This window comes from Cupressus sempervirens, chromosome 1 (genome assembly GCF_028749045.1).
Source record: "Cupressus sempervirens isolate cs-2001-9-10 chromosome 1, ASM2874904v1, whole genome shotgun sequence".
Classification (NCBI taxonomy): domain Eukaryota; kingdom Viridiplantae; phylum Streptophyta; class Pinopsida; order Cupressales; family Cupressaceae; genus Cupressus; species Cupressus sempervirens.
The window spans coordinates 21,751,955-21,896,133 of NC_143118.1; the positions used below are offsets into that span (position 1 = coordinate 21,751,955).

The 144,179-nt window shown below is 35.3% G+C and overlaps 1 pseudogene; it reads right to left on the reverse strand.

The window, feature by feature from the left end:
- Positions 1–5,675: 5,675 nt before the first annotated feature.
- Positions 5,676–108,672, reverse strand: LOC149575966 (U3 snoRNP-associated protein-like EMB2271; annotated as a pseudogene).
- Positions 108,673–144,179: the final 35,507 nt, after the last annotated feature.

A 144,179-nucleotide genomic window follows, 5' to 3' on the forward strand; every position in this document is an offset into this window, starting at 1 on the left:
CAAATTAATATTATTTTAAGTGTTTTAGTAGTTGATTATTTAGATTAGTTAATTTTTTTAATATAGTTAGATCATATGTTAGATAAAGAACTATATAGTATTTTTTAATTAAGTATTTATTAATTTTATAAATGTAGATTTTACATCAAACATAGAAAACTCAAGTTCAGACCTAGATAACTAAATTAATTACATTTGAGAAAAAATTAACATAGTAGAAACCTATATAGATAAAGTTAACATGCAGTGAAACATTAGGTAGAACTAAACTATAATAACTTAGATAGTTGTTCAAACTTGAAAACTTAAAATTTAACCAATTTCAAACTTAGAAAACTTGGAAACTATGATTTAACATACATGTACATGAAACTTAAAAAACTTGTTCAGACCTCAAGATAGCTAAAAATTAGTTACATTTTAGAAAGCATTAACATAGTAAACCTATGTACTTTAACATGTAGTCAAATATTAGGTAGAAGAAAGTTGACTTAATTTCAAATTAGTTTTTTATCACGCATACACATGTGCATATTTTTTGTTCACATATATGAGCTAGACACATCAAGTTGATATATATTTAACAAGTGTGTTAAATAAAATGATGATCTATATTTTTTAGTTACATTCAACTTTATACACATTTTAAAATAAATTAAATTTTCAATTTTATATGTACTTACATATATCTTAACTCTGCATTTATAGGCATAGATCTTCTTTGCATATCATTATGGCATCTGGTACTAGTGGTGTACCTACATCCTCAGAGGAGGCTAGTGTTCAGGGAGGGGTTCATAGTGTTGAGTTAGGTACAACATGTATACCTACATCATCCTCTAAGGAGAGACAACATTTATTTAGAGATACAGTTGCTAGGTTATCTCATGTTGTAGAGTTTCTTGATTCTACACTTTTGGCTTCTACCACTCTCCCTAATAGGGAGAAAATTGTTTCTATGAGAGATGAGTTATGCAATATGATTCAGAAGATAGAGGCATACAACCCATATGATGAAATTAGTATTGAGAATTTTTACTCTTTCCTTTCTCACAATGTCACTGGCACTGTGAAGTATACACAGATTGTTAGAGAGGTCTCCATCGCTATGGTGAAGAGTATGTTTCCCTTTTATACAGATAGGTCTAAGGTTAGAGGTTATTTGGCTATGAAGTGTATGAATTAGATTGTTGCACCATTTATATATCCTCGTTAGTTAGTTACTCATCACAGGTGGCCATAGATGGACGAGTTTCCTCTTTATTTATGCAAACAATTGTTTGCAAAATTTTATTTACATCATGATGTAGATTATACAAATTTTTCAAGTCATGTTGGATAGGGCCTCGATAGATTATTAGAAAGATTTAGACCTATGGACACCCCTACACCCGTTAGTAAATGAGCAATGATGGGTCCAAACCTTTTGGTCATGCTGAGAGCTCCACAGATGGTTGTTGTAGGTATGACTATTCTAGATGATACAATCCAACTCAAATCTATTCTAGCATTGCCACAGTTACTACATAGTTATAGGAGATGTCTTCAGATCGATGTGGTAGATATATGTTATGATCTCGTGGTACCATTCTGATAGCTACACCCTCTAGCACAGGAGTTGATGATGTTTATGTGATAGCAGATATAACATCTCCACTGAAGGTTTCTGTTATATTAGATGTGGATGAATTGTGTTGTATGGCATCCTATTTAGCATCTGATCTTCTTGGTTTATATCACTCTTAGCGACATTGGTGGACACATTAGCCATATTCTTTCACGCATAGCAAGATCACTGGGTTCACAGAGACAGGAGAATATCCTTGCACCTTCTACAACACCTGCTCCTATACAGGGCCCTATAGCACCCACACCCACCTACTGCTCAAGATCTTGTACCACCTCCTACAACACCCCCCCATAATCAGGCCCCCATAGTACAGCGATATCTATTTACCACTATGCTTCCAGATGAGGTAGTCAACCTGGACCAGGCTACTTTATCACTTTATGATTCAGATATCAATCAGATTGGCAAAGCATTACATGATGCTATGGTAAATATAAATTTATATATGTTTAAATTTACTTGTTACTATAATTTACACTTATAAGTTTAACGTGTACTTGAGCTTTTATACATGTACTTAGAGACATACATATATTCAAGTGATTCAATCTGACTTGTGTACATACATGTGTTCTATAGGGTCTTAGTGATAGTGCGTTGGATTTTGGAGATCTTCAGACCCCAATAGATCCTGCACAACATGAGTCACAGGTATGTTGCATTTTTTAATATATATTTGATTCATATATATATATATATATGATATAATACATGCACGTACATAATTTTATATAATATAAAAAAATTCGTTCATTTGACATAGGGTTCAAACCCAAATCATAGAGCCTCTTGGGATCATGGATCAGAGGGGAATGTGGTTAATCTTATTCTAGATGTCTATTTCATTGATTTGTTGGGACATTACATATATACATGTTATTTCAGATACTTTGATTTGGAGATCTTGATGTTGTTTATATGTCATTTGGATACATTTGATGTGTCATTTTAGAGACAATTGATGTGGTATTTTGGATACATTTTACATGGGTCCATTATTTCATAGATGTGCTATTTTGTAGATGTACATGTTATGTTCATGTCTTATGTTCATGTTGAATGTATTTATGCTTTCAATATTGATTTTTTTATTTCATAGATCATGTGGTATTTTGTACATGTGTTACAACATTTAATCAATAAATTGTATACATATTTAAGAACGTAAAGCTCACTAGTAAAGAATACACGTGTTACAAGATTTAACCAATAAATTTAATACATATTTAAGAACATAAAGAGTATTAGTAAAGAATACATGTGTTACAACATTTAATCAATAAATTGTACACATATTTAAGAACATAAAGCTCACTAGTAAAGAATACATGTGTTACAACATTTAATCAATAAATTTATCACATATTTAAGAACATAAAGAGTACTAGTAAAGAATACATGTGTTACAACATTTAATCAATAAATTATATACATATTTAAGAACATAAAGCTCACTAGTAAAGAATACATGTGTTACAACATTTAATAAATAAATTTAATATATATTTAAGAACATAAAGAGTACTAGTAAAGAAAACATGTGTTACAACATTTAATCACTAAATTGTATACATATAAGAACACAAATAATACATATAAACATAAAGAATGTAATACATGAGCTATAGAATCTAATAAGAGTGTGTTTAATTAGTAAAGGGGTTTTCCTAATTGGATGTCTTAAGGGGAAGTCTTAAGGGGAGGTCCTAAGGGGAAAGTTCTTAGAATGGGATGTCTTAAGTGGCTGTCTTAAGGGGAAGTCTTATGGGAGGTCATAAGGGGAAGTCTTAAGGGGAGGTCATAAGGGAAACTCCTAGAATGGGATGTCTTAACAGGTTGTCTTAAGGGGAAGTCTTATGGGGAGGTCATAAGGGGAAGTCCTAATGGGATGTCTTAAGGGGTTGTCTTAAGGGGAAGTCTTAAGGGGAGATCCTAAGGGGAATTCGTAATGGAATGTCTTAAGGAGAGGTCCTAAGGGGAAGTCCTAATGGAATATCTTAAGGGGTTGTCTTAAGGTGAAATCTTAAGAGGAGATCCTAAGGGGAAGTCCTAATGAGATGTCTTAAGGGGTTTTCTTAAGGGGAAGTCTTAAGGGGAGGTCCAAAGGGGAAGTCCTAATGGGATGTATACATATATATACATCAAACCATACACAAAATATAAATAACAATACATGTAACTTATAATTTGTACCATATATCCAAGATCCACGATCAAATGTATATAAATTTATCAAACATATATCCAAAATGATGTGTATGTAGTAAATATGAAAGTATGAGAGTTGTATATAGCAAATAAGTACAAATAGCTGAACTAGTACTCCACAAACATTTTATTGTTAGGATCCTCTCTATTTTTAATTATCTCTAGAATATTTTCATGTTCTTCAATAGACAATTTCCACTTTTGATTTCCATGACGTCCTCTTCTTGGTATTGTGTCAAATTGCAACTTTATCGCTATAACTTGGTTACTGTAATGTAAAACTTTTTTTCCAATCATGTATTCAATAAATTCAATACCACTATTGGTTATCCTATTTTGTTGATAATATGTTCCTTCAACAACAATTGATATAATTGGATATGACTATCCATCAACATCTATAGTTCCTTCTAGTAACTTGTGTTTTACTTTTGTGCATCTTAGAAGATAATAGTCTACATTTTCTACATTATCTGCTAAGGCTTGGACAACAAAAATATCTCCTACATTTACATAAAAATAGACATGTTTATAAAGTGAAAACTTTAATATATATATAAAAGTTTTTTTTAATGAGCATACATGTGTGTGTGTGTAATACATGCCACAAACCTGCCATAACTGAATTAGAAACACACTCATAATCAACTAAATATACAGGATCATTAATGTCAATGTCAATGTCAGCATCTTCAAAAGGAGGCTTTCTGACTATGTGCTTCAAATCCTAATGTGAAACATATCCATTCGTAATATTTTCACATAAACTCATTGGATTTTCCTTCATGTAGTCATCACAAAAACATGATTTCTCTCATACTTTAATCACTGGAGTTTTGTGGTGTCCTATATTCACCACTTGATGTAAACTTCTAATGCTAGAAATCATTTGGCAATTGTAATGATTAGATTGATCTATATCTAAACATACAAATACAGATAATTTAATTTAAAACTTGAATTATAAAAATATACATATGTGTAAATATTATATCAAATAAATAATGTATATATAATATTTTCCTTTCACTTCCCAAAAAATAGCACTTATTGTGTTCAATATCTCGAGTAGCAAAATGATCTTTGCACCATTCAACAATTTCATTCACACTCTTTATCCTATTACTTGAATGTGTTGTTAGAGTAATTATTTGTTTTGCTTATTAATTAGATCGTGTTGATTTAATTAATCAAGTTCTTTATTACTCTAGTTACTTAAGCTTTCTCTTAGATGCATATAATTAATATTTTATATTAATTATAATGCACAAACCTACTTTTCTTTGCCTTTAGGGTTTTGTTCATCTTTAAGGTTGAACTTTTGTACTTTTTATTTTCATAACATGGAATACAATTTTTCTCTCACACCATTGAGATTTTCCAAGCTCTACTTTTTCCTTTTATGATTTCTCTTTAGTATAGGTTATTTGCATGCAGGTGTTCTTGGTGATTTATGAAGTTGGTTTTGACAACTTTTACATGGTATTAGAGCGTCCCTACTACTTCCTAGTTTATAGAGTTTGAAGCCATCATTAGGAGTCAAAAACCCTATATTTTTCAAGGTTTTTTCCTTCAATCAAGAGGACATTTTTTTGGCTCACTTTAGGCCCAAACAGATGTTGCCATTATAGTCAAAATTCATATAAAAATTTTGTTTTTTTGGCTACTATAGCGTTAGGAAAAAAAAATTTGCCTCCTGGAAGGTCATACAAATGCATTTATTACAAAAAATTTTTAAAAAGGTTTGAAAAATGGTCGTACAGGCTACTCCACCCATTGGCCACCCCGCCATTACTGGAGCACAGCCTACACTCAGCTCATGCTTAGCCGACACCGACTATGTAGCTGCGGTGCTAGCCACTCCCAGCCACCTCTGACGATCGCCCTCCAGCCACATCCACTCAACCCCATCGCTATCAAATCTAGTGGCACCACCCAGATCCGCCACCACCACCGCCACTACAACCTCTACCAGTGGCATCGTTGATAACCCCTGCGTAGGCATGATGTAGGCATGAAATCATTTTTAGACTAGAATACATCAACATCGTGGCCGATTATGTCATCTTTTCGATGAGCCACATCATTTTTTGGCACCGATTTTTTTACCTTGCTAACATCATCAATCTGACAGTTGATGTCATCATTCTAATGGCTGAATTTTTTTTCGACGACGATCATGTTTGTAATTTTACAATGAGCTTGTCTATTGGAGCAACAGTTGGTTTTTTGGCCATAATTTAAGAAAATGGAGGTCTTTTTTCGATTCGAAAGAAGCATCAAAATGCTGGTTCCAAGACAAAGATAATGATGCTAGTTTCATTCCATTTTGAGTCTATTTGAGCTCCCACTTTTTGTGTTGAAGAAGAGGCTTCAATTTCCTCTCACTCTGCATCTAGAATCCAGGTTCTTTTCTCAAATTTTGTGCTTTCAATAGTTGTTGCTTTGGTTTTTGAGGGATATATTTATCCGTTGTGGGGGTAACCATTTTCTTTTCTATAATTTACTTCAAAATCGACCCTTCTACTTTCGTCTTTTTCTCTCAATGTCGAACCCCTCTATGGCCTGGCTAATGCCACACAACTATCACAATTGGAAAGCACAAATGACTCAACTTCTTATGTCACGTGGCTTACAGTCATGTCTGGATGAAAATGAACCTATCCTGTAGCACCCTTTTGAGGTTCTTCAGCATAGGAACAAAATGGATGAGGCCATGGGATTGATTGCAGTGAACATCTCTGATAGTCTATTGTTTCACCTAGATGGTTTAACCACTCCTCAAGCTATTTAGACCAAGTTTCACAACTTGTTTGGCATAGTGAATGAGTTTTGGGTACTACAACTTGATGCAGAGTTGACTTCTTTGACACCTACTAGCTTGCCCACCATTGAGGACTTCTTGATGAAGTTTAAAACTCTACATACAGTTTTGCAGGGATGTGGGAAAAAGAAAATAGATGATGAGTGTATTTCTTTTATACTCTCAAAGTTGCAAGGACAGTATCAGTTCTTTTCTTCCACTTTCTACTCCACTATGGATTCCTTGGGTAATAGACATTAGATGCCTTCTTTTGAGACATTTTGTCATCGATTGACATGGGAACATGCAAAGATCCAACAGGTGGATGCCTCTGGCTCTTCCATCCAAGCATTGGTTGCTTAGACTTCTCAGCGAAAACCAAAATAGAAAGCCAAACCGAAGAAAGATACACCAAAAATTGATGCCAAACCTCTAGCTAACCCTTCCAAGGGTAAATCTCTTTCAAAGTCTACTAAGTCTACCTCCAAGACTAAGAAGAAATCAGCTAAGACCTAAAATTTTTGTGGAAAGGATGGACATCTCATTTCTAGGTGTTGGAAATGTTTAGAGGCTTTAGAGGAAGCCATGCAGGAGCATCACATTTTAGCTCCTAAGTTTTCATTCCCCCCTGTAGGGAAAGGTCATGCTCTTACTGCATGAGCTATGACTTCTGGGTCTACTTGGATTCTTGATTTTGGTGCCTCTCATCATATGAAAAACATTCAACAATTGGTCACCTCACATGCTCCTTGTGCTACTTCATAGATTGTTGTTGGAAACTCATCACATCTTTCAGTCGTAGGTTCTAGTTATGTTGCATTAGTTGGGGGTTCTCTTTAGCATGTTCTTTTTGTCCTTGACATATCGATGAATATATTGTCTATTTATTAGATTTTCCACTCTGGTTTTGGTAAGACAGTTGAGTTCTCACCACATGATGTGGTTATTCGAGACTTACTTAATTTTGAGTTGATTGTGGCTACTGGGAGTGTTGACTATGCATCTCACCTCTACAGATTTGATGGATTTGAGTCTTCTCATGACACAAGTTCTTTTCTTATAGCACATGCAGATCTAGTAAGCAAACTTTGGCATGAGCATTTTGGCCATGTCAATTATAGATATCTTCAGCAGATGAGCACACAGGCACTTGTTCTTGGGCTTCCCTAGATTTCCTACACAAATGGTGTTTGTCAGGGTTGTGCTCTTGGAAAACAACATAGGGATCGTTTTCCTCATGGACAAGCCACTCATGCTTTGGCACCATTGGAGTTGATTTATAATGACCTCATCTCATTTCCCACTCCTTTTTAGGTGCTAGATATGTGCTTATTTTCATTGATGACTTCTCCAGATGTACATGGGTGTACTTTTTGAAGTACAACTCTGATGTCTTTGATTCATTTCAAGTCTTTAAGACATTTATTAAGAAGTAGTCTAGTCTTTCTATTTGGCAAATATGCATAGATAATGGGGGGATTATGTGAACCAAGCTTTTAGGGATGTTTGCTCTGAACATGGTCTTCAACATTAGTTTTCAATTCCCTACACCCCTCAACAGAATGGTGTGGCCAAGAGAAAGAACAAAACCCTACGGGAGATGGCTAATTGTATGATTCAGTCTAGGTCCATAGGTTCATGTTTTTAGGTAAAGGCAGTCAATTGTGCCAACTATATTCAGAATTGGATGCCTCACAAGGCAGTTCAACTAATGACTCCTGAGGAGGCTTGGTCTCATGTCAAGAATGATGTATCTTCATTTTGAGTTTTTGGTAGTGAAGCATGGGCATTTATACCAGATGCTCAGAGGAGAGCAATGGAGCAGAAGAGCTGATACCTCATTTTTGTTGGCTACTACGAGGATGTTAAGGCCTACAGGTTGTTTGATCCTGATTCTAGAGAGGTCCTATTTCAATAGTGTTAGTTTGTGATGACTAATCAAGAAAGTATTGTACATACTTCATAAATTATTTGGTACTATTCGTAGATTCACCACTAAAGTAATGGCTAATATTCGCCAATTTATGATTGACATGTAGTAACCCTAAAGCAGTTTAATACTTGTATAAAAGGGCTTAGGGTTAGGGTTTTTTTATAGTTTTGATGTGAAATTGGTTCTTGCAGTGGTATTGAGCTGTTAGGGATTACGGATTGTAATCACGTAGTAATCACTGGATCATAAAAATATCAAACTTGTTGTTTGGTGGACGTAGCCTAGGGATTGGGTGAACCACATTAAATCTTGGTGTCTTGTGTTCTTTTTCTGTGTGATCTATTATTTTTCTATTATTAGTTATATTTGCATGAAATTGTTATTTATGTTTGTGGTTTAATCCTAATAGACAAGATGTCCAGTTTAATGAGTGCCTTCCTACAGTAGATACCCTATCTCTAGGGTCTACTTCACTTACCATTACTCCCTCATCCTTTCTAGTATCTTTTTTGGATGATGAGGATGATGATCTTGGTAATCCCTATTTACCTCCACCACAAGATCTTCCCCAATTGCCTAAATGGGCTCAAGCTATAGTTGAGGCTGCAGGATCTCTAGCCGGTGACCCATCAACTTCCCGTCACACCCATTCTCACATTGTGGGTTCTAGTCTTCTCGGTCATGCTATTTGTGATGATCCTCAGACAATTGCAGTAGCAAGAGAACATTCTAAGTGGGACAATGCAATGGAGGAGGAGTATTCTTCTTTGATCAAGAATCATACTTGGGATCTTTGTTCTCTTCCTAAGGGAAGAAAGTTAGTGCGATGCAAATGGTTGTATCATACTAAGTTTGCTATTGATGGTTCCATTGATAAGCACAAGGCTCATCTTGTTGCGAAGGGTTTTTCACATGTTGAGGGTATTGATTACATTGAGATATTTTCCCCTATCGCCAAGATGAACTCTATTCACCTTATCTTATCCCTCACAACTTCTCAAGGATGGCCCATTTTTTAGATGGATGTGAAGAGTGCATTTTTTCATATTGATCTTACTAAGGAGATTTACATGGGGAAACCTCAGGGATTTTTGTAGGATTCCTCATTGGTTTGCAAACTTTGACGCTCATTGTATGTTCTCAAATAGGCCCCTCGAGATTGGTATGAGAAGATGGACTCTTTTCTACTTTCTACAAGCTTCACACAGTGCCATTCCAATCCTACTATCTACATTCAACATCTTGAGGTTGAGGTTTTGATCCTTGTGCTATATGTTGATCATCTTCTTCTCACAAGTAGCTCATCGTCTATGATTACAAATGTTCAAAGAGCATTGATGGAACAGTCTGAGATGACTGATCTTGGTCTACTACACTATTTTCTTGGTCTCCAGATTATTCAGTCCTCTACTGGGATTTTTTTTATCAGCAGAAGTGTGCTCTTGACATGCTTCGTTGTTTGACATGCTTGATTACAAGCCTACTCCAACACCTTTTCAGTCAAATGTCACCTTGTCTACCTCCTACTCTTCACCTTTAGTGGATCCTACATTGATTAGGTAGTTGGTTGGCAACTTGTTGTACCTGACACACACTTTTCTTGATCTCTCCTTTGCAGTGGGTCTTGTCTCTTTGTTTTTACATGAGCCTCATGAGAGTCATTTGCAAGCTGCCAAGCGAATTTTGATATATATTCAGAGCACATTGATGAATGGCATTCATTACACATTAGGGACTCCTCACATTATTGGCTACACTGACTCAAATTGGGCCAGTGATGTTGATGATCGAAAGTCTACATTTGGCTTTTTTTTTTTTCTTGGCTCTAGTCCTATCACATGGTCATGCAAGAAGCAGCATGCTCATGCATTTTCATCTATAGAGGTTGAGTATCGAGTAGCAGTGCTTGCTAGTCAGGAGATTTTATGGCTCGATAGTTGATGACTTAGTTTGGTTTCCCTCTTGCTCGTCCCATTGTTCTTTGGTGCAATAACCAAAGTGATATTCATATTTCTCGCAACCCGGTGGAGCATCAATGCACTAAACACATTAAGCTTCATATGCATTTCATTCTTCATCTGATCCAGGATGTTGTTCTCACTTTAGAATATATTCCCATTGATGCCCAGATTGTCATCTTCACCAAGTCATTTGCATTGCCTCACTATCTTCAGTTGCGATCTATGCTTGGGGTTATGGAAGTTGTCCTTTGGGGGTCTTCTTGAGGCCTTCCTTCCTTCATGTTTTTTTAGAATAATTGTTCCATCACTTTTTGGAGAGGGGTTTCTCCCACTGGGTTTTCTCCTTTGTCTTCAATTTATAGAGATTTCTTTGTTTTGGGTACCTGATCATGCCTTGTTGTCAGGACCCATTTTCCTGCTTTCATAGCTTTGCTAGGTTAGCTTCCTCCTGAGCTTTACTTAAGGTAGGGTGTTAGAGTAATTATTTGTTTCTCTTATTAATTTATAGATCATGTTTATTTAATTAATCAAGTTCTTTATTACTCTAGTTACTTAAGCTTTCTCTTAGGTGCATATAATTAATATTTTATATTAATTATAATGTGCAAACCTAATTTTCTTTCCCTTTAGGGTTTCGTTCACCATTAGGGTTGAAATTTTGTACTTTTTGTTTTCATAACTTGGAATACAATTTTTCTCTCACACCATTGAGATTTTCCAAGCTCTTTTTTTTCCTTTTCTAGCTTCTCTTCAGTATAGGTTATTTGCATGGAGGTGTTTTTGGTGATCTATGAAGTTGGTTTTCATAACTTCTACATGTGTAACATGCATGTATATATAATTTTAAAAAAATTAAATGTGTGTGTGTGTGTGTGTGTGTGTGTGTGTGTGTGTGTGTGTGTGTGTGTGTGTGTGTGTGTGTGTGTGTGTGTGTGTGTGTGTGTGTGTGGACATAATCTATACATGTATATATGTTATAAGTAGATCTCTAAGAACACACTAAATGTATGTACATATGTACCTACAAATTCATGTTGTCTAAGTGTGCACTTTATACATGCTCTTGCTCCATCGTGCTCCCCTTTTCTATGTCCACTTTCAAAGCAGTTCCACAAAAAACTAACATTGCTTCTAGCAAGTTGCATGGCTAACTGATTAAATCCTTTTGCAGATTTAAGTTGTCTTGTGAGTTCATGAAATGAGATTATTAAAAATAAAAATATATAAAATTCAAATTGAAATATGTGTACAAATCAATATAAGTTTTGAATTTAAAGTTAAATAAAAATGTACACATACATACACTAACCTACACAACCATCAGACCAGATCCATTGCTCTGAAACATTTATTCCACAATTTCTAAGATCTTGAGAGAACATTGCAAAAAATGAGCAACATAGCTCCTATCATGAGCTCTATCATCACTAATATAGAAATGAAACTCGTTGATGATAATGTGTTCATTTTCCTCCGAACTTTCTAACTCATCCACCTCAAATTATGCATGTCTATAAACCACTTGCACAAATATTGCAACTTGTTCAAAATGAAAATATTTCCCTTGAAGCTCTCTTTGAGGTGAAAATGTATAGTTCTCAGAGAAATCTACAACTAGAATACAACCAAGTGGAAAACAATTTTTTGAATCACAAAATTGTCTAGCTTGCCATCATGCACCATGACAGTGTTGGATATGTAGATATATCAATGGACGAAACTTGTTCACAAACTCATCATACCGCATTTCACTCTTCTTCAATACATTTTTTTTGGATTCAACTCCTGTCTTATTTTGGTATTCTCATATTCATATCTCATGCATGAAATTGTTGCTGATTCATCAATATTCTCAATTTGCGGTGGAAATTTAGATAAATCTCCACAATCTGCACATTGATTTATGATGCACTGTACTTTGAACTCATCTAAATCTTCTAATATATCATGCAATATAGACTTCACAAATTGTGATGTACTGCTAAGGATGACCAAATTTGGATCAAGTACTGCCATAACTTTTTTTTATGATTACAAGTGTAGACCAAATTCAACATGGTTTTGACAACACCAAGTTTTACATTGCGGTCGAAAGGGGTTTGGTCATAACTATCTATGTGTCATCCTAAGTGGCAGCCACACAAACAAAAGATGCAATTTCTCAAAACTTTTCACTTTCAATACTAATTTCTCCATACAAAATGAAGTTTTTCTAAAAACTAAAAATACCCTTTTGAAGATCCTGGAGTCAAGATTATGTTCATATAAATTTTGTGGTATTTTGATTATTTTAAATATGTTATATTTATAAAATATTACAAGTAGGTCTTTTAAAATAAAAAAATAGTAAATCATGTTCAAAAAATAAAAACTTTATGTGTACCTCTACAGGAGAGAGTCATCTTCAAGAATATGTAATTTTTTTTTTTAAATGTGTATATTTGATAGAAAAAGTTTGGCGGGAAAAAAAACTGTCAATTTCTGACAAGTTCAACTTTGAACACTTATAACTTGAAACATATAAGTTTAAAATCCTTTTTTTGTCCTCTAGGTATACAAGTCCACTATAACATAGTTTAAATTAGACCAACATATGATCATTTGCATATATTTGTTTGGTGGGAACAAAACTGTATATTTTCAACATTTTAAAATAATTAAAAATAGACTTAAATTTTTTTTTAAATGATAAAAATTTCACTCAATTAAAAAATAAAAAAGTATAGGCATAAACTTCATCCAATTTTACACATTTCATTAGTTTACATCATCTTCAAATTTTAAACACAAATGTCCCTTTTCTGTCATTAAATTTGAACAGTTTAAATTTTGATATCATTTTCCTTTATAAAAGGGTGACACAGGTTTGTGCTTTTACCCTTAAGTCTAAGTAAACCCACAAAGGATCAAGAACAAGAAGGAACCAAGACTAGTAGGAAGTAATGATGATGTTATGAAGATGTTTTCATTGATGTCAAGGCATAAGAAGGAACCAAGATTGGTAGGAAGTAATGATGATGTTATGAAGATGTTTTCATTGATGTCAAGGCACAAGAAGAAACCAAGACTAGTAGGAATTAATGGCCAAAAAGGCATATTAATCTTATAGGTGTGACTTTAGTTCATAGGGATGATCATAGAAAGATGAAGTACAAGCCTGGTAGAGGCAATGATAAAGGAGATCCACTTAGATGGAATTATGCTAAGTGAAGAGAGAATCTGTTGAAGGATGTCAAGTAGAAAGAATGTCAGATCAACTAGTGACTATGAAAGATGGCTTGGCCAAGTTAGCAAGGAAAACATGAAGCAAGATACCAATGACTGCGATGTCACAAAGTGGGTAGAACTGCACTCATCAGTGCACTTAATGGTGATGGGGTTGACATATCAAGGAATGGTCAAAAGAATTCAAATTTGAATTCTTTCCAACAAAAGCAATTCATCGAAGAGACAAGACACCCATGACTCCTATACAAACATACTACATCTAACAAGAGTGGCGCACTACTACAATGAGATTGTTGATTGATTAGCTAGAGAGTCAAGATAAGTGTAATCTAAAAGTGTGAAGAAAGTGACAAAGTGAGGGAAGATATTACACCTAAGAATGTGTTGAGTATAATCTAGTGAGCCAAAACAACACAAGTGTGATCATGTGCAAGAGTGAGCATAGCCAAGTGCACAAGTGATCGTGTATGAAGTTGTTAAGCCAAGAGAAGATGGAGCATAGTTCCAAATGTGTCAGAATGGCTGAAGAGGGATCTATTTCCAAGCTAAGTGTAGTAGCTATTCTATTAGATCATTCCCTATTGTTTACTAATCTCTATAATAGAAAATCTCATTGAGAGTGGACCCTAACAGGTTTCTTGCGTCAAATTCCCTAACAGGGTGACACATTAACTTGTGTTCCAAAGTCCTTTGACTGGGTTGCTGCTAATAGGGCAAGATTTTTATAGGCCTCATCAAAATCCCTTAACAATGTCTTTGTAATCTTTTAACACAGATAAGATTGACCAGGCGCACTTTAGGAGAGTGTAAGCTTTGTGAGGATTGACTTACACACTGTAGTTTTTACCCTAGCTAGATTTCCATGAGATAAATATTGTGTTATGTGTTGCTATGTTCATTTTCATTGTTTTTACTTAATTCTAACTAGTTAAGTTGTAGCAAGCACAAACCTCTAGACTAGTGTGAAGTGTGATATAAGAAAAAAAGTTGAAACTAGTATAGTATATTAATTCACCCCCCTCCCCCTCCCAGTATACTAATTTGTGTTTGGGCCAATTGTATTATCAGTTGATAAACTGATGTGGGCAAGAATAAATATAAAATTTTTAAAATACTTGATAAAGTAGTTAAGTATGGAATCTTAGTTCCTATTAAAGTGTAATCAATTGTCTAATGAAGAGGATAAAAGAAAGTTAGAGAAATGAGTTATTGATCAATTGATAAATTTTAGTAGAACCTTGGTTGAAATTGAAGATCAATTACTTGAGCATTGATATGGTATATTGGAGGAGAGATCGATTGCTTTAGACAAAAATTGGAAGATTAGTGAAGCATCACTACCTATAATACTCCATTTAATCACTATCGATGATATATGTAACATGTTGGAGCAAGCTAAAAGAAGAATAAGTATTTTCACAATCGAGAAGCAAAGGAATTTATCGCAAAATTGATGATGTTATACATAGAATGATTGGGGAAGTTAAACCAGATGTTCCAAGGAAGAAAGAGCCAACAACTAAGAGGAACAAAGACAAAAAATTTGTTGATGATCAATTCTTTCACAGTTAGAGAATCAAATTTGTATATAGCTAGAATCCTTGTTACAATTCATTCACATGAGGATATCAATTTTGAGATGAATGAGCTCAAAGATGTAGAAATTAATAAAGGCCAATCTTTAATTGACCCTATAAATATTGATTCTAGACCATAAAGTAATGTACCTAATGTATTAGACAATCTGAGATCCATTTTAGTCCTTTTGGATTGTCATTTTGAACTCAATGAAGTAGTATCTAATTCACCTTCTGCTAAAACCTTTTCAATCAAATATGAGTTTGAACCAAGTGGGTCCACTTTCCTTGGTGTAATCAAAGGATATAGCTCTATTTCCTAGTTCGCATAAATAAAGTAAGGAACACATTATCCAACATTATAACTACTATCAACAATCATAATTAATCTTACATATAAACAAGATTTATTGGAAGAATAACACAACACATGAGCATAACACATTGCCTGAGAAATTATATGTCATCTCTAAGTCCTATAAGTCTAAGCATACAATAAGAATCACCAACCAACAAATGAAAAAATCACAATGAAGATAACTGCAAGCATCCATGTTAGATCTCTTATGATCATTACTCACTTTCAACTGAGAAATGTTGTCCTTGCTCAAACTTAGATGCAATGTGTGTAACCTCAATTGGATAGTCAATTGTGTAGTGGTATGGGGAAACCTCTTAACACCAAGTTGCAACAAACTTTTCATTGGATTTGGGATTAGGGAAATCAATGACCACATGCCTAATGGTGTAACATCACCAACAACAGACGTGTAGTTCTTTGTTGGTACATGAGAAACCTAATTTGGTCATCCACATTGAGCTTTAATTTTGTGGTAGATCCTTTTATATGTTTAAATCTACCAAAATATGTGTAAATGTAAGGCACAAAACATAAAGTAGGTATATATGTACATTAATATATTTAAAAATATTGATGGTTATGTTAGAATCCTTATTTTAGTTTATTGATTTATGTGCGTTTGGTGTTTTATTATTAAATAATAATAATAAATAATTTAATTTAGGTTTGATTCTATTTGTACTTTTTTTTAATTTATATGTAAAAGATCAGTTATGTTAATATATATATATATATATATATATATATATATATATATATATATATTAATTAACTTATTTGGTAGTCACAAATTGATTGGCTTATGAGAATATTTAAATTGTGTGCTATATTTATGGAGGAAAAAATTTATTTTATTTTAAACATTGAAATGAGAGAGCATAGGTCATTTATAATCCATTGTACAAGCCTACCTCATAATTCAATACGTAGGAGACATCTGATTGCACTTCCAATATTAGTTGTACAAACCCTATCTCTCATACATTTGAATTTGTGACTTCTCTTACAAGAACACATGTTTCCCACCATCTAGAGTTGGAGTATTTAAATTGTATGCTATGTTTATGAAGGATGAACTTTATTTTATTTTGAACATTGAAATGGCATAGCACATAGGTCATTTATAATCCATTATACAAGACTACCTCATACTTCAATATCTAGGAGACATGTTATTGCACCTCTAATATAAGGTGTGCAAACCCTATCTCCTATACATTTTAACTCGTGACCTCTCTTACAAGAACACAAGTTTCCGACCATCTAAAGTTGAGTATTGAATCATTGTTTTAGTTTTTTTTAACATTAAAAGAATATGATATTAACATTATTTCATCACTTATGCTTCTTCCAATGTGTATCGCACCACTTATGCTCGGATCCTAGTTGAGGTCAACATATCCAAAGGTCTCTCAGCAAAGATTTGTTTGGCCTCTCTAATTGGATCTTGGATCTAGTGTCTTGATTACGAAGGTATCCCTTTTCAATGCAGGAAGTGCCACAAGACCGATCACCTTGCTGCTCCTCTGAAAACCTAGACAGAAGAAGTCTCCTTGGTGGGAGAATGTGTCGAATGATCATTACACTATCCTCAAAGCCCCCTCTGTTGGGGATGGTGACTCTCCTTATGACTCTTTGGTGGCTGCCATGACTGTTGTCTCAAATGGCTCTCTTGTGGCCCTTCTTTGGAGACCTCCTCTGTTCTACCCTTGTCTACGGATGTCTCCCCTGCAGATGATTCTTCAGTGGAGGAGTTTGTTGTTCCTCCTGGACCTATTGGGGGCCAAGACGCTATTCCCTCTCTTGGCCCCGCCCTTGTTCTGGACTTTCCTCCTATTTCAGTGGGGGGCCAACTGGCTTTGGGTTCTTCTAGGGAGATTGTTGTTTTCTTGAATTCCCTTGGGATCCATTGTTCTGTTTCTTCTGGAGATCAGATTATTGAGGCAACTAAGGTGGAGGATGGTTGGAATGCAGTAAAAAGAAAGAAAACTAGGCCATCTTCTCCTTAAAAATGAATCTTTGATCATGCGAGGGAGGCTCCAAATCAAAGGGAAAATTGTGATGTATCTGGCCCTGCCTCCTAGCTAGATCTTCTCTTTTGGCTGGTGACTGGCTTTTTGTCACCATGGTTACCCTTAGATTGGAAGGGTGGTTTTTCAATGGAAGGGTGGTTTTTAGGCCTTATTTCTAGATCTGAAATCCTTTGACCACTTTGCCGTTTCAAATTTCTTGTAGTGTTTTTTTTAATATTTTATTGATTTGTGTTAGTATTTTTTTATTTAGTTATTAAATTTTATTTTTATTTCTATTGAATTGACCCACAAATCAGTCAGCAACCTTGGTTAAAAGCCAGCAAAAATTCTTTCCAGCATATAATCTGATAGAAACTTATCTTCAAAATCAGACATGGTAGCTGAATGCAGAACATTAATTGAACCTCTGTGCAGATGCACAAGGCAATTGCAAGCATTTCTATCATTGGTTAAAATGAAGCTTCTGTACAATAATACTTACAAATGTTTAACAGGATAAACTCAACCTTAATGTGTATTGATTTCAGCATCTGTTTAATTAGTAGACACATATTAAAGAGTTTAGGAAATATTGAACTCAACCGCAGTGTTTCAGAATTACAAATTTTATGGTAAAATTGTCAATGTAACATAAAAACTTCAAAAAAATTCTATAAAAAAAATTGTTTGATAGTGAAATGTTTGCAAATTAATGATAGACTACTTAATTTGGTACAAGCAGTTCTATGTCTTGTCTGAGATGTATGAATTGATTTCTAGCACCACAATGCACAACATGGAAAAAAAATATCCTATTTTTTGAGACAATTTTGTATGTGTTGCCATCTCATATCAGAGTTAGGCAGTGAAAATGTCTTAAGGTTCTTCGATCCTAGTGATCTCTGCCCTTTTTTTTTTTTGGCATTAGTACTAACTAGTAATTGCTATTGGTGTGTGATGGGTATGCCAAAGAGGAGTGGAAGGTGAAATGGGGAAAATTTTGGTCTATTTTTGACATACATTTTTGATGTCCATGAGAGAGAGAGATAGAGAGATACAGAGGTTGAGGAAGAGGAAGCTAGAGAGGGAGAGAAAGAGATGAGAGGAGAGATGAATGGGCAAAGAGACTAAGACATGTCTAGAAGTAGATGCAGAGAGGAAAATAGAGGCAGATGCAGATAGAGCGAGAGAGGAAAAGGGAGACAAATAGATAGATGTAGAGAGAGAGAGATAGAAAGAGATAAGGGGAAAAGGGAGATAGAGAGGGAGAGGGAGAGCATAATGTTTATTATAACGTCACTTAATTTTCACTAGGACCCCTAAACAAGGTTTGGATTAATACCTTGGTTTAAAGCCCGCACCAAGTTAGTTATCAATAGCTAAAAAAACACATACTTCAACAATATTCAAAATAAAATTATAATCATTATTATATAATCCTAATGTACACAAGATTTCCTTAAGGCTTTTTCAAAGAACCCATCCTCATTATGAAGAACCATGGGAGATCGTACAGAGCACATGGAACCTATCCAACAAGCCCAAGAGCGAGAAAGTGACAACCACCATTCAACCTCCCTACCCCACTCAGGGTTACCACTCTCAAATGGATCTTATACTACTTACAATCCCTACATGCACACTCCCCTCCATGATGGAATGGTAGATTAAGCTTATTGGAATCTTCATTATTAATTATACATTAGAAGCAATAGAATATCGGCACACATTCACACTTCCCATCAAATGAAAGTCCAATAACAAAAATTAGCCAATTGATATTGTAAACCATTCTTGCTTACTTTGAGTGGATACTTATACATTCCCATAGATGATCAGAAATTGTGACCTCTCGTATGGTTATAATTGTTATACAGGTGTGATTGGGCTATTTGCATTGTTTTGAATATTGGATTCATAATACATCTTTGATCCACTGTTGGCAGAATTCGTGATCAAGTTACCGATTCACAAAATGGGAAGAGTGATGGGCATTATATTTACCCCATGCTTGATTTGTTTCAAGGTCACTATTTTAGCAAAATTATTCTAGAATCACAACTAAAAATGGGATCCATAAATATGACACAATGGACAAATTTTATGGCATTCAATTGACAAATGTTGGAGTCCATTATGAATAGCCCTATGATCGACTATGCAAAGAACATTGGGAAGTAGGAGAAACACTTCTTTCTTATAATCCTTGGTTCATTTATGATGTAGATATTATTGGGTGCCTAGTGAGTTTCAAAGAAAAGCTTGACAAGAATGCCCAACGTTATATTTTCTCCTGACAGTTTATAAAGGCTTTGGAATAACTGAGATAAGCAGAGGATCGGGCTCTTTCTTAAGTTCAAAAAAAATGCATGCAACTCCAATGTTGAGCTCCAGCTCTTACGGTCAATCTCCGAAGTTGCAAAAATAGAGGATTATGAGGAAAAATAGTGGTTGAATTTTCTATGCATGTGATTGTATCATGGTTACTATAGAGAGAGCTCAAGAAATGTTGGTTACTACAATTGGAATGTTTGAAGCACATCATCAAACCATTCTGTTGTGACTTCTCTATTGGAACATTTCCCAGTTGGCTATACTGCACCAGTGGATTTGACTTCATGACATTGGTTAGTGATAGATATTCCCTGTGTCTTTAGTACCTTTGAAGAGAATATAACATGTCATAAAAGAATGCTTATTGATTTTGAAGCCCAGGGGGATGCCATTTTTCAGAGACTGTGGTCTTTATGACATGGCAATGCTATGATTTCCTTCTGCTCAAAACATTGTGGATCGTCATTATGTACAAGGTGACAGTGTAAGGCCTATGGATACTCTACATGTTTTATTTGCTGACATTTATCAAGCAATTCATGAAATTGTGATGTTGAATGGAAAGATTGGGGCAGATCATACAAATTGCCAATGTCTGGTTGAACGATTGAAGCTTCTAAAGCCTCTGCTAGATGATGTTAAGGACTCAAAGACAGCTTTGACGGGATCAGTTGTCAGCGTATTTGAAGAATTATATGCTTCTTTGAAGAAGGCTCAAGAACTTATAAAGAGATGTAGTACATATGTCACTAAAGAAGAAGATACTTATAATCCTGAGAACCATGTTTTGTATTCCTCTCTATCAAATGAAATTTCAAATAAAGCATGGGTAATTGATAGTGGATCTTCTAGACATATAAGGAGGTACAAAGAAACTCTAGATTTTTTATCAGAGAAGGTTAATAGTGAAGTTAACATTGGTAATAACTCAACACACCCCGTTGAAGGAATTGGAAATTGTACTTTGAAACTAAAATCAAGAAATACTCTTCTTCTTAAAGGTGTACTCTATGTACCAGGGATTGAAAGAAACCTAATCTCAATTAAAGCACTTGAAGATGATGGACACAATGTTGCATTCATAGATGGAAAAGTATTAACTTGGGCTAAGAAATCTTCTATCAAAAAAGCAAAGTTAATTGGTCAAAGAAAAGAATATTTGTATGAATTAAATACAGAATCTAGTCAATCCATTCAAGCCCTAGTCCATGAAGCTATAGATACAAATGAAATATGGCATAGAATATTAGGGCATCTAAATTTTAAAACCTTATCAACTATGGAGAAGATGGTTACTCGATTACCAAAATAAAATAAAGACCATCCTAGTATTTGCAAAGGGTGTGCTCTGGGTAAAAGCACTAGAAGTCCCTTTCATGATAGTACTAGAAAAACAAATAATGTACTAGAATTAATTCATTCCAATTTATATGGACCTATTTCTATTCCTTCTCTTGGATGATTTTGGTATTATATATTGTTCATATATGACTTCTCTAGGAAAACATGGATTTACTTTTTAAAGTGCAAGGAATTAGAAGAAATCCTACAAAGATTTAAAGAATTCAAAGCATTAACTAAAAAAATTTTAGGACATAAAATTAAAACCCTTAGAACTGATAACGAAGGAGAATATACCTCAAACTTGTTTAAAAGTTTTGTAACGAATCAGGAATTAAGAGGGAGTACATTGTTCCTTATAACCCAGAGCAAAACAAGGTAGTAGAAAGAAAGAATAGGACAATTATAGAAGCTGCTAGGGCTATGATTTTTACCAAAATCTAGAATACTATCTTTGGGTAGAAGCCTATTGTACTGCAAAATAGAAGCCCTCACTCCTATCTTTAAAATAAAATCCCTGAAAAAGTATTTACTAAAGTAAAACCCAATATAAGTCCTCTTAAAAATTTTGGACGTCCTGTATATATCCCTATTCCAAAAGAAAAGAGAACCAAGTTAGAACCCTCTAGGAGGAAAGGTATTTTTGTAGGGTATAATGAAACTTCTAAAGCATATAGGATTTTCATACCTGGACAAAAAACTATTGAACTTAGCAGAGATGTAATCTTTGATGAAGATCTTGCATTCAAAAGAGCCATATGTTCTAATGAACCTTCTTCTTTATCTATTTTTGAAAGAAATAGCGACTTTAGGTCCTAGAGGGAGAACTTAGAAGAAATTGAAGATAAAATTCAAAATATGAACCTTAAAGAAAATTCAAATAAAAGACCACTTTGGGCCATTAAAACAATTGAAGCAGCCCAAGACTTTGTTGCACCTTCCGAAACAGTCAGAGAAAGCAAAAGACCTAAAAGATTCTCTGGTTATATAGCTAACATGAGTGACTTATCGAAAACAAAGCCAACCAATCCCTCTGATGCTATTAAACATATAGCTTGGAAAGAAGCTATGACAGAAGAATACCAATCTATCATAAAAAATTATGTTTGAGAAATTGTTGCAAGACCTAAAGGAAAATTTGTTGTTTCTTCCAAGTGGATATTTAGAATAAAGCATGTTGTTGACAGTAGTATTGAGAAGTATAAAGTCATATTTGTAGCCAGAGGATTTTCTCAGAAAGAAGGGATTGATTATGAAGAAACCTTTGCTCCTATTGCCAAATATACCTCTGTAAGAGTAGTCTTAGCAATTGCCACATTAAAGGGATGGAAGGTACATCAGATGGATGTAAAAACAACATTCCTAAATGGAAAGATTTAAGAAGAAGTCTATCTAGAGCAACCGGAAGGATTTGAAACTCATGATCCTAACGCTTTTGTTTGCAGGATCAAGAAATCTCTCTATGGGCTTAAACAAGCTCCTAGGGCCTGGTATGAAATAATTGATAAATATCTTACCGGCTTAGGCTTGTCCAAGAATGAAGCCAATCCAAACTTGTATTATAAAAGAGATAAAAATGATATGGTAATTCTGATATTGTATGTTGATGATTTATTAATCAAGGTGATGATCATCTTATAGATCAATGCAAGAAAGATCTAACAAGAGAATTCAAGATGAAAGACTTGGGGCTTCTCCATTACTTTCTAGGATTAGAAGTATGACAATATTCTAACAGTATCATACTTAATCAAGGGAAGTACACATCAGATATTTTGAACAGATTTGGAATGTGGAATTGCAAGTCTATCTCTTATACAATGGAGACTAATTTACATAAACTTAAAGAAGCAGCAACAGAATAACCTTCCATAGATTCAATCTCTACATACAGATGATTGGATCACTTATGTACTTCGTAAATACAAGACTAAATATTTTCTATGCAGTTAATGCCTTAAATCAATTTATGTGTGAACCAAAGGAGATTCACCTAGTTGTGATTAAACACACTATGAGATACTTACAAGGCACTCTTAATTTGGGACTCAAATATGAGAAAGTTGCTTTAGATTTCCATGGATTCACCGAGTCAAATTGGGGTGGAAGTGTTAAAGATGGGAAAGGCACTTCAAGATGTTGTTTCAATTTAGGATTAGCTATAATATCTTGGATATGCAGAAAGCAGTCTTTAGTTTCTCAAAGCTCCATAGAAGCATAATACATTGCAACAGCAATGGCCTCTCATGAAGCAGTTTGGTTGATGAAGTTACTTGTAGGATTATTAATTTATTTGGGCAAGCCATGAATCCTAAAATTATTCATTGTGATAATTAGAGTTCCATCAAACTCTTAGTGAATCCAGTTTTCCATGACAGGTCCAAACATATTGAAATTTCTTACCATTATCTAAGAGATATGATAGACACGAATTCTATAAAATTGGAATACATTTGTACTGCAAATCAAATAGCAGACATACTCACCAAACCTCTATCTAGAGTAAAGATAAAACATTTCAAGAGGAGACTTGGTATGGTTGAGTTGTAATCCATTTGTACTCTTTTGATTATTAATAAAATTATTTTATTTTTGTCAAGCTATCGACTGTTATGGGCTCCGCCATTTGTATTCATTATTTTAAGAGGTGACGATCTCTAAAAAATAATGGACACTTGTACAAAACATTATGACAGATGACTATCTCTTAGATAATGTGTTAAACATAAGAGTTCTATTGTAAGATCTAGATGAGGTCAAGATCATATTGTGATGTAGACATTGCTATGTTTATGAGTCACAAATAGGATAAAGGGAGAATTTTATTCTTCTCTGAGGTTATCATGTTTTTTGATAGATCTTAAACTCAGGATATTGATGTGATACTAGTTTCTATGAAATCACAACTTGGATAAATGAAGAGATTACTCGTCAGATTTATCCTGTATAATATCACTAGTAGTACTGATTTTTCATACCACAGGTTTAGTAATATAACTTTGTATCATGTGTTCTATGATACCTTATACTAAGAAGAATCAGACAGATACAGAGCATTAATTCTTCTGTATTGGTGTTGCTAGATATAATATCTCTCTATAGGATTATCAGTTTAAGAGGGAGTGTTAATAATGTTAACCTGATCACCTACAGGTCTGATAGTACAGACCATAAATATTCTTCTCAGTATAATATATCTCTAAATTAGCATTTTATATATGACTCTAAGGGCCAGCGACTTCTTAGGAAACAAGATTATAATGTTCAACCAAACTAACAATTAATTTGTTAAGTGCTATTAATTATATCTTCATGAATTGCAGACTAGGAAGGAGTTTGATTAGTGCTCATTTAGGAAGGGTTATGTCCCTCTAAGGGACATACCCTTTTGAAAGGATATATAGTAGGTTGTAAATGCAATTTATAAGACACACAATTACAGTAGTCTGCTCCTCTAAGCATTTTACATCCAATGAATTCTAAATCAGAGATATTCTAATTCAATCAAGATCGATTGTAGAGTATTGGATCTGCATTTAAGATAAGTGTTAAATTCCTCAACAATCTGAATATTCATAATATTTAGAAGACCATTCTCAGCAATTCAATACTAAACTAAAAGTTTGATCAAAAGAACAAAGAATTAGTGGAAACTTTACAGAAAGTGGGTTCAACTTTCCTAAATTTACCCTTGAATGGCAAAGGTACATCAGAAAATCGAAAATTATATCCATTTCCAGAAGTAAAGGGGATTAAAGGCAACATTTTGCATGAAGTATGGTATTGAGAATTAAAAAAATTATAGTTATCTCTAGGCCCAACAATATGCCAAGTGAGTATTGCTACTTAATTGAAAATATTTACACAAAGTTCTAAAAGGTGAGATTCACTAGACAGGAAACCTAGATATATATTTGCGATCTCAAGTGAAACTATATTCACCCAGATTAGTAATTTTTAATATCTATTAAGAGATTAAATCTTTTCATTAAACGTGAAAATTATGTTCACGGGAGAGTTAACGTAAGTGTTAGCCATTTTTGCCTCCCATTCAACCCACCATCAATAACCGATCAGGGATATCTTCAATGGGCTATTTTCTTTTTGTGGGTTAACACGCAATTAGGTTGGGGTTAACATTTTGTGTTAACTCAGTCTCTTCATTAACCAAATTGACTTGGTTCCTTCATCAATTGAGCTAGTTCAGTGTGTTCTTTGACCTAGTGAACTAGGTCATCTCATTTGTCAAGTTGCGGGTTAACACACATTTTCTGTCAGGGTTAACCATTTTCACCATTTTAGAGAATGACTTTGCTGCTCTTTTCGAAATAATAAAATTTTCTATTTCAGAAGGCTTACCCTTTTTCTTTCATGGAATCACATGCTGCATCCTCCACCGTGCATTTGGGAATGTGTTGACCAACTGATTCATGCCACATGGCAGATTCTTCTTATGTTGGGTTACTTTTGATCCAATGGTTCTTGTATTTTTGCATAGCTGCCTTAGATCTGGATGCATCTTTTAAAATTTATGTATGCATCTCAGCCATCCATTTGTTATGAAGATCTTGATCTATAGTTGGGTTTTATTCACTTGTTGAGGAGATTTCTTGCAGCATTTGGGTCGTCTATTCCAGAATGAAGATCTACATCGATGATTCATCTTTTTTGGGGCAAATCACATTTATTCCACGCGCGTTAACTCTACAATTTTGTAGCAGGTTAACAGTGCACGTTATCCCATCACGCATTTTCTAACAGTGGTGTGAATTCATTTATTGCGGCCATGACACATTACAAGGATTGTTCTTTAATGTTGAACTACATTCTTAGGCCTTGTTTGCGCGACACCTTTGCATCTCCATGCCTCTTTATTGAATGTAATGATCAAATCTCATGGGATTTGATTTCTTACGGCTGGGTGCATTTGTTTTGCCCTTCCTGTCACTTCACTACAGCAAGCTGATTTTAAGATCAGATTTTACTCTGATATTCATTTATTGCTCTCTGTAATTCAACTCCACTTAGGTTGGGGTTTGAACTCCATAGTTTAGATCTGAGTTATGCCTGCTCTATAAAGACAAGTTGTAAATACTTTTTTTGGGTTCTTCTCTATTCTTCTCTGGTTCATGACAGCAGCCTTGTGCACTATTATTGTAACTGCAACTTTGCCTTCCATTAATGAAACTTGTCATTTTCTTACCTATTCTTACCATTCTGCTCTCTAGTGCATGTATTTGCCTTGTAGTGAATAGTTCCTTTCTATTTTCTTGATTCATATGTTGTGTTAAGTCTATTAGTAATTGTTGCATAGTGAAATATCTTTCCTTTTAGCACTTCAATCAGTTCAAAACCTGCATGTGGTTCCTTTGACATAGAATAGAGTCAAGACTAGAGTATTCCAGATTTTCATTATTATGTAGTGCAGTCATAGGCAGAGTTGTGACCACACTTCTATCTCGGTGCATCAACCCCTTTCCCTTTCTACATTCTCTTTCAGTTCTCCTTCTCCCTTTTCCTTCCCAATTTTAGTTTAGGTGCATAATAGTAAGGAAGCTAGCCTTCTCCGAATATTTAGCCTCAGAGCACAAGTCACACATTTGAAGGTTGTTTCCATGTTACACAGGGTCGCTTGACGGTCATACCTCAAGCAAGGGTGCAGACTTTTTTGTCAACAGTAAAGAAATTTGTAAAAATAAAATGATATTTCCTTACAGCAAAGGTAAACATAAGGGTCAGATATTTTAAAATAGGGAAAAGTGAGAAACCAATGAAGAGGGACCTCTTCAAGATTCAGTTGCAAAACTGAATAATGTTTTCCAGGGGAATCTGTTTATTGAAAAAGATGGGCCAGAAGAGGTTGCTTCTTTCTCGAAAGGCTATAGGCTACACAGAAGAGAAGATGGTTTTCAAAGTTCTGATTGTAACAGAGAGAAAGGGGAATTATATTTTTGTTTTCTGCAGCTAGATTTTAATGGAAGGGTTAAAAGTGATCCAGGGATCATTTTTGTTGTGTATTGAAAAATAAAGATAAGTTTGTATCCCAGATGTTTTGGTCCAGATATTTACTTCTCTAATTGAAATAAATCAGTTGGTTGTTTCTTTCATGTTTTTTAATATTATCTTGTATCATCTTGTCAAGTAGATGTTTGCAATGTGAATCTGTTGGTTTGTGTATACATGTTTTGCAGATAGAGATATTAAATTCCCTTTTGATTTCTTTGTAATAGGGAAGACTGAATATGTGATCTGTTGATCATTTGTTTATTTTTCTCTAAATCTTTCATGTAATCACATTCATTTCGTATTGATGAATGAATTTCTATTGCCTTCGTGTCTTCTGGTTAAAGAAATAATTAGTAACTAATTCATTGAATATCTTTTAGGAGGGAGCTGTAGCTCTCAATCCAGAGGAAAGCTAGCAATTCCATGATAGTCTTTCCAACTGTTGGTTGAGTTTGTTCTTCTGTTCGGGCATTCTGAGTCTTTCTGTATCATTCATTTTGAAGGATAAATCTGTCAACCAACATATGGTATACCTTCTCCCGAATGTACTGTAACTGTTTTCAACTAATTGTTGGCCTTGATCACTTATCTTAATTAGGTGGTTGTTCTTAACTGTGACTATCTCTAACATCTATTCACAATGAAACTAGTAATATTCTTAATACATAATCGATTGCGTACTGTTGCTTGACAAAAATGTATCATCAATATCCATGGTCTGCTGTAGACGATGAACTACCATCACCACCTTCACTGGAGGAGAGTAACATTTTTCTGGGTGGAATACATATATCTTCATTATCAATTTAAATATTTTTTTTTACTTTAGGTTATTGCGGGGCCATGACAGTCTGCCCTTCCCAATATTGCTTATCCTCGAGCAATCTCAAATTCAGACAATTGATGATCTCCTCTTTCCCACATAGCATCTTCTATAGGCAGGCCTTTCTCCACTAACCCAATAATTTGGGAGTCTTATTCTTTTATCTTTTCTTCCCCATAGCTCGGAAGTCTTATTCTTTAATTTTTTCTCCCGCATAGCAAGGAAGGTTTCAAGTTTCAAAAATATATTTGCCTTCGATGAAAACATGAAATATATTGTGGATTTTAATATTTCCAGACAATTCCAATTCAAAAGCTATCACATCTCTCTAACAATCTTGTATTATCCGAAAAATTGAGCTTCCACTCCACTGGCCTTGATTGAAAATTATTTATGGTTGTAACTTGGATACCAATGTAGGCATTGTAGGCTTTCGTCCACATTTGGATGCCTGTGGGTGGCATCCGAGAAATTCTAGTCACATCCACGTGCGTCAGCCCAGAAAAACAAAAAAACAATGACTTTTCACTTTTACAAAAAAATTAAAACATGTATGTTTTAGCACTTTAATAACATTTTATATGCCAAACCTTGAAACGGCCCTAATAGAGGCCTTTCAACCATTCAACTATCATTTCATTGCAGCTAGGTTTGCTCTTCTCATTTGGCTTCCATTTTGGGCTTTTGCAGGCAACTTAATTATATTTTCAAAGAGGAATGATCGTAGGGTGAGAGTTGACTTCCACAAGTTCTTTAAAACACAAAGAGGTAAGCATTTTATCCTATTCTTGAGTGTCTCAATGAAATTTATTAAGATTATGATGAATCTTTGGAAGTTTGTGAAGAAATCTTCCATGTTTGTTTCAATTTATTTTTGCTAAAGAAATTTAGAAACAAGTTTAGGTATCTATTCGAATGGTTTTGTATCATTGTTTTTTACTTGTATGCTTGATAATTGATATTCATAGTTTTTTTATTTATTTAAATTTATTTAATTTCTTATTATAGAAAGAAACTACATTGTATTGTGCAAGAATGGTTGCCACCGGTAGTTAGGACCACTAGTAGTCAAAGTTCAGTGGGAGGGAGGGCAAGGTCAAAGTTCAATGGTAAGGGAAGGAGGGGATAATTTCAAAATTAATTTAGGGTCTCCTCTATGAAGACATGCAACAAGAATATCACAGGTTTCAAGTGGTGGCTCCTATAGTTGGAGTTGTAGTTATTATCAAAGTAACAAAAGAAAGCCTTTTAATAGCTCTTATTCCTGAGTAAAACTTCATTTTATGGGCCCATTTGGTAGAGCTTTTGGAATATGCAAAGGTGCAGAGGGGAAGGGGTTGTTTGATGCATAGATAGCTTTTTTCATAAACCAACAAGAAGTTGTTGATCGTTTGGTTAAAAGATCAAAAAAAAGTTATTATCAACCTTTTTCCTCAAAAATGAACAAAATGCAATCAACCATTGAACTAGAACCAATTGTATCCTCCAAACATTCATTCATGCAAGTACTTGTACTGGGAGAGGAGGAAGAAGTAGAAAATAGTGCATCAGCCCAAAAAAGAGGCCCATTGCACTCTACATTTAAAATGAAGGAAAGAGACCACGCTAATGAAGCCATTACACGTTGCCTCTATGCTAATGGCCTTCCGTTCAACCTGGTAAGATCACCATATTGGAAGGAAATGGAAAGAGTCATCAAAGAAGCACCAAATGATTACACAAGTCCTGGGTATGAAAAGGTGTGTACCATACTCTTGCAAAAGGAGAGAGTTTCTATAGAGAAAGAACTTCAACCCATTAGAAGTGCTTGGATAAATTTGGGTGTGACAATTGTGTTTGATGGTTGGGAAGATACAAGAAACAGGTCATTAATTAATGTGATTGCAGTGTCCCCCAAAGGGGCAATGTTTCTAAAGGCAATTGATTGTTAGAGGGAGGTGAAGGATTCAAAATCCATCTCTAATATTTTCATTAAGGCCATAGATATGGTTGGTAGTGAGAATATCGTCCAAGTTGTTACAAACAGTGCCAAAAATTGTCGGGGAGTTGGTGCTTTGGTTGAGGGTCATTATAACCATTTTTTTGGACACCATGCACTATACACTCCCTCAACTTGATCATGCAAGAGATTGGCACTCAAATAGATTAGGTGAAGCAAATATACAAAAAGGGAGAGGACACACAAATGTTTGGGAAAAAATCACAATCCATTTTTAGAACATACTCAAAATTGGAGTTTCTGAAGGTAAATTAATTTTTTGTAATTATTAAGTTTCATGGATTTGCAATTTCATTAATATTTACACTTTTATCGTCAATTGACATATTGTTCACTTGCTTAGGTTGTTAAGACCCATTTTGCATCTCATACTATTGTTATGAGACAACTTCTTAAGGTGCAAGATGCTTTGAGCCAAATGGTCATTTGTCCTCAATGGGGTATGTGGAAGGCTTCAAATATAGAAAGAGCCCTAAAGATTAGGGGTATGATCTTGGATGATTGTTGGTGGACTCGTGTGCAATATGTACTAGATATCACCGAGCCCATCATGACTATGCTTCGCTTTGCCGATACAGATACACCTTTCTTGGCAGATGTGTACAATGGAATGGACACCATGATTGAGATGGTAAAACATTCTATACAAGAACATGAGAGTGACCCTACAGAATGTCAAGCCTTATGCATTAAAGTAGAAGCAATAATTCTTCATCATTGAGAGAAGATGACTACCCCATTGCACCCCCTTCCATATGCTTTATCTCTCAGGTATTATATTAAGGAAATACTTTCAATGCTGGATAGAATTGCACCATATGGTGATGAAGACTTTGCTAATGGGTGCTCCAAAGCTTTTGCAAGAATCTTCCAAGATGGTGAGATGCATGAAAAGTTGAGGCTAGAGTTTAACTATTTGCTTTCAGAGCAACACTTACTCCATTTGAAATTAAGGACCAAAATGAAATGGAAGCAATCACATGGTGGTACATGTATGATCAGCCATACAAACATCTACAACATCTTGCAATCAAAATCATCTCACAAGTAAGTTTTGATTTTTTTTTTTAGAATACAACTTGTCTTCTACAATCTAGTGTTTAACATCTATCATATTGTCATTTGCTTTTCGTTTGTAAGTTTAAAAATTAATTTTGTGAACCCAATGTGAGTTGTGAATTCTTATGCTGCTGAAAGGAATTGGACTACATACTCTTATATCCATTCAGTGAAGCGCAACCAATTGGGGTCAAAGAAAGCTGAGGACTTGGTCTACATTCATACCAGCTTGCATCTTTTGTCACATAAGGATGATGAATACTTGGATGGGGCACCCAAACTTTGGGATGTACTCCCTCAATGTGCAAACTTGGATGCAACACTTCATGATCTTACTAAGATGCTGGATGATGGTGATGATAGGTCTATGACACAGGGTGCATCTAGTGCAAGTGGAACCATTCTTGGTTCAAATGATATGGAGCTTGCAAATGTTGGAGATGAGGAGGATCCAAAATTTTTTGAGAATCCTTATGATTCTGATTAGTGAACATTGAATCATGAACTATGTTTTTGATTTTGTAGTTTGGTCATGGAGTCTAGAACATGAATAATTGTGCCTATGAAGTTAAATTTGAAGTTTGAACTATGTAATTGACATATGAATAATCTTGAATCTTGATCAATGGTAAAGCATCATACAATACTATCAAATGATGTATGTTTGTATATTTCTATGTTTCTAACTCTAAGTTCTTGTATTTATAAATTTCTTAAATTCTTTGCATATTTATTAATATGCAATGAATTTAAACACATCCGTACCCAAAAAAATCCTACATCCTATATCCGCATCTGAATCAATAACTTAGGTTGTAACCATAAGAAAGCCAAACCTCCAACTTCAAGCATTCTCTCAATGCAATTCCAATTGGTATAGATCTTTTGTTAGTTCCAGGCACGATGCAAGATTCCCTTGAGAGTCTTCGCGATATTCATATTTTGTTGTGCAAGGTCCTTGGCCCTTGGTAATCAACTTTCTTGGATGAACAATGACATGTGGTTGGAGGTATTATAACAATGATCACCAAGGTGCAACCATCTTGTCCATTCATTTTCTTGTCTAGAGACATAGTTCCTCAAGTATCCTTCTATCACTTGTTTACAATCTTTGTTTGTACATATTATTGGGGATGGTAGCTTGTATTGGGTGTAAGTTTAGTCCCTATTAAATGGAAGAGACTTACCAAGATAGGCTCAGAAACTATCTCTACCACTGATAACTTGCAAGGTCATGCGGTTAGAAGTTTCTACTATTTGCAGAGCTTGACAATCCACCACTACATACATACAATCCTTTCCTTCAACCTTGAGTAACCAGATTATGAATTCCATAAAGATAATTCCCATTTTTTATTTCGATTGGATGAAGGTTGTAGGAACATGACTGGATGACTTTCTTCAGTTTTGTTTCTTTGATAGTCATACATTTTTGTACACATCAAAGGACATCTTTTTTTAAGTCCCTTCCAAAATTATTTTCCCCTTTTTTGTAAGTTTTGTCAAATCCACGGTGACCGGCTAACGAGTTGCCACGATATTCCTTAATAATCGTGTCCTTCATTTTAGAATTGGGTACCAAGAAAGCCTATTCTTGTACAGGAAAAGTTTTTCTACTACTTTGTATTCTTCATTGAGCATATTTCCTTCTAGAATATTATCATCTTGTGTGTCTTTAACATATTTTGCAATGATGTCATTCCTCTAATTGGCTCCAATGTTTTTCATGGAGTTAAGGTGGGATCCTTATGATAGGGCATCTAGGGACAAACATAATCAAGATCAAAAGTTATAGGCTTGTACATTGTTTTTCATTTAGGTGCTTTGATAAATAAAGAATCTCAAGCTATTATGATCTATTTTGACATGGAACTTCCCACAAACCAAATAGTCTTAACTAGGTTATAGGGTATGCATGATGGCTAACTTCTTATCATAGATGGAGTACCAATTTGAAAGAACGTAAAATCAAGGATGGCTATGAATGAACATAAAATCAAGGATGGCTAAGATAGGGCATAATCTCCTATACCTCTTTTAATTTCTTAGAAGCCTATTGAGTCGCTTATTCCACACAAAAGCACCCTTTTTAGTTAAGCCTATGAGTGGAGTGGCCAGTTCAAAAAATCCATTTACAAATCATCAATAATAATTGCATATTCCCACAAATCCGCATAAATGTGTTAGGGTTCTTAGTTGACCATTATTGATGGCTTTAATTTTATCCTCACCGACACTCACTCCACGTGCATTGATTTGATGACTATGGTAAAAAATTTCCTCTAGCCCATATTCAAATCTGCAAGTCTTGGTGTATAGTGGATCTTGTCACAAAATGCTTAGAACTTGCTTAATATAATTCTTATGTTCCCCGAGGACGCATACCTGCCCTAAAACCAGACATTTCAGGGACAGGAATGTCCTAGGGACGGGGGGGACAGCTAGGGGACGTCCCCTAGCCATCCCCAAAAAGTTAAAAAATGCAAGGGACATCTTGGAAACTTGGGGACACAAGAGGGAAAAATGGGGGACGACCAGCTATACCCAGTACGAAAAGGGAATGTCCAAATGTTCCCTTTCCGTACTAGGTACGGCTGGCCGTCCCCCTTTTTTTTTTACATAAAATTAAAAAAAAATTAACATAAAAAAATATTTTAAAGCCTCCAACTTGGTCGGCTAGGTTGGCCCCACCCCTCCAAATGCCCTAAAAGGCAATAGAGGCAAAATAGGAGCACCAAGCTTGTTCATTTTTCTATGTTTTGTTTTTTAAGTTTAAAAAAAACATGATTATGATACATTGATACTTATTACTTTTTGGAAGCCCTCTACCCTTTGGGCCTATAGCTTTGGGCATATTTTGATTTTGATTTTCAGATTTATCATGTTTATCATTATGACATTTTGATATTGACAATTGTTAATGTTTACTGTTCAGTGTTCACTAATATTGTTATGCATTTTGACAATTGAGTACTAAAATTGGATATTATTTCCTAGATGGCATTCAAATGTTGTATGTTATGGTTCTATAATGTTTAAATGACATGCTCATATGAATGATGTGTATATTTGCAAATTTCAACGTATATTTTAAAAAATTTATATATCCCCGTTTGCCATCCCCCCTGTCCCCAAAATTACCATAAAAATTTGTCGTCCTGGAAATCCATCTCGCCATCCCCCACCATCCCTATATAGAAAACTCGGGGGAACATAGTATAATTCATATGTTCTTTGCATGTCCTATTGTAATTAAGGATATTATCAGAGATCAATAGAAACCTCCTTAGTTGTTTCCTCAATATATTATTCGTGCACAATTCAAATGTTGCGGGGGCATTGGTCAAGCCAAAGGGTAGGACAAAAAATTCAAGTGTCCAACCTAAAAGTCATCTTGGGAATATCTTGATGGTACCTAGACCTTAAATCGATCTTGGAAAAATATTTTGATTTGTGTAGTTCATTAATTAATCTGTTAATTCTTGGGATAAAGTAGCGGATTTTTTCTTATCCTTTTGTTTTAACACCCTTTTATTTATGCACATCTTCATAGTGCCATTGACTTTCTCAACTAGCACCAAGATGGATGCAAAAGGTTCAAATCCTCTCTTTGGGGGTAGTCCTAGAGGAATATCACCAAATACCTTCCTATGTTCTTTTTACATGGGTTGGATATCAATGTGAACTATCTTCCCTTGGGAAAAAATCTTGTTAATAGTCATACATTGCACAAACCATGTTAATAGTCCCTCACTCGATTTGCGACATGGTTTAACAACCTCATGTGTCTTCAATAAGTCTAGTAGTTTGTATCAGGCATTGACAGGTCGATCACTTGGTGCAATGACACCCCTAGTAGTTAACAAGTGATATTAGAGCTTGGTCAGAAGTTTGAATCCTTGCAGGTCGCAATGAGCAATGTTGGAGGGGGATTACTAGCAATTGCATACATGTGCTTGCAACGATAAGTTGATAGGTGCTCAATAATAAAATTATTTTTTAAAACACAATCTTACGTGAAAAAATTAGATTATTAATAATTTTTAATTTAAATAACATAACATTTTACTAAAATCTTTTAAATAGATAAATAATTATTATTTATTTAAATTAAATTTATCAAATATGAAGGCAAGAGCCTACAACACAACGGTAAATTGTGAGCCTCTTAATTAGGAGGTTTTGGGTTCAAATCTACTCAAGCTTAACTAATAATAATAAATATTTAACCACAAATAATAATAATTAACCGATAAATTTTTTGTAATCAAATATGAAAAAAAATTAAAATTAAAAAAAATCAAAAAATCTATTATGAAAAATTAATAAGAGAAATAAAAAAATAATAATATTAAAAACTAACATCTCTAACAAATATTCTATTGACTAAATAAAATATAGAAACTAAAAAAACTACACTAATATAAATATAATTTAAAAATTAAAATCAAAATCAATTTTAAAAATCAAAAGTTAAATAAATAGAGATCACAACATGAGCTAATGTGGAGATCACAAGTAATTATTTTTAAAATAAATAGGAAAAGAAAAACAATAGTTAAAAATGGAGATTTAAAATATAATCTTCTATGAACAAATTAGATTATTAATAATTTTCAATTTAAATAACATAATATTTATTAAAAATCTTTTAAATAGATTAATAAATATTATTTATTTAAATTCAATTTATAAAATATGAAAAAAAATCATTTAAAAAAACCCCTTCAAAAAATCTATTATGAAAAATTAATAAAAGAAATACAAAAAAATAATATGAAAAAATAGCAACATCTCTAACAAATATTTTATTGACTAAATAAATTATAGAAACTTAAAAATAATGTTTAAAGAAAAAAATAAACTAATGTAAAAAAACAAAATAAAATAATTTAAAAGCTAAAACCGAAATCAATTTTGAAAATCAAAAGTTAAATAAATAGAGATCACAACATGAGCTAATGTGAGATTACAAGTAATTTTTTTTTTTTAATATATAAAAAAAGAAAAATGATATTTAAAAGTGGATACAACAACTAATAGATATCTACACAAGAGTAAAAAGTGGAGTGAGATAAAAACTGGTTGGTAAATAATTAACGAGAAAGATCTACAATTTTTCGGCTAAACTGACAACTTTTTAGTCAAAAATTTAATTTCTGGGAACAAAGTTCCCACAAATAGCCTATCAGCTAAATTAGCAATAGGCCAACATCCCTCACTGGATTCACAACATGGGTTGAATGACTTATGTGTCTTTTATAAGTCTAGTGGTTGTATTAGGTATACACAAGTTGATCTTTTGGTACAACCCTAGTGGTTAACAAACCACTCTTCTTCCTTTGAGATGAGACTACTTTTGGGGTAATTTCTAGTCAGGGAATTATCTTGGTAAGTTGACCCATTGTAAAATCATTGAAGTCCTTATCTCTAATTTCAATTTTGCAACTAAATCTTTATTGATCAGGTTGTAGAATGCCCCACTATCCAAGATCTGGAGGCTTGTGAGATGGTGGCTAAGTTCCCATGATCTTCCCTTCTTCACCCCATCTTCATTTGCTAGGGTCTTCTTTCCCTCCTTTCTATGCTACTTTGCCAGATAATGCTTCCATATAGCATGCTTGACTTTCCTTTCCACACATGTGCCTAGTATCAATTCTTATTGGTAGCTAAAGCACAAATTTTGATCTTCTCATTGTCTTTTACAAATGTATCCTACTTCCATTTCTTCCTTGCACTTAAAACACAATTTGTTTTTCATAGACTCTTTCCTTTCTTTGTAAGGCATCAATGTTTTTTCCATTTGTCTTTATAAAAACTAAAAGGTTTAGGAGATTTTGAGTCTTTGTATGGTTCTTGTCCTTCGTAAGCATGATGACTACATTAAGTTCTTTTTGAATAGCATAGTTAACAGGTGTAGGCTTGAGTGCACTTACCAAGCTCCTAAATAGCTAGGTCGGTATTCTATGAGATACTTTTGGTACTATTATCAAAAGGCACAAAGAAGGGTTGTGACCCAATTCTTATGAATAGAGGTGACTCTTTCAACAATGAAGTATAAATGAGAAATCATTTCAAGCATTCAATGTTTAATCATCACTCCAAAATCCAAAAAAAAAAATCCTCCATTCATCCATCAATCAACAATCCCTAAAGAAATCAAGCAAACAAAAAATCAGTTAGGTCAATCAAACAGTCATCAAATCATCATCAATCATCACTTCATCTTATGAATAAGATAAAAACAATCCAGCAATCAACCGTCAATTTATTGAATCAACAATCTTAGATCATCATCCACCAATACCTCAAATCAACAAATCAAAGGAATTCATTCAATCAATCATCACAGACATCAATTTGGAAATATAAATAAAGAGCAGCAACTTGTGTGCGTGTGTGCGTGCATAGGGGTGTGTGAGTGTGTGTGTGTGTACTTGTTACATCTGTTTGAGAATAAATCTATTAATTCATCAAGAGATATTTTGTTGGCAATGATAAAGAAATTTCCTTTAGGAACATATTTTGAAGTTCATGAGACCCAAGCATGCCCACCAAGATGACTTTTATGCTTGTAGGCCAGAGGCATTAAGTGCCCCTAAGTTTGAGGCCCCATCAAGTATCCCACTCTAAGATGGTTGGAGCCATTCTCATGGGTTGAGGCGAGTTGCATGCCCCCAAGTCAGAACAAGGAAAACAACCTCTAGGGTGGACTGAGGGATGGAGGAGACCTTATGCTTGTCATACATATGGACCAAGGGCATTGAGTGCCCTTGGGCTTGAGAGTCTTATCAAGTAGGCCACCTGGGATGGATGGATGTGAGCTCCGCTCATGCTCTCAGAATACAAAAACAATTATCCTTGGGATTGCAGTATGCAAGCTATTCCTAATACATTCCTAATATGATTAAACATTGGAATATAATTTCTCAAAATGAAATTGATGTGGAATTAGATATTAATATGGATTTATGTAATTAAAAGCTATTATGGATTATTAATATTTATTGTAGTAATATAAGTTTCTAGTGACTATTGACAAGTGCAGATCCTAAACCAAAAATAAGTCCAATTAGGATCTTTAGAGTGGGCAACTTTATTACAAGTTTATGTCACTGAGCATTATGCATTCTCATCTTGAAGTTGATTTTTCTTTTTGGGCTTAATCCAAGTAAATCCTAAAAGGGACAGACATCACATGTTCACCTAAATGTGTAGGTCGACTTGCATTTACCTTGGATATCTGCATGTCCATAAGATATCTAGTGTTGCTGTTGCTCAAGAAAGGTATAAAAATGGTCCAACATTGCATTCAAAATTTTAATCAATTGAGAAAGGTTCATAAAAATACCAAATAACAAGTTGTGCAAACAATTATGAATTTGTGTTCACAAAAAAGGTTATTTATCATTCACGGTCATCCAATACTTGAGCTTAATGGAATGGTAAATCAAGATACAAGGTATATGGGTACATGAATATTTATCAGAAAAGAAACCTTGAGCTAGGGAGATAGAGGCATGATGCACATTTAATCTAGCAATTAAACAAATAGACTACCCCTTATAAATCAATGTTTCAGCAGTAGGAGAATAGGAAGTATTAGGTGCAACCACATAAATGCAAGGCCACGTTTATCATTAAATAAGAATGCTCCTACCAAAAAAAATCAATGTCAATGCATGTATGTTAGAAATTTTGGCATTCTTCTAGATTGTTGAATATTAGAAGTTAGAAGAAAAACAGACAAGAATTCAACCTTGAGCTATTGTTTCCCACCATAGAAACAACAAATAAAAACCTTCAATATAAGTTGAAAATAAAAAATACAATGGTTTTGAATCATACTGAACTCAAATTGCGTATAAAAATAAAAATCGTACTTGGCCAACTCCAGCAATAAGAAATCGTCCAGACTGTGCAAGCATAAGTGAATTAACAAATCCGGTCTGTTTTCCACATTCCACAATAAGGCATCTATTCAAATAACTAACATAACATGAACATAGGCTTAATATTTGAAACAAAATAAAGTATAGCCTCAGAGCATATGAAATGCACAAAACAATACTAATGGAATCATGATTGTGTACCAGCCTGAAGACCCAAAAATTTAAAATAAGAATATAATTAAATATCAATCAGAGAGAGAGAGAGAGAGAGAGAGAGAGATGATGGAGCGAAAAAATGCAAAGAAATGACAAAAAGATTGGGAGCACAAAAAAATGGAGCAATAAAGCAGAATAATATATCAATTGAAGGAAAGTCTCAAAAGGCAAGAAGAGGAAGGGCAAGAGGTGAAAGTCCAAAATCTCCAAAAGGCTTCTTCCAAGTTGAGTGTGAATCAAAGATTCAAAAAAAATCAATAAGGGACACCTTGGCTAATGAATCGAGCTGGATTCTACATCAAGGATTAGGAGCCAAACTTTGACCCTTCTAACCACAATGTTTTGAATACACAATTGTGGATTAGAATGTATAACCAAACTCTAAAACTAGAGCTCTTTACTCCTGGTAGAACTAGACAATTACCTATACACTTTCATAATGGCTGATAAAATAAAATCATAAAATGATTTTGGTTATATGTGCACATTTGTGTCTTCCTAAACCTAGCACACAATGCCATATTCAATTGGAATTCAGACCTAAGAAAGGAGCTGAATACAAAAGGTTGAAGTCAAGTGTTGTCAGAGTTCTACCCTAACTACTCAAAATGTGGTCAAATCAAAGAGAATTGCTAAAGAATTCAAAACAACTACTAGCCTTGGAAGAATTGAGTCTCTCGAGAAATAAGAAACAAAATCAAACCCCAAAACCTGGCAATAATTAGGTAGAAATGGAGATTTGCAAAAAATATTGCATACAAATCATATTTTGTTAGGGGGATATTTGGATATATAAGGACAAATCTACCTTTGATATCAGCTTGAATCTTTTTGGAGGTGCAAAAAAAGTAGGGGAATATTCACCCCTAGGGAGAAATGAGAAAGGGACAAGGAATCGATCAGCAAACAGCCCACCCAATTCCAAATGAAAGATAAGCGGATGCAATACAAGGAGAAGAATAGGAACAAGTGCAACAGGAGATCCTCAATTATCAAACATGAAATCACTTGGAAAGAATGACAATAGTGATGAGTAAAATTAGTAGTATTACCTATATCTTTGCTCAAATTGAATACTTTTCTTGATCAAATGTATATGGCCCAACTATATGCACTATTAAAAAGAGTTAGGGAACAAATTATCATCTTTATTGATACCATTCATGTAATGTCCCCTTTCAGAACTAATATAATATCAAATCAAATATTTTTCCACAATTAAAACAGGATTCGAGAAAATAATTATCATATTTATTGATACTATTCATGTGATGTCCTTTTTCAGAACCAACTTATAGTTTGCTCTAAATTCACAAATCCAAAATGAAGCAAGAGAAAAAATGCAGTTAGAGTTGTAATTCTTAGCAGTTAGAGTCGCAATTCTTACTTAAATAAGATCAAATAAGTTGTATGAATACCGAAAGTCCAATTTTTCATATTGGCTTGATCTCTTAAATCAATCTCCTTTATCAAATGTTATTCTTCTACTCAGTCTACTCTGAAAATCTGCATAACACTCTTTTACTGTTATTCCTCCATTTTGGCTTGGAATGATAACTCTTGTATACTTTATTGGTAAAAGGGTCACCACATTTCATTAGAATTGAGTCAACACTTATCAATGCTTCCTTTGAGAATAATATAATATCCCCCAAATTGCTCTCCCTAAATGTCCTCAAATGAAACACTTGCCCCTTTATATCTTGCAATGTGAGCTTGAACCACACCTCTTCATCGTGGCTCCCTTTGCAAAGGTTTACCCCTCTTTGGATGACACAACTCTTAATAATTATGCCTTTGGAAAGAGTCAAAACCCTTGAAAATTGGCCCTCTTTCAAAGAGTAACAAACCTCCAAAATCACCACGTTTTTGAAGAGTCACAACCCTTCAAGACTTTTGACCTTTGAAGGAATCACTTCCTTATTTTCTTCTCATTTCTATTTATCCTCTTCAATTAATCGCCCTTGCTTCACACCTTCCATTATATACTCTCTCCCCCTTTCAAATGAAGTTCTCCTCCCACTATATATCACATGTTTGATCGAGTTGCACCTTTTCATTTCATGCCTTTTGACCCTTCACCAACTTAACTAAAATTAATTATATTATATATGAATATTTATTTTATTACTTTATATTTTATTTTTATGCTTTTATATTTTGATTTAATTATGTTAAATCCTATTTGAAAAAGGGGACATTACATGCCCTTCCCAAAATTGTTCATTCTCATGCAATGATTAAATGATCATGGAATCTCATCCATATCCACCTTCCACTACATAATTATTATCATATGTGTTCTCTCCCTTATTTTGAAAGTGAATTATGATCAATAGTAGAAACTTGACAAAGCTTGAGAGAATTTTTTCTCTCTTCTTCTAGAAAAAAGATCAAGCCCATCTCATAATGGTATCAATTGAATTTGCAAACGCCAATGTTCGCATGATAGCATACCACAAATTCATATCTTTTTGTTCACTCTTAGTTATTCTCTTCTTCTAGATCAACTAAAAACATAAAGCAAAGCATGGATCGTACACTTGAAAACATGATGCATACACATGAATGTGTGAAGACATGGAGCATTCACAAAGAAAACAAGTGAATATATAGAAACACAAAGCATAACATTAAAACACAAAACATACACATAAAAAAAATGGAGGGAACACATGAATATAATGTAGCCAAAGTTAACTTGGTCCACAAAATAGGTAGGAAAGTCCAACCAAGACCAGAACCATCTCTTAGGGTAATCAATTCACCACTTGGGCCACATGAGGCAATAACATAAAATCGGGACCAAAACCATCCCTTGGGGTAATCAATTCATCATTTGGCCCACAGGAGGCAAGGACGCCCAACCAGAACCAAATCCATCCCTTAGGGTAATTAATTTATCATTTAAGTTTTTAACCCACAAGAGGCAAGAATATTCAATCAAGACTAGATCCATCTTGTAATGTCCCTATCTTAGATCACCACAAGTTGCAGAGAACATTAGCCTATCAATTAATATAACAACCCTTCATCATTTATGCCCTTTAAAAGAGTCACAACCCTTCATAATTGGCCTCTTTGAAAGAGTCACAAGCCTTCATAATTAGTACCATTTCAAAGAGTCCCAACCCTTCAAAACTTTTGCCCTTTGAAGGAGTCACATCCTTAATTTCCTTTAATTTCCTTTTTTTTCTTCTATTAATTCAACAAAAATATATTATTAATGAGATAATTTAGCGGTTGTTAAGAAGGTGAAGCAATCATAACTGGACTTTATATTATTTGTAAATGGAGCAAGTTTACCAAACACTAAACTAAAAGACGCACCCTTAACTTGGATAAATCGTCATTTGAGTTTTTTTAATATAACTAAAGATACTAGATTAGTAGCAACTGGAAATCTTTCCCACTTGTGAATAAAGTATGCTTGTTATTCTTGGATCTAACCACTTCTCAATTTAGCTACTACACAAAGAAGATCAAAACCTAGATCAATGCCCATTTGAATTAGAAAATATGTGGCTCAAATATCCAAATTTCAATTCCAATATGGAATAACGAGCTGACGCTAAGTCATAAGGTTCTAATTTGGGTTTGTAATAATAAAACTAAGATTATGCAAGGGTACAAATTTGAAAAAAAAAATCAACATTACAATCGCCTTATATAAATTTAATTATTTTGAAGTAATATATCCACAAAATTATCAAAATAGTTTAACATTACCTATAAGAGTTTCTGGATTAAATTGTGTCGAATAATTTTGCATCAATGTTCCAAATCACACTCAATTATCGATCATCAAGATGAAAATAAGAAATCATAAGAAAAATAGGATAAAGTTACAAACCTAAACAAGTGAAATAGAGTGGGAGAGCTGGAAAAATACAATTGTAGAGAGCTTGTGATGCAAGAGCATCCTAGGTGACTTTATAATCCTGCACATTAGTTCATTCTGCCTAGTTCCAATTGGGCCCACTTTGCTCACATTTAATTTTGGTATAGTTAATTATATTTGATGAGGGCCGACTTGTGGTTTCTCTATGTTCTAGAATTATCCGTAAGCCATTTTGGCAAGTATAGGTAGGGTGTTTTGGTTTAGGGCTAAGGTAGACTTTTGGGGAGAGTTCAATAGAAAAGAGATATGTGGATTTAAAAAGCTGATTTGAAGATCTGGAAGTTGTACATTTGTAATTGGTCGTAACCCAAAAGCCTTACAGCTGGGCATGTATGCTGAATATTTGATGAATCAATAAATATATCCTTGTTCTCCCTCTCCTTAGTGTTGTTCCTCGTGTTTTCTTACGTTGTGTTAACTCTTGCAGGGTGGTTTTGATAGATGGGTGTGCCTTTGGCCCTAGTTATTCATCCCTTGCCTGCATCAGTTGGTATCAGATCCTGAAGTTCATCCTTGTGGAGATTGGATCATGTAGAACCTTGATTTGGATCTAGTTGTAGGGTGGCAGATCTATGGATTTGACCTATAACTTGCAGAGGATTGTGATCTTGCAGGAACCTAATTTGTAAAGATGGTTCGTGGTAGAGGAAATAATGTTGATAATGGTATATTGGATTAGTTAAGACAAATTGCACCTAGATTAGATGATGTGGAGACAGCCCAGAGGAGAGGAGCGCATCTTGAAGATGTAAGTGATGATGAAGCAGCAACACCAAACCATAATCCAGAACCTAAAGAAGATTGGGATGAGGAAAGATTGTTGTGATTATTGTCTAGGGAAAATTCAAAGCCTATTGTAGAAGTTGTCCCTTATGATGGGAAATTGGATACAAATACTGTGCTGGATTAGATCTCTGATATGGAGAAGTTCTTTTGGTATGAAAACACTCCTGATAACAGAAAGGTGAAGATTGCAGTCACTAGGCTGAAAGGTCATGCATCATTATGGTGGGAGCACTTGCAAACTAATAGACAAAGGAGAGGAAAGGAGAAGATAAGAACTTGGCCAAAGATGGTGAACAAGGTAAAGGACAAATCCCTTTCTGCTGATTACCAAGTTAGCTTATTGAGAAAGATGCAAAATTTGAAACAAAGGGACATGACTGTGAAAGAATATACTAAGGAATTCTATAGATTGGACATCAAATCTGGACATGTGGATGATGATGTTGAGAAAATTGCAAGGTACATTAATGGATTGAGATCAAGAATTCAAGATGAGATAAGTTTTGTGAAGTTGAAAAGTGTGGAAGAAGCATACCAGTATGCCTTGAAGGCTGAGGAGATCTTGACAAAGAAGCATGAACAAAGATAAAGAGGTAGAGGTGGTAGATTCCAAAAAGGTAGACGTAGATCTTATGGAGAAAGTAGTAGATCTGACAATTCTATGCAAGAAAAATGCAAATCTGAATGGAAGAGTGATGATAAAGGCAAGACCGAATGGAAAGGTGGTAATTCTTACCAAGGAGGCACTAATTCTTACCGGGGAAGAGGTAATTCCTGTTCTAGAAGTGGATTTCATGGTAATTGTTTTAAATGTGGCAAAGAAGGGCATAGATCTTTTGAATGTAGATCCTCTGGAAGTGGACAGAATAATAGAAATGTTGTGATTCAAGAAGACATTGAAAGTTCACCACCTGGACCTCAGGTTGGAGAAAATCTAATGGTGAGAAGAACCTTATGTAACAAAAGAAGTGATGAGGAACCTGTTTTAAGGAGAAGTCTTTTCAAGACAAGATGTAAGATGGTTGGAAAATGCTGCAAAGTGATCATTGATAGTGGGAGTTCTAAAAATATGGCATCAGAAGAGCTAGTTACCAAGTTGCAGTTAGAGAGGCTGAAACATCCCAAACCTTATCATGTTTCATGAATCAAAGATGATCATAAGATATTGGTAAGTGAGCAATGCCTTGTGAAATTTAAAATTGGACATTAATCTGATGAAGTGTTGTGTGATATTATGCCCACGGATTGTTGTCATATTTGTTTGGGTAGACCTTGGCAATATGATAGACATGTTGTACATGATGGAAGATTGAATCAATATACTCTTTGGGTGAATGGGAAGAAACAAACATTGTTGCCTTTGATTGAAGTTTCAGATGAGATTAATTGTACTAATGTAAAGATTTCTATGGTTAATGGGAAACAATTTGAAAAAGAAGTGAAGAAGAATCAGATTTGTTTCGCCATAATTTCAAGAAAACCAAGTTTTTTTAATGAAGGCCAAGTGCAAGAGAATAATGCTAACCGAGTGTGATATAGTGGTGACCAAGTGACAGAGGGTAGTATTGACCAAGTGCCAGAAGAAATTGTAGAATTACTCAATGAATATAAAGAGATTATTGTTGATGATCTTCCTAATGGATTACCTCCAGTAAGAAGTATAAGTCATCGTATGGATTTGATTCCTGGAGCAAGTTTTCCAAATAAAGCACCATATAGATTGACACCTATAGAGAATGAAGAACTTAACAGACGAGTGCATGAGTTGTTGCAGAAAGGTTTGATCAGAGAAAGCTTGAGTCCATGTGTTGTACCTGCTATATTAGCACCTAAAAAGAATGGAGAATGGAGAATGTGTACTAATTCCATAACCATTAACAAGATAACAGTGAAATATAGGTTTCCTATGCCAAGGATGGATGACATAACAGATTTTCTAAGCGGAGCAAAGTATTTTACCAAGATTGATTTGAATAGTGGCTATCATCAGATCACAATTAGAGAAGGTGATGAATGGAAGACTGCTTTCAAGATAAAAGATGGTTTGTATGAATGGTTGGTTATGCCTTTTGGTTTGACTAAGGCACCTAGTACTTTCATGAGGTTAATGAATGAAGTTCTGAAAAGATTTTTGGGTAAGTTTTTGATTGTTTATTTGGATTATATTCTGATATTCAGTAAGACTAAGGAAGAACATCTTGAGCATATTAGACAAGTATTGCAGAGGTTGAAAGAGGAAAAGTTGCTCATTAATCTGAAAAAGTGTTCTTTTATGCAAGAGGAGATTGTGTATCTGGGATTTGTGATTTTAGCTGATGGTTTGAAGATGGATCCTGAGAAGGTTAAAGCAATTTTGGATGGCCTACACTTGAGAATGTGAGTGAGGTAAGATCATTTCATGGTTTAGCTGGTTTTTATAAAAAGTTTATAAAGAATTTCAGTGTTGTTTGAAATGCTATGACTGAGACAATGAGGGGAGATCAAAAGGAATTCAAGTGGACACATGGAGCTGATAAGAGTTTTGAGACTGTGAAACAAAAGGTGGCAGAATTACCGGTATTGGCTTTGCCTGATTTCAACAAAGTATTTCAAGTTGAATGTGATGCAAGTGGTAATGCGATAGGAGCTATATTAAGTCAAGAAGGTAAGCCTAGTTCTTTCTTTAGTGAAAAGTTGAATGATGCTAAAATGAAATATTCTGTGTATGATCAAGAGTTTTATGCTATTGTTAAAGCATTGAAGAAGTGGAGACATTATTTGATGCCTAAGGAGTTTGTGTTGTATACTAATCATAAAGCTTTACAATACTTGGGAAGTCAACATAAATTGAATCAAAGACATATGAAGTGGGTTGAATATTTGCAGAGTTTTACATTTGTGATTAAGCATAAGAGTGGAGTTACTAACAAATTTATTGATGCATTGAGTAGAAGACGTTCTTTGTTGACTAAAATGAAGGTTGAAGTTCTTGGTTTGGATGAGATGAAAGAGTTATACGATGTTGATCCTGATTTATCATAGGCATGGAGAGAGTGTAGAGCACTGAATCTGACAAATCACATAAGTAAGTATGATGAGTATTTCATTCAAGAAGGTATGTTGTTCAAAGGCATTCAGTTGTGTATTCCTAGAAGTTTTATGAGGTTGAATCTAATTAAGGAAAAGCATAGCGATGGATTAGCTGGACATTTTGGAATTGATAAGACATTGGGTTTGCTGAAAGAAAAATATTATTGGCCACATATGTATAAGGATATTCAAAAATTTATAAAGAGTTATGGAGTTTGTCAAGTTGCAAAAGGAGTGAGTCAAAATACTGGTTTGTATACACCTACTACTGTTCCTGAGAAACCTTGGACTGATATTAGTATGGATTTTGTTCTTGGATTGCCTAAGACAATGAAAGGGTTTGATTCCATATTTTTGGTAGTGGATAGATTTTTTAATATGGCTCATTTTATACCATGTAAGAAGACATCAGATGCTAAGCATGTTGCTGAACTTTTTTTAAAGAGATTGTGAGATTGCATGGATTACCAAGAAGTATTATTTCTAACAGAGACAATAAGTTCGTTGGATATTTTTGAAAGACTTTGTGGAAGAAGATGGGTACTAAGTTGAAATTTAGTTCTACATTCCATCCACAAATAGATGGATAGACAGAGGTTGTGAATAGAAGCTTGGGTAATTTGCTAAGATGTTTGGTTGGGAATAAGCCAAGTAATTGGGAGATGGTATTGGCACAAGAAAAATTTGCATATAACAATTCTGTGAATAGGAGTACAGGGAAGACACCTTTTGAGATTATTACTGGAATGCATCCCAGAGGCATATCAGATTTGAGAGATGTTGTTGGTGAAGAAAAGAGAAGCGTTACAGAAGAAGAATTTGCTGATTTTATGGAGTCTTTGCATAAGGAAGTGAAGTTGAGATTGGAACAAAGTAATCAAAAGTATAAAGAGAATGCTGATTAGTCTAGAAGACACCATGATTTTCAAGTTGGTGATGAGGTTATGGTTCATCTGAAGAAAGGAAGATTCCCAGCTATAACATACAGTAAGCTGAAGATGAAGAAATTTGGACCTTGTAAGATCTTGAAGAAGTTTGATAGTGGTAATGCTTATGAAGTTGAAATATCTGATGACATGGGTATATCTCCTATATTCAATATTGCTGATTTTTATAAGTATCATGAGTCAAAGGATGAAATTTTTGTACCTGATAATTATCCTAAGAAGCAAATCGAAGAGGTTGAACAGATATTGGATCAAAGAGTTCATAAGAGCACAAGAGAAAAATATTACTATGAATATTTGGTGAAGTGGAAGAATAGACCAGTTGAAGATGCTACATGGATTTCTTAGTCTGAGTTGGATTCAGCTCAGGGTGTGACACACACATGATTCAGGAGAAAAAAAAAAATTTCCAACCCTAGTTGTCTGATGCAGGAGCATCCTCAGTTTCTTTGTAATCCTGCACATTAGTTCATTCTGCCTAGTTCCAATTGGGTCGTCTTTGCTCACATTTAATTTTTGTATAGTTAATTATCTTTGATGAGGGTCGACTTGTGGTTTCTCTATGTTCTAGAATTTTTTGTAAGCCATTTTGGCAAGTATAAGTAGGGTGTTTAGGTTTAGGGTTAGGGTAGATTTTTGGGGAGAGTTCAAAAGAAAAGAGATATGTGGATTTAAAAAGCTAATTTGAAGATCTAGAAGTTGTACATTTGTAATTGGCCATAACCCAAAAAACCTTACAGCTGAGCATGTATTATGAATATTTGATGAATCAATAAATATATCCTTGTTCTCCCTCTCCTTGGTGTTGTTCCTTGTGTTTTCTTTCGTTGTGTTAACTCTTGCAAGGTGGTTTGGATAGCTGGGTGTGCCTTTGGCCCTAGTTATTCATCCCTTGCCTGCATCAAAATGAAAGATAGAATTGTAGAGCAAATTGTAGGATGGTTCTTGTTGGCTCTTGTGCATCCTTGTTGCATTTAATGGTATAATAGTTGTTGAATCAAAAAAAAAAACATTTTTTGTGTGAATCTAAAGTTTGAACTTGTCGATGCCTTTTATTTTGTACTATGATCATAACTATGTGGAGATGGAATGGGATCTTGATAAAGGCTCCCTTTTCAAGTCCGTGCTCTAAGTTTCTTGCTATCATTTTTTTCATGTAACCAATTTTCAAATTAAGGAGCTTATGATTCTGACTTGGTTTTCACATAGGTCCAAAGTAGCCAAATACTCCTCTATCCCTCCTTGGGCACATGTACCCCTGTATCCAATTTGGATGTATTAGGCATGGCCCAAATACACATTCGATATGTAAAGTGTTCCAAAAACTTTTCATGAAAAGAGAGCAGCAAATATAGTTGATTTCAAAACAATGCCCCTACCTCAAATGGCTATTGACTATTCCATTGTTACAAAAACATAATATGCTAGGAAACTTTAAAAAGTAATAGTGACACCTTTGAATGTGCACAAGAACCGTACAATAACATATAGTGACAACACTCAGTACAAATGCGATCCGATGCAAGGAAAGCTTTAAAAAAATAGTATGCTAATAACTCTACCATAATCAATAGATATCAAAGGAGACTTTAAAAAGTAATTGTGACACCTTTGTGAGTGCATAAAACGTGTACAGTAACATGCAGGAACAATACTCGATACATGTGTTGGAAAACATGGATCAATTTCTACAAATGTAATTACACTACCATTGTTATTGATGTGTTCCAAATGCAGATCCCAATCTTGTATAAATATAAGAGTAGGAGACATGTCTCTAAGATTAATCATTATTATTTAGCAAAATAAATCACAATATAACATATGTATTATATTATATATATAATATATTATATCAACATCGTATCTTATGATTAAATCAATCTGACTGTAGCTCTAATCTTTAATAGTCCCTCTTAGCTAGGGAGGATTTGGTATGGAACACATTATGCTCTCAAGCATATGGAGATATATCATCTCTATGTGATATTCCTGAATGGCATATTTAAGGATATCAACATAAATCCATCCACACACACATATATATATATTAACATATATTACATAAGGAATTGGCTTCAATTTACTATGAGGCTAAATTTATCAACACTCCCTCTTTAGCAAAATAGAATTGAAGCAATTATTGTTACATCCCAAATTTTTGCCCTAAATTTTAAATTGAACGTAGCTGTTGGTTTAACGAATTATTATCATGTGAAGTGAGTTAGTTAATTATAGCCATTGTATCAATTTATTTCTTCTTGATCATGTGAAGTGAGTTAGTTAATTATAGCCGTTGTATCAATTTAATTCTCCCTAATCATGTGAAGCATATATGTGGTATTAACTAATAATGCAATATTTTCATGATCATGTGAAATGAGTTAGTTATTTAGACGTTGATGGAATATCTAGAGGTCACTAGATGATCAACAATGGTTTTGAATTAACGATTAATATATCTTAAATTAATGTCTTGGCAAGAATGTTTAAGTGATTGCAAGAAGAAGACTGAAGAAAGGGAAGCATTGCTAAATGGGGTCATTGGAAGGGGATGATCGAATGGTCTAGTCATTAGAATTGATAGGTTTGACCTAAAGACTACCTTGGCAAGGTTACTAGGATTTGACATGTTACATGGTGGAACCGCATGAGCTATAAAAGGAGCGTTATAATAAATAGTATAAATTAAACATAATTCTTACTTTTAAAAGAATTATCAAAGAATTTATTATTTAATTATTATTAAACACTCTCAAATACGAACATATGTATATAAAAATAAGGTGACACCAATACATTATAAATTATAATCTAATGATGCCACCTCATCAATACATACACATGAACGTAGATAAGAATACATAATAAGAATAAAATAATAATAATAACTCTTTAACTTCTTATTCTTCTTTATTTTCTTTCCCTCCTTTTCTTTCTTTTTAATCGATTTGAATGGCTTTCAAATGGATTCTTGTAACTAAAGGAAGCCGTAGAGTCAAGCTCTTCTTTTTAATGCTAAGTCTATCGAGTTCCATGTAGAGTCAAGCTCTTCAAGATTACTGAACCACATATTTCCATTTGTGTTTCTTTTTAATGCTAAGTCTATCAAACCACGTATTTCCAATTGTGATTCTTTTTAATGCTAAGTCTATCGAGTTCCATGTAGAGTACAAGAACCAAATTCATATACCACAGAAACATGTTTGTATTTCTTTCCATATATCACACCAATCGTATCTTTTGTACATTGATGCATAGAATCCATAACGTTGATCTCCATTTATTTTAGACCAAATTCAAAGCAATAACATATAGATTATAAAATATGGAATCTGACAATCATTGATGTTATTTATTCATGCTAGCATATCAATCATGTGTATCAAATATCTGAGATCAGAATTTAATATATCCATTTATATCACAGAAAGATGGAAATGAAATCATGTAACCGACTACCAAGGAATTAACCAGAAATGTTGCATTTTTAGGTGAAGAGGTGTAAAGAAAAATCCATGGATATAAACTCGTGAGCGCTTAGGAATCACCAGCATGACAGCCTGAAATGGTGAGGAGGTGTAGAGAGTTTTCACAAATAAGAATGGAATCAGATCAAATAAATATTATGCTAAAGAAAAACTATAATAGCTCATGCATGTTCCAATTATGTAATATGTTGTCAAGTCGAGTGGTGGAGATCGAGTTTGCATACCCAACTTGAAATCCTTGGCCAGGGTAGAAATTAGGCAGATGTGCTGAACATGTGATCTTTGTTGATTGTCCAGACGCTATAGTTATTTTGGAGAATAAGTATTGGGACTTCAACTCACCTAATTACTCAGATGGCTAGGCTTATGAACATCCCAAGCCTGATCTTGAGGTAGGGAGGGCCGTTCTATTAATTTAGGATGTGTAGGGATAAGTAATGGTCTTCGGTTGGGAGGTTAAGCCTATGTCAATGCTTCTCCTCTCACCAATGTCGAGGCTTGGACAATGAGTTAAAGATAATATTTTCATAATAATGTATGACTCTTTCACTTTTAACCCCTAAAGGAATAGATAGATATTTTCATTTCAAGATTTACTTTGATGTTGAATAAGCAACTCAAATTGATATAACTAGTCATTACTTTATTTTTAGTTGAACATTTAGAAGTAGTTAAATTGATAGCAATACATAAATATCTCTTTTGCTTCTTGTGAAATCAGCTAAATATGTAAGATAGATGAAAAGAGCTTCTTTCAGTTATAATTAGTTAATAGAAAATCATTGTCATCTGAAATAAAATCAGTTACTTGTAAAATTAGTTTAATTTTAAATTTGGTTATGAAAATTTGTATGTTACAATTATATTACAAGATTTAAACACCACTTTAAGTGTGGTCTATGATATATTTAAGTTATGGTCTCCAGCAAGATCTGGCCCAAAGAACCATAACAATTGATTTTCATGGTGTCTGGCAAAATTCGGCCCGAAGAACCATGATGAGTTGATTATCAAAGTCTCCAGCAAAATCTTGCCCGAAGAACCATGATAAGTTGGTTATCAAGGTATTTGGCAAAATCTGGCCCAAAGAACCATGATAACACTTTCTCCAACACATTTTGGTGTTAGGAGATATATCAACTATTGTTAAAGTTGTCACCTTACAATAGAGACCTCACACATATGAAAGATCATCACCTTTCATAACACAATTGCAAAAATTTAATCTTTCTCTGACAACAACTTGAAGCTTGTTATGATACATTTGTTATCATGACTTTTGACACTCTAGGACAACAACTTAATGAAGTCTATCATTATAATAAGTCTACCATTTATAAGATTGTCATCTTACAATGATTAGTACCTTCTATTTATATATGTCAATGAAAGATTGTCACCTTCATCACATATCATATGCAAAATAGAAACCACCATGAAGCAAGTCAAAGGGTGGTACAAAGGCTTTCACCTCAATTCTCCCTCACATCAAAATTCTCCCTCTGAACATTGATCCTAGGAACTCAGGTCCTCTAGTTTCTTCCTCCGAAGCTCTCTTCAACCAAGGATGCCTGTTGGACTCCCTCTCAATCTAATATCAATCTTACGACTTTCTGGTGACAAATCATTACTTCCTCATGAAGTATACTCGAGCAGGCCCATCAAAATCATGCAGTCACTCACATATTTTTAGACTCCCTCTAAATATCAATCATTTGAGATCCTATGTTGCCTTTGAAGAAGTGTCAGACTCCCTCTTAAAGGAAAAAAATCAAGGCAAATAACTCTTATCATATGTATACAATTATAGATAGGAGTTAGCTATGGTGAGTAGATGAATGTAAGAAAAAAAAAAAGTACTTATCTACATATGAGGGTCCATATCTACATTAAAATAGAAAATGCCTCCAATGGGAATGAAGAATTGGTTAAGGTAATTATTCACCCCCTACAATGTAAAATTTGCACATACTTAGTCAATTTGAATAGCTCTGTATCACATGAAAAGTTCTAGTAACACTATGAGGTGTTCAAGTCATTTCAGATTGATAGGTCTAGAAAATGTGTAACTGCTATTGAAAACATCCCCAAATCCATCATAAGCCTCCATGCATGATACAAGTATTATGGTGAATGGTCGTATCTCCCCCATAATATTGATGTAGCCCCTCTATCATATGGTGTGATAGTGAACATTGTTCCAAATATGCAGATTTTTCCAAATTTGACTTTATGTTAGATATATTCTAGAAGTGTTTAATGATATTTGTCTCTTCTGAAGATGAACATGATTGTTACCATCCCTATTAACAAAACATTGTTCAACTGGATCACGTATTTCCTATCTCAGCTACCGCTGTGATGACCCCTTCCTTTTGGTAAGTTTTCTCTCAATTTGTTTAGGGTGATAATATAAGTATCTTATTTTGACAATAGACGTTACACTCTTACACTCTTACTCATTGAATCAACATTCCCATTTCATACTTCCTTATCACTAAAATTATGCTATCAATTTCTTATACAACTAGAGACCATATTTTTTTTATGATGACATTTCAAAACCTTTTACTTCACAATAATCAATGTCCTCAAATATGATTGATGTCTAGTTCGATCTTGGTTATTGACTTATCATAGATTGGGATGATACAATTGCAGTCTTTAATAGTGCCTTGTGTTAATTTGGATCAGTTTGGATTTTTCATTAAACTCCTTAACTACATAGGAAATGGACTGACTTCCTATGAGACCCCCATCATTGTTTGTTTATATGTGGAAAAAATACTGACCGTATGTTCTAAGTGATGAATTGATTTCCTTTTCTCCAATTCGGTGATTATATCAATAATAAGCATCACAAAATTCTTCTGTGTCTTCACCTTTCAGCAAATACCCAAAATAGTTGATTTAATATTATTCCTTGGGTTGATACTTATGCTTTGTTAGCATGTTATTTGTATATAATGATCATCAGTAGTTTCTGACATATGTTGAATAGACACAAAGTCTGAATCTTCATTCGTACCATTGACTATGTATTCTTCCATGTGTATTCCCTGGTTGGATATTCATTGTCTGATTATATTCCAATCATATGGGATATTATTCGATTTATAAATTGTAATCCCTCTTTTTCCATCATAGTCATCTGCGACTAATGAATTTACCCTAGAGTTGAATTTCTGTCTGATAGCTAAAAGAGAAACTGATATTTTTTATGATATATAATTGTGAGGTTCTATACTGGTTGTTGATTCTGACTGGACCTGACTTATGTGATTCCTTCCTTCTTGATTATTTCTATCAATCATTTCTATTCATTGATTGAGGTGTCATCCTAAGCTATAGAAAACTGGATAATATATATTGATGTCTAAATTGAGTCTAATCATTGATGCTTATAGTACCAACACTGCTAATAGAGAATATTGCTGGAGCATTGGAATGAATCTCTGAGATAACTTCTATTAATATTCATCTTCCTTTATAGTTCAGCAATGGTAGGTTTTTGTGTGAAGAGAATTTTGTTCAATTCTAGTTTCTGCACCGTGTATTTAAAATATGGTCTGTAGAACAAGTCTTCAAATGATAGTAGACCTGATTCTCTTCCATAGTGTGGATGCTCAATAATAGGTATCAATGTAAGTCTTTTTTGATGAGTCAATCCTTATATTCCATTGACTCGAGTATACATGGTAGTAGATTATTTGGGATACCTTATCTTCTTTCATTCCCATAGCTGAGATGAAGTTTGTTTTGCCTGCAGATACCTTTCATTTTTGTTGTTTTATAATCCTCTATGTACTATACATATATAATCTTTATTATATCAACATTGTATCTTATGATTAAATCAATCTGACAGTAGCTATAATCTTAACAATATGCACTCAAATGCAAGGAAAGTTTTACATCAAAAGTTAAAAAGGTAGAAAAGCAAGCCCTTAATGTAACACATATTTGCAATATGCAATAGTGCAAGAAAATCATATTTTAATGAGTCTAATTAGATAACCTTAGCATTTATCTTCAATTAACTTCAGCAATATGAACTTCCCAGTAAAAATATGCTCACTGGTGCTATTTAAATTTTAATTAGGCCTTTTCTCATCTGACATTGACTTCAAAACAGAAAAAGGTGATCTCATTTCTTACCAAAGGTATATCATGCACAACTTTAAGGCTTTTACTGCTGTTCTGAATAGCCCACAATCGCACAATTCCATCACCAGCCCCTAATGCAGCAAGATCACTCCCTCTACACACTGCAAGAGCTCCAACCCAGGACTCTACAGAAGAGCTACTTCCCATTTTATGTGTTACGTTACCATTTCCTTCATCCAAGCAAAAAATTCAACACAATGTTTTAAACAAATAAACTAGAGAAGAAAAGAAAGAGAAACAAATGAACCAAAACAAAAGCGTGTTAAAAACATAGACATCCAAAAAGCAGTAACAAGGTCCAAACTTGCAGGTCGTGTAATGTCTCCATTTTGGGTTTTTTTTACAATGCAATTGGTGTTGGCTTTGTAGTTAGTCTCAGCTTGATCAGAGGAATAATTTACCAATGAGCTTAGATGGTTTAAAGGAGTCATTAGTACTTTCACGTGTTATTTATGACTTCTAGTTGTTAATGTTTTTGAACCAGAATACAGGAATGCGATAACAAATGACACAATAAGTTATCCTGAGAAAACCCTCCTACTCAAGGTTGGAAAATCCAGCCCCACAAAATATAGACCCTTTTATAGAAAGCTAAAACAAATACACAGGTCTCTTAAACTTCTGATTATCAATACCAAACAATCGGCTAGTCAGTAGTATACGAAGTTCAATCACTTCAACTATGCAGAAACAGAATATAAAAGTTCTTCAAGTATCTCACAAATACAGACAATAATGAGATTAACTCACTCAAATCTGGTTTATCATAGATCACATACATACAAATAAAATATCATAAGATGCACTTGATACAGAAGATTTACTCATATTTCAAACCGGTAAATATCTATGCAGCAAAATGATCAAACACCCAATACTCTCTCTCAACCCAATTTCTCTCCAACTGAACAGTATAATAAAGGCACCAATGATTTATCAATTAATTATATCTCTTTGAATAAATGATGTTATTTCTCTTGCAACAAATTTGGCTAGTTACAAGGGTTGTCTTTACAGTCCACTCATCCTTGATTTTTAAAAAAATATCTACCATAGAGATTCCAGAATAGTATAGAGAGAGAGAGAGAGACTTCAAGTTTGAAGAGTTGTAGTTGTGACACTTATTTTGCCTAGCATAATTGCTAATTGCACCTTCCTATGCAAATTAATCAATTTTGTTCAATGTTGTCTTTTTTAACCTTTCTCAATAGATCAATTATTTTTGTTCAATGTTGGCATTTTAATCAAACAGTGGCATGACATTAAACCCAAATTTCCAATTATCATTTACAAATTTCTTACCAATATCATTGCCATCATTAACTTGTGATGATGTCATTTCTTCTGGCTTTTCCCCAGCGCCATGATTCTCTGAGAGATGTTGAATACCTGCATGCCCATGTGCACCTTTTGCAATAAAAATTGATTTTTTCTGCATCATGCTCCAAAGTTCTATGCTTCCATCATCAGAACCTAATATAAACTCTTCATTGTTGACAAAACAACAACATTCTAAAGATGTTGCAGGTCCTCTAAACACTAACTATGTCTCCTCAGGAATCTGCACACCAAATTTAGTCATTGGGGAGAATCTATTAAATAATCAGTAAACCATAACCATAACACAAGCACTCTAAAGACAAAAGGCCATAAATAGATTTCATCATAAAAGTTGAAGCCACTGAATGGATGGTGATGGGAATTTCTAGTTTATCTACCTTGAACATCATTAGTAATAAATGATCCATCATTTTATATAATGTCAGCAAATAAAATACTAAAACTATATAGGGAAGCTAGAAAAAAGGGGTAAAATATTGTGAAAGATAAAATGAACTTTTCACAACCACGGGAATGCTCCATAATATAGACACTAGATTGGGAGAATGATATGATGAGCTAAGCGCCTACACCATAAGATCATTCAGATTTTCTAGACAAGAAGTTTCAAAGCAAATTACAGTAGATCTTGGTATTTGCTTCATGACACACAACACATACTGATAGCAAAAATTTCAGAATACTATCATCAAACACCTCAAAAGAAGTGACGTTATTTTTTAATGTAAACTTGAGCTGCTATATAAAAAATTATATATGAAACAAGATATCTCTAAGTGCCTAAATCCTTCCACCAATACATTAAAAGATACCTTCCATAAACGCAATGTGTGATCACGTCCAACAGAAAGAACTCGTTCTTTTCGCAAGCAATCTACCATTAGGATTTCACTTTGATGACCGTAGAGAGTATCCATGTACAAATTGTCTTCTACACTCCACAATTTGATTGTGTGATCAAATGATCTAGATATGAGTTGCTATGTACATTGCCGAAAAGCTAAACAAGACACAGCTCCCCTGTGACCTGAAAAGGCCTACAATAAATAGAGAAGATTAAAAATTGAATGATTGCTCTGCCCAGATTAATAATGGATAAGCACTAGAGGTTATGAAATTTGTACTTGAATATGTTCTCATGTGTGGGTATCCCATAGATGAACAAAACGATCTAATCCTCCAGTAGCCATGTACCGGCCATCAGAACTGATAGCCATTGATAGAATATGTTTGTTGCCCTACTTCCTATTTAAACTTTTTGTAGGGGCTTCCTTGCTGGGCCAGTCATATTTCTCACTTACACCTATTTCAACATCCCAATGAAAAATAGTACCATCTTTTGATGCTGAGAAACCCTTTGAATCATCTTCTCTTAGAGCTACAATTGTTACAGACTACTTGTGTCTTTTAACAACTCGCCACTCTACCTAATTGGAAGGCTTCACAACCCTGTTGAGAATTGACCTTTAGCATTCATTTATTATACGGAACCAAACTAACATACCACAACATATTGTCTTGAATTTCCATTTACTAAATGAATTCTTTTCAAAATTCTGAAGGGCTAATCAATAATTTCCTGTGGCACTTATTAGAGAAATTTGGAATTTGGAATAATTGTCCACTCAATTACTTAGTACTTCAAACCATCATACAAGGCTATGCATTGAACTCTTTTACAAAACTCAGCACCAACCACACTATCAACATTTCTTTAGCAAAAAAAAAATATTACCAAGAGGCTGGATAGCTATTCAAAATTCATGATATAAACATCAAAAAAAGAAACTAAAATAGCTATAAACATTCATGCGCATAGACTTGTTCCTTGAATGAAGTATGCACACATGTAATAGAATCAAATGACTAGGCAGTTCAGTTGAATACAATGCCTTTTCTAGAAGTAGAGAAAAGATAAATGCACCAGCAAGCTATCATAACATCTAAAAAACATTATCTTTTGTTAATATTTCATTGACAATCAAGTAAACAAGCAAGTATTTTTAGATTAACAATCTTCTGTTAATATTTCAGATTATCATAACTACTAATTTTAAGTGTTTGAACCATTCTCTGGTGAATGAAACTCAAAAACTTTAAAATAAAAGCCCTAGTCTAAATAAACACAAAGAATCACCTCAAGAAAAAAAGTTCTTATAATAAAAAATTTAAACACAAGAGGTTTGAATCTCCAGGCCATCAAGTTGCTCTTATTTGTCGCATCAACAATAAAACACAACTAAACCAATATACAGTTGAGAACTCCGGACACCAATAAAAATAAGTAAAAGATCATTGTAATTTGACGGCATACAGTCAACTGTGACTTATTTCTGGTGCAAAAGCTTAAGCTGTATATCCATGGCATCATTTAGAGTTGGATCCACACCCAAAAGAAAAACGTGCAGAACTTGTCCCAAAAAGATAATTTCTGCAATGTCCCTAAATTTTAGTTCCACTAAGGCCATAGCTAAAATAAAAAATGTATAGTACTGCAAAAATGCGAAGTACTATAATAGAAATTTAGGTACTATAAAATCATAACTTCAACTTGCAATGTATAAACTTACTGATAACCAAAGCAGAGTATCTCATGGTTTAGAGCCCCATAAAAGCATAAATAATTTGGGGAGTAAATCCACAAACCAGAGGAGTGGCATTTTTAAATCCGCAAACCAGAGGAGTGGAATTTTGGAAAAAATTGACAAAAATCAGATATAGACAAAAAAATGTGAAAAACTCAAGAAAAGAAGTCAACAACTGCGCTTCTTTTTTAATTAAAGGACATTTCCATAGAATGGATGAAAAGGGACATACATAATGATTCAAAGCACTTGCACAACCTCCTGATATATTTTAAACTTGGAGTACTCAAAGTTTTAACCATGATATTGTTTGTTTAGAATTCAATCAAGCTATGATTTGAACAACAAAATATGATGTGGCCTTTCTTATTTTTCAAAATCAGAATGAAGCTTTGCAAAATATTGTCAATAAATGAAAATATTCATATTCATTTAAGTAGAACTCATTTGTGATATTGCTATCAGGATTCGTCTGTGTAGTTTTTGAGTCAAACTCATTGACCCAAGTTTCATGAGTAGTAGTTTACAAGATTCCATCTCACATAACAATGAATGGAACACTATGCACTCATTACATCCAAGTGGTGCTCACAAACGTGAACCACTAGGACTTCCCAAAAGGTCAACCATCCCAGTACTACTCCAAGCATAAGTGCAATTAACCATGATTGTACCTTAAGAATCATTCTTTAGAAAGCCTCTTAAACTCATCAATTGATAAGTGGGAGATGTTTTCCACAGAAAATCTAATCGTTATATTTACTATCAGGATTCATCTATGTAGTTTTTTAGTCAAACTCATTGACCTAAGTTTCATTAGTGGTTTGCAAGAACCCATCTCTTATGAGATTGAATGGAACAATTAGCATTCATTGCATCTAAGTGATAAAGAGTGAAGCACCAAGACTTCCCAAGTCGTCACCCATCCTAATAGTGGTCTAGCTCAAGTGTGTTTAACAACAAAGTTTCCTCCAAAGTTAATCCCACTTGGCTTGCAACCCCATTTACATAACCTTCAATATGTGTTGTGCTTTATGAACCATTTATTGGAAAGCCCCTTATACAAATCAAATAATAAGTAGGCCATATTTTCCACAACAATTCAAACTATGATATCTCTATCAAAATTCATCAATGTAATTTTTGAGTCAAACTCATTGATCCAAGTTTCTTGAGTAGTGGTTCTCAAGAATCCATCTCTCATGAGAATGAATGGAACACTTAACACTCATTGAATCTAGGTGATGAGTAGAGGTGAAGCATCGGGACTTTCCAAAACATCACCCATCCTAGTACTACTCCAACTCAAAGTGTGCTTAACCACAAAGTTGCCTCCAAGGATAGGCCCACTTTGTTTGAAACCCCATTCACAAAACCTTCAGCAAGTGTTCTGCCCTATGAAACATTCATTATAAAGCCCCTTAATCTCATCAAATGATAAGTTGGAGATATTTTTCATAAGTTAAATTTTGATATTGCTAATAATTTTTGAGTTAAACTCGTTGACCCATGTTTTGTGAGTAGTGGTTCACAAGAGCCCATCCCTCATGAAAATGAATGGAGCACTAACCACTCGTTGCATCTAGGTGAAGCTCGTAGAGGTGAAGCATTAGGACTTCTTGAGAGATCATTCATCCTAGTATTATAGATTAGACATGCTTAACCATGGAGTTTCGTCCAAGGTTAAGGCTACTTTGCTTGAAACCCTGTTTGCAAAACCTTTAACAAGTATTGTGCCTTATGAAGCATTCATTAGGAAGCCCCTTAATCTCATCAATTGATAAGAAGGAAAATTCATTATTTATAACTCTCTCAATTTCCTTTCATTATATACACTCAACAAACAATTGTATACAAAGTTGGCATGACATACACATATGTGAAGTGATACATACACATGTATATAACAAAACAATTTTATATGTGTTGAACATAAAGACTGAGCTACATGAATTATAAATTTAATTTAAGTTATAAATATTGAGCAATTTCATAAATCATAATATCTTATATGTCATAATTGACAAGCCTAAAGTGATTTATATAATTATCGACGGGTTCTTTGTTTTCTCTAAAATAGATAAGGAAAAACAATGTTACCCTGCTCTTTTAGATATATTGCAACAAATAAGGAAGCTTTGTTATGATCTTCTTTTGCTTCATATTGCAACAATTTAAATATTTGAAATTCACATAAACAAAATCAATGTTAGAAAAGAAATATTATCAATCAAGTTATACAATATATTCAATGCAGAGAGGAAAAATTTCTTTGTAATTGCCTATCTCTCATGCCACTGCCCGAATCTACAATACTTCGCGACTACGCAAAACTTTCAACCCCACTTTCCCAATTGCATCTTGAATGCCACACATCAATTTTGTAGAGAAACACGTCATATTTTTGCAAGTTTTTCCCATCACAATTGCTATTAGAGTTTTTTTTAGTTTCCCGTAATTATTTTGCTTATTAAATTGTCACTTTTTGCCAATTAATCATCTAATAAATTGCAAAAAAAGTTGAAATTCGTTGACCAAAAAATCTTGATTTTTGGGTGAATGAATCACTGCACATGCCAACTAATGATTAATCACACATAATCGTGATTTTTTGTCTTTTTTTGCTTCTATGCTATTAATATTTATTAATAGACAATAATAATTAATATTTTGAAACTACTTTATAATATTAATTATAAACTATAAGAGTTTGTTGCTTCTTGTAAAAAGGCAATCTATAATAGTCATAGTTACACCGCCTTGGGGGATGGGGGGATGGAAGAATTAGGGGGCAAGTTCCTAGGACGGGCTTACAGAGGGGCCTCAATTTGGGGACAACGGGGAGACGGTGGCAGGGGACGGGGCATTGTATATACTATACATACGATACTTAAAATGCTAGTTATGAAAAGATGTATTGCAATAGAAGATATAAAGATGTAAAAGTGTCAATACTTGAACATTGCATTGAGTTGGAACATCGAACATTGTACATAAATAGTCAAATCAACACATAGTAAACATTGGACATCCCCCCATCCTCAGTGAAGGTGGCAAAAATTGATGGTGTCGCTTGGGATAAGGGGACAAAGTCCCCAAGTACCTAGTGCATCCCCTTCTTCGAGATGTGGGGCAAAAGGGGAGGGACGTGTCTCCATGTTACTATGATAATAGTGCATAATAATTATAGTTTCATAGCCAAGACCTTGGTGCATCCCCGTCTCTTCATAGCCTTTTCTCATTATAAATTAGAGGTTGTTGGCATTTGGAACACAAATACCAATCTGGCAGCACTTAGTACATTTCCAGTGATCCTTCGTGAAAACCAACAAATAATGCTCCTCAACCAAAAGACAACTACTCTACAATTATTAGTGTTGTCTATTATGATAATGGTCAAGATAAAGATGTAATCAACACATGCACCATCCTTCATCTCCCCCTTAAAATCCACTATTATTAGATGCATTTTCCTTTTACAAGTCACTTCAATGACTTTGATTGATCAACAACTAAAGGTTTCCATTATTCCATCCATGATATGGATACCTCTACCTCATCCCACAAATTACTTATGGGCTTCAATGGATCCCTTACGAGGTTCATCTTTTGCAATTAGTTGTCACATACCTCAAAACCTAGGCACTTGTACCCTTTTCAATCTTCATTAATTTATCTCAGAATTTTTTGCCAACATGGTGAGAAGAAAATGTTGGAAGTCAATCCCTTTGCATAGATACATCTATGAATGTGATAATTGGCAATCTCTTGAAACTCTTGTAAAATGTCATTTCCAGCTATTTGATTTGGTCTCGTGTAAGAACCATGGATTGTTCTTTAAGTGTGGCCAAAAGTGGGAAATTCCTCTACCAAAAGTTCAAGATCAGATGGAGCAAGGGGGCTCATTTCTTGAGGCCCTCTCCACAACCCAAAACACATGTTACATCACCAAATGTAAAGAACTAGCCTATAGAGATTACTATAACAGTGTGTCATGGTCCCCAAGAAATTGAAGATGAGGATATTCCTTCCAAATGTCCATTTAGCTCTTCTAGAATTCATATGACTACCATTTCCCCACATATATAAATCACCAAAAAGTATTATACAGCACAGCTGAGATATTCCCCACATGCTAAAAGCTCACCACTAGTATTAACGAGAGCCTCAACATGTTTTGGATGTGAACCATTGACATCTACAGCATGGCCAAGTCTACCTCCACAAGCAATGCTCCTATACATCAAGCACTACAACTGACTTCTATCACAGACTTCTGTAACTATTTATCTACCCCCTTTTACCTCATTTCATAGTTCTTGTATGATTTCTGCATGTTTTCCTCTATAGAATCATATGCGACTATATTTGAGGATTGTTTTAGGTTTGAAAGTTGCCTTTTAATGAATATAGTTTTGATTTGAACTATGAAAACTCTTCATGCCTATGACTATATAATTACATGCTTGTATGTATTACTCATCTTGACAGATTCAAAGGAACAAAAAGTTTCCATATTTCTGAAGGAATTTAGGCAACTACTACAACCAACCATATGATACAACTTTATGTTTGCAATATATCATGCCCATGCTAGAGATCATGTTCTTAATAAATAAACCTAGGATATACAATAAAATATAATGGAAATTCATTATAATAGGCCACCGCCAACCATATCTACAAGAATTAAACAGAAGAAATTTATTTTAAAAGGGAAAGTAGAGTTAGAAAAAATTATAAAGCAATTTAATTTTTAATAGGTTTGACTGGAATATTTTTTATCATTAAATAGCAGCTAGGGGCAGCACCCTTGTAGTAATATCTAAAAAATCACATCATTGGGCAAGAGACTGTATTCAAAATGTCCTGATTATTACTTCTATCTATAATTCATCTACCCCTCAACCGAAAATCTTCTATAAATCCTACTAAACAACAACCCATCCAGGCATTTCCTTGGCAGCACAAACCTTGACTAGGTATCCAGGGCCACACTTAGAATGAATGGCCAAATCCTCTTTCACAATTAGCTCCACACTAGAGGAGGCAACGCTGATATCTTTGACCTAAAAACTCTCCTCATCCCTAGCAAGACCTTCCAAAATTAAATACTTTTGCAACCAACCAGGCCACACTCCTTTAGTAGGTCCATCAATTTCTTCAGAAAGGTATTGTATCTTGCCACCATCCACCGCTACACAATTCTAGAGCCATCCACCCAACAAAGGGGATATCTCTTCACTTCCTTCCCTCATTGACATATCATATAGTAGACTTTTAGCGAAGCGATCATCTTCTTTTCATCAATGTTCTCCTACATATGGTCTAATTCATCAAGGAAATTTTCTTGGAAAGCTTCATACACAATGCAACCATATCCTTCGCTTCACCAACATTGTTCAAGACTACAACAAACATTGTCGTAATATCCATATTCACACAACAACAATGCTCAGATGAGAGAAAATCCCCACCCAAAAGCCTATGTACTGCACAGACAACCAGCCCATGGTTGTAGATCAGAAGCTTTTCAGCCATTTCTCTAATTAAAAAGTAGTGCCCCATTATGGAAAGCTGTGAGTCCCCCAACTCTGGAAGCTACAAGGGTGAGAAAAATGCATTTGTAGATGGGAGCATTCAAGACATTTTTGGAACGGAAATCAAATAAGCAGATCAGCAATTTGGATTATATAAGAGGACCTATTAAGGAGTGAAAGACAAGACAATATTAAGGAAGAGAACTGCAATCAGCAATGACATAGCAGAAAACCCATATGAGTTTTCTTTTTAGAATTATTGAGTTGAATGATAATTAAATTTCATCATTTTTTTATATTTAAGATACAATACAATTTTCAACCTAAATAGGAACTATTGTTCTAGGGTAAAAATAAGAAATGTCCCTAAAGAGAAAAATACACAATATTGCCCATGTAAACTGACACTAGTTCTGTTGCTCTTTGCAATGTCTATCTTGCTTCTTTAAAATGCTGTCGTGCTCAATTTCTACCTTTAGGACTGTCTCTTAACCAAAACAAAAATCAAGTGATACCTTCAAAATCATCCTCCCAATTATTACCTTAGCCAAAAAGAGAATTTTATCAATCCGATAAATAAATTTAAATGAAGAAGGGAAATACCTCGAAGCAAGAAGACACTGCACACGATTGCTCTCTTCGAGCTGCTCCTGCTGAAGAATCTTGGCAACAAGCGAATCCCGTTTACCCCTCTACCCTTCTTCATCTTCATCTTCTTTGTTTTCCTCATCCTGATATTTTTTCATTTCCCTAATTTTTTCCAGATAAGCTTTGGCCAACTTAAGTTGCTTATCATCAGTAGTCTCTGTATCTTCCAAGGCGACGTCTTCATCTTCTTCCTCCCCATTTCTATCAACAAAATTGTTGTCATCTTCTTTGCTACTGTGAATCTCCTCCCCCTTCCCTCTTTGTCGTTTAGAGGTTTTATCATTGAAAAATGGGTCATTGCCAATTGCAGGAGTTTTTCTTTTTCTATTACTTCCTCCTCCTCATCCTCCTCTTCCTCCTCCTATGGAAACATTGCTCTTATAGCGCTGCTGATTTTTCTTCATATCAAAATATTGTTAGAAATCTTGATCCTTTCAGGATTTAACAATGGTGGCGCCTTCCTTCAGAAACTCTGTGGCTGCCACTGCATTTTTTCATCAGCTTAAACCTCTGAAAATAAATCTTAGGTTTAGGGGGACTAAATCTTGCCTATGCAGCCGAAAAGAATTAAATTGGATGAAAGGAATATTTTTTTTAAAAATATTATTTAACATATACTTTTACAAATCTACATAACTATATAAATATTAAAAACCTACATAACTATATAAATATTGGTAGACATATTACAATACTTTTCAGATTAATTTGAAGTTGTTTTCATTTAATTTTTTGATTAATAGTTTTAAAAATAGTTTCACATATAAATAAGAAATCTACTGATTGTACTACAAGTTGAGTATGGTCTTCAAGTAGGCCTTCCTTGTGTGTAGAAGGTCATTTTCTATTAATAGCATTTATTTCCTTATCCGACCTTTTTTTCTATAGGGTCTTTATTTCCCAATGGCCAACCATAATCAAAGTGTTCAATGTCTCCAAAAATCGTTGGTGGTCGAACATAGGTCTTTCAAGGAAGCATTACAAGAAACCCTCTCAATCCTAGATGGAGCACGCTTCTACAAGTAGTGATCAACCACATCCACCTCTACCAAGGACTTCAATGGAGGTAAGGAACTACCTACCAATGCTTAAACCTAACCAACAAATGGTCATGGCTATTGATGTAGAAAAATCTAAATTAAAGAGCTCTATTGTATTTCTAGCAACCCAGGAACTAACTAATTTGCCTTCTCAAACTTTTTAAAATGAGTGGCTTCATAAAGTGTGGGGAAAAAGATTAGTTTTTCACTTTTCATGCTTTCGTATGTTAAAGCAAGAATTGTTTCAGGGTTTTCAATAAACAATAATAGCGAAAAGAAAAGTATTAAGATAGTTTTGGAGGATAGGTGCCTATAAATTTTGGGTCATCTCATGGTCTCCATAACCTATACAAGAGGAGATTTTTGCCCTATCCTACCCTTGGTGGCTCTCTAATTAAAACGTTCCTCCATTTTTGTTCAATATTGTACCTCGTGCTCTTTAGCTCATTATAAATGTTATAAAGGTTGATAAAAACTAATTATCTTCTCCTCCATACTAATGCAAGGGTCCTTATATATCTCAACCCTAGTCTAGACATCGCCAAGGGGAGGAAATGATTTGGATGATCAATTGGTTTCTTGTTTTGTTACATTCCTTGGAGGAATCAATGTGTGCTTCTTGTGTAGGACAAGATGTATGTGAAGCTCTTGTCCACTAATCAAAAGAAACTTATTGCTAACCCTAAATCATTAGAGACTTGCAATGGTAATTCTTACCTTAATAATCTTGCCAAGAATACTCCAAAAACATAGCCCTTTAAATTTTCTTCTCATACCCCCTCTTAGTCATCTTCCATCAAACTTTATGGTCATTTCTAAAAAACTTGACCACCTCAAAGTTGCTTTCTCGAAAAAGGTGAACCTGTCGCTTTGTACACTAGCTAGACTCTCCCTAGGGGTCAAAACCTACTTGAGGCCAACTCTTGAAAATTTGGTTTGAAGCCTTATGATCCTCATCCTTAACACGGGACTAAGAATGCTCAAAAACTTTCTATTGAAAAAATCACAAGGGTCCTTGATCCTATTTTTATTAGTAATTGATCCTCCAAAGGTGAAGGTTCCTCACCCCACAATCCTACCTCCATGGATTAGGAATCTTTGGAAAAACATGTCATTTCACCATTAGTCCTAGATAAGAATGGTAGCAAGGTTGGAAGTGTCCACAAGGTGACTAAGAACAAACCTATGAATTTGGGTAGGGTTAAGAAATTAAGCAGTGATACTAATATTGTAGTTTCTTGTGATGGCTTGGAAGCCCTTCAAAATATGTATGCTAAAGAGAAAAAGCTCTCTAATTTCTCCCTTGTGATCATCTTGAATCTTCCTCCCCCACCTCCCCTTTGCAAGCATTTCATTTTTGCATTTCCCCTTTATGTCTCTTCCAACCCTGGTACCATTAAGATTCAAGAGGTAGAGCCAAGTGATGCTCCTTAAGAGATGTTTCATGCACTAAAATTAGGTAAAGAAGATATTAATGAGATCATTATTTTTCTCCTCAATGCCACTCAAGATGAACCTAGCATTTTTATTTTTAATGCTCTAAAAAAGAAGGGGAGGAAAAGGATCAAAAGGTTAAGAAACACTTTGGAAACCCCTACTCAATACTTGGACCCCTAAGAGGTTGTGATTAAGAAGAAGAGAGGGGGATTGAAGGAATCCTTTAATAACAATAAAGGGAATAAATACCAAGGAAACAACTCCCAAGCTTCTATAAGAGCTTTTATAACACTCATGGATGTTGATTTTTAAGGTTGCCTGTGGACTTGAAATGTACTTCATGGAATGTCATGGGACTTGATTCCCCTAATAGGAAATATATTATTAAAAGATTTCTTATGATGAATAGAGGAAAATATGTTATCCTTCTCCAAGAAATTCAAGTTGTTGATTTTTATCAAGATGTATCCTTAAAATGCATCTCAAAAGATCTCAAATACTTCACCACATCTCACCATAAAGGAAAAGTGGGGTTGTCATTTTAGTTGGCCCTAAGTGGAGAAAACATATTACCAATTGGGAATGTCCTCCTTGTCATAGATTAATCTAAATAATTTGGATCATTTTTAGATATAGTCATGAAAATATTGGCACCTATACTGTATATGCAGAAAATGACCACATAGAAAGAACTGAGTTGTGGAAATGGATGTTCCAACTAAGAAACAATTCATGGATTTTTGGAAATGACATTAATATGATTGAACCCCCTTAAAATGAGGTTAAAGGGTGTCACTTTGACTAGAATGGTGCAGACAGATACTTTTGGTATAAAAAGATCAATAAACACAAGCTCTTTGGCAATTTGGATAGCAATAAGACTAACAACAAAGCTATATTGTATACTGAGTCCAATCTTTAACTAGGGGATAAAACAATCTTTTGAAAATTGGATAGATTCTATGTTGATAAAGATAAATTCAAAAGGTTAGAAGTGAATAGCACTAGATCCTATTATTTTAAACTTCTTGGGTCCATTACACAAGGTTGTGACAGAGGACCATCGTGGGTGTAATACCAATCTTGCATCACCAAAAAATATTTCCTTTCTGTTTATTGAATAAGGGTTGTCTTACTGCAGAGTTGTTGTTTCTAGATATTTTCTACTTAGTAAATTTGTCATCCAAGCTCGAAATGTCCTAATTTCAAAAGTGGATGTTCATCTTGGATATATCAGCCTATCAATTAAGGCTTAGTGCCATATGATAAGTATTTGTGGATTTATTAGGTATTTTTGTTGTGTAATTTTGGTATAAAAACTTCAAGCTCACCGTTGAAGCCCTTGGAGACTCTAGATGAGCTTCGAAATGGGGTCAATTGGACCTTCTGTGTGTAAAGCCTTGCAAATCTTAAGCCAAGGATTATGAAAAGTGGTTATAATAGCCAATTAGAGCAACGGTTCAAAAATTATGGCATTCTGAAGTAGGGTTGACCAAAATTTCCAAAATAAGTGTCAAAAGTGTATCGGGCCTACTCTATATGGAATTTTAAAGTTAGTTAGTCTCAAGGGTTAGGGTTTGATGTCTAAAAATTTATAATTTTTGCTTATGGATTTGATTGTGTTTGTTTTGTTTAGCATCAACGTTTCGGATCACACTCTGTGACCCATCATCAGGATGAGAGAATGCAAGAATGGAAAAGTAATCATACTATTCCATTCTTGCATTCTCTCATCCTGATGATGGGTTACAGAGTGTGATTTGAAACGTTGATGCTAAACAAAACAAACACAATCAAATCCAGAACTATTCTATTCTTGCATTGTCTCATCCTGATGATGGATCACAGAGTGTGATATGAAATGTTGATGCTAAAAAAAGAAAACACAACCAAATCCAGAAGCAAAAATTATATGTTTAATGGATTGTGGAAATCTAATAAGATTGGTCTAGAAACTTCTTGGTTGGTGTAAATATGTCTATTTAAAGAATGTTTTTACATTGTCTAGGACAACTCTGGGTGATAGTTCATAGCTCTATGTTGCAAATTACTGAAAGGAAAGTGCCCATGTGGGTTTGCATATTGTATTTCAAAATTTTGTAATTATGCATTTGCAGTAACAATAAGAAGCATGTTGGTCATTTTTGCCTTCCCGCCAGAATCACCACATTTGAGTTCAACGTAGTAACATTCACAAGTTTTAAATATTCAAATATTCAAAAGAGCACAAAATAATTTAGGCTAACCTTATGATATTTCTTCCTTACACATTTTAATGTTTCTGCGGGCCCACAAGTCCCCATCATTAGATCTATGGAAGATCAACAATTGGCGCTATCTCGCTATGGGAAGTTGCACGTTGTTTTGCCATAGCAACATAGTGCCTTTTGGCCGTGTGTCAGGTGGGTCCTCCATTTCCTTGTTGTTTCTCCAGCGCCGAGTTTTGATAGATCCACAGTGGGCACTATGGCACTATCAAAAAATTTGTGTTCCTCGTCGTTAGTGACATAGCGCCCGGACAAAAAATGATACTACGGTGACATCATAAGCAAGGTGGGTCCCAAGCATGCCCCGTTGGATATCAATGATGAAATTTGGTGCACACGATGGGACCTCAGGCAACGTGAAAGGATGATTGTGCTTGGAACAAGGCTTTGATTTGACGCCAGCTGGGCAATTCGTTGATGTCAAAAATTACCTGGACCCACGCCCCTTTTGAATGCATGAAGACTTCCTCACCCTTGAATCAGTCTGGATCAATGGTGGGCGCTATCTCGCTATGGAAAACTGCGAGGAAATTATCCATAGCGATATAGCACCTTGGCAATGTGTGGCACAGATGACATCATGGGCATGCCCTTCTCCAAAGTAATATTATGGCTCATCCTCGATGGCAATTGTCAGGTGGGTCATAGTATAGTGGTGATATTTCATTGGTCCACTCAGCCAACTCAGTGTGCAGTCGTGCACTTTTGTTGATCACCATAGATCTAGGGAAAATCAACAGTGGACACTATCTTGCTATGGAAAATTGTAAGGATATTACCCATAGCGATAGAATGCCATTGTGCCACATGGATTGATAGGGCCAGGTTATGCCAAGATGAAGATAACAGGTGGTTGCCAAGTGGTTCGTGGGCCCAAGTTTTCAAGTTTCTTTTAAGGAGATAGTGCAATAATATGGCAAGTCTTCATGATCGTCAGATCAGTCTAAATCCATGGTGGATGCTATCTTGCTATGGGAAATTGCTTGGAGGATACGCATAGTGAGATAGCACCTCGGTGACATGTTTCCTAGTGGGTCTGGTGGAGGCAATAATGGTTAGATGCGCTGGTAGTTAATGTGACCATCGTAGTTGGAGTTTGAGGAATTGGCGCAATTAGTAAAGAAAGATTGATGAACCTCGGGAAGACCTTGTGGGGTGGCTAAGTGAAAAGAGATTGTTGGTCCATGTGGCTCATTTCAGTGCCAAGGTTATGTTGACCTATTGACCATGCTAGTTCGTGAACTAGGAATAGGGGATACCGAAGCTTTTTGCATAATCTGATCTTATGATCGATTCCAACCACCTTGGAGTATATATGAAACAAAGAGGAACACTCTACCCCCTGATCCAACCTATCTACCTGGTCAAAGCACAATTATGGTGTCGTTTCTATCTTTTTGAGGCCGTATTTTAGTTAAAAATTAGATTTCATGGTACCAAAAAGCTATATTCAGATCGGATTTTCTTCTGGATCCCCATGATTGTTCTATGTAGGACTTTAATGTAGTGGTTGGGGAGTAACTTCAGTTGGAGGACATCTCAGTTATGCCTGAGCTATAAAGGCAACTTTTAAAAAATTTGAAGGGGTCAACCTTTCTCTGTTTTCTCTGTTATTGCTCTACAAATTTTTAGTGTAAATTCCCCTGTGCCTCTGAACTACATGATTTTTTGTCTTATCTCTTTCAGCCATTGTTATGAAAGTGCAAGAACTCTTTGCCTCTTACTGATGTTTTGTAGAGATCTATGATCTGCATGACTGTATCTCCTTGGCCCATTAATGATAATATAAGTGAATCTCTCTTTCCTTGTGACATTCATCTCGGTCTTTTGATCTGTACGTGATTATTATATTAAAGCAAGTCTGAATGTGTATATCCTGAGTTTCATTTTGGTCCAATAGTGCATATATCGGTAGAGATTGGTCTAAACACTCTATTTTGTTGCATCACCTCTTTAGATTAGATTAGGTAGATTCGCTTTCATGTTCTACTTCTCCATTTTCCTCTCCAAGAGTAGTTAGGTGCACCCTGATAGTAAGAGGAAGTCGGCCTTCTCCAGAGACTCAACCTCATAGTTCAAGTCCCACAGCTTGGAGGTTGTTTCCGTGTTTCACTAGGTTGTCCTCATGCATAGGCTTTGGACAAGGGTGCAAACCTCAGTGACAACAAAGCCCATGTTTTGTTCTCACGAATTGTTTTTTTTTTTGTTTCTATTATATGTTTATGGTATTAAGAGGAGCACTGTTCATCGAGTGGTATCAGAGCAGGAGTTCCTAAGTGTGTAAATAGATCATCGAATGTGAGGAGATTGCACCAAGACCATGGTTTGGGCTGAGCATGTAAATAGATCGCCAATTGTGAGGCAATTTGCACTAGGATTTTTGTGAAAGTGAAAAAATGCCTCCATGAAGAGAGCGTGGTGGAAGAGTCACATGTGTTACACCTAAGGGTTTTAGAATCCTTTAAAGACAAATGCAAGCATTGACAAAACATATGCATAGAGGCATAAATCTTATTGTAAGAGATAAAATCAATGATGAAGGCAAAGAAGAAGAAAATGTTGAAGAAGAGCCAGTTATGAACCCTCAAGAAGAAAGATTTTCTAAAGCCATCTCCAATATTAGTAAAAGACCTAAGTTTGAGGTTCTCGCATTTTTGAGAAACCTTAACCCAGATGAGTTGATCAATTAGATCAATGAATTGGAGGAATAATTTGAGTATGAAGATATTGAGGATCCTAATAGGGTCAAGTTTTTGAAGGTGAAATTGAAGGGACATGCAAAGATCTGGTGGTAGGATATTCAGTTGGAGAGAAATAGAAAAGGAGAGGAAAAAATCACCAAATGGTAGTTAAATTGAAGTGACAATTCATTCCCATGGCTTATGAGCTTGATCTACTAAAGCAAATGCAAGGGTTGAAGCAAGCGGAAAGATTTTTTCAAGACTATACTAAAGAGTTCTATTGAGTTCTCATTAGAACCAACCATCCAAAATTTGACAAGGAGAAATTTTTTGTTATCTTAATGGGTTAAGGCCAAGCATTCAAGAGGAGTTGACTCTAGTTTGAATAAATAATATTCAAGAGGCATACTACTTTTCCCTAAGAGTTGAGGAAAAGATAAACAAAAATTTTGATAACAAGAATAGTAGAAGGGTTGCAATGGAAGATTTGGTAGATGGTCTTATGGAGGCCAAAATGATGATCAAAAGAACAAGGACAAGGTGAGTAGTAGTAGTAAGAACTAGAGGGGAAACAATTACAATCACTTCCATGACTAGAAAAATAAAGATCAGAGAGGAAGAGGAAGAGGGCAAGGAGCTGGAAGAGGAGGTTTTCACGGAAAATGTCTTCACATGGAGAAGAAGGGCATAGAACATTTGAATGTTCCCAGTGCCAAGGAAGAATAGATACAAGAACTAAAGGCTAGGCCAGAGTTGCACATGTTGATGAAGATGCCAAATCATTGCATTATGAAGATGTTGAAAGAGGAGAAGTCCTAGTTAATCAAAGAGTCTTATTGAGTGGTAAGAATTAACCTAAATTAAAGGAGAGATTTGTTTCGCACAAGGTGCAAATGTGAAGATAAGTGTTGTGATGTGACCGTTGATGGTGGAAGTACTGACAATCTAGTATTAGACAAGATGATGATCATGAAGTTAAATCTCAAGAGGCATAAAAATTTGTGTCCGTATCATATTGACTAGGTGCAGGATGACCACAAGGTCATGGTCAATGAGCAGTGCTTAGTGAAGTTCAAGATTGGAAGCTACCAGGATAAGTTGTTGTGTGATATCATACATATGGACATATATCATATGTTGTTGGACATGTCATGGCAGTTTGACAGAAATGTTGTACATGATGGGCAAGCAAATACCTACACTCTAACAAAGGATGGAGTGAACCATAGGTCAAAGTTGTTGAAGGAGAAAGAAGAAAAGGTAGGTAGTGCTACTAGAACATGTTTTGTTGATAGAATGGATTTTCTCAAAGGCATAAAGCATAAGCAGATGTATTTTGTTGTAATCCTGAAAGATGGTAAAGAAGAAGTAGAGGAGATACCTGCAGAAGTTGAAAATTTATTGGGAGAGTTTCCTAATATTGAGTCAGATAATGTACCTAGTGGATTAACCCTAGTGAGGAAAATCAGTCACCGAATGGATTTGATTCTAGGAGCTAGGTTGTCAAACAAGGCAGTGCACAAAATGACAACAACAAAAAGTGAAAAATTAAATAGACAAGTTCATGAGTTGTAGAAGAAGGGATTGAGTCTAAGAGAGTCTAAGTCCATGTGTTGTACTAGTAATATTAGCACCAAAGAAGAATGGATAATGGAGGATGTGCACAGATTCACATGCTATTAATAATATCACAATAAAGTATAGATTTTCATTTCCAAGAATGGATGATATTATGGACTGTTTGAGTGGAGCTATGTATTCCACAAACATGGATCTAAAGAGTGGGTAGCATCAGAGAAGGACATGAATGGAGTGTAAACCCACAAACCTGCGTCACCTTTTATAAAGAAATGTGATATCAAAATGTGACAGTTCAACATTAATGACAAAAAAAATGGTATTTGTGTTTAAAATATGAAGATGATGTAAACTGATAAAATGTGTAGAATTTTATGAATTTTATGCCTATAATTTTTATAATTTTTTTGACTAACAATTTATTCATTTTATTTTATTTTGAATTCCCTTTTTTAACTGTAAAAAATATAGGATGTATTTCCCGTCAAACAAGTATGTGCAAATCATCTTTTTTTGTTCTGATTTGAAAATATTTTATAGATGACATGTATAGCTAGTGAACAAAAAAAGAAATAACTATTTTTGATATATATTTTCTTTGTTATAAGTACTCAAGTTCGACCTTGTCAGAATCCAACAGTTTTTTCCTCCCGTCAAAACTTCCCTATCAAATCTATAACTTCTTGAAAAAAAATTACATATTTGTGAAGAGGATTCTCTCCTCTAGTGATAAATATAATTTTTTTATTTTTTTGATATAATTTACTATTTTTTTTCATTTTTTGAGAGAGCATCTTCTGAAATGTTGAAATATTAGCTTATAATATTTTGATATTATAACATATTATAACTAATGAAAACACTCAAAAATTTATATAATGATAATATTGAATCTGAGATCTATAAAAAGGGTATTTTTAGTTTTTGGAAAAAATTAAATTTTGATAGAGAAATGAGATTTGACCAAAATAGGTTTTTGTATCACAAATGGTGACACAGATCTATACTTTTACCCTGGAAGATTGCCTTCAAGACAAGGGAAGGATTGTATGAGTGGTTAGTCATGCCTTTTGGGCTAACCAATGTATTGAGTACTTTCATGAGGCTCATGAAAGAGGTATTGAAGGAGTTTTTCATTATTTGCCTAGATGATATTTTGATCTTTAGCAAGACAGTAGAAGAGAATTTGACACATATTCATGAGGCGTTTGATAAGTTGAGGGAAGAAAATATGCTAATAACTCTACAGAAGTGTAGTTTTGTGAAGGAGGAGTTGGTTTACTTGGGATTTTTCATATCAACAAAAGGTTTGAAAATGGACCATGAGAAAGTGAAGGCAATCCTTGAATGACCTACTTCAAGGAGTGCAAGTGAGGTAAGATCTTTTCATGGACTGGCTAGTTTTTACAAAAAAATTATTAGAGGTTTTAGCAATATTCATGGGCCTTTTTCTAAAATAACGAGACAAAATAGGAAAGACTTTAAGTGGATTGTAGGAGCATATAAAATTTGTAATATGTTGAAATAGAAAGTTACAAAGCATTGTATTTTAGCACTTCCAGATTTTAACAAGGTGTTTCAAGTAGATTGTGATGCTAATGGTACTACAATATGAGTTGTTTTGAGCCAAAAAGGCAGACATATTTCTTATTTCAATGAGAAGTTGAATGGCGTCAAAAGAAAATATTATTTTTATGATCAAGAATTTAATGTTATAGTTCAGGCATTGAAGAACTGGAGACACCATCTTCTTCCTAAGGAGTTTGTTTTGTATCCTAATTATCAATCTTTGCAATATTTGAATAGTCAAGGAAAATTGAACCAAAGGCATTTGAAGTGGGTTGACTTTTTGTAGAGTTATAAATTTGTTTTGAATTACTATAGTGGGGAGTCTAACAAATTTAAAGATGCTCAAAGTAGAAGACAATGTTTGCTGATAGAGAAGCGGATTGAGGTGGTTGGGTTCAAGGAACTCAAGACTTTATATCCAACATATCTTTATTTTTGCAAAGCTTGGGAGGCTTGTACAAAACTTATTACACTTGAAAGGACAAAGTGGTTGGATTTCATTATCCAAGATGGTATGTTGTTCAAAGGATGTCAATCGTGCATTTCTAGAAGTTCTACAAGAGAGAATCTCACCAAGGAGAAGCATAGTGGAGGATTAAATGGACATTTTGGGAGAGATAAGACCATTCCTTTGGTTGCTAAGAATTATTACTAGCCATACTTGCAGCAAGATGTGATGAATTTTGTAAAGAATTTCAGATTATGTTAGATGGCAAAAGGCATGAAGAAAATACTGAGTTGTATCAGCCGTTACCTGTACCAAAGAAGTCCCGAGAGAATGTCAGCATGGATTTTGTTCTTAGTTTACCAAGGACCCAATGAGGGCATGATTCAATATTTGTGGTGGTTGAAATATTTTCAAAGATGACACATTTCATTCCCTACAAGAAGACTAGCGATGTTGTTCGTGTAGCAGAGTTATTTTTCAAAGAAGTGGTAATACTACATGGTTTTCCAAAGAGTAAAGTTTTTTATTGAGATACCAAGTTTTTTAGGTATTTCTAGAAAAAATTGTGAAAGAAATTGAAGATAGATTTGAAGTTCAGTTCATCACATCATCCACAGGATGATGCACAAACAGAAGTTGTGAACTGGAGTTTGGGTAGTTTGTTGAGATGCTTCGTTGGAGATAAACCAAAGGGTTGGGATCTAATTTTATCAGAGGTAGAATTTGCATGCATTAATTTTATCAACATGAGTACTTGTAAATCACCATTCCAAATTGTATATGGGAATAGTCCTAGAAATGCTTATGAATTGCAACAATTGAATAAAGGCTAAATAAGCAGTGCTAAAGCAAAAGAATTTGTTGAACATTTGAAGAATATCCATGAGCAGGTGAGGAAGCACATTATCAAGATGAGTACACCGTGTAAAGCTAAGGTAGATATGAAAAGGAGGTATAAGGAATTTCATATTGGAGATGAAGTCATTGTTCATTTGAGAAAGAAGCATTTTTTAGTAGGTACATATAATAAACTAAAAATGAAGAAGTTTGGACTATGCAACATAGTAAAGTGACATGATTCTATAAATGCCTATGAAGCAGAGTTTCTTGTTGAATTGAATATTCCACCAGTATTTAACATTTCAGATTTGATAGAGTATTATGAAGGAGGTGATGGAGATGAAGTTGCAGAAGTGCAGTGAAGTATTCCAGCAACTAGTTCAACTAGAAAGGAGATTGAAGAGATATTAGACAACTGTATTGGCAAGAGTACAAGGAACAAAACTTATGAAGAGTACATGGTCAAGTGGAAAGGTATGCTATTAGAAGATTCATCATGACTAGCAAGGGAGGAGGTTAATCGTCTTGGTTTTTCTCTGAACACCTAAGACGTGAAGGGGTCACTTCTCAAATTACCCCAGGTGTCTAATGCATGAGCATCCTAGGTGTAAGCGTAATCTTGCATCACCCAAAAATTTTCCTTTTTGTTTCTTGAATAATGGTTGTCTTAGTGTAGAGTTATTGTTTCTTGAGGCTTGCTACTTAGTAAGTAAGTCATACGAGCTCAAAATGTCCTAATTTTAGAGGTGGATGTTTATCTTGGATATATTAGCCTACCAGTTGAGGCTGAGTGCCATATCATGAGTATTCATGGATTTATAACATAAACTTTGGTGTACAATTTAGTATAAAAACTTCAAGCTCACCGTTAAAGACCTTAGAGGCCCCGAATATGCTTTGAAATGGGGTCACCTTCGCTAATCAATACTTATAGATTAAAGCAGAGGGTTCTAAAAAGTGGTTATAATAGCCAACCAAAGAAATAGTTTGAAAGTTGTGCCCTTCCAAAGTTGGGCCAACCAAACTTTCCAAAATAAGTGTCAAAGGTGTATCAGGTCGACTCTATATGGAAATTTTGAGTTAGTTGGTCTCAAGGGTTAGGGTTTGATGTCTAGAAACTTCGCAGGTGGTGTAAAAATGTCTATTTAATGAATGCTCATACATTATCTAGGATAGCTCTGGGTGATATTTTGCAGCTCTGCGTTGCAAATTATTGTAAGGCACTCATGTGGCTTTGCATATTATATTTCAAATTTTTGTAATTTTTCTTTTGTGGAGATAATTAGAAGCCCATATTTTGTTCTCATAAATTATTGTTATTTCTTTGTCTTAGTTATGTCTTTGTGGTATTAAAAGGAGCACCCTTGATCAAGTGGTATCAGAGTTCCTAAGTGGGTAAACAAATTTTTGACTATGAGGCAATTGCACTAGGACCATCGTTTAGGCTAAGTGTGTAGACATATCGCCAATTGTGAGGTAGTTTACACTAGGGTTTCCACAAGAGTATAAAAATACCTCAATGAAAAGAGTGTGGTGGAAGAGTCGCATGTGTTACACTTGAGGGTTTTGAATCCCTTTAGAGACAAATTCTATCATGTCCCCTTTTCAAATAATTAAAAATAATAATCTGTACTAAGGCAAGCAGGCCCAAAAAGGTGAAGTTTCAACAAAAGGGGCTAATCTTTGGAAACCAATGGACTAATAAATGAAAATTATTATTAAAATATGTTTTATTAACCCCTCTTGGACGTGAGTTAGGGTTATGCCCTCTTTTAAGGGATTTGGAGACATTTTGGGCTCATTCCAAAACTTGATTTTTGCTCATTGCTTTGTTGTTCTTCAGAGGCTGCCAGACCTATGGAGAAGGAGACCCAAGGATTGGAGTTTTCAGGTTTCAAGGAAGGCTAAGGATGGGATTTTAAATCCATTCCATGTGCAAGCTCATGCAGAGTTTTCCCTTGTGTTGAACAGTGCAAATTTGTGGGTTTTCGGGTGTGTTTTTGTAAGAGTTTGGTGTTTCCGGTTGAGTATTTATTAACAGTTTTGTTTGCTGCTATATTTCAGACATTTAGATGTTAAAAAAGAGATGAATATATTTATTTGGTCATTTTTATACTTCTGTGATAGATTATTAGTGTTTTTGTGGTGTTTTCAGGCTATTTTGGGTTTTTTTGGGAGCCCGATGAGCATTGTTTTTGTCCTCCGTTTGGGAGCTATTGTGTAAATGCTATATAGATCTATAAATGTCATTTTGTAGGATTTTATTCTGGTTTAATTTCTGTAAAAATGTCCACTTTCAAATTTATTAATAATATGTGAAGCTGTGAAGTTTTTGGCACTATTTCGGGCATACTCGATTTGGGTTTTATTGAGAAATTGGTGGATCTATGAAATATTGGTTGTTTGATTTTAAAAACCTTATTAGAGGTTTTAAATATCAAATAAAATTATTAAGGGGACATTTCAAATTCAAGCATTGGAAAATCAAATGAGTAAAGGGATAAATCTTTTTGTAAGAGATGAAAGTGATGATGAAGGCGAAGAAGAAGAAAATGTTGAAGAAGAGGTGGTTCTGAACCTCAAAGAAGAGTAGAATTTTTAAGGCCATCTCCAAGATTGGCAAAAGACCTAAGTCTGAGGTTCCCACATTTTTGAAAAGTCTTAACCCAAAGGAGTTGATCGATAAGATCAATGAATTGGAGGAATACTTTGAGTATGAAGATATTGAGGATCCTAATAGGGTTAATTTTGCGAAGGCGAAATGGAAGGGACATGCAAAAATCTAGTGCCAGGATATTCAGTTGCAGAGAAATAGAAAAGGAAAGGACAAAATCACTAGATGGGACTGGATGGTAGTTAAATTCAAGAAACAATTCATTCTCATGGATTATGAGCTTCATCTACTAAAGAAAGTACAAGGGTTGAAGTAAGCAAAAATATATGTTCAAGAGTATATTGAACAGTTCTACCGAGTTCTCATTAGAACTAGCCATGTGAAAACTAAAAACGAGAAAGTTTCCCATTATCTCAACGGGTTAAGGCCAATAATTTAGGAGGAGATGAGTTTAGTTCAAATGAAAAGTATCAAAGAGGCATACCAATTTTCCATAAGAGTTGAGGAAAAGCTAAACAAGAAGTTTGATAACAAGAATAGTGGAAGAGGTCGCAGTGGAAGATCTAGTGGATGATGTTATGGAGGCTAAAATGATGATAAAAAAGAATAAGGATGAGGTGAAAAGTAGTAGTCACAACTAGAGGGGAAATAATTCCAATCATTTCCATGACCAAAACTATTAGACTAATCGGTAGTCTTCTCCTTTAGGATTCACGACATGACTCGACTACCTCCTGTGTTCTATAAGTCCAGTGGTTGTATCCAACATTAATAAGTTGATCTATTGGTACAATGACAACCTTTGCTTCTAACAAGTGGTATTAGAGCTTAGTCACAAGTTCAAATCCCCTCAGGTAACACTAAGGGGGGAATTGTTGGACTAATTGACAACCTTCCCCTTCGAGATTTGCTACATGGCTTAACTACCTCTTGTGTTCTATAAGTCTAGTGGTCACATCAGACATTAATAGGTTGACCTTTTGATGCAATAATAACTCTAGCTTCGAACAATAGAGATCAAAGAGAAAGAGGAAGAGGGCAAGGAGATGGAAGAGGAGGTTTTCGTGCAAAATGTTTTCTCTACGATGAAGAAGGGCATATATCATTTGAATGTTCCCAATGCCAAAGAAGAATATATAGAAGAAATGAAGGCTAGGATAAAATTGTGGATGTTGATGAAGATGCCAAATCATCATATTTTGAAGATGTTGAAAGAGGAGAAGTCCTAGTTAATCGAAGAGTCTTGTTGAGTGGTGAGAATGAACCTTATCAAAGGAGGAATTTTTTTTACACAAGGTACAAATGTAAAGATAAGTGTTGTGATGTGATCATTGATGGTAGAAGCACTTACAATCTAGTGTCAGAAAAGATGGTCATAGAGTTAAATCTCAAGAGGTAGAAACACCCATATCCAAACCATATTGCCTAGGTGCAAGATGACCACAAGGTCATGCTCAATGAGCAATGCTTAGTGGAGTTCAAGATTGAAAGCTACTAGGATGAGGTGTTGTGTAATATCATACCTATGGACATATGTCATACTTGTTGGGTAGGTCATGGCAGTTTGACAGACATGGTGTACATGATAAGTGATCAAATACCTACACTTGACAAAAGATGGAGTGAAACATAAGTTGAAGTCATTGAAGGAGAAAAAGAAAAGGTATGTAGTGCTTCCAAAATATGTTTTGTTGATGGAAAGGTGTTTCTCCAAGGTATGAAGCATGAGCATATGTGTTTTTTTGTAATTCCAAAAGATGGTAAATAAGAAGTAGAGGAGATAGTTGTAGAAGTTGCAAATTTATTGGGAGAGTTTTTTGACATTGTATTAGATAATGTACCTGATGGATTACCCCCAATGAGGAAGACCATTCACCGGACAGATTTGATTCTATGAGCCAATTTTCCAAACAAGGCAGCACACATAATGACACCAACAAAAATTGGAGAATTAAATAGACAAGTTCATAAGCTATTACAGAAGGTGTTGATTTGAGAGGGTCTAAGTCCATATGTTGTACCAACAATATCAGCACCAAAGAAGAATGGAGAATGAAAGATGTGCACAAATTCATGGGCTATCAATAAGATCACAATAAAGTACATATTTACATTGCCAAGGATGGATGATATTATAGACTATTTGAGTGGAGCTATGTATTTCATAAAGATAAATCTAAAGAGTGGGTACCATCATATTTCCAACATAGAAGGAGATGAGTGGAATTATCCCTCCAAGACAAGGGAAAGATTGTACATGTGGTTAGTCATACCTTTTGGGCTAACTAATGCACCAAGTACTTTCATGAGGCTCATGAATAAGGTGTTGAAGGAGTTTTTGGGTAAGTTTATCATTTCTTACCTAAATGATATTTTGATCTTTAGAAAGATGTTAGAGGAGAATTTGACACATATTCATAAGGTGTTTGATAAGTTGAGGGAAGAAAAGCTACTAATAAATCTAAATAAGTGTAGTTTTGTGAAGAAGGAGTTGGTATACTTGGAATTTGTAGTATCAACAGAAGGTTTAAAAATGGACCATGAGAAAGTGAAGGCTATCCTTGAATGACCTACTCCAAGGAGTGTGACTGAGATAAGATCTTTTCATGGACTGCCTAGTTTTTACAAAAAGTTTATCAGAGGTTTTAGCAGTATTTATGAGCCTTTGACTGAAACAATGAGACAAAATAGGAAAGATTTTAAGTGGATTGTAGGAGTAGATAAAATTTCTAATGTGTTGAAATAAAAAATACAAAGCAACCTATTTTAGCACTTCCAAATTTTAACAAGGTGTTTCAAGTACACTATGATGCTAGTGTTACTGAAATAGGAATTGTTTTAAGCCAAGAAAGTAGACCTGCTGGTTATTTTAGTGAGAAGTTAAATGATGCAAAAAGAAAATATTATTTTTATGATCAGGAAGTTTATGCTATAGTTCAGGCATTGAAGAAGTGGAGACACTATCTTCTTCCTAAGGATTTTTTATTTTATTTTATTTTAATATTGATCATTTTTGGTTAACAACTTGTCTTCCTTGATTTGGTTTATGCCCTGACTCTTGATATGCCCAATATGGTGAAAGAAAAATTTGTTAGTAACATAATGGATCTATATAGCTATTCTATCAAGGACCCCTAAATTGAAAGGTACAACTCCCTTGTATGCAAATATTTGCCATGAATGTTTTTTTAGTAGATCAACATAATTTGAGGGCATGCTCTTAACTAGAGAGCAGAAGAGGTATGACTAAATTGTCTAAAGCTCTCAAACAATATAGGTGAATCTCAGATGATGGCTCACAAAGCTCCACAATTATGAATGCACTTGAGTCACCTTAAGTTCCTTTGATACCCAAACGTAGCTTATTTAATTTATTGAATGAAAGATGCAACAATGCAAGACTAACTAATAATGCATACTACATAAGAAGAAAAAAGAAAATCAACTTAGCAATGTTGTGATTGCCTAAGTTACTGAGGTTTCACAATAACAGTTTGCTTCTTACTTAGTAGCCTACATTATTAAATATCGAACTTCCCACACAGCCATGAAGATGCACATTAACTATCTTTTATAGAGCATAAGGAATTAGATAACACTGAAAATAATGGAAATTAAGCTTACATCCACTGATAGGGAGGGAAAAAAACCCAATTCATTTACAATCCTACAATTTTATTAATAACACATCTCATTCCAACCACCATACAAGAACTAAAACTAGACTAATATGAATGACATACTTAAAATATGGATGCAGAGTCACACACAGTTGTCCTAGCTACAATAATTTTCCCAAATCCCAATTTTTCCAATCTTATTTACTTCTCAAAAAGATACATTTATAGGCCCCTTTAGAATTGCCTAGTTACATCTCATGATTACTTAATAGAGCATCATTGAATGATCCTAATAATAGGATTGAATCATTATTCATTCATTAAAAAGCTTCATCCATGAGGAGAATGCCAAATATGGCTACAACATTAGAAAGTGATAAAGAGAGAAGAGGTGACACTTGTCATATTTTTGTAGGAAGAATGTAATATTTTCTCAGAGCATTAGTTTTTCTTTGGGGTTACAACCTTGGCTATGTATGTTTTCATTACATCAATTACATTCTTTAGCTTATGGACACTTAGGATGAGAATGTTGTCAACTCTAATCATTTAGTAATCATGCATTTCAGTCAATTCTTCAACTCTAGAGATCTTTGATTGGAGCTTCTCCACTGCACGCTTCAAAATGGAAACCATTGTTGATAGTTTTGGAATCTTTTCCAACTAGAAGTTTCATGGACCAATACCCTCATCAACAAATACTAGAAATTTAGTCTTCATCCATTTGTTAGATTGTGGTGACTGATCAGGAAAGTGGTTTAATACTTGTATAAAAAGGGCTTAGGGTTGGGTATTTTTTCATGTGTGGTGATACGAAATTGGTTCTTGCGGCGGTATTGAGCTGTAAGGGATTACGAATTGTAATCAGGTTGTAATCACTAGATTGTAATAAGATCGGACTTGCTGTTTGGTGGACGTAGCCCAAGGATTGGGTGAACCACGTTAAATCTTGGTGCCTTGTGTTCATTTCTATGTGTTCTATTATTTTCTGTTATTGGTTATATTTGCATGTAGTTTTTATTTTTGTCTGTGGTTTATCCTAACAAGTGGTATCAGAGCAAGGTTGTCTTTCAGTTATCCTCTGCAGGAAAGTCTCATGGTTAAGTGGGAGTCTCACAGTTGAGTGGGAACAATGGCAGATGAGGGTAAGTTGAGGGTTGACAGGTTTAATGGGTAGAACTTCCAGTTATGGAAGATGCAAATGGAAGACTATTTATATCAGAAGGATTTATGGAAGCCGTTGGAAGGAAAAGCCAAGAATCAGGGAACTATGTCAGAGGCTGAATGGGATCTTTTGGATAGAAAGGCACTCGGAAGCATTCGGTTATGCTTGGCACCATCAGTGGCATTTAATATTACAAAAGCAAAGATGATAGAAGATTTGATGAAAACCCTAGCGACACTGTATGAAAAGCCCTCCGCTTCAAATAAGGTATTTCTCATGAAGCATTTATTTAATATGAAAATGGCAGAAGGTGGATCTGTTGCAGATCATTTAAATGAGTTTAATACTATTATGAGTCAATTATCTTCTGTGGGTATCAATTTTGATGAAGAAATTAGGGCTCTCTTGATTTTGTGTTCTTTGCCTGAAAGCTGGAATGGCTTGGTAATGGCGGTGAGTAATTTTGTTCCTGGATCTAGTACCCTAAAATATGATGATGTGATCGGTGTTATTTTAAGTGAGGAAACTCATAGAAAATCCTCAAGTGGATCTACATCAGGAAGTGCTTTAAATGCACAAAGCAGGGGCAGAATGACTGAAAGAGGAAGTAACTCTCGAAATCATGGAAAATCAAGAGGAAAGTCAAAGGGGAGGAGGTCTCAATCGAGAGGACCAAATGATTGTTGGTACTGTGGGAAACCAGGGCACAAAAAGAAAGATTGTTGGACTCGAAAGAAAAATGAAGGAGATAAATCAGATGGAGACAAAGAGGCAAATGTGGTAAGTAACAAATTCGAAGAGGATGCTTTGCTTCTGTCTTTAGAGAGTGTTGATGATTCATGGGTTTTAGATTCTGGTGCTTCTTTTCATGCTACACCTCATAGAGGTTATTTCATTGATTATGTCCAAGGGGATTTTGGGCTTGTTTATTTGGGGGATAATGAACCCTATCAGATTGTTGGAAAGGGAAAAATTAAGATTAAGTTGCAGAATGGGAATCATTGGCTACTACATGAGGTAAGACATGTTCCAAAGCTGAGTAGGAATTTAATTTCAGCAGGGCAACTCGGTGATGAGGGTTGTGTAGTTACTTTTAATGATAAAAATTGGAAGGTTTCAAAAGGTTCCCTTGTAGTAGCAAAAGGTGTGAAAGTAGGCACCTTATATCTTTGTACAGGTCATATTGTTCCTTCTACTTTGATTGTTTCAGAGAAAAATGAATATTCAGGAACAATTACTGCAGTTGAGCAGGGAGAACAAATAGCTGTTGTAGATTCTGATATAGCGTTGTGGCATAATAGACTTGGGCACATGAGTGAGAAAGGTATGAAAGTACTTCATTCAAGGAAAGTTTTACCAGGTTTAAAATGTGTGAATATGGATTTCTGTGAAAGTTGTGTGTATGGAAAACAAAAGAGAGTGAGTTTTGTAAAGACTGGGAAGGAAAACAAAAAGGAGAAATTAGAGCTTGTGCATACAGATGTATGGGGACCGGCTCAGGTATCTTCCCTTGGTGGCTCTCATTATTATGTTACATTTATTGATGATGCAACTAGAAAAGTATGGGTTTATTTCCTTAGACAGAAATTTGATGTATTTCAAACTTTTAAGAAATGGAAATGCTTGGTTGAAAATGAGACTGGTAAGAAATTAAAATGTCTCAGATCTAATAATGGTGGTGAGTATTGCAGTCATGAATTTGAAGATTATTGCTCCACTAATGGTATTTGTAGACAAAAAACTATTCCAAGGACTCCACAGGAAAATGGAGTGGCTGAACGCATGAACAGGACTATAATGGAGCGCGCAAGGAGCATGAGGTTGCATGTTGGGTTGCCCTTACACATGTGGGCGGAGGCTGTCAATACTACAATATATTTGATTAATAGAGGACCCTCTACTCCTTTGGACTGTGGTATTCCAGAGGAAGGATGGACTGGTAAGAAGGTGAGTTATTCTTTTCTCAAGACCTTCGGTTGTGAAGCTTTTGCTCATATAGACTCTGAAAATAGAACCAAGCTAGAAGCTAAATCAAAGAAATGTGTCTTTGTTGGATATGGCATTAATGAATTTGGCTATAGGCTTTGGGATTTTGAAAATCATAAAATTATAAGAAGTCGGGATGTCATATTCAATGAAAAAGTGTTGTACAAAGATCTGTTGCAGCAACATGAGAAGAAAGAAGATGATTATGTAGTGCTAGATGATACTCCAAAAGCTGATGTTCTAGCCATTCCTCGTGATGTGCAATAACTGCAACAACAAATACCACACACACCAGTGAATGTTAGACGATCAACAAGGCCAGTTAGACCTCCACAAAGATTTTCTCCCTCTTTGTATTCTATTTTACTTACTGATGCTGGTGAACCTAAAAGTTATGATGAAGCTGTGCAGGTGGATACTAAGATTCAGTGGGAGTCTGCAATGAAAGATGAAATGGACTCTTTGCTGAAAAATAAGACATGGGATTTGTGCAAGTTGCCTGTAGGTAAAAAGGCTTTATAGAATAAATGGGTTTACAGGTTGAAAGAAGAGGAAGGAGGTAAGAAAATATTTAAGGCCAGGTTAGTTGTAAAAGGATTTGCACAGAAAAAGGGAATTGATTTTGATGAGATATTTTCTCCTGTTGTTAAAATGACTTCTATTCGTACTGTTTTAAGTCTTGTGGCTACTGAAGATTTGCATTTAAAGCAGATGGATGTTAAAATAGCCTTCCTTCATGGTGATTTGGATGAAGAAATATATATGGCTCAGCCACAAGGTTTTGAGGTCAAAGGTAAGGAGAACTTAGTGTGCAAATTGAAGAAAAGTTTATATGGCTTGAAGCAAGCACCTCGACAATGGTATCTGAAATTTGACAGTTTTATGCATGAGCATGGATATAATAGGTGTCATTTAGATTACTGTGTTTATTTTAAGAGGTTGGATGATGATAGCTACATTATTTTATGTTTATATGTTGATGATATGCTTATAGCTGGGTCTAACATGGATCATATTAAGGGACTGAAACGCCAATTAGCACATGCATTTGCTATGAAGGATTTGGGGGCAGCAAAACAAATCCTTGGTATGAAGATTTGTAGAGATAGGAAGAACAGAACATTGACGCTATCTCAAGCTAATTATGTTGAGAAGGTGTTGCAACGTTTCTCTATGGAGAATGCTAAAGCTGTTAGCACACCTTTACCTGGTCATTTGAAATTGACTAAGGAGATGTGTCCCAAGACACAGGAAGAGGAGGATAAGATGTCCAAGGTACCCTATGCTTCAGTTGTAGGAAGTTTGATGTATGCTATGGTATGCACTAGGCCAGATATTGCACATGCAGTGGGCATCGTTAGCAGGTATATGAGTCATCCATAATTTGAGCATTGGAATGCTGTCAAGTGGATTCTCAGATATTTGAGAGGAACATCCAATAAGTGTTTACACTTTGGGGGCTCTACTACTGATTTACAGGGCTATGTTGACTCAGATTTGGCTGGGGATATTGATACCAGGCAGAGTACTATAGGTTATGTCTTTACTATTGGTGGGGCAGCTGTGAGCTGGGTTTCTAGGCTACAGAAGATTAATGCTCTCTCCACTACAGAGGCAGAGTATGTTTGCTACAGAGGTAGCCAAAGAGATGATATGGCTTCAGTTCTTCTTGGAAGAATTGGGACATCCTCAGACGGATAATTATTTGTTCACAGATAGTCAGAGTGCCATTCATCTTGCTAAGAATTCAGCTCTGCATTCTAAGACCAAACACATACAGTTGCGGTACCATTTCATTCGGTCAGTTTTGGAGGATGGACAGTTAAAGCTGGAGAAGATACATACCAATGAAAATCCAGCAGATATGTTGACAAATGTTGTAACAAGGGAGAAGCTGAACTCCTCTTCAGCTTTAGTTGGTCTTTTAGACTAAATGTGAATAAAAGAACAGCAGAGTCTAGGGTGGTTTGATCCAGTGCGAGCCCCATGCAGTAGTTGTATTGCTACAGGATCAGTCTCCAAGTGGGAGATTGTTGTTTAGTGTGGAGCCTGATCAATCCCCAAGTCGGAGATTGTTAGATTGTATAAAAAGGGCTTAGGGTTGGGTATTTTTTCATGTGTGGTGATACGAAATTGGTTCTTGCGGCGGTATTGAGCTGTAAGGGATTACGGATTGTAATCAGGTTGTAATCACTGGATTGTAATAAGATCGGACTTGCTGTTTGGTGGACGTAGCCCAGGGATTGGGTGAACCACATTAAATCTTGGTGCCTTGTGTTCATTTCTGTGTGTTCTATTATTTTCTGTTATTGGTTATATTTGCATGTAGTTTTTATTTATGTCCGTGGTTTATCCTAACACCATTCGATGTCTACTAGTTCACCATTACTAGTGACATATGATTCAGTGTGAAAAATCATTAATTTTTCAAATGTCTTGTCCATTACCTTCTTCACTGAATCATATACATCCTTTTGCTCATGCTCAAACTTTCCCGAGCTCTCAACTTTGAATTCCAATGTTTGGTTCCAATAAAGCAATGGTTCATGGCCTGTTTTAAGTATCCCATGGGTGATAACAACATTAGTTTTCATATCAATCACCTCTTGCAATAAGGCTAGTGTCTTGGTTAGGATCTTTGATGCTTTGTGCATCAAAGTTTGATTTCTTGTCACTACTTCTCTCAATTTTTCAGTGTCTAGCAACATATTTCCAAGGTTCTCAGTGAAGGGGGGCCTTGGGCTTTCAAGTCATCAATATAGACATGGTTAATTTGACCAAACTGCCTCTCCTTTTGTAGCTTAAGTAGAAAATTCTTATTATCCTATGTACTAGGGTCGAATGTGCTTGTAGAAGTGCTTCCAAGTGCAACTCTGACATAGTTCATCAATTCCTTATTTAAGGTTTTGAGTACCTCTTTTTCTAATCTCAATTCTTTGAGTTTGTCCTCAATCTTCTCATTAGTTGATTTCCAAATTTTGACCATAGAATTGGGCACTAGAATGCCTATTTTAACCATTTTGATATGAAAGCTATTAGTAGTTAGCTCATCAAACTTCCCCTCCTTTTGAGGTTCTACAATTTCCACTAGCATGAGACCAGTAGAGGAATATGTTGCCAATGTTGCTATAGTCTTTTTCTTATTTTCCTTCTTTGATATTGGTTGAGTTGAAGTTGCTTGCACAATGAGGTCCTTAGATGGAGAAGCCTCCTCACATCTTCTCTTTTTTCAATCAATAGTCACTTCCAACCAAGACTCTGTTGAAAGGATATTGAGTGTCGATTACAAAGTTATAGGATCAAATAGCGTCATCACAACTGGACGATTTATCTTGCTTTGGTCGACAACAGGGAAAGAAGTAGCCTTAGTAACAAAGAGGGCTAGAGTATCACCTTATTGAGATGCCTCCTACTATTGACCATCTAGAGGATTATTGTCACCATCGAGATTGATGACTAGCATAGTGGAAGAGGGCTTAGCTACTAATTTTTCCTTCTCCTTTCATTTTTCCTTGACTTTCTCTTTGTCCCCTTCCTTTCCTATGTTTGACAAAGATCCACCTCCACAGGTTGGTCTCCTCCTCCACTAACAGATTGTGTTAGTCTAGTTGATATTGATGTAGTAGTAGTTGTGGACGTAGCAAGAGTTGATTGGGCTACCCTAGAAGCTAATCCACTAGTAGAAATTGTAGTTCTAGTTCTTTTCTTTCTTGCTCTATTCCATTCCACCCACTTGTCCATCCTTTTAATGATTCCACACATCAAGACTTCCATTATGTCGACAATAGGACTTTTAGGTAGAGTTGATTCATAGGTTGAGGGATGTATGTAGGAGCCATAATCTACAAGATTAGTAACATCAATTGTCACTATAAAATTTAATTTTATCTATTATTAACCTATACTAGCACCTCTCTCTCGTTTTGAATTCATCATAACACCCAACCCAATAGTCTTTAATGTCCAGAACATGCCTATGATCGTTCAATCTCTAGAACATGCCTATGAGTGTACCCTAGCTTTAGGTGATCTTTTACAAAGTGCAATGGGTCATATTGGGGTCTTATTACCTCGTAATCAATAAATTTAATTATGCTCTCAAAGGCCTTGATTAGATTTCAAGCATAAAATTTAGAGGCACAAGAGTAAGGTCCTACTACTATTGGAAAAGAAAACCCAACTATCTTCTTCACATTGGAACACAAGGTGTTCACCTCTAGTATTTTCCTACATAACTCAAAAAGAACAACCTTGTCTTCAGGATACCTGGGGAGCCTCTTTGGGAAACCATCAAATGCACCAATCCCCAAGTAGGAAAAATATGGGAATTGGATGAAGCAACATTTGAACTGGCCTACTGCTAATATAGCCTCTGGTGAAAATCTTCACTTAGGGCACTCCTGCAATTCTTGACATAGCCTCATTGTAAAGGCACCATTAACCTTTACATATTCCTCAAAGCTCCTCTATAGTTGTAGGTGAGGGTATAATTCATACACCTTAGTGTTCTCATCATCGTCTTGAATACTGGGAATACAAGTCCAGAGATGATGTGTAGCTAAGGCATATATTAGATATGACAACATATAGAACTGCCTGAATGTCTTAGCCAAATTTAGCCAAGAGGCAAGCTCTTCACATATAATATACACCCAGTGAATTTGTAGTCCCTCAACATAAATGACATGGACTAAGTAGAAGTGATGCTCTATAAAATCTAAGATCTCCTCCCTTCCTTTTAATCTTAGCAATAATGCGAAGATGTCGATGATTTCTCTCTTTAAATTGGTTCCAAAAAAAGTCCTTGGCATCTTACTCCTTTTGGAGCAAGGTGTTTGAAACCAAGTTCTTTGCATGTCCTCTCTCCTCTATGTCTTTTTCTCATTGAACATCAATGCAGAGGAAGAAAAGATGATTTTGCAATACTCTTATTTTATTGGGATGCCAAATGTAGATTGCATCACTTCTTTGTTTATAGAAAGCAGAATGGACTGATTGGGTAGCAATATCTACTTTGTCTTCAAGTAGTATCTTTTAATACATTCCTTTACCAATTATGGCACTTGGATGACCATGGGGAACCTAATAGCCTCAACCAATCCGCTCTCTTTCAATTTATTGGTAATTGGATGGAGAGGCTGGGTATTGATCTTCTATGTAGGTTACCAAGGTCATAAAATTTGATGAAAGTGCTAGAAAGTAGATTAAAGAGATATTCAACAATTGTGTCGGCAAGAGTACAAGGAACACAACTTATGAAGAGTACATGGTCAAGTGGAAAGGTAGGCTAGTAGAAGATTCATCATGGTTAGCAAGGGAGGAGGTTAACCATCTTGTTTTTCCTCTGAACACCTGAGACGTGATGGGGTCACTTCTCAAACTACCCCAAGTGTCTAATCTTGAGCATCCTAGGTGTAAAAGAAATCTTGCATCACCCAAAATATTTCCTTTTTGTTTCTTGAATAAGGGTTATCTTAGTGCAGAGTTTTTTTTTCTAGAGGTAGTCACACAACCTCAGAATGTCCTACTTTTAGAGGTGGATGTTCATCTTGGATATATTAGCCTACCAATTGAGGCTAAGTGTCATATCATGAGTATTCATGGATTTATTGTAGATTTTTGGTGTGCAATTTTGGTATAAAAACTTTAGGCTCATTGTTGAAGACCTTAGAGGCCTCGGATGGGCTTTGAGATGGGGTCTAATGGAGTTTGCACAGGATGGGTCCTATAGACCAGTAGCTGAGGATTTCAAAAAGTGGTTATAATAGCCAATTGGATCAAAAATTCACAAGTTATGTCCTTCCAAAGTTGGGAAAAATTTCCAAAATAAGTGTCAAAGGTGTATCGGTCCAATTCTATATGTAATTTTAGAGTAAGTCGGTCTCAACGGTTAGGCTTTGATGTCTAGAAACTTCCTTGGTGGTGTAAAAATGTCTATTCAAGGAATGCCCATACATTGTTTAGGATAGCTCTAGGTGATAGTTTGCACCTATATGTTGCAAATTACAGTAAGGAAGGCATCCATGTGGGTTTGCATATTGTATTTTGAAATTATTTAATTTCTCATTTGCAGCGATAATAAGAAGCCCATATTTTGTTCTTGCAAATTGTTGTTATTTCTTTGTTTTTGTTATGTGTTTGTAGTATTAAGGGGAGCACTCTATATTAGGTTGCTCATTGGCTCCTACCCTATTTGTCACTACATCAAAGCCTTGCTCTATATTATGAGAGACAATTCTCTATCCCCAAAAGTCAAAGGCACTGAACACCCAAATCGGGATGATCTATCTAATGTCCAATTAGCAGATGGTGCTTCAATTATAATTAAGCGATGTGAGGACAATATAAGTAATATCATGGATAAATTAGATCTATTTTGTGCAACATTAGGTAGAAATATATCTTTACCTAAATTAGTTATGTTAGGTTGGGATAATCAACCTCCTAATTGGCACAATAGATTCACACTCACCTGGGTTGGTATTAATGTCTACTCTTGAAATTCTAAGCCATGTATTCTTTGATTATCATTTTTCCAAAGAGGTATGAAAGATTATTGGATTATATTTGCATCATTACTTTGATTTTTTTCATAACACTGTTGGAACTACAATTGAAACAATTTTTATGACCATTTATGTCAAAACTTACTGGTAAGACACTTTCTAACAATGCAGAGTGTCATATAATTTGGTTGATGAAGAGGATTTGAGGAGAGAGATAACAAGATGAGCTAGTAAGGTGGTTGAGTAACTATGAAGATGACAAAGTATGATGGAACTACAAAGGGCACTTGATTAGTCAATATTTGACAAGATAATGTGTTTTTTAATAATTGCATTAAGTTAAGAAGACAATTGAGTTGAAGTGTAGAAGAGATGTTTGATGAAAGTCAAGAAGTTGAGTAAAACATAAGTTTGACCAAGCAATAGGTTACTAGGTCAATGAAGAAGTTAAGCATTAACGATCAAAGATTAAGGAACTTATGTATTGGTTGAACAAAATAATATTAGTAGAGTGATGGAAGAAATCGAGCAAGATGAAGGAAAAATGAAGTAGTGATCGAGCATATAGTGATGGTTGAGAAAGCTGGTGTAAGCCAAATGTGATAGATTAGTAGTAACAGAGCTAAAGAACATAGTGATGACCGAGTATCACCATATGAATAGTTTGAGAAAGAATCAAGATTTGAGGCCAACATGTTGTGATTTGGAGCCTAATTAGATTAGAGGTTTATTCAACACAATTTCCCCCCAAATTATTTCCATAGGGGTCTTGGGGCAACACCCTAGGTGTACTCCCTAGGGTTAGGGATTTCATAATATATGATGATATTGTAGCTTCTTACAATGGTATTGAGTTGTATGAGATTACATATTGTAATAATTGGATAATAATAATAGTGGACTTCTTGTTGGTGGATGTAGCCAAGGGATTGGGTGAACCATGGTAAATTTTTGTGTCTCGTGTTCTCTTCTATTTGTTTTATTATTTTTTGATATTGTTATATTTGCATGTAATTATTATTTTAGTTTGTGGTTAATCCTAACATTACACAATTTGATTTATGGAATAGTCAAAGCATGTTGAAGATGAGGATTGATGAGCTGACATATTTAATACATGATTAAGCTTGATGAATAATCTAAGATGAGGATTCAATGAGATATTTCAAGGAAAGAAGAAGAAAGAGAAATGATGAACAAATTTAGTGAATCTAATCAAACCCTAAGTTCTACGATAATGTTTAAGTGGCAAAGATTAAACCTATCTATTTAAAGAGACATAAGAGATGACAGGTTGGCTGGCGAACTGGAAAGAATTTGTGAAAGAACAAGATTTGCAGATAAAAATGAGAAGTTGGTTAGAGTGAGATTGCTTAAGGTGTTGCTAAGAAAATCAGAGATGGAGAATATGATGAAGACTAATCAATGAACTAGGAATTAGCTTAATGGAGATCTGAACATATAAAGTGAGTTGTAATTTTTTAGATCAACCTAGCTTTTTTTTTTTGATAGGTAATATTATGATTTTGTATTAATATTAAAAAGAGGAATTACAATATTTCCATATGAAAAGTTTGGCCAAAGACCTTACTAACATTTATCTACCCATCCCTAGGACCATACATGTTTGTACAAAAAAATAGAGCATTAACACCCTGCCACAAGTACTAACCACCCAAACCCACTTAGCCACCCAAAAAGAAAACATGCAGGTTCCCAAAGGGCTGACACCTACCACCTCCACTAGCTTCCTCTGTCTAGTCCTTGAACCAATTAGCCACCTCCTCCCATGTGAAGGTTGGAGTTGATTGATTATCTAGTAGAGATATTGACCTTGGCTTCCCATGTGGAATTTGGTGACGATTCCTATTGCTTTCTCCTGCCTCTTGTATCAATGAAACATCCACACACATGCCCTTTACCCTGGATTATCCCCCTTCTTTTTTATTCTTCCTCACAAGTTGATGTTGTAGGGGCTACCCTAGAGCTAACACACTCTTCTGCAATGTTGCCTTCTTGAATCCATGCTTATCCTCAACCGACACCCAAATCCTCCCCTATAGGAAGTCCACTATCTTCCTCCATCCTCGCTCTACCTTGGGGATGTGTGAACCTTTTGGACTTGTTGAAGACCAAAATATCGGGGGTTGTAAAGAAGATTCCCCACCTCCAATCAATCTCCATGACTCTTCTCCTATCTCTAAGCCCACACCCAAAACAACGTGTTCCACTATCTCTTCCAACCCCAATAGCTAGTATGGGTTGACACAAGCTACCACAACCCAATATACTTCCTCATTCAATTCGCCCACCATCAATGCTAGTGCCACAAAAGTGAGGCCACGTCCAAATTTGATTGCTGCTTCCAGTAATCATCTAGGTACTCCACATCAAACATCTATTGTATGCCCTCCAAGAAATCTAGATCATCGAACATGAAAATGTTCTTCAAACATCGGACTGTAATCTTTCCTTCATAAGTTTGCATTTGGTTCTCTGACCTCATGCAAAATTTGCCTCCATTTTTGTCTCCCTTGTTTAAAACTCTACGTATTACCCTACCTTTCCTCCTTATATTAATTTGCTTCAAATACTCTTGAAGCAAGCATATGTCTAGGTGCCAAAAAATGATATCACAAGTTGACATGCACTAGAGATTATGATCTCTATATACCATAAATTGATGAATGCCATCAAGGGATGGAGTCATGATGAAAGTTACATTCCCTAAATAATCAACAAGGATACTTTATTTTTTTATTTTGGCCTATTAATAATTCCTCTCTTCAATATAAAATGAGAAGCTAAAGGTCTTCAAATATTTCATCCTAAATCCCCAAAGATGCATTCGTGCCCATATTGGCCAACTTTTCTGCCACCCTATTTTCTTCTCGGTAAGTGTGAGAAACCTTAAAATCTTCAAAATCCATTAACAGTCCTCTAATTTGCTGAATGTATTTATCGAGTTGCAATGCTTCCAACTTACCTTTCTTTATTCCATTAATGATTATCTTCGAGTCCCCTTCAAGATGGACTCTTTGAATGCCCAAGTTTGCTCCTAAAACTAGAGCCTCTTTTGTCACACAATATTTTGCCACATTATTTGTGCCATAGCTCAATCATTTGGCCATGAAGGCAAGAGTGTTGTCCTTATGATCTCTTGCTATACAACCATACCCCAAGACCCCCGACTTTCCCCTGGCAGCCCCATCAAAGTTTATTTTAACCCATCCATCCTTTGGTGGTGTCCAACATACCTTTTCCCTATTCAAATTAGGATTAGCCCTACCAGTCCCATTAATGGGCTAGATCAACCTAGCTATAACTTTCTAACCATTTTGGTAGTAAAATCATTCAATCAAGGTTGACCTAATAGTCATATTGTAAAACCTTTAATCAAGGTGAAATTTTGATGGGATGTTTTTTAAGACCTCTAACAAGGCCACTCCTAACAAGGTGATTAAATCCTTTAACAAGGTCACACCTAACAATGTGTTTTGTAACCTATAACAAGATTAACTCTTAATCGAGCTCACTTCAGAAGAGTGAAAAATTGGCAACATATTACTTGGTCATTTTTCAAAAATTGGGTTTCCACATTAAATCCTAGTGTCATACTTGTGTGAATGTTGTTTTCATGTGTTAGTTTGTTTACTACTATATGTTTTTGCAATTTAGCTAACACTAAAATAGAGAGTAGGGTGTTGATATGAATAAGTTGAATTATTGATAATTTGCTAAATTGAATCAGTGGATGTATGAGCTTGATTAAGTTGTTAAAAGTTGTATTGGCACATCTGGACCTAAGGATAACTGATTCACCCCTCCCCACTCTTAGTTATTATAATCACTTTAATAATCCTTTCAACTAGTATTCTAGGCTTCAAACAATGTAGAAATTTCGTTTAGTCTATACTTATTATTGAAATATTTTTGGTCACTTGGAAGTTATGCAATGAAGACATTTTTAGTGGTAAATCTGGATTGCTTACCAAGCCTAAAAAAATACTCATCTATCACAATATTGCTTTATAGGTCACCCTTATCATGAAGGTGGATTAGAATAAATTTGTAAATTTTCTCATTGATGGTATTGTTCAAGTTTTAACAAAAGAGGTTGCTCATGGGTAGACATATATTCAGAAATAAGAAGAACATGCATAAACCTTTCAACAATCCCTTTATCATCTTATGAGATAGTTAAATGATATGTTAGATATAGAAAGAGACAAAGTCATACCAGTTTGTGCTAATCCACTAGTTTTCATTCTGCCTCACTCCAAAACAACAACAAAAAAAAATGTCAACACACCCATATGGTATTCATATATAGAATGATAGGATCCTAATATGTATGGAATTCCCTAGGATGTGGACAACATGGGTACACATGAGGAATAATGAGTTACGATCAAATATATACATGTTTTTTTGTACTTTGATATGTGATACTATTATTTTCATGGTAGATTGCTAAGGAATTGTGATTATGGTCTCCATCTCATGAGCATAAATTTATTTATGTTAAACCATATGTAGGATACTCTATATTTGAAGTGTGATTGCCATTGTATCTAAAGATCAACTTATCAATGCCCAATACAACCACTAGACCTATTAAATCCACAACAATCAGTTAGTCCCTTGTTAGAAATCTTGAGGAGACCATTGACCATTTTTCTAACAATCTCCCCCTCAACATTACCTGAGGGGATTCAACCCTATGACCAAGCTCTGATGCGATTTGTTACAAGTGTGGTTTCCATTGCACCAAAAGATCAACCTATTAATACTTGATACAACCACTAAACATATAGAATCCATAAGAGGTAGTTAACCCACTGTCATGAATCCTAAAGAGAGGCTTGACCATTTTGCCAAAAACTATATATTGTTGACTTCATTATAACAAATAGGAAAAAAATCAAATGATTGAAAAAATATATGATAAATTAAATTAAATATTTTTAAAAAATAATTAAGTCGTGATTGAATTATACTATTAATGTTTAAAAAATGAATCATATTCTTCTAAATATAATAATGGCAATAGATGTCAAGCATCCATGAAATAAAGTTTATTATTGATGAGAGAAGAGTATATGATTTATTTAATTCAATCTTCGAATGGAAAATTCCACCACCTTATATACCTGTAAACACCCATGTCAAATTGTGTCACAAAGAATTTTAAGGTGTAGGTGATGAAGGACACTGCCCTTGACAACTCAAACACAAAACAAAATAAAATAAATAAATAAGAAAATGCAACAAAGGAATAGTTGTTTCTATTATCCAAAAGAAATAATTACATTGTTATGAAAATGACATGGTACAACTACATGGGCATTCCTATTATAATAATTTGCAAGTTGGAGTCAAAACTTGTATTGGTAGAACTCTCTTTTGTGATCCTTGTTCAACTTAATTTCAATGCATAATTGTCTTAGATTGTTCTAGAAGGTGAAATCCCCCATTTTTGGGCATCAAAACCCCAATTGACAATTTATTTACTTAGAAAAATATTTTACTAGATTTCTAGTAGATTAACTTTAGGATAGACAACTTTGAAACCAATTGTTGAATCATTAATCATCATATATTGGTCAACTTTTGATATGAACTCAAGCTTCTAAGGTCCTCAAAATTTTATTTAAGATTTTATTAGAGACATTTCATAGAAAATTCCAATATCTCTTAAATGCCCCATAATATTAGGGGAATTCTTTCAATATTTTAGAAAAATATGTGTAAGATGTTCAAAATTAACCATGTACTAAACAAATAGTAACCATGCCAACATACCCTTTGTTTAAATATTAACTAATATTTTTGGGTGATGCAAGATTGAACTTACAACCTAGATACTCCTACATCATGAATGATAACTATTTTCCAAAAAGTGGTTATAAGATCAAACTAGCTCTGAAAGTTATGCTACTTAAGATAAAAAAGTAAAATCCCTTCAAATACATTAGTGAGAGTCTAGAAACCCATTTGAGGGCATATTTTTAAATATTCCAAGGTAGGAAAAAATAATATAAAGGTGGTCAACCATAAAAGCGGGTTTACAATTTTTAGAACCTTCTAAGGTTGCTAAACTTCTGAATATAAAGAAGACAAACAGGGGTTACCGAGGGTGGTTTTGATGACATATATAAGCATGCTTTCAACATGTAAGTTTTTAAACTGCAAATTAGTCATGTGGAAGAATTGTTTTACTTTCTTGTCGGTTTTTGTTACTAAAAATTTCTTTTTAAGGTTTGAAATTGTGTTGAACTCAAACTTGAACCATGGGTTTCAAGTTCAAGTTCAAGTTCTAAGGTTCAAAGTTTGAAGGCTCAACATATACAATTCAAGGATGCAGATTTAGAAGTTCAATATTTGAGAAAGATGAAACAAGTTGAGGTTCAAAATCTAGATTCATTAGAGGTACACCATTAAAAGTTCAAGGTTCAAAGTATAAAGCCAAGTTCAGAGGTTTAGATGCATGGTTGAGAATTGCAAGTATTTCAACAACTCGAAGTTGCACAGGGCTGAAGTTTAACATACAAAGTTCCAAATCTAAGTGCAGTCCTAGAACTCAAAAGTTTATAAATCCATGACTTAGTCAAGATCAAATATTTAGTTCGTATTCAAGGGATCAAATGGTTTTTACTCACAAAATTAGTAGGTGACATACTCATTATCGGGTAAGAAGGTATTATCATTGTTGTTTATGGGGAAGTGTCACATTCCTATCATATCCATAAACAAGAAGCTACAAAACATGATTAAATGGAGATATTCATGTTCATGGATTAATCTATATGAATTTATATTCACCTACATAATACACATAATCAATTGAGCAAAACTTGTGGGGAGTTGTAATGGAGATATTCACCTTCATGAATTAATCTATCTCAATTGATATTCTCCTACATAATACGCACATGATCAATTGAGTAGAACTCATGGGGAGTTCTATGGAAATGGTTGAACGACTTAAATATCACACACTAAATGGTCAAACGGCTTAGACATCACACACTAAGCTTCATTCCTACAATAAAAGTGTTAAATAATCAAAGTTGACTTATTTTTCCCAAGCTTGTTTTTTTTCTTAGTTTGTGATGTTTAAGAGTGGCCGAAAATGGTATCACACCTTCACCCAATAGTATATAATGTAGCTAAGAAGCTGTGGACAGAAATAAAGGATATAAACCATTCGAGATTCATCTACACAAGGTAGAAATTGGAGATAATTGCTTCTCTCAAAAGCTTGGGGTGGCCTCATAAAAGATGGTGCAGACCAATACATATGGCTCGAGTCAGATTGATGATCATCATCTACAAATATATATAAGTAAAACTATTTGTGCCCTATCTTGTCAGCCGACAAGTCTATAGGAGGATCGACATTTAGTCTTAATTCGATAGACACATGAACGCCCATGCATTGAGGGTGCCAAAGTTGTCAATGCCCAAGTGTGCAATGTTGTAATTGCATATCTTCAATCTCAAATCGTACCCAATAACCTTCTTCATATTTATCAGGAAATGGGTTCAAACTGCAATCAAATTGCAACTGCGAAGATGCTTGGCAACATTGATGATGGTGTTACATTGGCCATTTAATATATCATTATGAAGATGTGGGCTTTATAGCCATGAATATATAAGCAATAGACTACCATCGTGGATGGGAATTTGGCAAAACACGGACAATACATGTGAACTGTTTGATAGAATGTGAGCAGCATTATACATCAAGTGTTCTTGTTTAACAAATGTCCAACCCAATATGTGGAAGCATAGATAATAGTGGATTTTTTCAACCTTATATATTTTTTTGTTAGAGAATGCCAGTCCAAGCTTCGTGTTCCCATTTACAACTCAAAGATATGATCAAATGTGAAGATGGTACATATGGTTTCCTATCTAGTTCATTGATTAAAGGAGGCAGGCATGGCTATAACATATATGAGTTCGCTTTCATGTAAAAAATCATCGAGCGCCATAAGAGATAATTCATGATTTTGATAGCAATTAGATAATATGCCCAATTGCCAAGCTAGTGAGTGACTGAAAGAGTGGACAATAAACATAATCAGGTTACATGTTTGAAACTCCACTTTCCAAGCCGCGTGGTGATCGTTAATCAAATTATACTTCTAGAGATACAAGGACAGCATGTAATCTATTTTTCAAAGTGTCTCCAGAAGAGAGCCCAAGTATAATTGATAAAGGTTGATGTATGCAATCGATGTGCTTGATGTTTGTTATCACATCAGGTTAGTGATGCTAGGTGTTGGTAAATAGATTTTCCTAGCACAGATGGAATGATATATGTGTTTTTCAGAGGAAATAATAAGTTAACTCACCAATTGTTAGAGTTCATACAAAACAATATGGAACTCTCTGCTTATATGTAAGTATTTCAATATTATTAAGCACAACTACCTTTTTGAAAGATATTCACTAGTTTCTCATTACAAGAGAATGACTTTCATAAGTATTTTTACCATAAAATACTAAAAAGGTTATAACACTCACTTCATCAATATAAAAAGAATGTATAGTTTGAAAAACCATTCAAATTTAATAACAATAATCATCCACATGATTATCTATTATTATGAAATCCAACTATAACTTTCACTTTCTTCCCTCAGTTTCTTCTTACCTCAAAATAAGCCTCTATTCATAATAAGCCAAGAGGGACTCTACATGTAATCTATTTCCATATGAAAATGAATCACACATTGAATGGACAATAGTTTCTATTTGAAAAGCTCCAATCATAAAACTAACAAAATTTTATATAATCCTTATGTCAAAGTTCTTACTTTGAATTCAAAAGCATAGATACTAATTAAAATGAGTTCCGCTTTGTATCTACTAAGAGAACATTTTCAAGTAGCTAGTTATTACATATATAATCTTCTCAGGCCTAAATAAACCATAATCCAAAATTACCCCACCAGGAGTTAATAGTTTTTAGTTACTTAACTACGCAAACTACTAAATCATAATAAAGTAAAGAAACTAAAACATGGCATTCATTGCCAACTAGATAGCTTCAAGTGTCATCATGTCCTAGGATTTCTCTACGGAAGCAACAACAAGTCTGGCTGATTTCTAGTTTAATTGTTTTTAGTTACTTAACTATGAAAGCTACTAAATCATAATAAAGTAAAGAAACAAAAAACATGGCAATCATTACCAACTAGATAGCTCTAGGTGTCATCATGTGCTAGGATTTCTCCACAGAAGCAACATGAAGTTTCGCTGATTTCTAGTTCTTATATGTAGAAGTGAAGGTAGAGATAATTGACTGATGAGGTAGACCAAGATATGTGATCCTTTGCTTCCACATCTCATTTTCTTTATAAATTTTTCCAACCTTTGCTTCATGCATTTTTAGGTATTTATGATTAATTATTAGCATAGCTTCTATGTGGGCTATTTTGGAGAAATCTTACTTTGTTGGTATTTTCTTTTCTTTCACCTCCATGAATTTCTTTTGCAAGTCTTTGATAATCTCTTCACTGGGAGAGATTGAATCTTTGCCTTCCTTAGCCTATTTCTTGTGAAACCATTTAAGGTCACCTTGGATAATTTCATCTATGTCTTCGAGCCTATTGAGAAACTCTTTGATTTTAGAAATCCCTTGTGTGATAGCTTCATTCCTCCATTCAATGCAATCTTTGATCACATAAAAGGTTTTGTCATCCTATCCTGTCACCACCTACTTTGCGAGGAATTTCTACAAACCATACTCTGGCACCTCATTCATCCATGAAACTTTTTTAACCCAGTTAGCCTTTTCTTTCTCATGAGCATCAACATTTGATTCTATTTTCCTGGTCATATTGGTGGTTTCCTTTCATGCTTCATTCTAAAGATTTATCTGCTTAACTATCCCATCTTAGACAAACTAGATCCACTCTTTAAATGTTTTGGCAACTACCTTGCTCCTTTGTAAATTATCCATAAACTGTTGATTAACCAGAGACTTAACATCAATGATAGCATACATCTCATTAAGTGGCTTTGGTTTCGGGTGTAAGATAACATTGATATATTAGGCCATACTTTTCATTGTTTCTTTCATATCTTGATTATCTTTAGCATCTTTCCAGACCTAGTCAGGAATTTTCTTATTAGAGACTTCAAAGATTTTCATATCCACTACCTTGCTTCCTTTTCTATGGTCCACCTTCGATACTTGGTAATCATGAGCAGTCATTTCACCCTCATCCTTATCTTGAGATGGCTTGGCAATTTTTGCCAACCAGCACCCTGTGTCTTTATCAAAATCAACCTTGGATTCAGTTTTCACTTTCTTGGTTTTGAATGACTTGCCCAGACATTTACTTGCTAGGTCATCAATGGGTAGAGACAATAGTACTATACTTCATTTCTTGGCTACTGAAGTCTCTAGCCATTTAGGTGCTATGGGGTTCTTTTATGGTGTTGTGAAGGTGTTGGTAAGGGCAAGAGCATCCATGGGGATGCTACCATCTTTAGTTGAGATTTGATGACTTTCTACCATGAATGGGATGTTGTTACTAAGGATTTTCTTTGTTTCAGGCTCAGCTTTAGGGCAATCCAAATCTATTAGCACTTCTCAACCTCCTTTAGGGTTGTGTCCTCTTTGCTTCTTCCTTGTACTCAACAAAGGTACTATTTTAATAGCTTTTGCTTTAGGTTAAACTTGAACCTTGGGTATGGTTGGTTCAACTTCAAGTTCCTACTTACCTGCAATAGAATCATTTACACCATAGTGAGAGGAGATAATTAATCTTTAGGAGACTTCTTTTCTTTAGATTCTGAATGTTTCTTTGATGACTTAATGATAATTTCTTAATCTTTCTTTTTCTTAAGCCAATACTTTGTCCTTTTAAACACATCTATAGTTTGAGAATGTAGATCATCCTCCTCTCTCTTGCTTTAGTCTAATTTAGGGACCAGGAAACATTCAATTTGTTCAATGTACCAAGGATCTATCACTTCTTATTTTTCATCTTCTTCTACCCCACCGATGTCTAGGCTGAACTTGAAGGTTCTCACTTGATCTAAGGTCATCCTTGACCACAACCTTTTTTTGACTTCAAATTCATTAGAGAAGTTGGCCCAATAATCTTCAATTTGACACACAGTCTCACATTTGAATGACCTCAACTTGCAATCGCACTCCATTCAGTGATGACTTGTACTTTAACACGTGTCTTTACGACTGTCAGTGTCATCATTCTTTCAACATCAGAACATGACAATGTGTACATTTTTTCCAAAACTCTGCTCTTAAATTATTTTTGAATTAATACTTGCAGGAAAAATGAGGCAACAATCTTTTATAAAAAAAAATTTTGAAGTTGAACTTGAAGTTGAAAATCTCAAGTTCAAGTTCAACTTTAACTTGTCAGATTAATGGACTATGTGTCGAAGACTAGGAGCAAAGAATTTTTTAACTTTTAAAAACTCCTATACAACTTGACTTGAACCTGAACTTGAATTAAAAATGAAGTAATGGTTCAAGTTCAAGTTCAACTTTGGAGGAATGCAAAACCAAAATGTGTGAAATAAGAAGGATTATTAAGAGTGTAAAACTAGGTAACTCCACATTTGGATCATGTTCATTGCCAAGTACCACACACCATCAATAGTGGATCTTATTGAATTGCCCCAAAAGGAGAAATACCATTTGGATCTGGTCATAATCTTGTTGGAAATGTAAGAGATTAACTAAGAGGGCAGGGGTAAATCAGTTGCCACAAAAATAAATTTGTGTCCCTTAGATGTCAATACAAACTATCATTGATCATGAAATATTGACTAACTTAGTTAACATTAGAATTTTACTGTCACTTGGTTAACAAAGAAATCTTAAGATTATTAATTAGTTTTAATCTCTAGTAACTTAGTTGCAAAAACATAAAGCATAAGAAAATAACATGAACATAGATGACACCAAGATTTAACATGGAAACCGAATTTGGGAAAAACCACCTTGCAACTAGTCACAATAATCTTCACTCTTCAGGAGTGAGCACTGTTAGGAGCCAACCTATTAAAGGTTACAAAACATACTGTTAAGTATGACGCCTTTAGATTATTTAGATTACCCTATTAGGAGTGGCCTGGTTAGAGGTCTTCAAAAACTTCAATCATGAAATGTCACCTTGTTAGAGGATTTACAAATGACTATTAAGTCAACTCTGTTAAGATATTTCTTTACTGTTACAATGGTTAGAAAGCAACAATAATTTGACCTAATTTGTGAAGCAACTTCCTTTGCAGATTTAGATCTCTATTCTGGCTTGACCTCTAGATCCTTCATGATTAGATGTTTCTTTGCAACTTATCTTTCATACTATCTTGCTCTGCCTTTTTTCCTTTGCTCACATATCCATCATTTTCTTATTCTGCTTGTTACATTTTGTCCTCTCAACTTAACCTTTCTTAGATATCACAAGCTAGGAAAGGCCATCTTGAATACCCTTTCAAAACATCACTAAAAATCCACATAGTCAGCCTCCATTAATAAAATATTTGACAATTTCATTCAGATGCCACTTGGCCAACAGTAGGACTAAACACTTGGTTGACACTGTGACTTCTCATTGCCCAACCACTCAGTCAATACTGCAAGCAGGAATCCTTTTATTAACCAACTGCTTGGTTAATGCTGGAAACTCTTGATCACCCAACTGCTCAATTAATACTAAGATATACAAGGTTAACATTGCAAAATCTACATTTCTCGGTTAATACAAACATTTATGTAAACATCAATGACAATACACAATTGAATGATTATTTTCAACAAATCTATGATTTGTAATGACATCTACAAAATCTCTTACAGTTGCATGCTCAAAGTATTGGAGGTGATAGATGAATGTTTAACAAAATGTTGATGTATTCATAGCTCATATGCCAAGTCGACATAGTGGGCACTTGAGATGTGTTGATTACCGATCACAATATCCATAATTAGAGCATAGTGGAAATTATCAAAGTGAATTATAGTGAAGAACATGACATAGAAGATATTGACACCAATGCATCTAGAGCCTTCCAATTTCAGGTTTCAAATCACGGTAGACATGAGAAAGACATGGTACTCAGAGTGTCTCATGAAGATGAATAAAGCGAATGTCTAATGAAGGGAATTGTTATAAAATGCCACTTATAATATTTATATTTAAGTAGAAACATTATAAAGATCCATTAAAAAATTCAATAAGATTTTAAAAAATAAGAAGCTTTAGAAATTTTTAAAGCAATGTGTTAGGTTACCAAGAATCACTTTTGACAACTAAATAGTCATTGGGAGGCAGATGTGAGAAAAACTAGTTATTTACAATTTCTCATCACTGGAGGGGTTCTTCTTTTTCAATTTTGGGAGTTTTGTAGCTGCAGGAGGATGAGGGGAAGAATAGTATCTTGATTGTAACAAGGGAATATACGAGATTTTATTTTATGTTTTCTACATTCTTGATTGCAAAGGGAAGACACATAATAGTCTTGTGGTTGTTTTGTTATATCTAGAAATAGGAATGAATTCATATCATAGGTCATGTGAGTTGTATATTTATTTTTCTTGATTGGGAGTTATCATGAGGTTCTCTTCTTCACATTTCTAGATATAATCTTCCATTTTGTATCAAACATGTGCTGTACTTAATCTTGTGGTTCATGTAATCATATTTTGCTGAATAATATGTTCAACTCCACTTATTTCCTCTGTAAAGTAGAAGTTTGAGTAGGTAATCTTATGGTTATTTGTTCACCCTCTTGTTTTTAGTTTGTAAATTAAATAATAGCACTCATTCCATGGTTATGGGTGAGTGTTTACATGCCTTAGTGCCTTCACATTAAAGGTATATCTAGATATTTAATTCATTTAATATCTTCTAAGAGGGAGTTGTATCTCTCAATTTAGAGGAAGCTTATCAATGCAATGATAATCTATCTAGCTGTTGGTAGAATTTGTGTCTTCATTTGGGCATTTTGATTCATTATTTGCATTTATTTTTTGAAAGACAAAATTGTTTACCAACAACACATATGGTGGATCTACCTTACAAATTATTTTAATAAAAATGCCCATGTAGATGTAGCATGTTATTTGATGAATAGTCTAATGCCATTTTATTGAAGATAATAGAAAGTGTTTTTGTTTTTGTAGTTGTTAGTGTCTTGAAAATTTGTACTAATTTCTCAATTGTGTTGTACGTGTTTGGGTTAGTAAGGGGAGTGCTTTGCAATGAAAAAAGTCTTAAACATTGCTAAAATGGCTAGGATTTGAACTTATTATTTCATTCTTTAACTTAGATTTTCTTATTTTATCTAGCTTTGCAAATAGTCCCACCATGGTTGTCCAAACATCATGAGGAGGTGTGCTATATGTAACATGATATCTCAAATTAAGAGAGATAGACAATTAGAGAGTGCCAATAGCTTTATCCCTTCAATAATTTTTTTAAATACTTTATACATCACTTGTAGGTTTTGGATCCTAGTTGAAAGTGATTTTAAGCAATCTTAAAAGTAACAAAAAATCCTAAATAGTAGTTTTTCATTCATGATAATTAAATGGAGTTAGGGGTACAATATTGACAAATCCATAATATTATCAAAGAGTACAACAGAATTGGAGGTGACCCCTTCAAATTGTTGATGCAAAATACAAAATTGATATCTAAGCATATTAGTGTCAGAATAGTCCCAGCAAGGATAAAATGTATTAAAAGTGTTATGTCCACTTACAATGTTAGCTCCAGGTAGTTTGGGTGCCCATTGCAGTACGGGATCAGCAACTAATGGATGAGCGAGCACGAGCAGATGAGTTGCGTCGAGAGCGGGATGGTGCGAGGCGAGAGGCAGAGCATCATGGTGCCTGAGCTGCATACTATTATGCTGCCTATAGGAGTGTGGTACCACCAGGACAGGGTCTTCCTGATTATTCAGAGCAAGCGGGCAGATTAAAGGGTGCAGTGTAGGCACCAGATAGGAGACAGGTTCCTCCACCAGGGCCAGCACCAGCTGTAGAGGGTGGCAGTCAGACATGACATTGTGTTTTGATTTGTACCTTATGTATTTTTGAGACATATATCCAGATTTTGGATCTCACATTTGTATATGTACCATGACACATTTGATATATATATGAGATATTGGGTTTATCGATATTCTTTTGTACTTGTCTCAAAATGTATGTTTCAGCTTTCATGTGATGTTTTAGTTTTTGTTTTCAGCTCATGTATGTGTATATGCTTATGTGTATTGTTTTTGGTCTCTCATATGGGTGGTATAGATTTAAATATTTTTGTGAAAATGTGACACTTGGATAGATCGTATGTGATGATTTTTTGGATTAACCCCTTGTGATGACAAGTTAGCAAAGAAATGTAGCGAAAGATTAAGAAGGTGAAAAGACAAGTAGAAGCGAAAGATAAAAGCAGCTAACTGATATGTCCATGAAAAAGATGAAGAGAGAGAGCTCTTCCCACATGTAGGAATGTGCAACTAGAAAAAAATGACATGAACCTAAAATGCAAACTACGATGCAAATTGGTTTACCAGCAAGAAGCGCATAACATTTAGACTCTTAATTTCATCATTGAGCATTTATTAGGGACATCATGAGATCATACAACCATCACTAGTATAACTATGAGGATATGAATATGATAGATATTAGATAGGTATGTGGAATTCCAATCTAAGCATCAAGACATGTAAGTCAAGATAACTACGCGATTAGATTCCCTAAGTTTAATTTAGCAAGATTACACCTGTATCAAGGCATAAGCGCCAGGATAAACCTTGAGTGTGGTCTTGCAAAACAGTCAAGGATGATACATTTATAAGTCAAAGTGTTGAATAGGACAAGCACGAATGCTTACAACACTATAGAAAAACAAAAGTATACCCACAAGCAGAAATCAAGAAAATATGTCCCATGCCCCCAGTCTTTTAGTCAATGACATCCTTGAAAGACTATTAGGGAGGGAACACATGGAAAAGAAATCATCATAGACAGCACACAAAGTAGATAAAGATCAGCATAGCTCAATCATTTAAGTGTTAAAGTGCGTGTGTGCAAGTCACTTGGCCATTTCTTCAAGACTTGATTCTGATAGTGAGAAATATCGCAACATCGAAGACCGTAGGTAAACTATCTGTAAAGTTTTAAAAAAAAACACTTGATGTCAAAGTGGGGGAAGTGTTGAGAAACACTGTTTTGTGAGTTGTCAAAGAAACCCTAATGCACAAGAATACCTGAATAGGCTAAGTAGCTATGCCCTCGAGATGAGGAGAAGAAACAATTCCAAGCTAGGAAATGTGTAGCGAAGTGGATGATTGAGTTTGATAGACATAGATGTAAGGGTTTCAAGTAGCGCCTGTTTCCAAGTTTTCACCACTTGACAGATTTTTTCAGGACTTTTTTTTTCGTTTTTTTTGTTTTTTGATACACCAAAGTGCCTATGGCTAGGTTTTCACTAAGATGATCATTTTTTGAGGACCTTTTTGATTTTTAGGATTTTTTCATGATCATAGATATATACAAGATAGCTGAGCAACAAGCCTCTAAGTATAGAACTTTTCAAGTGTAGGATTTTGATAGGCTCTGCAAGCTCTTCACCCTCTGAAGTAGACAACTAGTAAGCACCAGACCCAAATGCTGCTGTGATAATGTAAGGACCCAACCAATTAGGTTCAAATTTCCCTTTCTCTTCCTGATTTTGCTAATTTTTGGGATTCTCTCTAAGCACGAGTTCACCAACTTGGAACTCATGGGGGTGAACCTTCTTGCTATATTGTGTAGACATGTGCTTCTGATAAGCTCTCATGTGATCAAAAGCAGCCTTGCGACGTTCATCCAGAGTCTCTAATTCCTGTACTTGCATAGCTCTATGATCTTCATCGGTTATTAACCCATGTAAGGAGACGCGCAAAGAAGGTATCTCGACTTCTAATGGGAGAATAGCCTCAAAGCCATAGACTAGAGAAAAGGGCGTAGCCCCTATAGGAGTACGACTAGAGGTTCTATAGGCCCAAAGTGTCAAATTTATTTGCAAGTGCCAATCTTTCCTAGACTTGTGAACTATGCGGTGTAGGATTTTCAGCAGTGTTTTATTAGAGGCCTCAGCTTGGCCATTCCCTTGGGGATAGTAAATGGAGGACCAATGTTGTTTAATTCAAAAAAATTTGCATAGCTATTTTAAGTCCTTATTCTTGAACTGCCCTCCATTATCCGTAACAATAGAGGATGGGATACCATATCGGCAAATGATGTGATTCAGTATAAATAGGGCAACATGTTTGTCTGTAGCAGCAGATAATGGTACAGCTTCAACTCATTTAGTGAAATACTTCATTGTTGTGATGATGAATTTATGACCGCTGGATGAGCTTGGATGAATCTTTCCTACCAAGTCAAAGGCCCATTGCTAAATTGGCCAATATGTCACAGAAGGGATTAACTCTCGCCCAGGAGCATGTATCAAGTTGCCATGGAGCTGACATTTCTGACAGGACTTTGCATAGCGCACAGCATCAGCTTGCATGGTGGGCCAGTAATAACCCGTCCTAAGCAGTTTTCGGGCAAGTGCAAGGCCATTAGAATGTGCCCCACAAATGCCATCGTGGACTTCGGCAAGTGCCTTCTCGGACTCTTCTAGCTCTAAACACCTAAGCAACGTTTCGTCTAGACCCTTCCTATACAGGTCACCAGAGACCAAAGTGTAGTGTGAAGCATTACGAAGGAGTTGGCATTTTTGGTTGTGCGTGAGGGTTTCAAGAATAACCTGATCACATAGGTAGGAGAAAATAGCCGCATAGCAGGAGGAATACTGACCCACAACAGTGTAGATCACCTGGTTATCTGAGGAATCATAGCCTGGATGGCACAATTCTTCCACCAGGAACTCAAATTGCGATTCATGTTCTTGTAATTGGAGGATAGATGTGAAGGTGGCCATAGCATCAGCAGCCTTGTTTTCTGCTCTAGGAATCTGTTGGAATGTTACAAAGGTAAAATAATTCCTTAGAGCATCTATCAACTTTTTATAAGGGATCAACTTGTCATCCTTTGTTTCATATTCATTATTCACTTGGTTCACAACCAGTTGAGAATCCCCATAGATGTGTAGCTTAGTTATTTGCCATTCAAGGGCCATTTTGATCCCATTTGTTAATGCTTCATACTCTGCAATATTGTTTGTACATGAGAACAATAATTTGTAAGACTTTGCGATCGTATAACCATGAGGGGAAACAAACAACACCCCTGCTCCTGCTCCATTCTATGTATGGGATCCATCAAAAAACATCTTCCATGTTCTGTCAGTAATGTTCATGATCGAGGCATCTGGAAACTCAATTTGCATAGGTGCTACATCTTCAAGTGGGAAGTCAGCCAATTGGTCAGCTATGGCCTGTCCTTTGATTGCCTTATGTTCAACATACTGAATGTCAAATTCGGAAAGAATCATCATCCATTTAGCAAGGCGACCAGTAAGTGCAGCTTTAGTTAATAAATATTTCAAACAGTCTATCTTAGCAATCAAGTGAACTGTATGGGCCAACATATAATGCTGAAGTTTTTGGGAGGCAAAAACTACAGCAAGGCATGCCTTCTCTACACTTGTATAATTTAGTTCATAAGCCACCAAAGTTTGACTAATATAGTATATGGCTCTTTCTTTACCCGTCTCATCACTATGGGCTAAGAGTGCTCCTAGAGAAGAATCCATAGCTGAGATGTACAGAATCAAAGGTTTTCCCAGAATGGGTGGCATCAAAACTGGCAGTTTTGCCAAGTAGCCTTTGATCTGGTCTAAGCTTTGTTGACAGTCACTGTTCCAAATATGGGTAGATCCTTTATGCATATTTTTATTGAAAGGTTGAGCCTTATCAGCTAATTGAGAGATAAATATTCTTATGGATTGTAGTCGTCCTTGCAGACCTCTAAGCTGACTGATAGTCTTTGGTGGAGGCATATCCATGATAGCTTGGACCTTTTCAGGGTCAACCTCAATGCCTTTTGCTGAAATGATATAACCTAGCAATTTTCCAGAAGTGACACCAAAGGCACATTTTTTTGGATTCAGCCTAAGTTCGAATTGTTCCATACGTTCCAATATCAAACTAAGGTCTTTGAGATGTGTGTCTCATTTCTTTGATTTTGCCAATGTGTCATCAACATAGTCTTCCATGTTTTTATGCATCATATCATGAAAGATGGTTGTCATTGCTCTTTGATATGTAGCGCCAGCATTTTTGATCCCAAAAGGCATGACATTCCAGCAAAAGGTACCCCATGCACATGTAAAGGCTATCTTTTCTTGGTTTGCTAGAGCTATATTTATTTGGTTGTACCTAGAAAATCCATCTATGAGTGAGTACATCTCATAACCCGTAGTCATGTCCACTATCATATCGGTGTTTGGTAGTGGAAAGTCATCCTTGGGGCACGCTTTATTGAGATCTCTAAAATTAGTACAAACTCGTATGGATTTGTCATGCTTGGAGACAGGTACAATGTTGGAAATCCACTCAGCATAATCAATGGCCCTAATGAAGTTTGCGTTCAATAGTTTTTCTAACTCTATCTTGACTAGTAGGGCCACATGTGGATGCATTTTTCTCAACTTTTGTTTGACAGGCTTGACATCTGGTGAGATTGATAAGTGATGCATGATGAGATCTGTATCAAGCCCTGGCATGTTAGAGTATGTCCATGCGAAGTTGACCTTCTTGTCTTGAAAGAATTGAGCAAACTGTGTCTTTTCTTCATTTGACAAAGATTGAGTTACATGGATAATCTGAGGACATTCTTCTGTTCCCAAGTTGATAGGCTTTGTAGGTTCGACTAGAATCAAAGATCTATCCTGGAAATAGCTTGGCAGACTACCAAGTACCTCATCCGCAGGTGCCTCAGAGAGGTTTTCACCATTAGATACGCCTTTATTTTTACTTTTTTGAGGGTCAGACACCACCACAATGTGGTTTTTGCCGTCTAATCGCTTATTTTTCCTTTTAATTTTTTGACTGAGGTACTTGATATCCGATTCCGTCATGTTAACCGCGGGTTCGCTGGTGGAAGAAATGACAAGTTCAATTGTGTTTAGATAACAAGCGATCTCATAGTCATTTTGGAAAGACCATATTTCAGGTCTTTGATTTTGGATAGACCAATCTATGAGATTTGGGTAAATTAGCGAGAGTGAGGGAGAATTTTCAATGTGATTGATATGCAAGGAGTCATCTTTGGTGACCTATGAAGTTGAGCCTATAGAAAATGTCGCAAAAGAGTCCAACTCAGGAATAGTCCTAGAAGAACTAGCGTGATCCATTAAAACATGTTGTGAGTCAAACTCATCCGACCCCATACTAGACCGTTCGACTACATCAGGTTGGGTTGCATAGGCATGAATGACATCCACCCCTAGCTCGTAGGATGTATCAGAAAGGCTTTCCCACTCATACTCATGAGAATCTATACTTTGACCCATTTCTATGAGATGAGCAATATTCTGCCTAATTCGTCCTCTATTTATGTCCTCAAAAGTAGACCCTTCTTGTTCCTATTGTTGGGAGGTAGAAGCTTCTTCATTATTAGCAGTCATTATTTCTTCTCCCCAAAGGAGGGAAGTTTGACGAACAAAGTCTTCGTCTTGTGGAGTAGTAGCAATTACGGGAGAGTCATCATCCTCTGATTCACTAGACATGAGCAATCTTTGATCACAGTTTGGTGTATTATTGTCTAGCCCAAAGCCTAGACCAGCGGTGTCTCGAGCATCACGACCTTGAGTGTGACTTAAATGTTCAACTAGAGTGTTCTTACAACCAGTTAAGGACCCGTGGCCCTGGTAGCCCTTTTATGTCAGAAATTTATAGCCTTTTCCATATTTTTTGGGAGAAATAGGGGTAGTCATTGTAACCTCCTCGTCTTCCTCTTCTCTGTAGATCCAGTCCCTAATGGCTTGTTCTTCCTTCTCCACTTCCAGTGGTATGGAAGATTGCACAAAAGTGCCAAAAAGTGTCATAGCAGAAGCATAAGACTTCTTTGCAATAGTTGGTTTCCCATAGGACCGAGGGGAAATTGGTAAGGCAGCAATAGAGTCCAAAGTGTACTCACCCATACCAAGGCTCGTCATTTTCAGTTTTTGTTCACATTCTGTGAAAGATGGTGCTAGCTCATGAGAAGAGCGATTGTGTGGGACTAGCATTTCAGCAGCAGATAATGTGTTGATAGACATGGAGTTGTCACTGGGGACAACTACTTCAGTACCATTAAAAGGGAACTTAATGCACTGATGGTATGTAGAGGGTACTGCTTGCATATTGTGAATCCATGGTCATCCCAACAACAAGTTGTATACAAGTGGTATGTCTAAGACTTGAAAAATGACATTCTTCTCAACTGGACCAACTCTTATTGGAAGTACAATTAGACCTTTAGAAGGCCTTTCAACCTCATCATAGGCCTTTATAGTGATCTTGCGCTTAGGATCGATGGCAAATTCAGACATGCCCAATTGTTTGATTACATTGAACGAAATGATATTTAACCCTGCACCATTGTCTATCAGGACTCGACGGATGCGAGTACGAAAGATTTGAACTTCGATATGAAGAGCAAGGTTATGGGGATGACTGAGAGCTCGATCATCTTCTTCACAAAACGTGAGATAGTGAGGCGAGGAGATGTGGTTCACCATAGCTTGGAATTGTTCTGCATCAATATCTATGGAAACATTGGCAGAACGTAAAGCCTTCTCAAGGATATCCCTGTACAAAGGAGATAACTCTAGCAATTTGAAAATGGATATTTGTGCTTGTGTGTGTTGCAGTTGGCTAACAAGATCGTAGTTGGAGATCTTGGAAGTAATTGGTTGCTCAGACGATGAAGCATTTTTAGGATCATTAGCAACTTTTAGGACAACCTTAGATTGCCCCCTAGTGACAGCGTTGAGTGGTTCACCTTGAGAAGATGAAGACTCAGCCACTCAGAGTACCACCTTGGGTCTAGTATCAATATGATCTTGAGGAGTGGATCGTGTCCTTAAGACCACTCTTGGTCGTTCATCTTCAGCATCATAATTTGGTCAGTTGTCATTGTTGGACATGCGCCAGCGGCAGCTCTAGGAGTCCTTGGAGGAGTGTGATTACCATCATTGTTTTCAAAGGGATTTTGAGGACAAGTTCCTTTATATATTTCATAGCGTGCCTAATTTTTAGTTTCAGCTTGTTGATTTTCTCTCTCCATAGCGTATATAGCCTCCAAAGTCTTTTGAGTTTCACGTGCTTTTTCTTCTAAGCGACGTTTAATTTCATTAGGGTGCACCATAGTGACTATACCACTCGTATCCTCGGGTGTCTCAAAGGGTGTACCAAATGGATTTTCAAACTATAAAGCAGGTTGTGCCGAACGTTAGCTATTTGTGTTTGAGCAAATTCCAGATTCTTATCACAAGGTTGTTTGCGAGGACGTTTGGGTGGTGTTTCCAATTTCTTGAAAATGAAAGGCGTGTGGCTATCGTTACCAACTTGATATCTAGTTGTGACATGCGACATAATTTTTTGAAAAAAATGTCGTGCGATATTTCTTCTCTAAGTGTGCAACAGAGTGTCAGTTTTGTGCAAAAAAAGTCAATTTTTTGGTTTGAAGTTCGTTTCAATTTGTCAATCAGACAGTCATTTTAATCAGACAATGTTTCGTTTCAGTTTGTATCAGTAAACAGCAAGGTTTGCAAATAGTAAGTGTTGTAACATGTTTTAAAACAATTGATCAAGGGCAAAAACAACCTTGTCAATATGCATTTGGGATATCAGAACGGCCTTCCTAACAACTTTTTATCGAAATGTTTATGTTGCAAGAACATTAACACTATTCAAAACATCGAAAACAATAGCCAAGCAATCTACCTTAGAGTCACAGTTCATTACTCAACAACTTGGCCCATGCTTGATGCTCCTTTGCCTCACACCAAGTGGTTTCCCACAAGAGATATTGGCTTTGTCATGGAAGTGTCATAAGCACAACCAAGGGAATACATATGGTGAGTGTAAATCTTGGGGTGATCTGGGTAGTCCACTAGGATCGATCCTTGCATCAAGAAGTTGAGCGGCTAAAAAGGGTAGTTACTAACTTAGGGTTTTTAGATCAAGCTTCCGTTCATAGCGTTCCTCTTGCTCCCAATTACGGGACACCTCACCTTACGATGACTAACTAATCTCGTGATCACAAGAGTACCTTAAGCATTCTTGCCTAGTGATCTCCCTATGGTCGAAATCCCATAAGCGATCACACTAGGCAAAGACAAACACTACGTCTACAAAAGTTTTGTGTCCTTGGTAGCCTTGAGTTTATAGTGGGTTGGAAGAGCCAGGTAATCGGCTTGTCCCCACTTGGTTCGTTCCTCTCAGGTTGTCTGAGAGCAAGCCCTCTAAAGGATTCTAACTACACAAAGTGGATCAACTTTCGAAAGTCAAGATTTTTGATTCACCGCAAGGGTGAAGAGCATACTCTCCTATTCCAATCGTTTTCTCCCAAACACGCCAAGAAGATTCAATTACCCCTTGCTTTTGAAACCAAATGGCAAGTCAAGATTTTTGATTCACCACAAGGGTGAAGAGCATACTCTCCTATTACCAAAAGACTCCAATCACAAGTTTTATGTGCCTAAAAAAATGAACAACTATTCAAATGCCACACATGGAAACAAAAAATCAAGCAAGTTTGGATTTTTATGCGTTGGGCAACCCTGCAAACAATGTTAGTATCCCTTGTGCATTTGAAGCTTTGACATGCGTTCTTTTGTATGCAAGGTTTCAATTTTTTTCTTCACAAAGAGGGCAACCTTCAATCATAACTCGTTAGCCCACAAGTTAGCACAAAATAATCACAAAAATCATGAATTAAACCTCTGCAAAACAACCTAGAAATCTTCTTAAAAATGACAGTTAGCCAGCTAAGAAGAAATTTCATCAAATCCTTAAAGGAATGAGCAAAAAAAATGTCAGGTGATACTTTTTGCTGAACAAATGTTGCGCGATACTTCACAGTACACGTAGGCGACATTTTTTTTTTTGGGCGACAGTTTTTCTTAAGTCGTGTGACAAATTTTTGCACAGAGGGCGACAGTATGCAGGCTGCAAGAGCGACACTATTTCCAAAAAAAGTGTCGCATGACAGTACTAGGAACTGTTGTGCGATACTGGAAAAATGTCGTCCAACCCTGCGACTGTAAAAAAGAAAAAAAAAGCAGAGCAGTAAGGGAAATGCAACCGAAAATAAGAAAAGGTAGGACGAAACGTACAGTCCAGCCCCATGGTGGGTGCAAAAAATGTACACTTGATTTGTGTCACACTCTAAACCCTTCTATCCAAACAATTCCATGAGTTGGAATGCTTAGATGCCGTCTTAGAGCTCCCTATCCACGAAGTGCAAGAAGCTAGTAGTCAAGCATGAAGGCTCTTAGCCAAGCCTTAGAAATGTGCTTCTTGCTAGTAAACCATGCAATGGGAGTTTCTTTGAGACAAGAGCAAGAATGCAAGTGTCTACAATGAGTTCCTCAAAGATGCAATGCAAGATGGAAGACTAAACTTGAATGGAAATGCAAGATGCAACTATGCTAAACATGAATGAGAGTATTACAAAAACAAATATTTAAACTATGTGAGATTATTGCAAGACATCAAAGCTAAACTAAAATGCAACTATGCTAAGAATGCCATACGATCTTATGCTAATATGATGGAATGAGAGAATGAGACAAGAAATGAGAAGTTCTCCACAAAGCTCCAAAGAAACCTGTTAGAAAACTTGCAGCATGACAATATTCAAAAGATGGATCCTTTGAGGGGGAAATCTCTCTCCCTTTTAAAGATATATGGATGGTAGAGATCAAGATGAATATGGTGGATGATCAATGGTGGAATTTGAAAATAGGAGTGATCCATGTGTACACACAAGTCAACCAATAGAATATAAGTTGACTTGTCACATAAGACAAAAAGTCTCACAAGCCTTTTCTTTTAATTGTAAAATAGAAAAAAGACTTTATATGTGCACTTTAAGTGGGTTAGAAGAATGGGGTCTTTTATTTAATTAAAAGAGATCATAAGGACAACACTCTTGCCTTCATGGCCAAATGATTGAGCTATGGCACAAATAATGTGGCAAAATTTTGTGTGACAAAAGAGGCTCTAGTTTTAGGAGCAAACTTGGGCATTCAAAGAGTCCATCTTGAAGGGGACTCGAAGATAATCATTAATGGAATAAAGAAAGGTAAGTTGGAAGCATTGCCGATAAATACATTCAGAAAATTAGAGGGTTGTTAATGGATTTTGAAGATTTTAAGGTTTCTTACACTTACCGAGAAGAAAATAGGGTGGCGGACAAGTTGGCCAATATGGGCGCGAATGCATCTTTGGGGATTTAGGATGAAATATTTGAAGACCTTCAGCTTCTCATTTTAGATTGAAGAGAGGAATTATTAACAGGCCAAAATAAAAAAATAAAGCATCCTTGTTGATTATTTAGGGAATGTAACTTTCATCATGACTCCATCCCTTGATGGCATTCATCAATTTATGGTATATAGAGATCATAATCTCTAGTGCATGTCAACTTGTGATATCATTATTTGGCACCTAGACATATGCTTGCTTCTAGAGTATTTGAAGCAAATTAATATAAGGAGGAAAGGCAGGGTAATACGTAGAGTTTTAAACAAGGAAGACAAAAATGGAGGCAAATTTTGCATTGAGGTGAGAGAACCAAATGCAAACTTATGAAGGAAAGATTACAGTCTGATGTTTGAAGAACATTTTCATGTTCGATGATCTAGATTTCTTGGACGACATACAATAGATGTTCCATGTGGAGTACCTGGATGATTACTGGAAGTAGCAATCAAATTTGGATGTGGCCTCACTTTTGTGGCACTGGCATTGATGGTGGGCAAATTGAATGAGGAAGTATATTGGGTCGTGGCAGCTTGTGTCAACCCATACTAGCTATTAGGGTTGGAAGAGATAGTGGAACACGTTGTTTTGGGTGTGGGCTTAGAGATAGGAGAAGAGTCATGGAGATTGATTGGAGGTGGGGAATCTTCTATACAACCCCCGGTAGTTTGGTCTTCAACAAGTCCAAAAGGTTCACACATCCCTAAGGTAGAGCGAGGATGGAGGAAGATAGTGGACTTCCTATAGGGGAGGATTTGGGTGTTGGTTGAGGATAAGCATGGATTCAAGAAGGAAACATTGCAGAAGAGTGTGTTAGCTCTAGGGTAGCCCCTACGACATCAACTTGTGAGGAAGAATAAAAAAGAAGGTGGATAATCCAGGGTAAAGGGCATGTGGGTGGATGTTTCATTGATAGAAGAGGCAGGAGAAAGCAAGAGGAAGTGTCACCAAATTCCACATGGGAAGCCAAGGTTGATATCTCTACTAGACAATCAATCAACTCCAACCTTCACATGGGAGGAGATGGCTCATTGGTTCAAGGACTAGACATAGGAAGCTAGTGGAGGTGGTAGGTGTCAGCCCTTTGGGCACCTGTATGTTTTCTTTTTGGGTGGCTAAGTGGGTTTGGGTGGTTAGTACTTGTGGCAGGGTGTTTATGCTCTATTTTTTGTACAAACAAATATGTATGGCCCTAGGGATGGGTAGATAAATGTTATTAAGGTCTTCGGCCAAACTTTGCATATGAAAATATTGTAATTCCTATTTTTAATATTAATACAAAATCATAATATTACCTCTCAAAAAAAAAAAGCTAGGCTGATCTGAAAAATTACAACTCACTTTACATGTTCAGATCTCCATTAAGCCCATTCCTAGTTCATTGATTAGTCTTCATCATATTCTCCATCTCTGATCTTCTCGGCAACACCTCAACCAATCTCACTCTAACCAACTTCTCATTTTTATCTGCAAATCTTGTTCTTTCACAAATTCTCTCAAGTTCGCCAGCCAACCTGTCATCTCTTATGTCTCTTTAAATAGATAGGTTTAATCTTTGCTACTTAAACATTATCGTAGAACTTAGGGTTTGATTAGATTCACTAAATCTGTTCATCATTTCTCTTTCTTCTTCTTTCCTTGAAATATCTCATTGAATCCTCATCTTAGATTATTCATCAAGCTTAATCATGTATTAAATATGTCAGCTCATCAATCCTCATCTTCAACATGCTTTGACTATTCCATAAATCCAATTGTGTAATGTTAGGATTAACCACAAACTAAAATAATAATTACATGCAAATATAACAATATCAAAAAATAATAAAACACATAGAAGAGAACACGAGACATAAAAATTTACCATGGTTCACCCAATCCCTTGGCTACATCCACCAACAAGAAGTCCACCATTATTATTATCCAGTTATTACAATATGTAATCTCATACAACTCAATACCATTGCAAGAAGCTACAATATCATCATATATTATGAAATCCCTAACCCTAAGCCATTTTATACAAGCTTTTTTTTTGCTTACAAAATTAGGGCTAGAATAAGTTGTCTAATAGGAAAATAGCAGTTGATGCCTTTTACAATAGAAGAGTCATTTTTGGTCTCGACCCCACCCTATACTATGATAGGGAGTACACCTAGGGTGTTGCCCCCAGACCCCTATGGAAATAATTTGGGGGGAAATTGTGTTGAATAAACCTCTAATCTAATTAGGCTCCAAATCACAACATGTTGGCCTCAAATCTTGATTCTTTCTCAAACTATTCATATGGTGATACTCGGTCATCACTATGTTCTTTAGCTCAGTTACTACTAATCTATCTCATTTGGCTTACACCAGCTTTCTCAACCATCACTATATGCTCAATCACTACTTCATTTTTCCTTCATCTTGCTCGATTTCTTCCATCACTCGACTAATATTATTTTGTTCAACCAATACATAAGTTCCTTAATCTTTGCTCGTTAATGCTTAACTTCTTCATTGACCTAGTAACCTACTGCTTGGTCAAGCTTATGTTTTACTCAACTTCTTGACTTTCATCAAACATCTCTTCTACACTTCAACTCAATTGTCTTCTTAACTTAATGCAATTATCAAACAACACATTATTTTGTCAAATATTGACTGATTAAGTGCCCTTTGTATTTCCATCATACTTTGTCATCTTCATACTTACTCAACCACCTTACTAGCTCATCTTGTTATCTCTCTCCTCAAATCCTCTTCATCAACCAAATTATATGACACTCTACATTGTTAGAAAGTGTCTTACTAGTAAGGTTTGACATAAATGGTCATAAAAATTGTTTCAATTGTAGTTCCAACAGTGTTATGCAAAAAATCAAAGTAATGATGCAAATATAATCCAAGAATCTTTCGCACCTCTTTGGAAAAATGATAATCAAAGAATACATGGCTTAGAATTTCAAGAGTAGACATTAATACCAACCCAGGTGAGTGTGAATCTATTTTACTAATTAGGAGGTTGATTATCCCAATCTAACATAACTAATTTAGGTAAAGATATATTTCTACCTAATGTTGCACAAAATAGATCTAATTTATCCATGACATTACTTATAATGTCTTCACATTGCTTAATTAAAATTCAAGCACCATCTGCTAATTGGACATTAGATAGATCATCCCCATTTGGGTGTTCAGTGCCTTTGAATTTTGGGGATAGAGAATTGTCTCTCATAATATAGAGCAAGGCTTTGATGTAGTGAAAAATAGGGAAGGAGCCAATGAGCAACCTAATATAGAGTGTTCCCCTTAATACTACAAACACATAACAAAAACAAAGAAATAACAAAAATTTGCAAGAAAAAAATATGGGCTTCTTATTATCGCTGCAAATGAGAAATTAAATAATTTCAAAATACAATATGCAAACCCACATGGATGCCTTCCTTACTGTAATTTGCAACATAGAGGTGCAAACTATCACCTAGAGCTATCCTAAAAAATGTATGGGCATTCCTTGAGTAGACATTTTTACACCACCCAAGAAGTTTCTAGACATCAAACCCTAACCCTTGAGATCGACTTACTCTAAAATTGCATATAGAATTGGACCGATAGACCTTTGACACTCATTTTGGAAATTTTGCCCAACTTTGGAAGGACATAACTTGTGAATTTTTGATCCAATTGGCTATTATAACCACTTTTTGAAATCCTCAGCTACTGATCTATAGGACCCATCCTGTGCAAACTCCATTTGACCCCAATTCAGAGCCCATCCGAGGCCTCTAAGGTCTTCAACAACGAGCCTAAAGTTTTTATACCAAAATTGCACACCAAAAATCTACAATAAATCCATGAATACTCATGATATGACACTTAGCCTCAATTGGTAGGCTAATATATCCAAGATGAACATCCACCTCTAAAAGTAGGACATTCTGAGGTCATGTGACTGCCTCTAGAAACAAAAACTCTACACTAGGATAACCCTTATTCAAGAAACAAAAAGGAAATATTTTGGGTGATGCAAGATTTCTTTTACACCTAGGATGCTCAAGATTAGACACTTGGGGTAATTTGATAAGTGACCTCATCACGTCTCAGGTGTTCAGAGGAAAAACAAGATGGTTAACCTCCTCCCTTGCTAACCATGATGAATCTTCTACTAGCCTACCTTTCCACTTGACCATGTACTCTTCATAAGTTGTGTTCCTTGTACTCTTGCCGACACAATTGTTCAATACCTCTTTAATCTACTTTCTAGCTGAACAAGTTGTTGGAATACTCTAATGCACTTCTACAACTTCATCTCCATCACCTCCTTCATAATACTCTACCAAGAAATGTTAAATACTGGTGAAATATTCAATTTAGCAGGAAACTCCACTTCATAGGCATTTCTAGAAGCATGTCACTTTACTATCTTGCATGGTCCAAACTTCTTCATTTTCAGCTTATTATATGTACCCACTAGAAAACACTCCTTTCTCAAATGAACCATGATTTCATCTCGAACCTAAAATTCCTTAGACCTCCTTTTCACATCTATCTTAGCTTTATATTGTATATTCATCTTAATAATGTGCTTCCTCACCTTGTGGATATTATTCAAATGTTTAACAAATTCTTCTACTTCAGTACTACTTATTTCTCCTTTATCCAATTTCCTCAATTCAAAAGCATTTCAACAACTATTCCCACATACAACCTGGAATGGTGATTTTCCAGTGCTCCTATTAATAGAATTATTATATACAAATTCTGCATATGGTAAAATCATATCCCAGTCATTTGGTTTATCTATAACCAAACATCTCATCAAATTACCCAAACTTTGATTCACAACTTATGTTTTTCCATCAACCTATGGATGATGTGATGAACTAAACTTAAAATTTGTTTTCAATTTCTTCCACAATGCTCACTAAAAATACCCAACAAACCCAGTATCTCAATTTGAAACTATACTCTTGGCAAATCATGTAGTCTCACCACTTCTCTCAAAAATAACTTTGTTGCATAAAAAACATCACTAGTCTTCTTGCAGAGAATGAAATGTGTCATCTTTGAAAATCTATCAATTACTTGTAATGGATGACACAACCCAATATTTTTCTTGATGGCTTTTGCCATCTAACATACTCAGCAACTCTACACAAACTTCATCACATCTTGTTACAACTATGGCTAGTAATAATTCTCAATAACTAAAGCAACAGTCTTATCTCTCCCAAAATGTCTAGTCAATCCTCCACTATGCTTATCCTTGATGAGATTCTCTCACATAGAGCTTGTGGGAATGCACTGTTGACATCCTTTGAACTACATACCATCTTGGATGATGAAATCCAACCACTTTGTCATATCAAGTGTAATAGGTTATGTACAAGACTCCCAAGATTTGCCAAAATCAAGATCTGTTGATACAAATTCTTGAGTTCCTTAAACCCAACCACCTCAATCTTCATCTTTGTTAGCAAAAGTTGTCTTCTACTAAGAGCATACGCAACTGTATTTGACTTCCCACTCCTATAATTCAAAAAAATTGTATAACTTTGAAAAAACTCAACCAACTTCAAATGCCTTTGGTTTAATTTTCTTTGACTATTCAAATAGTACAAATAGTGATGATTGTTGCCAAATTTCAGTTCTCCCCTTTTAAATATTCTAATTTGGTCATTTTTTCATTGCATTTATGTTTGAGTTCTTGTCTAGGTATCCCCTAGGTGGCTTCCTTCTCATCAAGCATCCCTATGACTTACTTTTTAGATCTTTTCAAGTTTTCCATGCTTCGCTTCCCCCAACCTCTCTATGCGACATTTTGTCTTTTTCGTTGCATCAAGGTCTTGGGTGATCTAGGTTTGGGGTGGGTTTCTATCTAAGCATCCTCCTAAAGGAACTCTAGCAGTACCAATATGAAGTTTGAATCTATTTTCTTATAAAGAAACAAAGTTTCATCAATCTAAGTACTCCCCCTTTTGAAGAAAACTTCTTCAAAATCATTTCCAAAGCAATGATGGCAATAAGAAAAGAATGGCCAAGTAAATCAACAAATTCTTCTACCTTCAGAAAATGTACACCTCATTGGTACTTTCCACTTGAAAAGAAAGTATACAGCTTCTATTCTATAAGATATAAAATAAGGAAATATTAAATCCAAATGCGAAGGCATTCCTTGGGAATGCCATAATGTTGTTTTTGATGGAGTAGTTTGTGAAGTGTTACACAAGAGTCCAAGCCCTCAAGGCATAAATTTCATTTCGTAGCTTCTCCAAGGAATGAGCTAAAATACAAAGAGAAGCTTTGTGTGAAAAAAAGAGAGTGATAGGATATCCAAAGGAGTATTGCTCATGTTGTGATCCTGAATCAAAAGAAAAGGAAAGCTTACAGAAAGTTATGTTTATGCTTCCTTCCTTGCACATAAAGAATTATAGCACAAACCTTGTTCTGGATTCTAAAGTAAAGAGGGTAGTTTCCATTAAGCCAAAATCAATTGATTCAACGAGTGACTAATCTCACTACTATAGGAGATTTAAGTGAATGATATTTTCATCAAATTTATAAAGTATAAGGTAGGTGGAAAAAAAATGTTTAAAGAGCCACTAACCTATCTAATTTATTACAAATCCAATTGTTGTGGTCAATAGTTGTAATTTATTTCATTCATGCGGTACCAACGTTCAAATTTCTAAGTCCATATGATTAGATTTTCCCCAAGCGGAGTTCTTCATATTGTAAAGGCTATTTTATCAAAGTGATTTGTCTCCTCTATGAAAGTATAAGCTAATGGCAATCAGAGAAGCCAGGCATGATTGTCTGATCATATTGGATTGTGAGTTAAAAAACTATTCTAACACTTCCGTTAAAGACACCGAGGACATGCAAAGAACTTGGTTTCAAACACCTTGCTCCAAAAGGAGTAAGATGCCAAGGACTTTTTTTGGAACCAATTTAAAGAGAGAAATCATCGACATCTTCGCATTATTGCTAAGATTAAAAGGAAGGGAGGAGATCTTAGATTTTATAGAGCATCACTTCTACTTAGTCCATGTCATTTATGTTGAGGGACTACAAATTCACTGGGTGTATATTATATGTGAAGAGCTTGCCTCTTGGCTAAATTTGGCTAAGGCATTCAGGCAGTTCTATATGTTGTCATATCTGATATATGCCTTAGCTACACATCATCTCTGGACTGGTATTCCCAGTATTCAAGACTATGATGAGAACACTAAGGTGTATGAATTCTACCCTCACCTACAACTATAGAGGAGCTTTGAGGAATATGTAAAGGTTAATGGTGCCTTTACAATGAGGCTATGTCAAGAATTGCAGGAGTGCCCTAAGTGAAGATTTTCACCAGAGGCTATATTAGCAGTATGCCAGTTCAAATGTTGCTTCATCCAATTCCCATCTTTGTCCTACTTGAGGATTGGTGCATTCGATGGTTTCCCAAAGAGGCTCCCCAGGTATCCTGAAGACAGGGTTGTTCTTGTTGAGTTATGTAGGAAAATACTAGAGGTGAACACCTTGTGTTCCAATGTGAAGAAGATAGTTGGGTTTTCTTTTCCAATAGTAGTAGGACCTTACTCTTGTGCCTCTAAATTTGATGCTTGAAATCTAGTTAAGGCCTTTGAGAGCATAATTAAATTTATTGATTACGAGGTAATAAGACCCCAATATGACCCATTGAGCTTTGTAAAAGATCACCTAAAGCTAGGGTACACTCATATGCATGTTCTAGACATTGAACGCTCATAGGCATGTTCTGGACATTAAAGACTATTGGGTTGGGTGTTATGATGAATTCAAAACCAGAGAGAGGTGCTAGTCTAGGTTAATAATAGATAAAATTAAATTTTATAGTGACAATTGATGTTACTAATCTTGTAGATTATGGCTCCTACATACATCCCTCAACCTATGAATCAACTCTGCCTAAAAGTCCTATTGTCGACATAATGGAAGTCTTGATGTGTGGAATCATTAAAAGGATGGACAAGTGGGTGGAATGGAATAGAGCAAGAAAGAAAAGAACTGGAACTACAAGTTCTACTACTGGATTAGCTTCGAGGGTAGCCCAATAAACTCTTGCTATGCCCACAACTACTGCTACATCAATATCAACTAGACCAACACAATCTCTTAGTGGAGGAGGAGACCAACCTGTGGAGGTGGATCTTTGTCAAACACAGGAAAGATAGGGGACAAAGAGAAAGACAAGGAAAAATGAAAGGAGAAGGAAATATTAGTAGCTAAGGCCTCTTCCACTGTGCTAGTCATCAATCTCGATGGTGACAATAATCCTCTAGATGGTCAATAGTAGGAGGCATCTCAATAAGGTGATACTCTAGCCCTCTTTGTTACTAAGGCTACTTCTTTCCTTGTTGCAAACCAAAGCAAGATAAACCCTCCAGTTGTGAGGACACTATTTGATCCTATAACTCTGTAATTGACACTCAATATTCTTTCAACAGAGTCTTGGTTGGAAGTGACTATTGATTGCAAAAAGAGAAGATGTGAGGAGGCTTCTCCATCTAAGGACCTCATCGTGCAAGCAACTTCAACTCAACCAATATCAAAGAAGGAAAAGAAGCAAAAGACTATAGCAACATTCGCCACATATTCCTCTACTAGTCTCATGCTAGTGGAAATTGTAGAACCTCAGAAGGAGGGGAAGTTTGATGAGCTAACTACTAATAGTTTTCATATCAAAATGGTTAAAATAGGCATTCTAGTGCTCGATTCTATGGTCAACATTTGGAAATCAACTAATGAGAAGATTGAGGACAAACTCAAAGAATTGAGATTAGAAAAAGAGGTACTCAAAACCTTAAATAAGGAATTGATGAACTATGTCAGAGTTGCACTTGGAAGCACTTCTACAAGCACATTTGACCCAAGTACATAGGAGAATAAGAATTTTCTACTTAAGCTACAAAAGGAGAGGCAGTTTGGTCAAATTAACCATGTCTAGATTGATGAATTGAAAGCCCAAGGTCCCCCTTCATTGAGAACCTTGGAAATATGTTGCTAGACATTGAAAAATTGAGAGAAGTAGTGACAAGAAATCAAACTTTGATGCACAAAGCATCAAAGAGCCTAACCAAGAAACTGGCCTTATTGCAAGAGGTGATTGATATGAAAACTAATGTTGTTATCACCCATGGGATGCTTAAAACAGGCCAAGAACCATTGCTTTATTGGAAGCAAACATTGGAGTTCATAGTTGAGAGCACAGGAAAGTTTGAGCATGAGCTAAAGGATGTATATGATTCAGTGAAGAAGGTAATGGACAAGACATTTGAAAAATTAATGATTTTGCACACTAAATCATATGTCACTAGTAATGGTCAACTGGTAGACATTGAATGGATGAAGACTAAATTTCTAGTATTTTTTGATGAGGCTAATGGTCCATGAAACTTATAGTTGGCAAAGCTTCCACAACTATCAACAATGGTTTCCATTTTGAAGCCTGCAGTGGAGAAGCTCCAATCAAAGATCTCCAGAGTTGAAGAATTGACTGAAATGCATGATTACTAAATGATTAGAGTTGACAACATTCTCATCCTAAGTGTCCATGAGCTAAAGAGTGTAATTGATGTAATGAAAACATACATAGCCAAGGTTGTAACACCAAAGAAAAACTAATGCTCTAAGAAAATATTACATTCTTCGTACAAAAATATGACAAGTGTCACCTCTTCTCTCTTTATCACTTTCTAATGTTGTAGCCATATTCGGCATTCTCCTCATGGATGAAGTTTGTTAATGGATGACTAATGATTCAATCCTATTATTAGGATCATTCAATGATGCTCCGTTAAGTAATCGTGAGATGTAACTAGCCAATTCTAAAGGGGCCTATAAATGTATCTTTTTGAGAAGTAAATAAAATTGAAAAAATTGGGATTTGGGCAAATTCTTGTAGCTAGGACTAATGTGTGTGACTCTGCATCCATATTTTAAGTATGTCATTCATATTAGTCTAGTTTTAGTTCTTGTATGGTGGTTGGAATGAGATGTGCTATTAATAAAATTGTAGGATTGTAAATGAACTGGGTTTTTTTTTCCTCCTTATCAGTGGATGTAAGCTTTATTTCCATTATTTGCAGTGTTATCTAATTCCTTATGCTCTATATAAGTTAGTTTATGTGCATCTTCATGGCTATGTGGGAAGTTTGATATTTAATAATGTAGGCTACTAAGTAAGAAGAAAACTGTTATTGTGAAACCTCAGTAACTTAGGCAATCACAACATTGCTAAGTTGATTTTCTTTTTTCTTCTTATGTAGTATGCATTATTAGTTAGTCTTGCATTGTTGCATCTTTCATTCAATAAATTAAATAAGCTACGTTTGGGTATCAAAGGAACTTAAGGTGACTCAAGGGCATTCATAGTTGTGGAGCTTTGTGAGCCATCATCTGAGATTCACCTATATTGTTTGAGAGCTTCAGACAATCTAGTCATACCTCTTCTGCTCTATGGTTAAGAGCATGCCCTTAAATTATGTTGATCTACTAAAAAAAACATTCATTGAAAATATTTGCATACAAGGGAGTTGTACCTTTCAATTTAGGGGTCCTTGATAGAATAGCTATATAGATCCATTATGTTACTAACAAATTTTTCTTTCACCATATTGGGCATATCAAGAGTCAGGGCATAAACCAAATCAAGGAAGACAAGTTGTTAACCAAAAATGATCAATTTTAAAATAAAATAAAATAAAAAATCCTTAGGCAGAAGATAGTTTCTCCACTTCTTCAATGCCTGAACTATAGCATAAACTTCCTGATCATAAAAATAATATTTTCTTTTTGTATCATTTAACTTCTCACTAAAATAAGCAGCAGGTCTACTTTCTTGGAAGCAGCAGGTCTACTGTCTTGGCTCAAAACAATTCCTATTTCAATAACACTAGCATCACAGTGTACTTGAAACACCTTGTTAAAATTTGGAATTGCTAAAATAGGTTGCTTTGTATTTTTTATTTCAACACATTAGAACTTTTATCTACTCCTACAATCCACTTAAAATCTTTCCTATTTTGTCTCATTGTTTCAGTCAAAGGCTCATAAATACTGCTAAAACCTCTGATAAACTTTTTGTAAAAACTAGGCAGTCCATGAAAAGATCTTATCTCAGTCACACTCCTTGGAGTAGTTCATTCGAGGATAGCCTTCACTTTCTCATGGTCCTTTTTTAAACCTTCTGTTGATACTACAGATTCCAAGTATACCAACTCCTTCTTCACAAAACTACACATATTTAGATTTATTAGTAGCTTTTCTTCCCTCAACTTATCAAACACCTTATGAATATGTGTCAAATTCTCCTCTAACATCTTTCTAAAGATCAAAATATCATTTAGGTAAGAAATGATAAACTTACCCAAAAACTCCTTCAACACCTTATTCATGAACCTCATGAAAGTACTTGGTGCATTAGTTAGCCCAAAAGGTATGACTAACCACATGTACAATCTTTCCCTTGTCCTGGAGGGATAATTCCACTCATCTCCTTCTATGATGGAAATATGATGGTACCCACTCTTTAGATCTATCTTTGTGAAATACATAGCTCCACTCAAATAGTCTATAATATCATCCATCCTTGGCAATGTAAATATGTACTTTATTGTGATCTTATTGATAGCCCGTGAATTTGTGCACATCTTTCATTCTCCATTCTTCTTTGGTGTTGATATTGTTGGTACAACATATGGACTTAGACCCTCTCAGATCAACACCTTCTGTAATAGCTTATGAACTTGTCTATTTAATTCTCTGATTTTTGTTTGTGTCATTATGTACACTGCCTTGTTTGGAAAATGGGCTCCTAGAATCAAATCTGTCCGGTGAATGGTCTTCCTCATTGGGGGTAATCCATCAGGTACATTATCTAATACAATGTCAAAAAACTCTCCCAATAAATTTTCAACTTCTACAACTATCTCCTCTACTTCTTATTTACCATCTTTTGGAATTACAACAAAACACATATGCTCATGCTTCATACCTTGGAGAAACACCTTTCCATCAATAAAACATATTTTGGAAGCACTACATACCTTTTCTTTTTCTCCTTCAATGACTTCAACTTATGTTTCACTCCATCTTTTGTCAAGTGTAGGTATTTGCTCACTTATCATGTACACCATGTCTGTCAAACTGCCACGACCTACCCAACAAATATGACATATGTCCATAGGTATGATATCACACAACACCTCATCCTAGTAGGTTTCAATCTTGAACTCCGCTAAGCATTGCTCATTGAGCATGACCTTGTGGTCATCTTGCACCTAGGCAATACAGTTTGGATATGGATTTTTCTACCTCTTGAGATTTAACTCTGTGACCATCTTTCCTGACACTAGATTGTAAGTGCTTCTACCATCAATGATCACATCACAACACTTATCTTTACATTTGAACCTTGCGTAAAAAAAATTCCTCGTTTGATAAGGTTCATTCTCACCACTCAACAAGACTCTTCGATTAACTAGGACTTCTCCTCTTTCAACATCTTCAGAATATGATGATTTGGCATCTTCATCAACATCCACAATTTTTATCCTGGCCTTCATTTCTTCTATATATTCTTCCTTGGCATTGGGAACATTCAAATGATATATGCCCTTCTTCGTACTAGAGAAAACATTTTGCACGAAAACCTCCTCTTCCAACTCCTTGCCCTCTTCCTCTTCCTCTTCCTCTTTCTCTCTGATCTCTATTGTTCGAAGCTAGAGTTGTTATCACATCAAAAGGTCAACCTATTAATGTCTGATATGACCACTAGACTTATAGAACACAAGAGGTAGTTAAGCCATGTAGCAAATCTCGAAGGGGAAGGTTGTTGATTTGTCCAAATCCCTTAAAAGAGGGCATAACCCTAACTCACGTCCAAGAGGGGTTAATAAAACATATTTTAATAATAATTTTCATCTATTATTCCATTGGTTTACAAAGATTAGCCCCTTTTGCTGAAACTTCACCTTTTTGGGCCTGCCTGCCTTAGCAGAGATTATTATTTTTAATTATTTGAAAAGCGCACATGATAGAATTTGTCTCTAAAGGGCTTTAAAACCCTCAAGTGTAACACATGTGACTCTTCCACCACACTCTTTTCATTGAGGTACTTTTATACTCCTGTGAAAACCCTAGTGTAAACTACCTCACAATTGGCGATATGTCTACACACTTAGCCTAAACGATGGTCCTAGTGCAATTGCCTCATAGTCAGCAATCTGTTTACCCACTTAGGAACTTTGATACAACTTGATCAAGGGTGCTCCTTTTAATACCACAAAGACATAACTAAGACAAAGAAATAACAACAATTTTTGAGAACAAAATATGGGCTTCTAATTATCTCCACAAAAGAAAAATTACAAAAATTTGAAATATAATATGCAAACCCACATGAGTGCCTTACAATAATTTGCAACACAGAGCTGCAAAATATCACCCAAAGCTATCCTAGATAATGTATGAGCATTCATTCAATAAACATTTTTATACCACCTGCGAAGTTTCTAGACATCAAACCCTAACCCTTGAGACCAACTAACTCAAAATTTCCATATAGAGTCGACCTAATACACCTTTGACACTTATTTTGGAAAGTTTGGTTGGCCCAACTTTGGAAGGGCACAACTTTCAAACTATTTCTTTGGTTGGCTATTATAACCACTTTTTAGAACCCTCTGCTTTAATCTACAAGTCTTGATTAGCGAAGGTGACCCCATTTCAAAGCATATTTGGGGCCTCTAAGGTCTTTAACGGTGAGCCTGAAGTTTTTATACTAAATTGTACACCAAAGCTTATGTTATAAATCCATGAATACTCATGATATGGCACTCAGCCTCAACTGGTAGGCTAATATATCCAAGATAAACATCCACCTCTAAAATTAGGACATTTTGAGCTCGTATGACTTACTTACTAAGTAGCAAGCCTCAAGAGACAATAACTCTACGCTAAGACAACCATTATTCAAGAAACAAAAAGGACAATTTTTGGGTGATGCAAGATTACTCTTTCACCTAGGATGCTCATGCATTAGACACCTAGGGTAATTTGAGAAGTGACCCCTTCACATCTCAGGTCTTCAGAGAAAAGCCAAGATGATTAACCTCCTCCCTTGCTAGTCATGATGAATCTTCTACTAGCATACCTTTCCACTTGACCATGTACTCTTCATAAGTTTTGTTCCTTGTACTCTTGCCAATACAGTTGTCTAATATCTCTTCAATCTCTTTTCTAGTTGAACTAGTTGCTAGAATACTCCACTGCGCTTCTACAACTTCATCTCCATCACCTCCTTCATAATACTCTATCAAATCTAAAATGTTAAATACTGGTGGAATATTCAATTCAATAGGAAACTTTGCTTCATAGGCATTTCTAGAATCATGTCACTTTACTATCTTGCATAGTCCAAACTTCTTCATTTTTAGTTTATTATATGTACCTACTAAAAAATGCTTCTTTCTCAAATGAACAATGACTTCATCTCCAATATGAAATTCCTTATACCTCCTTTTCATATCTACCTTAGCTTTACACGGTGTACTCATCTTGATAATGTGCTTCCTCACCTGCTCATGGATATTCTTCAAATGTTCAACAAATTCTTTTGCTTTAGCACTGCTTATTTAGCCTTTATTCAATTGTTGCAATTCATAAGCATTTCTAGGACTATTCCCATATACAATTTGGAATGGTGATTTACAAGTACTCATGCTGATAAAATTAATGCATGCAAATTCTACCTCTGATAAAATTAGATCCCAACCCTTTGGTTTATCTCCAACAAAGCATCTCAACAAACTACCCAAACTCCAGTTCACAACTTTTGTTTGTGCATCATCCTGTGGCTGATGTGATGAACTAAACTTCAAATCTATCTTCAATTTCTTTCACAATTTTTGCTAGAAATACCTAAAAAACTTGGTATCTCAATCTAAAACTTTACTCTTTGGAAAACCATGTAGTATTACCACTTCTTTGAAAAATAACTCTGCTACATGAACAACATCACTAGTCTTCTTGTAGGGAATGAAATGTGTCATCTTTGAAAATATTTCAACCACCACAAATATTGAATCATGCCCTCGCTGGGTCCTTGGTAAACTAAGAACAAAATCCATGCTAACATCCTCTCGGGACTTCTTTGGTACAGGTAACGGTTGATACAACTCAGTATTTTCTTCATGCCTTTTGCCATCTAACATAATCTGCAATTCTTTACAAACTTCATCACATCTTGCTGCAAGTATGGCTAGTAATAATTCTTAGCAACCAAAGCAATGATCTTATCTCTCCCAAAATGTCCATTTAATCCTCCACTATGCTTCTCCTTGGTGAGATTATCTCTTGTAGAACTTCTAGAAATGCACGATTGACATCCTTTGAACAACATACCATCTTGGATAATGAAATCCAACCACTTTGTCCTTTCAAGTGTAACAATTTTTGTACAAGCTTCCCAAGCTTCGCAAAAATCAAGATATGTTGGATATAAAGTCTTGAGTTCCTTGTACCCAACCACCTCAATCTGCTTCTCTATCAGCAAACATTGTCTTCTACTTTGAGCATCTTTAAATTTGTTAGACTTCCCACTATAGTAATTCAAAACAAATGTATAACTCTACGAACACTCAACCCACTTCAAATGCCTTTGGTTCAATTTTCCTCGACTATTCAAATATCGCAAAGATTGATAATTAGGATACAAAACAAACTCCTTAGGAAGAAGATGGTGTCTCCAGTTCTTCAATGCCTGAACTATAACATTAAATTTCTGATCATAAACATAATATTTTCTTTTGACGCCATTCAACTTCTCATTGAAATAAGAAACATGTCTACCTTATTGGCTCAAAACAACTCATATTGTAGTACCATTAGCATCACAATCTACTTGAAACACCTTGTTAAAATCTGGAAGCGCTAAAATAGGATGCTTTCTAACTTTCTATTTCAACATATTACAAATTTTATATGCTCCTACAATCCACTTAAAGTCTTTCCTATTTTGTCTCATTATTTCATAAAAAGGCTCACAAATACTATTAAAACCTCTAATAAGTTTTTTGTAAAAACTAGCCAGTCCATGAAAAGATCTTACCTCACTTGCACTCCTCGAAGTAGGTCATTCAAGGATTGCCTTCACTTTCTCATGGTCCATTTTCAAACCTTTTGTTGATATGACAAATCCCAAGTACACCAACTCCTCCTTCACAAAACTACACTTCTGTAGAGTTATTAGCATATTTTCTTCCCTCAACTTATCAAACGCCTCATGAATATGTGTCAAATGCTCTTCTAATGTCTTGCTAAAGATCAAAATATCATCTAGACAAATAATGACAAACTCCTTCAATACCTCTTTCATGAGCCTCATGAAAGTACTCAATACATTGGTTAGCCCAAAAGGCATGACTAACCACTCATACAATCCTTCCCTTGTCTTGAAGGCAATCTTCCACTCATCTCCTTCTCTGATGCTACCCACTCTTCAGATCCATGTTTTTGAAATGCATAGCTCCACTCAAACCGTCCATAATATCATCCATTCTTGGAAATGAAAATCTATACTTTATTGTGATCTTGTTAATAGCATGTGAATCTGTGCACATCCTCCATTATCCATTCTTCTTTGGTGCTAATATTACTAGTACAACACATGGACTTAGACTCTCTTAGACTCAATCCCTTCTTCTACAACTCATGAACTTGTCTATTTAATTGTTCACTTTTTGTTGTTGTCATTTTGTGCGCTGCCCTCTTTGACAACCTAGCTCCTAGAATCAAATTCATTCGGTAACTGATTTTCCTCACTAGGGTTAATCCACTAGGTACATTATCTAACTCAATATTAGGAAACTCTCCCAATAAATTTTCAACTTCTGCAGGTATCTCCTCTACTTCTTCTTTACCATCTTTCGGGATTACAACAAAATACATTTGCTTATGCTTTATGACTTTGAGAAAATCCATTCTATCAACAAAACATGTTCTAGTAGCACTACCTACCTTTTCTTCTTTCTCCTTCACCAACTTTGACCTATGGTTCACTCCATCCTTTGTTAGAGTGTAGGTATTTGCTTGCCCATCATGTACAACATGTCTATCAAACTGCCATGACATGTCCAACAACATATGATATATGTCCAGATGTATCATATCACACAACAACTTATCCTGGTAGCTTCCAATCTTGAACTTCACTAAGCACTGCTCATTGACCATGACCTTGTGGTCATCATGCACCTAGGCAATATGATATAGACACAACGAACTGCCCAGCTGGCGATGAATCAAAGCCTTGTTCCAAGCACAGTCATCCTTCCACGATGCCTAAGGTCCCATCGTGTGCACTAAATTTCATCACTGATATCCAACGGGGCATGCTTGGGACTCGCCTTGCTTCTGATGTCGCTGTAGTATCATTTTTCGTCCGGGCGCTATGTTGCTAACGACGAGGAACACAAATTTTTTGATAGTGTTATAGCACCCACCATGGATCTATCAAAACTCAGCACTGGAGAAACAACAAGGAAAGGGAGGACCCACCCGACACATGGCCAAAAGGCGCTATGTTCCTATGGAAAAATAACGTACAATTTCCCATAGCGAGATAGTGCCAACCGTTGATCTTCCTTAGATTTGACGATGGGGACTTGCGGGCACGTAGAAATATTAAAATGCGCAAGGAAGAAATATCATAAGGTTAGCCTAAAGTATTTTGCGCCCTTTTGAATATTTGAATATTTAAAACTTGTGAACGTTACTACGTTGAATTCAAATGTGGTGATTCTGGCGGGAAGGCAAAAATGACCAACATGCTTCTTATTGTCACCGCAAATGCATAATTACAAAATTTTGAAATACAATATGCAAACCCAAATGGGCACTTTCCTTTTGATAATTTGCAACATAGAGCTATGAACTATCACCCAGAGTTGTCCTAGACAATGTACAAACATTCTTTAAATAGACATATTTGCACCAACCGAGAAGTTTCTAGACCAATCTTATTAGATTTCCACAATCCATTAAACATATCATTTTTGCTTCTGGATTTGGTTGTGTTTGCTTTTTTTAGCATCAACATTTCATATCACACTCTGTGATCCATCATCAGGATGAGAGAATGCAAGAATGGAATAGTTCTAGATTTGATTGTGTTTGTTTTGTTTAGCATCAACGTTTCTGATCACACTCTGTAACCCATCATCAGGATGAGAGAATGCAAGAATGGAATAGTATGATCATCAGGATGAGAGAATGCAAGAATGGAATAGTAATCATACTATTCCATTCTTGCATTCTCTCATCCTGATGATGGGTCACAGAGTGTGATCCGAAACGTTGATGCTAAAAAAAAAAAACACAATCAAATCCATAAGCAAAAATTATAAGTTTCTAGACATCAAACCCTAACCCTTGAGACTAACTAACTTTAAAATTCCATATAGAATAGGCCCGATAGAATTTTGACACTTATTTTGGAAATTTTGGTCAACCCTACTTCAGAAGGCCATAATTTTCGAACCGTTCCTCTAATTGGCTATTATAACCACTTTTCATAATCCTTGGCTTAAGATTTGCAAGGCTTTACACACAGAAGGTCCAATTGACCCCATTTCAAAGCTCATCTATTATCTCCAAGGGCTTCAACGGTGAGCTTGAAGTTTTTATACCAAAATTACACACCAAAAATACCTAATAAATCCACAAATACTTATCATATGGCACTAAGCCTTAATTGATAGGCTGATATATCCAAGATGAACATCCACCTCTGAAATTAGGACATTTCGAGCTTGTATGACTAATTTACTAAGTAGAAAATCTCTAGAAAGAACAACTCTGCAGTAAGACAACCTTTATTCAATAAACAGAAAGAAAATATTTTTGGGTGATGCAAGATTGGTCTTACACCCACGATGGTCCTCTGTCACAACCTTGTATAATGGACCCAAGAAGTTTAAAATAATAGGATCTAGTGCCATTCACTTCTAACCTTTTGAATTTATCTTTATCAACATAGAATCTATCCAATTTGCAAAAGGTTGTTTTATCCCCTAGTTAAAGATTGGACTCAGTATACAATATAGCTTTGTTGTTAGTCTTATTGCTATCCAAATTGCCAAAGAGCTTGTGTTTATTGATCTTTTTATACCAAAAGTATCTGTCTGCACCATTCTAGTCAAAATGACACCCTTTAACCTCATTTTAAGGGGGTTCAATCATATTAATGTCATTTCCAAAAATCTATGAATTGTTTCTTAGTTGGAACATCCATTTCCACAACTCAGTTCTTTCTATGTGGTCATTTTCTGCATATACATTATAGGTTCCAATCTTTTCATGACTATATCTAAAAATGATCCAAATTATTTAGATTAATCTGTGACAAGGAGGACATTCCCAATTGGTAATATGTTTGCTCCACTTAGGGCCAACTAAAATGACAACCCCATTTTTCCTTTATGGCGAGATGTGGTGAAGTATTTGAGATCTTTTGAGATGCATTTTAGGGATACATCTTGATAAAAATCAACAACTTGAATTTCTTGGAGAAGGATAACATCTTTTCCTCTATTCATCATAAGAAATCTTTTAATAATATATTTCCTATTAGGGGAATCAAGGGCCATGACATTCCATGACATACATTTCAAGTCCATAGGCAACCTTAAAAATCAATATCCGTGAGTGTTATAAAAGCTCTTATAGTAGCTTGGGAGTTGTTTCCTTGGTATTTATTCCCTTTATTGTTATTAAAGGAGTCCTTCAATACCCCTCTCTTCTTCTTAATCACAACCTCTTAGGGGTCCAAGTATTGAGTAGGGGTTTCCAAATTGTTTCTTAACCTTTTGATCCTTTCCCTCCCCTTCTTTTTTAGAGCATTAAAAATAAAAATGCTAGGTTCATCTTGAGTGGCATTGACGAGAACAATAATGATCTCATTAATATGTTCTTTACCTAATTTTAGTGCATGAAACATCTCTTAAGGAGCATCACTTGGCTCTACCTCTTGAATCTTAATGGTACCAGGGTTAGAAGAGACATAAAGGGGAAATGCAAAAATGAAATGCTTGCAAAGGGGAGGTGGGGGAGGAAGATTCAAGATGATCACAAGGGAGAAATTAGAGAGCTTTTTCTCTTTAGCATACATATTTTGAAGGGCTCCCAAGCCATCACAAGAAACTACAATATTAGTATCGCTGTTTAAATTCTTAACCCTACCCAAAATCCTAGATTCGTTCTTAGTCACCTTGTGGACACTTCCAACCTTGCTACCATTCTTATCTAGGACTAAGGGTGAAATGACATGTTTTTCCAAAGATGCCTAGTCCATGGAGGTAGGATTGTGGGGTGAGGAACCTTCACCTTTGGAGGATCTGTTACTAATAAACATAGGATCAAGGACCCTTGTGATTTTCTCAATAGAAAGTTTTTTAGCATTCTTAGTCCCGTGTTTAGGATGAGGATCATAGGGCTTCAAACCAAATTTTCAAGAGTTGTCCTTAAGTAGGTTTTGACCCCTAGGGAGAGTCTAGCTGGTGTACAAAGGGACAGGTTCACCTTTTCCGAGAAAGCAACTTTGAGGTGGTCAAGTTTTTTAGAAATGACCATAAAGTTTGATAGAAGATGTCTTAGAGGGGGTATGAGAAGCAAATTTAAAGGGCTATGTATTTGGAGTATTCTTGGCAAGATTATTAAGGTAAGAATTACCATTGCAAGTCTCTAATGATTTAGGGTTAGCAATAAGTTTCTTTTGATTAGTGGACAAGAGCTTCACATACGTCTTGTCCTACACAAGAAGCACACATTGATTCCTCCAAGGAATGTAACAAAACAAGAAACCAATTGATCATCCAAATCATTTCCCTCCCCTTGGCGATGTCTAGACTAGGGTTGAGAGATATAAGGACCCTTGCATTAGTATGGAGGAGAAGATAATTAGTTTTTATCAACCCTTATAACATTTATAATGAGTTAAAGAGCACGAGGTACAATATTGAACAAAAATGGAGGAACGTTTTCATTAGAGAGCCACCAAGGGCAGGATAGGGAAAAAATCTCATCTTGTATAGGTTATGGAGACCATGAGATGACCCAAAAGTTATAGGCACCTATCCTCCAAAACTGTCTTAATACTTTTCTTTTCGCTATTATTGTTTATTGAAAACCCCAAAACAATCCTTGATGTAACATACAAAAGCATCAAAAGTGAAAAACTAATCTTTTTCCCCACACTTTATGAAGCCACTCATTTTAAAAAGTTTGAGAAGGTAGATTAGTTAGTTCCTAGGTTGCTAGAAATACAATAGAGCTCTTTAATTTAGATTTTCCTACATCAATAGCCATGACCATTTGTTGGTTAGGTTTAAGCGTTGGTAGGTAGTTCCTTACACCCATTGAAGTCCTTGGTAGAGGTGGATGTGATTGATCACTACTTGTAGAAGCGTGCTCCATCTAGGATTGAGAGGGTATCTTGTAATGCTTCCTTGAAAGACGCATGTTCGACCACCAATGATTTTTGGAGACATTGAACACTTTGATTATGGTTGGCCATTGGGAAATAAAGACCCTATAGAAAAAAAGGTTGGATAAGGAAATAAATGCTATTAATAGAAAATGACCTTCTACACACAAGGAAGGCCTACTTGAAGATCATACTCAACTTGTAGTACAACCAATAGATTTCTTATTTATATGTCAAACTATTTTTTAAACTAGTTATCAAAAATTAAATGAAAACAACTTCAAATTAATCTGAAAAGTATTGTAATATGTCTACCAATATTTATATAGTTATGTAAATTTGTAAAATTTATATAGTTATGTAGATTTGTAAAATTATATGTTAAATAATTTTTTTTTTAAAATATCCCTTTCATCCAATTTAATTCTTTTCGGTCGCATAGGCAAGATTCAGTCCCCCAAAACCTAAAATTTATTTTCAGAGGTTTAAGCTGATGAAAAAATTGCAGTGGCAGTCACAGAGTTTCTGAAGGAAGGTGTCGCCATTGTTAAAGCTGAAAGGATCAAGATTTTCGACAATGTTTAATATGAAGAAAAACCAGCAGCATCATAAGAGCAATGTATCCAGAGGAGGAGGAAGAGGAGGACGAGGAGGAGGAAGTAACAGAAAAAGAAAAACTCCTACAATTGGCAATGACCCATTTTTCAACGATAAAACCTTTAAACGACAAAGAGGGAAGGGGGAGGAGATTCAAAGCAGCGAAGAAGACGACAACAATTTTGTTGAAAAAAATGGGGAGGAAGATACAGAGACTGCTGATGATAAGCGACTTAAGTTGGCCAAAGCTTATCTGGACAAAATTAGGGAAATAACAAAAGATCAGGATGAGGAAAACGAAGAAGATGAAGATGAAGAAGGGCGGAGGGGTAAACGGGATTCGCTTGTTGCCGAGATTCTTCAGCAGGAGCAGCTCGAAGAGAGCGGCCGTGTGCAGCGTCTTCTTGCTTCGAGGTATTTCCCTTCTTCATTTAAATTTATTTATCGGATTGATAAAATTCTCTTTTTGGCTAAGGTAATAATTGGGAGGATGATTTTGAAGGTATCACGTGCGAGAAAACTTTTTCTTGATAAGAACATTGAGCAATGGAGTTCATGAAATCACTTGATTTTTGTTTTGGTTAAGAGACAGTCCTAAAGGTAGAAATTGAGCACGACAGCGTTTTAAAGAAGCAAGATAGACATTGCAAGGAGCAACAGAACTAGTGTCAGTTTACATGGGCAATATTGTGTAGTTTTCTCTTTAGGGACATTTCTTATTTTTGCCCTAGAACAATAGTTCCTATTTAGGTTGAAAACTGTATTGTATCTTAAATATTAAAAAATGATGAAATTTAATTATCATTCAACTCAATAATTCTGAAAAGAAAACTCATCTGAGTTTTCTGCTGTGTCATTGCTGATTGCAGTTCTCTTCCTTAATATTGACTTGTCTTTCACTCGTTAATAGGTCCTCATATATAATCCAAATTGCTGATCTGCTTATTCGATTTCCATTCCAAAAATGTCTTGAATGCTCCCATCTACAAATGCATTTTGCTTACCCTTGTAGCTTCCAGAGTTGGGGGACTCACACCTTTCCATAATGGGGCACTGCTTTTTAATTAGAGAAATGGCTGAAAAGCTTCTGATCTACAGCCATGGGCTGGTTGTCTGTGCAGTACATAGGCTTTTGGGCGGGGATTTTCTCTCATCTGAGCATTGTTGTTGTGTGAATATGGATATTACGACAATGTTTGTTGCAGTCTTGAACAATGTTGGTGAAGCGAAGGATATGGTTGCATTGTGTACGAAGCTTTTCAAGAAAATTTCCTTGATGAATTAGACCATATGCAGGAGAACATTGATGAAAAGAAGATGATCGCTTTGCTAAAAGTCTACTATGTGATATGTCAATGAGGGAAGGAAGTGAAGAGATATCCCCTTTGCTGGGTGGATGGTTCTAGAATTATGTAGCGGTGGATGGTGGCAAGATGCAATACTTTTCTGAAGAAATTGATGGACCTACTAAAGGAGTGTGGCCTGGTTGGTTGCAGAAGTAATTCGTTTTGGAAGGTCTTGCTAGGGATGAGGAGAGTGTTCAGGTCAAAGATATCAGTGTTGCCTCCTCTAGTGTGGAGCTACTTGTGAAAGAGGATTTGGCCATTCATTCTAAGTGTGGCCCTGGATGCCTAGTCAAGGTTTGTGCTGCCAAAGAAATGCCTGGATGGGTTGTTGTTTAGTAGGATTTATAGAAGATGTTCGGTTGAGGGGTAGATGAATTACAGATAGAAGTAATAATCAGGACATTTTGAATACAGTCTCTTGCCCAATGATGTGATTTTTTAGATATTACTACAAGGGCGCTGCCCCTAGCCGCTATTTAATGATAAAAAATATTCCAGTCAACCCTATTAAAAATTAAATTGCTTTATAATTTCTTCTAACTCTACTTTCCCTTTTAAAATAAATTTCTTCTGTTTAATTCTTGTAGATATGGTTGGCGGTGGCCTATTATAATGAATTGCCATTATATTTTATTGTATATCCTAGGTTTATTTATTAAGAACATGATCTCTAGCATGGGCATGATATATTGCAAACGTAAAGTTGTATCATATGGTTGGTTGTAGTAGTTGCCTAAATTCCTTCAGAAATATGGAAACTTTTTGTTCCTTTGAATCTGTCAAGATGAGTAATACATACAAGCATGCAATTATATAGTCATAGGCATGAAGAGTTTTCATAGTTCAAATCAAAACTGTATTCATTAAAAGGCAACTTTCAAACCTAAAACAATCCTCAAATATAGTCGCATATGATTCTATAGAGGAAAACATGCAGAAATCATACAAGAACTGTGAAATGAGGTAAAAGGGGGTAGATAAATAGTTACAGAAGTCTGTGATAGAAGTCAGCTGTAGTGCTTGATGTATAGGAGCATTGCTTGTGGAGGTAGACTTGGCCATGCTGTAGATGTCAATGTTTCACATCCAAAACATGTTGAGGCTCTCGTTAATACTAGTGGTGAGCTTTTAGCATGTGGGGAATATCTCAGCTGTGCTGTATAACACTTTTTGGTGATTTATATACGTGGGGAAATGGTAGTCATATGGGTTCTAGAAGAGCTAAATGGACATTTGGAAGGAATATCCTCATCTTCAATTTCTTGGGGACCACGACACACTGTTATAGTAATCTCTATAGGCTAGTTCTTTACATTTGGTGATGTAACATGTGTTTTGGGTTGTGGAGAGGGCCTCAAGAAATGAGCCCCCTTGCTCCATCTGATCTTGAACTTTTGGTAGAGGAATTGCCCACTTTTGGCCACACTTAAAGAACAATCCATGGTTCTTACACGAGACCAAATCAAATAGCTGGAAATGATATTTTACAAGAGTTTCAAGAGATTGCCAATTATCACATTCATAGATGTATCTATGCAAAGGGATTGACTTTCAACATTTTCTTCTCACCATGTTGGCAAAAAATGCTCAGATAAATTAATGAAGATTGAAAAGGGTACAAGTGCCTAGGTTTTGAGGTATGTGAC